Genomic DNA, 116,230 nt, shown 5'->3' on the forward strand with positions numbered 1-116,230 from the left:
TCCAAAAGGAGGACGATTGAGTCTTCCATTCAACAGACACTTCGGCCCCATCATCGGACTGGCCTCCAGTGTCATGTAGTGAAATTAATGCTCTTATTACCCAGTTGAAATCAGGAAAGCCCCGGGTATTGACCATATTACCGCAGAGATACTTAAGAGTAACATGGCTTGGTGGTCCCCCGTTTTAGCTTCCCTATTCACTTTTATAGACCGAACTACTCAGATTCCGAGTGATTGGGGCATAGCAATCATTATTCCTATCTACAAAAAGGGAGGAGACTCCCAGAGAACTATCACCCAATTAGTTTACTTAGTACTATTGCTAAACTCTGTGCTAGGCATTTGTATGGTAAATTGGTGGATTGGTGCGACAGAGAAAACATTCTATTGAATGAGCAATTTGGATTTTAGAGCAGATTGATCAGTTTTGGATCCAGCTTTAATCCTTCAACATCTTGTTGGGAAATATGTGCTTGCCCATAAGGCTGCCCTTTTTGCCGCCTTTATCAATTTTAGGGCTGCATTTGATTTGATCCCACGTGATAAATTATGGTCTAAGCTGTCTGAATCCACAATTGATCGTCATCTTTTATGCCTCATTCGTAAGCTTCATTGATTTTTCAAGATTCTTATCACTCAGCTTGGTTGGAAGCTATTGAAGGGAGATTGCAGTATTATGGATTTTCACCTGCAGCCATTCTTAGTTTGCCTTATGAGGAGGCTAGGGGCAGACTTAAGGAAAGGATTCTGGATGTGGAATCTCAGATTGACAGGACTCTAATTCCTAGGGGTGTTTTCCTGAATGTTGAAAATGTAAGCTATTCTCCAGCTAGATATTTCTCTCTTCTTACAGTACCTAAATTTCGTAGGGCTTTAACTTTGGCCCGTTGTAACGCCATTAATACAGCTGTGCTGCAGGGGAGATTCCAAAATATTCCTTATCATTGCTGTGTTTGTCCGTGTGGATCGGGAGAAGTTGAGACGACGGCTCATGTTCTTTTTTATTGCCAATTTTACAATGACATTAGGAAAAAATACATTTCACCTCAACTTATCCTGTTTCCAGGATTAACTGAAATGGATTATTTAAATTTAATTTTAAAGGATTGTAAAGAAGACAGCTTACTCAATGTTGCTAAATTCTGCTATATTTGTGGTGTTATTCGGAATGAAGTTGTTAATTCTAAATGATTTTATTTTTGTAATTCTGGCCATTGGCTGTATTAATAAAGACTGACTGTTTCTTTTTAAGAATATGAAACCTCTGGGGAGAGGAAACCATCTTATTTTTCTATGCAAATGGCTTTGATAACTTTTGCTGAAAAGCAGTAGATAAATAGTTGTAATAGTTACTGTAAGCAGACTGCCAGACTGAAAGTAAACATTTAGTAAATAAATCACATCTCCCACACTCTTAGCTCAGCACCATGAAAGTGAGCCAGGTGGGAGGAAGAAAGCAGTACCCAGATGAGTATAAAGGTTTCTGGAGCTGGTTCTACATTTACCAGCTCATAGTTTAATACAAAATACATCCAGTAATGGATTTTAGTTGGAAAACTGCAGAAGCAGGTTTTCTAACAAATCTCTTAGTGTGTGTGCGTGTGCGCACGCACGTATGTGTACACACACACACACACACACACGTTCTTGTTCCAGTAGAGCACCTATTGCTTGTTGGAATTTACCAAGCACTGACTTAGCAGACTTCTGTGCCTTTTCAATCTAGATCTATCACACCAACCCTACTTCCGAAAGGCTTAATTATCCTATATAATAAAAGGCTAAGTGAGTGGCCGTGGCCTTGGAACGTTGGGGATCTGCGTCCCTGCCTCCCTGGGCTGTTCTGGGCCTGCGCAAAGCGCAGGCCCAGAACAGCCCAAGGGAGTCCGGACCCCCAACGCCAGTGTTCCAAAGCCACCAAACACTCGACCTCCTGCCATTGCCCGCCCGCCCGCCCTCCAACACCGTTCCGGGCCCACCGGCGGCCATTTCACCCCTATCCCCGGCCCGACATGCGGCCGGATCGCTGTCTGCCCGCCCACCCACTCGCCCTCCATCACTGCCCCAGCCACCAAACACTCAACCTCCTGACGCCGCGGCCATTATGGCCGGATCGCTGCCTGCCTGCCTGCCCGCCCGCCATCACTGTCCCGCCCTCACCCACGGCCATTTAGCACCCAACACTGCCACTGGCCGCCCGCCCGCCCTCCCTCCCTCCCAACTGCCGAGCCCTCCTTACCCCGGCCATGTCCATCGGGCAAAAAACCCCTAAAATCCAGAGAGACAGAGGAGCTCGCAAGCAGAGCTCCTCTCTTTGCAACGGCTCTGCCCGAACTGACACTATGGCCGTAAAGGACGCAATAGGCGTCCTTTGCGTCCAAACTGACAGTACGGGCAGAGGCTTTGCAAGAGAGAGGAGCTCTGCTTGCGAGCACCTCTCTCCCACTGAAATTTGTGTTTCTCTGTGTTTCTCGAGATGGGTGCACTATTCGTAGCACTGCGGGTATGCGAGACACTCAGGCAGGGGGCGCGAGACGATGGGAAAGCAGACCAGCAAGGAGGATGGATGGTGCAAGCGACTGCCTGGAATTAATCCCGCGTTTGCTCACTCTCTTTGGCTGTTTCTCGCCCTCCTTCCTGATCTCTCTAGCTTGCCTTGCCAGGTTTGACCTATTCACTAGGACTGAGATGCAAGGATGGAACTGTGAAGCATTTTGTGCCAAGGAGAAGCACCACAGAAATAATATACTGGAGGCCACTGATTGGCAGCAAGTTCAAGATGCAAAAGCTGAGTTAGCAGATTTTCTGTCCATACCCTCCATGTCCTGTTTTCTGCCCAGAGAGAGAGGGGAAGGAGTTAGGGAGGGAGACAGGACAATAGAAAGATGGAAAGAAGGAAGGAAAGAAAAGAGAGAGAAGGGAAGGAAAACGACAAAAGAAACAAGGAGGTAGGGAGGGAAAGTAGGAAAGAGAGAAGTGAGGAAGGAAGAAGGAAGAAGAAGGAGAAAGGAGTGAGGGAGAGGGGGGAAAGGGGGGAGGGAGGAGCACCCAGCCCCAAAGAGCGAGCCCGTTAAAGGGAAAAAAAGGAAAAGAGAAAGAAAACAGAAAGATGGGAGTGAGAAGAGGTGGAATAAAGGAAAGAGACGGAGAGGGAGAGAGAAGAAAGGAAGGAAAGGAAATAGAGAAAGAGGGAGAGAAAAGGAAGGAGTGAAAGAGAGAGAGAGAAAAAGAAAAATGGAACTGAGGGCAAAAGAGAGAGGGAGAAAGAATAAAGGAAACAACAACAACAGGTACTAGCGCCCGTTATTTTAACGGGCTTAAAAATACTAGTTATTGTATAATGTGGCAGTGAAGTTCTGTTCTCAGCTGGAGTATACATGACACTACTGCAAGAGAAGTCATTTAGGTGTCTCCATTCGCAAACAGATGCAAAATGTAATGTAACTAAAAGGCATACGCATTGTAAAGTGAAGCATTCACACATGCTTCTGAATTATGAATGGTATATTATAAAGAAGGGCTACACCATTTTAGCCCTCGAGCTTGGATTACAGCTCCCATGATCCCCAGCCACAGGGATCAATAGTCAGGGATAATAAGAATTGTGGTCCAACAACAGCTGGACGCTCAAGTTGTGTAGCCCCCGTGATAAAGGATTGTCTTTCTTAAAGGCCCAACAGAAACCAATGAATTTAGAGTCACTTCACATGTGGCAAGTTTCCTGCCTAGATAAAATTTGTGTAGGAAATCCAATATACCAACTGTGTACACTATCACATTTTATGTGATGAACAGACAAAATTATTTCACTATGTGTCCATACAGTAGGAAGTCTCAACTGGCATCAAACTGCCATGGAGAAAAATGAATGAAAATAGCTGCTTTTATCCCAGTGTAATGGTGTATGCTTCAAAGCTGTATATAACTTTACAAAGAGGAAATCCATCATGAACGAAGTAGTCTTTGAGAGCTGGGGGGGGGAGGGAATGCCTCGAGTGTGCCACCTGGAGTTAAAAGCTGACATTAAGTGGGGATCTTTTGTAGTGGTGACGGGTAGAGTTTAATCAGCCAGACGCTGCTAATTCTTCATCACTGAATCCCTGCAGCATAAAAGCCAACTACAGATAAAGTGTTTTAACTGCAAAAACACACCCACCCACCCCCCAAACCCCAGCATTAGAATACTACTAGACATCTCACTCTTTGGTCCTGCAGGAAAACCAAAGGTCAAGAGGGGGGCCTGAAGTCTTTCCCCCAGTGACATAGATATATAGGGGAAGAGCAGTGTATGTCTTCTACACTTTCCCTCTCCCCATCTCCATCCTTTGTTCATCTGTATTTGGACTTCTCCTTCTCTTTGCACTTCTTAGGACTTTTGGCTCTCTTCTTCCCCTTCTCCTCGTGTTCCCTTTCCCGGGGCTCCTCATGGTGTCTGTCCTTCGACTTTTTGAAGTGGTGGTCCCTGTCCCAAGATGGGCTCCGCTGTCTGTCCCGCTTGTCACTTTTTCTCTTCTCACGGTCACATTCTCCTTTGTGTCTTCGGTCAGGATCCTATTACAACGGGGTAGAATACAGTTGCTTGTATGTTAGACTGAAGAATGCAAGAATTAGAAAGAGAGAGGAATAAAGGGCAGCTTAGTTATGCTATTTAAAAATTATTAATTTTCAATATTAACATGAACATTTCATTTTAAACAGTTTTGAACATGTCACCTTGTTCTAAAACAAGGTGGTACTACCTTTAGACTGGTACATGAAAACTCACATTGAATAGTTTTAGGTAGTATCTAGAACAGTTACTGCCATCCTTCATAACAGTTTAATATTACAACATAGTAGTTTAATGCATCTCTCTCTAAAGATAGCCACGGCTGGAAGTTGCTTTACCTAGGTTGATACGCAAGGTGAAGAAGCAGGCTAACCTATCAAAGCAGTGCAGATTCTACCCCACTCCCCAACTTACTTAAAATGATGGATATGTTTAAAAGCCTTGCTGGATCAGACCCAAGGCTTACCTAGTCCAGCATTCTGTTTCCCAGAGTGGCCCACCAGATACTTGTGAGAAGACCACAAACAGATGAAGCCATGCCCCAACTCCTGCAGATTCCCGACTCCTGAATGTTGTGCAACTGGCATTCAGGCACATCCTACCTCTAAAACTGGAGATAGTCTATAGCCAGAGCTGCAAGGTGAAAATTTTGCTGTGGAAAATTCATTTCTAAAATTTCTACTTTGCTATTTGAAAAACTTTTGAGATACAGTGAAGGAAAAATTAATATGGGGGAGATGTTTAAGTGTTAAAATAAGTTGGATAGCATGCCAAATCAGATTGCAATATCTTGAGAGCACAGGGGAAATTCATAGTAGCTATTGCTAATCTTGTCCAAGAGATTCATGAAACTGGAATATCCATTTTCAGAGAACTGCTAGGAATATAGACCTTATTGAGTCATGAGCTGGCACACATTTTCTGGAAACTGCTAGACATGATTTTGCCCTGTTGTAGCCAGTTTCAGGTTTGTGTGTTGCCTCATCAGGTTTTAAAAAATTGATACTATTCTTATTACACTTAGCAGTCCTAGGGGCTCCTTGAAGCCATGGACGACAGGATACATATTTTAAAAACTATATAAGAAAGGGACAGTTGATAATCAGATGTGGATGTACTGCAGGACTTCAGTATTCACAGCCTTGGAAACCATCAGCATTACCTTAGATACCTCATTTAAATTATTATTTTAAGAGAAAAATTCTGATTTTTATTCTAGAACATTTGTAAATATGAAACAATGATTGTTAATGTCTTAAAAACCCCAGTGTTGCATGTTATAAAAAACTGGTTACAGGCAAACTTCTTTATTCCCGGGGGTTCCATTCCTCACCTACTACCATAATGAGGCACTATGCCGATGGAAAATGGGGGTTAGGTTCCAGAATGGGGGGAAAGGTCAAAACATGGCCAAAAAAAAAGGTGTGTGTGGGGGGTCAAAGGACAATGAAAAGAGGCAGAACTAACTGAAAGTATCTACTGTACCATGCTCCATGGGGTCTCCATGTACCCAGGAATGCCCCTCCCCGCATTCCTAAATGTCCCCCAAATGACAAAAAAATTATGGAAAAAAACATTTTTAAAAAAGCAAAGCAGAAGAGCCACAAAATGGCTCTGTTGCTTAAAATGGTAGCCGGAAATGACTTCTGCAGTCATTTCCAGCCTTCTAGGAACTGCGGATATGCAGTTAACCCTTTCTTATCCACGGATAGTGAGGTTGGGTTTTTTTGCCACCCATGGTTACACACACACACACAAAAAAAGGCTTTTCCCTTTCATAATTTCTTCATTTATGTATAGCCTGCTTTTCATAATTTGGGGACTTGGTATACTGATATACCAAGTCCCCTAGCCTTTTCTATTTCCCTTCACCTCAGTCCCTCTTTCAACAGCTTAAGTTCAACAAGGTACATGAAACCCCAAACCTTGCTAAACAAGCCACATACATCCAGAAGTAGGTTTGTCACTTTCAAGTGAAAAGGATTTAACTGATACAGTGATGCACAGAACAAAACACACACAAAGAAACAGGAACTCTGAAAGCTCCACAACATAATTCAGTTGAAATGCACTGGATAGCATGACTCCTCTTACAGAGCAAGTAAGGATGCACAGAAGACTGGGGAGAGTTAAAAGTAGTCCAATTTCAATATATGTCAGGTGTCATGAATGAATATCAGGTGTCAAATCAATATTAGTCAGAGCACCATAATCTTTAGTACTGCAAGAGGAGTTTTTTGCTTTTTGTTTTAAATGGATGGATGATTCACAGAAGCCTATTTAAAAACTACCAGTCAATATCTGCAAAAGGCACAGCATTGGAAAACATCAAACACAACAAGGCATTGAATGAATAACCGAGCATTATATGGAAGCATCTTTGCTTATGTCAGAGATTGTTTTTTGGGTGCTTAAAAAAATTATTGCTCAATACCTTACTCAAAATTCTTATTACTACACAAGGCCTCCTCTGTTCACTACCCCAATCAGAAAAAAGATCAATATCTTCCCTCCCCTCCTCCCCCCACTTCCTGAAATATACTTAAGATACCCAACTTTCATCATCAGGGCATCTTCTATCATATCACATGGCCAGAGCAGACACACACAAATGATTCTGTTCGGCAGGTTTCTGGATAATGGTGAGGGGAACAATATGTGACAATGGAATATCAAAGAGATGATTGCTAGTCAAGGAGGGAGATGGTCAGAGCATGGTCAGGGATGGAAAGGATGGGCCATATTTCTGCAATCTTGCAAAGGGAAAAGAAACATGCAGTCCATCACCAAGTCATATGGGGAGAAAAGGTGAGGAGCAACTCAGAGATGAAACCAAGATATGTTCCTGTTCAACAGAGTGAATAGTGACAGAGTTATGCAAGGATAGGAAAGATAAGAAGTTTCATCTTGGATATGTTGAGTCAGACAGTAATGAAACTTTTAAAAAGGAATACCAGACAGACAGCTGGAGCTGTATGGCTGGATGGAAGGGGAAGTTCTCAGGTAGAGAAGTAAAACTAGGTGTCATAAGCAAATGGGTAGTACCGAAAACCACAGTATTTGAGGAGGTCATCCAGGGATATGTGCATCTCTAGGCAGTGTTGTCTACTGCAGGTGGCAGACAACAAAAAGTGTCTGGCAATATACTACAGTAAAATTTAACAAGTTAAAATTACAAGCTAATCACATGAAACCATTTCAAAAGCTGATTTGGGCTCATTCTCCAAGCTCAGCTCCTTTTCCTTTGTTATTTATTTATCAAAAGATTTAATATACCGCCCAATCCACAAACTCAGGGCAGTGTACAAAGCGAGAACAGCATCCGAGATTTAAAAAACACATAACAAAAAACCCTTAAATTAAATGGCAAACGCCTGGAGGAAAAGAAATGTCTTCAATACGGATTTAAAGGTTGAAAGGGAGGAGGTAGACCAAATCTGGGGAGATTCGGAAGAGAGTTCCAGAGTAAAGGGGCAGCAACTGAGAAAGCCCTTCCATGGACCCTAGGACTATGGACTTCTCCAAGACCAGGGACTGAAAGAAGGGCAACCTGAGGGGATCTCACAGGATGGGACCGGACTGGGCGGGAGAGGCGGTCCTGAAGGTAAGCAGGTGCTAAGCCCTCAAGGGTTTTAAAGGTGAGAACGAGCACTTTGAATATGACCCGAAAGCAAACAGGTTACCAGTGCAGTGACCGCAAGAGAGGTGTCACACTATGATATCTCTTAGCGCCCATAAGCAGGTGGGCCACTACATTCTGGACCAACTGAAGCTTCCAGGTCGTCTTCAAAGACAACCCCAGGTAGAGCGCATTACAGTAATCCAGACGAGAGATTATGAGGGCATGAGTTAACATTGCCAGGGCCTGCCAGTAGAGATAGGGCTGCAACTGGTGGACCAGCCAAAGCTGGGCAAAGACACCTCTGACCACGGCCTCCACCTGCTGCTCAAGCAGGAGCCATGAATCTAAGAAGACCCCCAAGTTGCAGACCACCTCTTTCAGGGGCAGCACAACCCCATCCAAGGAGAGACTTAAACTCGGCAATTTGCCAGGTCGAGAAGTAAGCAAAAGCAACTCAGTCTTGGTGGGATTAAGTCTGAGCTTGTTTTGGCCCATCCAGACTTTGACAGCCTCCAGACACTGGGCAGGCACAGAAATGGCATCTCCAGAGTGGCATGGGGTGGCAATATACAACTGATTATCACAGGCATACTGATGGAATCTCACCCCAAACTGATGGATGACCTGCCCCAAGGGTTTCACATAGATGTTAAGAAGAATGGATGTAAGAACTGAGCCCTGAGGGACCCCATAAAGGAGTGGCCACAGGGCAGAACACCCGCCCCCAATGCACACCGACTGAAAGGGCTAAGGAACAGAACCACTGCAAAACAATGCCCTCAATATCCAACTCATGCAGGTGCTCCAGAAGGATACCATGGACATCTAAAAGACCAGGAGATGGGTGCTACCCTCATCAAGGTCACAATACAAATCATCAACCAGAGCGACCAATGCTGTTTCCATGCTATGCCATGGCCTGAAATCTGACTGGCAAGGATCTAGAAAATCAGCTTCATCCAGAACTCTCTCAAGCTGGGCACATACATCCTTCTCTGAAACCTTTGCAAGAAAAGGAAGGCCATATGCGTTATTTAGATTGGTACCCACACTGAACTGGAGTGGGCTATGCATTCTTCATCTTACTTTCAAATCCTAAGTGTAACATTTATTCACTAATCCACACGAGCCCTATTCAGATGTTACCCAAAAGATGCTGTACACGAGCAAAAACTTTCAAAGTGGTTCTGGAAGTGCTACCCTGGCCCACCACTCACAGTTAAAGAGGTGTTAGTCTGAAGAGACAAAACACAACAACTGTGATGGCAGGCGTTTACATGATTGGAAGGCTGCAATGTGTCTTCCTGGTGTGCAAATGATGGGCTGCTATGGATGTCAGCCATTGTAATGTACAGAATGTCTGCATTTTTAAGAAAGGTGATGCAGCATCATTGCACACTTAACTGAAAGGGGTAGAGCTCATCTTAGTACCTTAGATTTCTTAGCCCTCTTCTCATCCTCATCAGTATCGTCCGTATGATGGCGTTGTTTCTTCTTTTTATCAGAGTGCTGGTGACTTGTTTTGGTCTCTTCCAAGACAAGGTCATATTTTGAGCTACAGCAGCTGGTTAAGGGAAGCTTTGGTACTGGATAATAGAGGAGTGGGGCAGGAGAAACCCACTGAATAAGAAGTTGTATTTTAAACAAGCTGGCCCGTATAATTCAAAAATACATTAGAAGCCACATGTAGGATTGCTAGGCATAAATATGATTTAGATCCTCAAGGATGGAACCAAGAAGCAAAATGGTACTCTTTGGTGCATCTTTGTAATCACTGTTGCAGGGTTACAGCTAGTGAGAACACACCAGCATTCTCTGGACCATTATTTAATATTACACAGCTGCGAACTTCAAACCAACCCCAAAGTGTCCATTTTGCAGTAGCTTTTAAGGTGCAATTCAAACACTAATGGGTATGGCAACTTCTGACAACAGCATTAAGGCTCCACGTCGCAAATCTGTCATTGGTGTACTATGCCAATTGTGTCGTACAACTACCCTTGCCAGGATCACCAGGCCCCAGAAAGGTCAGGACTGGTGTGGGCACTTACCACACAATCCATCCTTGGAAATCATATTAAACATTCCAGCTGTGGTGTGCTCTCACCACAAAGAACCATTTTTTAATTCCTGGTGGCAGCCACATTCCTACCACTCACAAGTGGAGACAAGAATATCAGAAGCCGCCTTATACCGAGTCAGACCACGGATTCATTCAGCTGCACTGACTGGCAGAGGCTCTGAAAGGTTTCAGGCAGGAGTCTCTCTCAGCCCTACCTGGAGATGCCAGGGATTGAACCTGGGATCTTCTGCATGCCAAGCTGATGCTCTGCCACTGAGCAATGGAGCAGTTCAGTTTTTCTGCTCTTAAAGTTTGAATCTGGTATATCACAAACATTTAGCTGGGACATCCGTACTTAGATCAGAGAATTTTATTTTTTTATTGCACTTATATCCCGCTCTTCCTTCAAGGAGCTCAGAGGTACATGGTTATTTTTATCCTCACAACAACCCTGTGAGGTGGGTTAGGCTGAGAGATCCATGACTGGCCCAGAGTTACCCAGTGAGTTTAATGGTTGAATGGGGTTGAATGGTTTGAATCCCTTTCAAACTCTGGTCTTTCTGGTTCTAGTCCAACACACTAACCACTAAGCTATGCTGAAATATGAAACACTAGCAGAAAATGGGCTTAGCAATGTATAACGTACAAGTAAATTTTAGCCCGTTGAATAACGGGCGCTAGGAAGGGAAGGGGCCCAAATTTGCCCTCCCGCCCGGCTCTGGCGCCAGGCCTCGGCGGCGGCTCTGCCACCGCCTCAGCCAGCTCCCCCTGCCGCTTCTCCCTCCCGCCCGGCTTCAGACCCCAAATTCTCCCTCCCGCCCGGCTCCGGCGGCGGAGCGGCTGTGCCGCCAGGCCTCGGCGGTGGCTCTGCCGCCACCTTGGCCGGCTTCCCCCGCCGCCTCTTCTCCCCTCAATCAGCGGCCACCATTCCCCCTCCCGCCACCCACCGCCGCCCGCGGCTCCGGCCGGGCCCACCGGTCCCCGGGCCCACCGGTCCCCGGGCCCACCGGTCCCCGGGCCCACCGGTCCCCGGGCCCACCGGTCCCCGGGCCCACCGCTGCATTGAGTTTTCCCCGCCGCCTCGTCCGGCGGCCATGTTGGGCGGCCAGAAGTGGCCGCCCTGAAGAAGCCGGGTATGTGGCGGCGCGGCCAGGCCTCGGCCAGTGTCCCCCCACCGCCGCTTACCTGGCTTCTTTGGGCCGGCCGCTTCTGGCCGCCCAACATGGCCGCTGGGTGCTTGCGTTCGCGGCTGCCTTGCTCTGTTCTGGGCATGCGCTTTGCGCATGCCCAGAACAGGCCAGGCACGAACGCACGCTTGGTGTCCGTCCACGGACGGACACCAAGCGTTTTATTAGAGAGGATGCACCTTCTATGTTCAGCTAAGACATAATTAAATCATTTAATTAATGTTAAGTAATAATGTTAAGTCTAAAAAGCAAAAAGGTCTTGTATCCGTTCCATAGACAGATGTTCCTGAAAATTAGACTTTAAAAATCTCTTTACAACATGCAAGTTGTATATGGTCCTGCATTTGGATAATTGGTATATAGGGTTCAAATAAGCTAGAAATGTATTTCCAAATGTCCTGAGAACAGTCTCACTACACCCAGGTTGTAGGGGCTGGGTGAATGTATGCATATGTATATCACAAGTATCTCATATGCAAGTTATAAAATACTTACAAACCAACTTAGTTATCAAGGATACTCTTGCTTGGGCTTTGCCTTCTCCTTCAGGGTTAATTTAGAAGTTTTATCCTGGCCCTTTTCATATTCTTTGAAATCATCTTTTGTATATTTACCACCTGTTTTCAGGAAAATAAATCAGCTCACATTGATCTTGAACTTGAACACAAATAGCACAGAAAGTCAGCAACCATTCTAGAGATAATCTAACACAAGTTCAGTTTCATAACTATGGCAATAGTCTGTATCCATCTTGGCAATATGGTTTTCTATAGTTCAGTCCTTGCAGAAATACCTGTTACCATAAAGGAAATGCCACTGCAAATTTTAAAAATATGATATAAGAAATGCTATAGTCTATCACACAAAATGATCAATTGAATAGGCCATCCTGACCCTAACTCATGAATCCAACTTGGCATGCTTCAGGAACACACACAGGTAATCCATTCTCTGATAGCCACTTCCAGGGTCTACCATTACAGTTATTGTGGACATCCTAATCTGGCTGCCACTCCCTGTCTGGCCCAAGCATGGTTCCGTGAAAAGGATGTCCTTAGACCCCATGCCCCAGCAACCTCCTTCGAAACAAGAGGTGTGCATGTATGGGAGGCAGACAAGATTCTTGCTTCCTTAACTCTCTTGCACACTCCTCTCTCTATTCCAGAAGCAAGAGAAGAAGTGGGCCTCATCTGGCTTGTCTCGTGCCCTTATATAAGAACAGCCCTGCTGGGTCAGTCCTTAAAATAAGGATGGATATTTTAATTATGATTTGTTAGCCACTTTTAATGAGGACAGAAATTTAACAAACATAAAGAAGAGTGCCGGGAGAGAGGCTGGCAGTTGTAGTTCTGCAAGCCAACTGTCTATGGACACGGGCTTGCCAGCCAGCATGCCAATATTAGGAGGGTGCCATGTATGTATCTAGCTCAGCGCCTCCCATTCTCTACAACCACAATATAGTCCAACATCATCTGGGGACCTAGGGTTGGGAATCCCTGAGCTAGCGTGTCCGCAGTTTGGATTACCTAGGACAGAGCATCGCCTGCTTTGAAGAATCTCTCTTCATAGCATATTGTGGTAGTGTTACTGGCAAGCTGAGGTCTTGACTAACACACTTTCCACACTTTAAGAATACTCGGGTGCACAGTACAATGAGCTTCTAGTTTTGTTTGTAACAGCAAATGTTAACAAAAATATTTAGCTACAGTAGTTCCACAACCAGAACCACTGTTTTCAGTTGTGTGCTGCCATCTTATGGTTCATCCTGGCACTTCAAGGCAAGTGGCTAAATATTTGGTACAGTTGAAGGTTGCAAACAAGCTGGAGGAAGAAGCAGCTCACTTTCTGTCCCTTAATGCCTAGAGTGGCAAGGCAGGCTCTGCTGCCAGAAGAAGAAGAAGAAGAAAAGGCAAGCATGGTAACACTCCTGCTAACAATATCTTTAATCTCTCTTTGCCTGGAACAACAGATTGTCATGCACACAAGCAATGTATGCGCAGCTGCACACCAGGAAATCTTACACATGTTCAGTGGAACTGCTGGGTTATGTCCATGTGTCCAAGCAGTCAGATGTCCATACTACCTTCACCACTTCAAAACTCTTCAACATGCATTGCCTCCCTGTCCTCCAAGGGACTTTTGCACTAAAGCTCATTAAGGGCCTGCAGAAACAACTCTGATCTCTCCCCTATGCAAGTTTCCCATCAGCTCCACTGCTGCTATGAGTGAAGCTGGGGAAAGCGGGGCAGTGAGGGGGGCGGGTGTCAGGCAGGGAAGAACCTGCTCCTACCCACATAGGCTTGCCATGCCAACAGGCGTTTTGCTTGTGGTGCCTCATCAGCAGAAAACCATCACCATTTGCCTTTATATTATGCTAACAGGCAAGAGATCACATTCCACAGCCATTTTGGTGAAATCATGTCTTTAGACCACACTCAGAATACTGTGTCCAGTTCTGGATATTGCATTTTAAAGACATCAATCCATTGGAGTGGGTTTAGAAGAGGGCAACAAAAAGGGTGAGGAGTCTAGAAACCATCCTATGAGGAATGGTTGAAGGACCCAGGTATGTTTAGCCTGGAGAAGGGAAAACTAAGGGGTGATATTATTGCTGTCTTCAAATATCTGAAGGGCTATCACAGAGAAGGCAGAGCTAAAACCAAGGGGTTGACATTACAAGGAAGCAGAGTTGGCTAGAAGAATGTCCTAACAGTGAGAGCTGCTCAACAATGGGTCACTCTGCTTCATGCAGTGATACAATGGCCTTCCCTAGAGTTTTTAAAACACAGGCTGGCTAGCTGTCAGCAATTTCCTGCACTGAGCAAGGGGTGGACTAGAAGACCTCCAAGGTCCCTTTCAGCTCTAAAAGTCTATAACCTTAATATGGCTCATGTCTGCACGACAAGCTGATGTATAGGTCTTAAAGCAAAATTTACAGCTTATAATAAAGGAATTATAAATAAGAGTAAAATTAAGCTTTTAAACAAGTTACCTTTCCCTTTCCATTTAATCTTTGCAACAGATTGGCTAAAATCCACATGTATCCGTCTATCATCTATTAATACATTATCCATCTTAAAGTAAGCCTTCTCACAATCTTCTTCCTGGTATTCACGTTGCAAGGAAAGGTAAAGTTAGCATTAGAATTTTTTCTTTAGAAATAACCTTATGAAGCCAGCATATGAATTGGAAAATAGGGATGTGCAAAACGCCAAAATGGGCCGTTTTTAGTGTTTCAGGCTCGAAACAGAGATGCCCTTTAAATAGAGGGCCTGTTTCAAGCTTGGAACAAAACCACCCCATTTTGTTCCAAGCAAAATCCATGTTGTGCACATCCCTACTGGAAAAGGAATTCTAATTAGCACAAGTATCTATTCTAAAGTTTCTGACACCACCAAAAACACACTTAAGATGGAAAACATCAATCACTGTACCTGTGCAGAGATGTTATGTCATCTCTTATTATAGAGATATTACGTCAGCATAAGTGGTCAGTACCAAGTTCTTCTGGATTTTCCTTATGCAAACAAGCTCCAGTAAAAATACAGATGTTCCTGTTGCACTACACCCAGAAGTACTAAATTCTGTGTACATGGACAACAAATTCCAGGAAGTTTTTCACACCCAGCTTTTAGTTCGTATCTCCTCTTCAATGGAGGTACGTTTTCACATATCCACCAAATTTACCCCCAAGCCCCTGAGAGTTATCACGGAGCACTTCACACACAATTCAGTTTTTCATCGCACATTAGAGTGTTTGTTTTCAATAATAATTGATTAGGGGAACTTAAAAGTGCCACCAAGGATTAACAACTCTCAACCTATTTTCAACATTTTCATGAATGTATATAATTCAATGGAAAGTTAACATCAATGCAGTCATTGCTCTGCCTAGATAACCAACTCTTTAGTCAAACTTCCAAAGTGAGTCTGACTTATTCCAAATTTCTAGGCAGTCCCACTCCTAAGGCTTAGGGAATGCAAAAACCTATGTATCTACTTATTCTGTCAAAATCTCTGTGAGGCTGATCACTATTATTCCTATTTTACAGATGAGGAACTGAAGCCAAGAGATTGTAATTTTACAAAGTGATGGAAATACATCCATAGTGGAGCTGACAGTTGAATTCAGGTCTTCATTTATATACTACACTGTCCAGCACAGCAGCCTTGTTTCAACCAGAAAATACTTTCCTAAAGCTTATAAAAGATGATGCTTCATTATGTAGTTTTGGGACTTTTAAAAATGTTTTTGTACTGCTGATATTAATTGTCTTAGCTTTTGGGGGGAAGGGTGGTATCTAAAATATAAAGGAATAGGTAGTTAATAATGTTACTTCTAACATTATTGTCCTATATAACTACTATATAAGCAAAATAAACTGTAATTTGTTTGCAAGGCCATGTACCTTTTCAAACTCGATGAAAGCATAACAGAGTGATTCACCAGTTTTCCAGTCTCGAATCACTTCACAGCTGAAAAAGAAGCACAACATTTTGTTTTGGAAATGGTAGCGAAAACGTAGCTGCTTAATAGACGTGTTAAGATTTCAAGATTAGTTATTTGATGAGATATCACTTCCAGAAAGGCAGCCATGCATTTATTCATATGGATCAATCACATATAAGGGGCCAAAGTGAAACCTAAGATCAGAAATGGGGGCCTCTCAATACACTCTGGATGTGAGTGGTCTGCTTTAAGCCATTCTGGTGTCAGAAGGTGCAACATGGAAATGCAGTTCACGCAGTAAGACTTGAGGGAAAAGGTGAATATAAGAGACTCCAGGGAGTATCCACACATTCTTCAGAACTAGCGATAAGTGATCATCCTTCTTCTCATGCTAAGTTTTGAGAAACAGGAGTGAATTACAGTAGCAATCCTGGGTTGGGAAAACTAACACAGGAAGCAGCTTTAACATAACTAGTTGAGTCAGCAAAGATCACAGGGCCTTGGAAATAATTCCAAGTTAGTACTTGTGCGAAAATATATAATTTTACTTTCTGCTTCATTTAGCACAACATTTGGCATATAAATAATGCTAGGAACTGTTTTCTAGAAGGTGGAGAATTACACTCTAATTTATTGAGGCATTGGAAAACACCACCAAAGAGAGCCTCAATTATTGATTGATTGATTGTTGCATTTATATACCGCCTTTTATTAAAAACAATCACAAGGTGGTTTACAAAAGTTTAAAAAATACAATAAAATGACAATAAAAGTATTAAGCTAAAAATATAAAAGCCATATTCCAATATAACGAGAAAACCATCTGCCTAAAGATGGCATTTCACAATAGGTTGCCTAGTTTTCAATAATGAGAGCTGAATTTTGCTCAATGATTCACTAACAAAATTGTATTCTTGTCTATCACATAATGAGCTTAGCTTCCCAATGAAATCTAAACACATTTAAAGAGGTAAAAACTTTAAAATGCTGTCTAATAAGAAGAGGGTGAGAAGAGGAAGGAAAAGTGCTTCTAGCAAAAAGGAGTCTGCAAAAGAGAAGGGAAGAGCACTGTAGGACAGAGCCTCTCTATTCTGCCTTTTCATGGATGCTGAAGGAAAGGGCTATGAAGAACTGCCAGTAACCAACCATGGCACATTCTGGATTCCCACCTACCAGCCTCTTCAATCTTGCCAATCTCTAAGACAGCCAAAGGTTGAAATAAATGATATGTGACTTAATAAAAAGGTAAGCAGAATATGGGGGAAAGACTTTGAAGAGCTTTGCTAGCTTACTGCTTCTTGTGCAAATTCTTTCTTACCTTTTTATTGGCCCAAATCGAGAAAATATTATTTCAAGGTCTTCATCTGTTGTCACCGGATTAAGTTTGCAGACAAACAACACATTTTCAGGTGGCTTAATATCAGCATCAGGCAAGTCTCCCACCTGAGTACAAAAAATGACAAGAGAAGAAGTTTTAGCCCACTTCAGAATTTCTGGCAATCCATGTTTTTGAACTTGAGACACGTTTACATGCCAATCAACTACTTCCTTTTAAAAAAGAACTTGAAATATGCAATGCAAATATGGAAAAGTCTAGCATTAGTCTCAAGTCTTAAGGATGCAAAACTCTTTATGTTCTATGCCTTAGCTAGACGTTTACCATTTCAAAATTCCAAGTGAACTTGCATTCAGTTGCAGCACACAATTCTGAAGACAAAATTGGATCCTGTGTTGTACTCGCCATACTTTTATTCACATTAAAGCACAGGCATATAAGTTTTGATCAAACCAAAGCGTATTTACCATTTCCAAAAGGATCGCCTGAGTTTTTGCATCTTTTTCTGCCAGAATTTCTTCCATTTCATCAACAGATCTTCCTTTGAAGTCATCAATTTCTTCATCAGCTCCTATTCTCCCACTCTGTCTTACATTTAAGATAAAAAGAGACAGTTAAACCTCAATCAGATGTCTGGGATCATTTTTACCCCAAGACACTCACATTGGTGCAGAAAGTGTTGGTTGTAGTTCTATGGTCTATTTTTGACACTCACTGTAACCCAGTATACAAAACATGCAAAGAATAACTACAATACATTGTGCGGTCTCTGTAGATCACAAACTGCCTGGGGTCAGTTTGTACCCCCAGAGTGAATGGATTTTCGCCATATGGAGTTGCCGGCCCAAAGCCTACTATCCCAATTCAGTTTCTGATTATGGGACCTGCTTTGCCTGGACATGTCTCACTGTATTTCATATTCTATGGATTAGGATGCAGTCAAAGTTTGTTCACAGCAGTCCCTGTATCCTTAGAAACAACTTGGCTATCTACATTCAGCTGTTGCAAAACGTCTGTAAAATAACCTGTTTCCAGGATATAAAGCCATATCATTCCTGCCACTTTGTCACATTACTTGCTGAATTAGGAGGAATGCGAGAGAGAGAGAGATTTTTGGAAATATTCTTATCTTCAGCTTTCCCCCAACCACTTACTATATCACAATGAGTTAATAGCAACACTCACATTCAATTGTTCCTTCGTAGGCTCTGGTGAACGATCTGGTACTGCCAAACCAGGTGGGTCATCAAATGGATCATCCAAGATCACTGTATGATTTATCCTAATAGGAATTACAAGCAAACAAGAGGTAAATTCAGTTTACTGTCACACAGTATAAGATGTCTGAAGCAGTTATATTTGTTTCCACATCAATCAAACAAACCTTTCTGGAACACAACCAGTGTATTTAAGCTAAGATCATCAAATTAGTTGCCAAGGATGCTTGTCAAATCTCACTGCCAGAGCAGGCAGTGAACAGAACATTATTGCATAGCCCAGAGTCTTACACAGGCCCTGAAAACATGTGAGGCTGGCTTCTGTCAGAGGATGGTCCAAACCTTAGCACAGCACATAGTTTTAATGCTACAAAAAGATTATTTTGGCTAATCCTTGAAGGCATCAAGTCCCCCTCGCCTTATTTTCCCGTTACAAGACACGTGTGTGAGAAATACTCACAGTCCAAAACCTTGCAGGCACCCAATGAAACTGATTGGCAGTAGATTCAGGACAGACAAGAGAAAGTACATCTTCACATAATGCATAACTAGTTTCTGAAAACCCCTGGCAGAGGATGTGTTGAGGGCCATTAGCTTAGATGGCCTGAAAATGGGGTTAAAAAACCAATTAGTAATAAGGGTAGTCCGATTCAGACATTATGCTGTATGAGTGTACAAATGTCTGTACACTCGTATGTGTGTTTATGTGAATGATTGTACCAGTATTCATTTTAGACGTGAATCTGGATACAGGCACTTCAAATACATGGTATAGTTCAACTTTACATGTGAATGACTGTACCTGTGTACAGATCTGTACCTCTGTACGCCACACACTTGTTGTACAAGTGATGAATGTAATGTGTGAACTGGCCTAATGTAATGTTTTAATACGGTAGCCCAATTCAGACATTATGCTGTACAGTACGATTGTACAAATGTCTGTATACTTGTATATGTGTTTGTGTGAATGACTGTACCTGCTTTCATGTTAAACGTGAACCTGGTACAGGCCTCTAAAATGCACAGTACAAATAGGAAGTGTACTGCTGTACCTGTGTTCAACATGTGAAGCTTGTTACTCAGAATACTCATTGTACATAACGAGTACACTCATTGTACAATTGTTGAACGTAAGGTGTTAATGGGGCTAGCGTAAAGTACAAATTCATAAAAGACGGAGTAAAGAAATGTATGAAACAGATAAAGAAAATGGAGATAATAAAAATAAAGATGAATATGATGGATGGCTACAATATGCAAAAAATGATAAGTCACAAAATACTAAAAAGAAAGTGATAGGGATGTGCACGGAACCATGGAGGCGCGGTCTGGTGCTGGCGGGGATCTCCCTTTAAGGGCAGGGGGGTGTTGCACTTACCCCTCACGACACTTCTCCCCCGCCAGCGCATTGGTTTTTTTTAATTTAAGTTTTTGGGGCGGCAGCATTTCTCCCTGCCCTCCCTGTCCACACTGTTGTCTGGAAATACCAGAAGTAGCGATCGCCTGCCGCCGCCGCGCCCACGTGCACAGCAGGCGCACACACGCACAATCGCGACTTCCAGTATTTCCGGCCAACAATGGGGGCAGGGGTGCCAGGGAGGAACGCTGCCACTCCAAAAACATTTCAAAAAAATGGGGCGCCGGCAGGGGAAAAGTGGCAGGAGGGGTAAGTGCAACCCCCCAGCCTTAAAGGGAGACCCTCGCAGGCGCTGGACCGGGCCACATTTGAACCGGTTCGGAGGCCTCTATAATGGCCTCCAGACCGGTTCGTGCACATCCCTAGAAAGTGAAAATGATCCCACTGATCACTGGTTGAGCTATTTTTAAACATGATCACTCCTTTGTTAATAAATGGATTACAGTTTTAAGTAAATGTTCATTGGATCTTATGATCCTTATTGTAGAACACACTACACACGAATTCAAGAAAATGAATGAGGAAATAGCTGATTGCAAGGACATGTTACGAAAAAATATAGCTGACAAGTACTCGTTGTTGTATTCGTATTGTGTCTTTGTCTGGGTACTATCCCTCTTTTGCATTTATTGACAAGAAGATTAGACCAGGGTTTCTCAACGTGTGGGTCCCCAAATGTAATTGGACTTCAGCTCCCATAATTCCCAACCAAAGACCACTGGGGCTGGGGATTATGGGAGTTGAAGTCCAATAACATCTGGGGACCCACACGTTGAGAAACCCTGGATTAGACAAATTCACAGAGAACAAGTCTCTCCATTCCTCTTAGTCAGGTGTATGGAACCTCAATGTACAGAAGCAGTTCTGAGGCTGAATACCAGCTGCTGTAAGGCAGCAGTGCGGGGGGGGGGAGCCTATTGCCTTCATGTTGTGGGCTTCCCAGAAGCATTTGGTTGGCAACTGTGGAAGGCAAGGTGTTGGACTAAATGGATCTTTGATCCAATCCAGCAGGGCTCTTATTTTATCTTGTTACATTATATTGTAAAACATGGAGGCAGAAGAGAGTCAAACCTGATGTCTTGATATGGTATAAAATCCTTGTCAACAAAGGCCTCGTTAATTTTTGCCAGTACATCCATGCCTTCTGTTACTTCGCCAAACACTGTATGTACACCATCAAGGTAATCTAAGTTTTCTCCTGTAGTAATGAGAAACTACAGAAGGAGAAGAGAAAAAAATACATTTAGAGTTAACAAAACTGAAGAAATCTCCATGTATTTTAGGGCATTTTTCTATTTGTTTTCTAGCTCTCGTGTGCTTAGCCAATCACTTCCATCCTATAGAATCTCTCTCATAACTCACTATATATACATATCACTAGTGGAATACAGAAGTGTGTACAAGATAGCAACACCAACCCAAATGACACACAAGTCAAATGGCTTATTATTCAGATCAAACAGGATCAGTGCATATCTCAGTTACAATGTATGCTGACTGAATTAATATAGTTTATAAGCCCAAATTAGCTGCTGAAACAACATTGATGCTCTCGTGATGCTATCGTTTGGTAAGTTTCAGAGAGTTTTAGCTGAAACTTGCCAAATGGGATGCATCAATACTGTTTCAGCAGCTAATTTGGGCTATGAACTATACTGGTCCTACTACAATAGAAGAGAGAAAATTCAAAATTTCTGTACAAGACAGACTAGTGCAATTGCAAAAGCAAGAGGGACTATACAGGAAAAAATAATAATTTAAGAGGTTTCTTACATTCTTTTCAGATAGCTTATTATATTTTCACGTCACCAGAATGGCCACAAGGAAAACCAACTCAAGATGCATCCAAGGCTAGTTCTGAGCCCACTACTTGTATACGGCAATATAAAATGTGAGCTTGTTTGAGAGAGTAGGGCTGGAGAGATTTCATGGAACAACATGAGCTGTTATTGAAAGGAGGCAGAATGACATGGTTTGGCACAACCTGAGACTGACCCAAGTCAACTGAAGTAATGTCATCTCATGGCAGGCCTAAAACGGCTCTTCTGCAAACCACCCACCCCCTGTTCCAAAGTGGCTTGTGTTAGTGTTCGCATCACCGTACGAGTATGTTATGGTGGTCTTCAGAGAGAAATAACTGATGAACAGCTTTGTGTTAATACAAAATATGCTCATTTATCAGTGAGGATAGGTCTAACTTTAAAGTGGCAGACAAAAGCTCTAGGAAGGCATTTGCTTTGAGAACTGCTTCCCACCCACCCTTTCTGGCTCCAACATTTAAATTTTTATTCCACTGAAAAGCACAAAGTTAAGGACCACAACTAGCCCTACCCATCCCTGTCACTGTGCATATGTAAAAGGAATAGGACACAGATTGTGGCTTCATTGAGTTAATTGCTCTTCATTTTAATTGAGTTAATTGCTCTTTATTTATGCAGTGTCCATCAGGGTAAGGATTAATTATAGTTTTTAAATCCTGTGGCAAGTCTTTTTAAAATTAGCTGTACTTTAAGAAAACATATTATTTATTTTATTGATTGATTGGTCATATTTCTATCCCACCTGACAAAGGAACATAGGAAGCTGCCATATACTGAGTCAGACGATGGGTTCATCTAGCTCAGTATTGTCTTCACAGACTGGCAGCGGCTTCTCCAAGGTTGCAGGCAGGAATCTCTCTCAGCCCTATCTTGGAGAAGCCAGGGAGGGAACTTGAAACCTTCTGATCTTTCCAGAGTGACTCCATCCCCTGAGGGGAATATCTTACAGTACCCACACTTCTACTCTCCCTTTCATATGCAACCAGGGTATACCCTGCTTAGCTTAAGGGGACAAGTCATGCTTTCTACCACAAGACCAGCTCTCCTCTCCTTACACACACCTAAGGATGCACACATGTGCATCCCTAGGTGGTATACATAAATTAAAACACCACAAATATAAAAACAGGATAAAACTAACAATTATGATATAAATCCAATTAAAATTGATTAAAAGCTGAGAGACCAGAGCAAGTTTTGGATCCAGAAGCACTCCCAAGCTACATATTTGTTCTTTCTGGGGACATGTAACCCCATCCAGAACAGGCAGATCTCAACCATATCTTGAGTTCTGACTCCTCGCAGTCAATACCTCCGTCTTATTTGGATTCAGTTTCAGTTTGTTCTCCCTCATCCAGCCCATTACTGCCTCCAGGCAGGCATTTAGGGAAGTTACGCCAATACCTGATGAAGCTGATATGGAGGAAGATTTGGGTGTCAGCGTATTGATAATACCCTGCACCAAATCTCCTGATGATCTCTCCCAGCGGTTTGATGTAGGTATTAAAAAGCACTGGAGACAGTATGGAGCCTTGTGGAACTCCATACATTAACTCCCGCTTTGCAAAACAACTGACTTGAAGTGACAGCATCTGGAATCTGCCAGAGAGGTAGGAATGGAACCACTGTAGAACAGTGTCACCCAATTCCAACTCCATCAGGCAACCCAGAAGGATATCTTGGTTGATGTTATAAAAAACCTCTGAGAGATCCAAAAGGATCAACAGAGTCACACTCCTCCTGTCAATACCCAACTGGAGATCATCCATCAGGCCGACCAAGGCAGTCTCAACACACAAAAGCCAGTCTGAAAAATGGGTCTACACAATCTGTTTCCTCCAAGACTGCCTGAAGCTGAGAGGTCACCACTCTCTCAATCACCTTGCCCAACCATGGAAAATTGGACAAGTCTATAATTGGCTAAGGGATCCAGTGCAGGTTTCTTCAAGTATGGTTCTAATAATAGCCTCCTTAAGGCAAAAAGGCATCCTGCCCTCCCTCAAAGGGGAGGATATTAATCTTATGTCCCATCAAGCAGCTATTTTCATTCTCTGTTGCACTTTTTGCAAATCAATGACAGACTCTCTTTTTCTTATTTCTGAGTTCCAACAAGACCTTTCCAATGCTTTGTGCCTACCTGAGATCCATGTTGATCACTGCCATTGTTCACCATTGACACTGTTCCCTTCTTCTTGTGTTTAATTCTTGGCACTTTTTCTGCTTCAAAAAATCTAGCTTGATCCCCATACAGTTTGCTGAAACACACCACACACGAGAAGAGAACAGATTATCCATCTAGTAGGTGAATAAACTATTTATGAACTTAGCATAACATGGAGTTTGATTTTACTGATCCATGAGCAAAGTATACAGTTCAAACTTTTTAGGAGATTAATGTTTTATATGATATATAATCTCTCCCATTTAGGCAGCTGAATGCTTTTTTTTTTTTTTTAATGGTTGGTATTATCAGAGGGAGGGGAAATCTAAGAGGGACAGCATTTTGCTGGGGCTTTACAGATGCACATTCTGTCTTACTACTCCAGGGGCTTTGTCTCCATTATTTCCCAATAATGCTTTCTCTCTACCAGCAACCCAGATTTAATTCTTTAACATACAGAGAATCTTCGTATCCATATCGTGTGCTTGCAGCTGTAGCATCCCAGGAATGTGCTCTTAAGTCACGGCTAACTTTGTGTGTAGTGCTCTAAACAAGGCCAGATTGGCATATTTCTAGCTGTTACTAACTTCCTTTAAAAAATAAAAAAGAGTTTCAAGTCAAACAACAAAGCACAATTTCACTCCCCCACTCCCAAAGTTTTTCTACCATGCAAAGTGAAATGAGTTTATGTGGAAGCAGCAGGTAGAGGATCACAACTGGGGCTGCTACACAGAAGCTCTAACTTTCAGGAAGTTACCAAGACAGTCCAGATGTGGTTTATTGTTCCAACTGAAGTTTAGTTACTCAGTAATTTAACAAACTCACCAAAAAATTGATTCACCTCCACGGCCAGTCCCCTGTGGGTCACCAGTCTGTATGATAAAGTCTCTCTGTAGCAATGCAAAACATAAATACTACTAATAATCCTTTATATTGCAATTACTTGCAAAGGGTTTTACAAGTAATTGCATTTACCCTCACAATAATTATGTGAGGTAGGCTGCTATTATTCCAATTCTACAGATGGAACTAAAAAAGGGTTCTCAAATGTGTGCATAGCAGTTTGGGAAGATATGAACTCTGGTCTCCCAGACCCAGCTCAAATTCTCTAACCATGATAAATTACATACTTGTTTAACTGTTCAATGATTTAAATATTCAGGGTGGGGGAGGAGGAAATAACCCCTGCTAACTGGGCAGAGAGGCATCTTTTTAAAAGGTAGCTCTCTTAGCAGGTGGTAGGGATGTCTGTGATTCTAGATCCGTGCACTGATTCGAGCACAGATCAGGCACAGATCAAGTGGGGGAGCAGGTCCACTCCACACAGCTTCCTGTTGCGGTGGCACAATCCCCAGCATGGCAGTGGCACAGACATAGCCTCCATGCATGCGCAGCAGCCATTTACGTGGTCAGCAACGATGCTGACCACAAAATGGCTGCCATACATGTGTGCAGGCCATGTGTGTGCCACCACCATGCCACAGGTTCTGTGGGGAGGGGGGTGCCGCCACAGCAGGAAGCTGTGTGGAGGAGCAGGAATCGACCTGCTCTCCACACTTCTAAAGGTGCCTGATCTGTGCTCAAATCAGTATACAGATCTCAATTTGTGCATATCCCTAGCAAGTCCTTTCTTATTGCTGATGTTGTCCGTGTGCATGTTTCGAGATTGTGAGGCCTTTTGGGTCAGGGAATCATCTATTTCCTTTAGCTATGCAAACTGTTTTAAGAATTTTTTTGTTGAAAAACAATATATAAGTAAAGTATTTCAAATTTAATAGTATGAATCAGCAAGAATGCTTACCTGAATATTATGTATGAGGCAGTAATTGTAGTACTTTGTTTTGCAGAGCTTCAGAAAATTAAGGCAGGCTGCAAAAATATATACACACAAAGAAGAATGTTCACGGTACTGACATGAAAGAGGTCATAGGAAAGAATACTACTGCCTGCTAACACCTATAGTCATCTGCAAACGTTATCCGATGAGAATATCCTAGGTAACAAAGCTTAATTTGAACTCAGCAGGCTACATCCTTGAACTGTTTTTTTCTTTCATAATACAAGCCATTAATCTTGCAACATGTGGCGTGATAATTCAGAGGAGGGCTTTACTTTGACAGCTGAACCACCACAGTCCTCTTCAATACTTCTGAAGAAGGTGGTAGTGAAGAGTAGGATTTTCAGATCAGATGATATGACTTTCAGACAGGTTTGAGTTTCATTTCTCTCATTTTAGGAACTGCTAAAGGTGTCACATTTGGATTGCCACTATTTATATGTTTTTAGTGACTCTGCTTCTGTGCCTTTAATACTTGTCCAATTCAAGTATTGGAAGTAGGGAAAACTTTTTCAAGCATGGAGAAAGGTTGCAAGAAAAGCATTAGCTGCTTAATAGGGTATTAATTTGCTCTTAAAGTTACAACCACAGGGCCCGTTTTGAAAAAAGGCAACAGTGTTTTCCTTATAGGGCTTCTGTGCACAAGGTCAGCCCAACCGCACAACCATTCGAAATGTTTATTTGAGGCAACAACATGTGTAGAGGCCACTGAAGCAGCATGCAACTGAAGTGCTGTGCCTGGGATCTCATGCTTGGCCTGATAATGGCACCCAAGAGCCAGACTATGGGAAACACCTATATCGGGCAGCAGCTATATAGGAAGGTGCTGAAAGGCATCATCTCACACTGCGCAGAAGGAGGCAATGGTAAACCCCTCCTGTATTCTACCAAAGACAACCACAGGGCTCTGTGGGCGCCAGGAGTCGACACTGACTCGAGGGCACGACTTTACTTTTTACTACTACATCATTACAACGGATCTTGCGGCATACGCCTCCGATTACAAACGGTAGTCACTCGAGACAGCAGAATTTCTTGGGCCAGTCTCCTCTATGCTTTTGAGGCAGAAATTCAACCAGTGCAGTTCCCCCCAGCAGCATGGAAATGCAGCGATTTAGAAGGAAAGCTTCGCCTGTTCGATTTCTATCTGCAGCTCCTAAAAAGCTGTCAAAAAGGAAGAGCCGCGGCGCTGAAGGTCTTAGAAACACGTCTGCACTACTTTGGCAGCGTGCTCAGTTTCCTCCTGGCTGGAATCCGCCGCCCGCCCGCCTGCCGCCATGGCTGGGGCTCCTCCTCCTCACCTCGAGGTCTCTCCTCGGTGTACAGGTCGACCACCAGATCGCCCAGCGTAGTTTCCAACAGGACCGCCATTCTGCCTCTTCCTGCGTGCTTGTTTTGCTTGCGCGAATTCCCGCCTCCCTCAACCTCCCTTGCTCCGGAAGCAACCGCCCCCCGACGTGCCCGGCGCGGCTCCTCCTCTTCCTCCCAAGCCTGACAGCGCCGGCGACTCAGCCGGCGAGGCGTGTGACGCCGCGCGCGTGAGCGCACAGAGTCCTCCCCACGCCAGTGCGTGGGGGGAAGATGCATGCGAATTGGCCCTTGCACGATCTTCCGGGGACGTTTAAATCGGCTAGTCGCGGTATCGTTCCAACCAGCAGATAATCATCAAATGGTAACGCTTTGATTTAAGCGACCGTTGTGGGAGAACTCGTGTTTGAATGCTTCCACATGTCAAAACAAAGGTTGGGTTGGATCCGATGTGTCTCCCTGACATGTTAGTTCTCCATGTGCGGAAAGCTTTTTATTACGTGCATACACACACGGGCATACTTAAAACCTGCAGCTCTCTCTCCTCCTAATCCACCCTCCCATCACATGATTAAGGGCTTGTGTGCGGCTGCAGCAGCCTGCAGGTGGGGCACAGGTGCACACAGCACGCTCACATCCTGATCATGTGGGAGCGGGTGGCCATGCGAAGTATCATCCAAGCTGCCCCATAGTTATGTACTCCAAAAGGCTGCTTCACTTGGCAATTTTGCTACGTGCAGAATTCAAGCAAGACAAAACGTTCTGTATTTCTGTCCCAATGTATGCAAATCTTATCATTCATGAAAGCTGCATACACACCACAGTATTTTCTTTCCAAATACACGAGAGCAGTGAGTCAGTGCCTTATTCTTGCTCGCTGCCTGTGTTTATGTTGAAAGAAAAATATTTTATTTATGCCCATCGTAAATGATACAATTGGTATCAGAACCAAGCACATTTCTTAAGAAGTGGGCCTAGAGTACAAATGTGACATGGTAAATGCACACTGCAATAATTTATTACCAGTCTAGTTGGGTCTGAAATGGCAAAAATGGCATTACACATGATGATGTACTGAAACAGGGCACACAAATTTCCTACACAGAAGTTATATCTAAAGAGGAAATGTGTTCCTTGTGCAATTTCAATAAATGCTCCATTAGATACTACAGAATTAGCAAGTACATACCTGTATACTAGGGGCATGTGATATTCTCAACAGATGAGGGCATGTGAGCTGTTTCCAGTTTTTTTTACTGCTTCTCTTGTAACCACTTTGGGGATCCAAGGCAAATCATAGCACAAAAGAATGAGACTGCTGGTACACATGGTATACAGGCAGGTAGTACCTGCTATTTTTATAATGTGTGAAGTGGCTCAAAATAACTTTAAACTTCTATTAAAGCTAGCCTTACAAATAAATCTCTATAAATTGGGGTAGTCAAATAAAAAATCCATTTCTTCAAATTTATTTTAAAAATTCCCTGCTTGGTTTCCTGAAGATTATTCCTCCAGGTGAGTGATTACTTCTGGTTGCAGGCTGCAGTTGTCATGTATTTTGCACATACATGGAAGTACAGTGAGGGAAATAAGTATTTGATCCCCTGCTGATTTTGTCCGTTTGCCCTCTGACACAGAAATGACCAGGCTATAATTGGAATGGTAGGTTTATTGTAGCTGTGAGAGACAGAATAACAACAAACAAACCCTCAAAAGCCCAGTGCCCAAAAGTCAGCGATGGATTTGCATTGTAGTGAGGGAAATAAGTATTCGATCCCTTCACAAAAGATGTCTTAGTATTTGGTGGCAAAACCCTTGTTGGCAATCACAGAGGTCAGACGTTTCTTGCAGTTGGCCACCAGGTTTGCACACAACCCAGGAGGGATGTTGTCCCACTCCTCTTTGCAGATCCTCTCCAAGTCAGAAAGGTTTCGAGGCTGATGTTTGGCAACCCGAACCTTCAGCTCCCTCCACAGATTTTCTATGGGATTAAGGTCTGGAGACTGGCTGGGCCACTCCAGGACCTTCATGTGCTTCTTCTTGAGCCACTCCTTTGTTGCCTTGGCTGTGTGTTTTGGGTCATTGTCATGCTGGAATACCCATCCACGACCCATTCTCAATGCCCTGGCTGAGGGAAGGAGGTGCTCACCCAAGATCTGACGGTACATGGTCCCGTCCATCGTCCCTTCGATGCGGTGAAGGTGTCCTGTCCCCTTAGCAGAAAAACACCCCCAAAGCATAATGTGTCCACCTCCATGTTTGACGGTGGGGATGGTGTTCTTGGGCTCATAGGCAGCATTCCTCCTCCTCCACACACGGCGAGTTGAGTTGATGCCATAGAGCTCGATTTTGGTCTCATCTGACCACAACACTTTCGCCCAGTTCTCCTCTGGATCGTTCAGATGTGCATTGGCAAACTGCAGACGGGCCTGTACATGTGCTGCCTTGAGCAGGGGGACCTTGCAGGCACTGCAAGATTTCAGTCCTTCATGGTGTAGTGTGTTACCAATTGTTTTCTTGGTGACTATGGTTCCAGCTGCCCTGAGATCATTGACAAGTTCCCCCTGTGTAGTTCTGGGCTGCTTTGTCACCGTTCTCATGATCATTGCAACTCCACGAAGTGAGATCTTGCATGGAGCCCCAGACCAAGGGAGATTGACAGTTATTTTGTGTTTCTTCCATTTGCGAGTTATCATGCCAACTGTAGTCACCTTCTCACCAAGCTGCTTGGCGATAGTCTTGTAGCCCAGTCCAGCCTTGTGCAGGTCTACAACCTTGTCCCTGACATCCTTCGACAGCTCTTTGGCCTTGGGCATGGTGGTGAGTTTGGAAGCTGAGTGATTGCTTGCTTCTATGGACAGGTGTCTTTTATACAGGTACTGTAACAAGCTGGGATTAGGAGCACTCCCTTACAGAGGGTGTTCCTCATCTCAGCTCGTTACCTGCATATAGTGAAAAGACACCTAGGAGCCTGAAATCTTGCTGGTTGATAGGGGATAGAATACTTATTTCCCTCACTACAATGCAAATCCATCGCTGACTTTTGGGCACTGGGCTTTTGAGGGTTTGTTTGTTGTTATTCTGTCTCTCACAGCTACAGTAAACCTACCATTCCAATTATAGCCTGGTCATTTCTGTGTCAGAGGGCAAACAGACAAAATCAGCAGGGGATCAAATATTTATTTCCCTCACTGTATACCTCATTAAGAATAACATCCTGCTACCTAATGCAGGGGATGCAGCCATAGCTCACTGGCAGAGCTTCTGCTCGGCATGCAGAAGATCTCAGGGTTCAGTCCCTAGCATCTCTATGTAGGGCTGGGAAAGACTTGCCTGAAACTTTGAAGAGCTGCTGCCAGTCAGTGTGGACAATAGTGAGCTACATGGACCAATGGTTTGACTCAGTATAAGGCAGCTTCCTATGCTCTATGTTCCTATGAGAATAGCAGTGCTAAATCAGACCAAAGTACCATTTAGTTAGGGATGTGCACGAACCGGTTTGGCAGTACTTTTATGGACCGCTGAACCGGTTTGGAGGTCTGGTGTTCAGGCCGGTTTGGTGGTTACCTTTAAGGAGCAGGGAGAGTACCCTTACTCCCCCCCCCCCGCAGCATTTCCCCCATTGGCACCATCGCCAACACCGTACCTCCTTGCTGCCCCAGTCAGCATTGCACCGGTGCCGCTTCTGGTACACCATTGACTGCGGTGGCAAGGAGGGACGCTGACACTCTGTGCCTGTGATTTTGGTGACAGTGCCGATGTGGGGGGGGACGCAGTGGTGGGGAGTAAAGGCACCCCCCCACAAACCAGCTGGTTTGTGCACATCTCTACATCTAGTCTGGCATCCTGCTTCCTATAATAGTCAACCAGATGGATCCAGGAAGCCCACAGTAGAGTCTGAAGGCTCTACTTCACGCTCTGTGTACACTCAGCACTCCCTGTGGTGGATCGGCTCCGCCACTCACCTGGCTGCCGGCAGGGGATTGGCTCTGTGGAAGCCAGGTGAGTGGCGGAGCCGATCCCCCACCGCAGGGAGTGCTGGGTGGCAAGCTGCAGCTTGAAGCAGCTTGCAGGTGTGGCTGGAGTGGAGGTAAGCACCTACTAATTTATGCTGAAAGGTGCCTCTCACTGCCCTCCCCCCTGCGGTGCCTGCACTGGCTGCTACTGTGCAGAAGGTAGGGATGTGCAAACCAGTTCAAATTCGAACCGGTTTGATGGTTCAGATTTGAACTGAACCAGGCAGGCATTGGGTTTGACCTGCTGGTTCGAATTCAAATCGAACTAAAGGGGGGTGGGGTTTGAGCAAAACCAAAACCGAACCTCCCCACCCCGGTTCAAATTTGAACCAAACTGGGCAAACCAGTTTTGTGCATATCCCTAGCAGAAGGTTCACACTGATGAAGGGGCAATGACTACCATTTTTTAAGAGGCCTTGATAAAGAGTCAAGTATGATTGTGGGTGTGGTGAGATGTATATAGGAGCTAATGAGTGAGTGCGTGAATGTGTGTGGGTTACCCTAGTAACCAGGCACAGAAAGTTCAGGGGGGGGGGGATTTAAAATAAAGGCAGTGGAGACAGAGAGAGGAGAGAGAGAGTTGGAGTTAATTGTGTGGGAGTAGGAGGTGTTTGGGGCTGAGGGTTCAGAGATCGGTTGGTGTGTTCTGAACAGGAAAGATTGTTCAAGGGGGGGTTGTGTGGATCTTGAAGGGTGAATATGTGGAGGCTGGAGAACCAGCAGTGTGCTGAGCAGCTCCTAGTAACAGACAACAAAGTCTGGAGAAATTCACTAAGTTTACAAACCCAGTTTTAATTACCTCTGTCCCAGTTATGTTATATTTTATCCAGTTGAAAAGAAACGCTCAGAAAGCTGATCAGCAGATGTACCTAGTAACTTGGTAGAGGCACTTGTGTGCCCTGCTTTAAAGAGCTCTTGATTCTAATCAGTAAATTTATTTTATTTTATTTATTTTATTTATATTCCGCCCTTCCAAAAATGGCTCAGGGCGGTTTACATCTCATAATGTAAGATGTCCTGCGCCTGCGAGGCTATGCAGCCAAGGCATTGAGTTCCAAGAGCAGGGTAACAAGAATTTATATGGTGGCAGCAAGTGAAAGTAAAAAGTAAAGTGTGCCGTTGAGTTGGTGTCGACTCCTGGTGACCACAGAGCCCTGTGGTTGTCTTTGTTAGACTACAGGAGGGGTTTACCATTGCCTCTTCCCACGCAGTATGACATGATGCCTTTCAGCATCTTCCTATATCACTGCTGCCAGCAGGTGCCAGCAGGGATACAAACCATGCAACCTCATGCTTGCTAGGCAAGTCATTTCCCACTGCACCATTAGGTGGCTCAAGGGAAAGTAAAAGCTGAATGAATTCCCAGAACTTGGAGACTAAACGGTCATAGAAAATAAACCACCTCCCTGAAATTAAGAGGAATGTCAGGGAGGGACCCTGACAGTGGGCATGCAGAGGTGAGCAACAGGCAATGGCGCAGCTACTGTCTGAAAGCACAACTGAATTGCAGTTGCACAACTTGGAGAAACAGGGAGACATTCACCAAGGTCTAAGGTAAACAAAACCAAATACAAACTTACTGAAGGACTTATCCATACACATTTCCATTTTGTCAGCATCTTTATGACTTCATTTATTCTACCAAATAACGTTTTTGGAAGGACCTAGGAAAACTTAATGTGCCTTCATGTAGCTAGCAAGCAATCAGAGGATTGTTTACCTCCATTAAAAAACATGGTGCCTATGAAGTAATGATCAGCAACTAACCATTTCTGCTTAAAGCAGCATGTCTTTTATACCTAGCAGCAGGTGTTGCAAAACTGTTGTAACTCAAGGTTGCTTCCTATGAGGCATTTTGTACTCTGGTGGTAAGGAAATCCAAATAAAAAATAAAGATGGGTGTATGTATTATTAACATGGCTCTCTGCTTTAAAATGCATATGGGTGGTGACCCGGACTAATTTATATGTATTTTACGGAGAACTGTTGCAATTTATGCTAATAGATGGCAATTGCGGCATTTTGTACTCTGGTGGTAAGGAAATCCAAATAAAAAATAAAGATGGGTGTATGTATTATTAACATGGCTCTCTGCTTTAAAATGCATATGGGTGGTGACCCGGACTAATTTATATGTATTTTACGGAGAACTGTTGCAATTTATGCTAATGGATGGCAATTGACACAACAGGAACCCATTTTGTACTTGGGTATCTAAGTATAAAGGTTCTCATAAGAAGCTGTAATTTAGTAGTTCATCCAGCCATATTGCCATATACCCTACTTACCTGAATCGAAGACTAGGTTCCCCCCACAAGTTCTTTGATGTTAAATCAGAGTCTTCTTCTTTTCAGGTAAATGCAAGTATAACTTTTATTTAATCTGTATGGGGGTTGTATTAAATTCAGTTGTCTTATATTTGATTGATTGACTAAGTGCTGTCAAGTCGGTGTCAACTCTTAGCGACCACATAGATAGATTCTCCAGGATGATCTGTCTTCCACTTGGCCTTTAAGGTCTCTCAGTGGAGCATTCATTCCGGTCGTAATCGAGTCCATCCACCTTGCTGCTGGTCGTCCGCTTCTTCTCTTTCCTTCAACTTTCCCCAGCATTATGGACTTCTCAAAGGAGCTCTTTTTTTGCATAATGTGTCCAAAGTATCATAGTTTGAGCCTGGTCATTTGTGCCTCGAGTGAAAATTCTGGATTGATTTGTTCTATGATCCATTTGTTTGTTTTCCTGGCTGTCCATGGTATCCTCCAAAGTCTTCTCCAGTACCAAAGTTCAAAACCGTCAATATTTTTCCTATATTGCTTCTTCAAAGTCCAGTATTCACATCCATAGAGTGGGCATGGGAAAAACCATTGTCCAAACAATTCTAATCTTTATAGGTATAGACTTGTCACGGCATCTAAATAGCCTATTCAAGGCCTTCATTGCAGCCCCACCAAGTGCTAGTCTGCGGCATATTTCTTAACTGCTGAATCCTTTACTGTTGACAGTCAATCCTAAAAGGCAGAAGCTATCTACCACTTCAATGTCTTCATTATCAGTTCTGAGGCTGGTTGCTATACCCGTTGCAATTAGTTTAGTCTTTTTTTGCATTTAATTGTAGTCCAATTTTTCACTGTGCTCCTTGACTTTCCTTACTAGAGCTTTCGATCATCCACATTCTCAGCTATCTGAGTGATATCATCAGTGTAGCGCAGGTTATTGATGTTTCTTCCTCTAACTTTAAAACCACACTCATCTTCTTCCAATCCAGCTTCTCTCAGTTCAGCATATAAATTGTTTATATATGTTCAGCATATAAGTTGAATCAATAAGGAAAAAGTAGACAGCCTTGTCTTACTCCTTTGCTGATCTGGAACCAGTCTGTTCACCATGTTCCATCTGGACTGTGGCTTCCTGCCCTGTGTATAGGTTTCTCATGAGAACAATGAGATGTTCTGGGATGCCCATTTTCCTAAGGATATTCCACAACTTGACAAAATCAAAGGCTTTTCTGTAGTCAATAAAGCACATATTGACTTCTTTTTGGTATTCTTTGGCTTTCTCAATTATCCAGCGTGCAACAGCAATGATGTCTCTTGTTCCTTGGCCTTTTCTGAAACCAACTTGAACATCCGGCATTTTCCACATAGGCCTCTAATCTGTGTTGGATTATCCTGAGCATTATTTTGCTAGCATGTGAAATTAAGGATATTGTGCAATGGTTTGGGCAATCTGTTAAATCTCCTTTCTTTGGTATGAGTATGTAGACTGACCTCTTCCAATCTGAACTTGGCCACTGTTGTTCTCCAGATTTGCTGTCACAGTTTGGCTAGAGCCTTGACTGATTCTTCTTCTGTTGCTTGCTGTATTTCTATAGCTTTTCCATCAGTTCCTGTAGCCTTCCGACTTGGTAATGATTGGAGTGCTGATCTAACTTCATCTTTCTGTACTAGAGGTTCTTGCAAACACGGAATAACTTCAAGATAGAGTATCTTGGATATTGATGTCTCTGCTGTACAGATTTTCAGAAAACTCCTTCCATCTGTGTTTGATCTCTGAATCAGTTGCTATCTGGCATCCCTAACAGACCAATCTGAGGTTATAACCGCCTTCTGAGTTCAGAGATCTTTTGGGAAACTTTCCTTCTTTTTCCGTGTCTATTTCCATTCTCAAGGTCTTGTATTAGGGTAATTAACTTTATTGTTCAGTTTTTTATACCGTCTTTCATACAGCATCCTAATACAGTGCTAAAAATAATTCTAGAAGAAAAAGGTGAGTTTCTCACAGGAGTCCCTCTTTGGGGGAATTTTGGTGGCATCTGGTTCACCTGGTAGGCCAGGTACCACCACTGCAGTCTTGATCTACCATAGGAAGGGGAGAAACTGGAGCAATCTTAGCAGTGGTTGCTAGGCAATCATCCACACGTGCATCCCCTATAACATGGAAACTGGGGATGTTAAGAATACATCATTCACTACATAAATGGAAAGGGTTCCCAGTAGGCCTTGATCTGACAGAACAAAATGGTTTAGGAAGGGTCATTATACCATCAGTTACATTAAATATTTATTAACTCCTCAGATTCTCAAAATGGGCTTCAGCTCAATAGTTACAGCCTGTCAAGTATCCACTGTTGAATATTTGTTGAAGATTGTGAAAGAATACAATTCATGTTTCTTTCTTTCTAGCCAAAGGGTAGAAGATGGATTTTTATTATTGCTTTTCTCTCATTAACAGCTGGATCCTAGGAAGCTAATTGATTTCAGTGGGATTGTGCATGCCTGAGCTCAGGCAACAAGTTCATTTTCCACCTCACTTCACCTCACCATTATTATTATTATTATTATTACATTTATATCCCGCTCTTCCGCCAAGGAGCCCAGAGTGGTGTACTACATACTTGAGTTTCTCTTTCACAACAACCCTGTGAAGTAGGTTAGGCTGAGAGAGAAGTGACTGTCCTGTGCCATCCTGTCCTGCGCCATCTTCAGTCCATGAGGATCTTCTGAAATGGCCCAACATACATTTCCTTTCCTGATACATTCATAAAAACTGTTTTTGTTTGGTTGGTTTATGTTCACTAAAAGTCTGGTGGCAGAGAAACTAAACACATTGCCCATTTGATTTAACTAGAGATTTCACTTTAGGAAGTTACCTTGCAGACACTCAGTCAGCCATGTTGTCTCTGCCTCCATTTTGTGTACCTACTGCCTCCTTCTCTTGTTCTCTGCTGCTCTTGCCTGCAGTATGCTGCTGCTTTAAGAGTTGTGAGGTGGCTGGCAGTAGCACCAGCCTCAAAGAACAAATGAAAAGCCCTAGATCTTCTAAAATATATTAATATTAATAAAGCAGGAGCCAATAAGCATGCTCACTTTTGTTTTGCAAAGTGGACGGTCCTAGAACCACACTATAAAGCAGTCAGAGAGTGGCTAGGCTGATTGACTCCTCAGGTAGCCAATCAGACTGCTCAGAGGGTGGGGAAGTCTTTTTCTTTTAGCTGCTCAGAAGAATCCAATTACCATTTTGGTTAGAGAGCAGGTGGACTGGCTGGCTGTTGGTAAATCAGATCTTTTGCTGGCATCTTTGTTTGTATTTGTTTGGATGGAAGGAATGTAACCACTGCTTTTTCTCCCTTGCTCTCTGATCTGATCTGTATGCAAAGCATTATGGCGCATTCCCAAAATGACATGCCATAAAACATTGGAAGGAACAGTAAACTGTAAAACTGGACTAATTAGATTAGAAATTGGCATAAGAAGCCAGAAAGTTTTTTTAGGGCATATGCATGTATTTCTTAATCTAAACTATTTTTTAAATTCTTGCAGAAGTGTCTTTCCATATGTGTGTGTGATGTAGAGAAGGAATGGATTCTGTTGGAAGGACAATAATTTTAAAAACCCATTTGCTCTGCAGATACCTAACCAGGTTGTTCTATGGATTGTGACCAGTATCTGTAACATTAATATATACACTAAGTATTATGGTTCATTGGGCAAGGATTAATGAAATGATCTCTATAAAAAAAATTAGTTGCTTGCTAGGATGGACACCCAGGCTAAGTCGTGAGCACCCAAGGCAGGCAGAGAGTGGTACCCAGTTGATCAGCAAGCACGGAGTAGCCTGCTTACCTGCTCCTCTGCTGCCCTACCAATCATCTGGGATCGGCGCTGCCGTGCAAAAGATTGTGCACGGCTACCTCCTTGTTCCCAGCAGCCTGTATGCGGTGTCGTCTATGTGCATGCCGATGTCATGCGATGGCTGCTGGGAACAAGGAAACAGCATGCATGCACTGTTCCCTCTAAGGCGTGCATATGTGTGCACACTCATTCATTTTCTGATGTCCACTCAGTTAATTTTAGATTCCGCTCAGGTTGAATCAGGAAGGCCCCATTCTGAATGCATGTGTGCATACACTGCCTTGATACTGACGCCCAGAACAAAACTCATTCCATACACAGATGAAAAAAATTAGAGAGAACACTGCATGCATGGTCTTTTGCATGCCAGCACTGGTCCCGGATGAGTGGTGGACAGTGGACAGCAGGTAAACACCTGCATTCCTCCTTTTTAAAGGAACCAATCCCCAACTGCCCCCCGCAGCTACTGAGCTGGCTCATGCACATCCCTAATGTCCTCTAAGTCAGTTTTTATTACAGCCGTTGGCCAGCCAATGTCCTCTAAGTCACAGGAGATGGTTCATGCTCCAGCAAGCATCATTGAAAAACCTGTGATTTTTCTATTATTATGTATGCATTTTTAAAATAGGCAGGCAAAGCTGGACTTGTAAATTCAGAATACATTTGTTCTCCACTTTTGTAGCTGGTCTCTGTTTTACCTGTGGCTTATATAGATTTATTTACTTTTGCCTGTATAGCCTGTACTTCTTCCAAGAAGCCCAGAGGGTACACAACTGTACATGATTTATCCTCCCAACAGCCCTATGAGGAAGGTTATGCTGAGAGATAAGTGGCTGTCCCAGAGTCACCCAGTGAGTTTCATGGCTGAATGGGGATTTGAACTTGGATTTCTCCAGTCTAGTCCAGCACACTAACCACTGTACCACTCTGGCTCAAAGTTCTTTCTTCTTGTTATTTGTTAATAGTAGTATTCATTTTTTTAAATAATCAGGCAGATAGAACTGCTCTGGTGGCTTCAAAATGCCCTTACTCTCCACAAAAACAGGCTTTTGTAGCAGGTCTGTGCTTTACTTGTGGCTTGTACAGTTCATTTCCTGTGTGTGTGCTTGTGTGCTGATCCTGCCATGTTAGATACAAATCTACATACTACTGTAGTCATGTAAAGCACTATAAAGCAACTGTTTGCCATATGTATGTGCATCTCTGCTGATGAGCAATTAAGATGTGAGTGTGTGTTTGTGTTTTGATCCCACTCATTAGCTACAAATCTACACTTTGCCAGTTATTGGTAAGGCACCTGCCTAGTCATGGGATGTGCGTGGAACCGGTCTGGAGGCCCTTTATGGACCTCTGAACTAGTTTGAAGAATTGGTGGTTCTGCCGGTCCAATGCTGTGGTGGTGGTGGCTCCTTAAGGGTGGGGGAGGGTGCATTTACCCCTCCCGCTGCATTGCTCCCGCCGGCATTCCATTATTTACTGAAATCCATGGGGCGGCAGCGTACCTCCCTGCCGCCCCTTCCCCCATTGTTTGCTGGAAAGGCGGAAGTATCGTCTGCATGTGTGCCCGCCGCCACTCGCGCCCACCGTACACGTCATGTGCACACATCACACACAACGTGTGTGCATGATGTGTGGCAGGCGCACACGCAGACGATACTTCCACCTTTCCAGCCAAAAAGGGGGGAAAGGGTGGCAGGGAGGTACGCTGCCGCCTCATGGATTTCGGTAAATAACGGGGGGGATGCGGCAGGAGGGGTGGGTGCACCCGCCCCGCCACACGCCGCCTCTGTTGGACCGCCACTCTGTGGTTCCGTGCACATCCCTAGCCCAGTCCTGGCTCCACCTCCGGAGCTGCCCGCAATTGGCGCCACTTCTCACTACCTGTGGCTCCATCCATCACCTGCCCAGCCTAGCGGAAATCCCAGGAACCACCAGCCACAATCCTATGCATAGCTCACTGAACTGGGGAGGGTAGGGAGGGGAGGGGAGGGGGACTTGCTGCTTCTGAATAATCATGTTACTGCTGCTGCACAAGTCTCTCTTCAGCTGCTGCTCTAGCAACCCATCCTCTCGCCTTTCCGTGGACCGGGATGTGGTGGAGCCCCACCCCCGGGTTATGCTCGGAGGCTGTTGCAGGGGGGAGACCGCTTACCCGACCTTCTCCCTGTCCGAGCCCCGGGAGACCCTTCCCCCGCCCAGCGGGATCTCCTTCCCTCCGCATCTTTTGCGATCGCTTCTTCCTCCTCCCCTGCCTGCTGGGCTCCTCCCCGCTTCTGCTCCGCCTGCCGCCGCCTCTTGCTTTGTTGATGTTTCACTTTGTTTTAGTTCCCGTCTCCCAAGATGGAGGCGGCGCTGGGGCCACGCGAATTGCTCTCGCTGATCTCGGGGTTTCTCCTGCTGCTGCCCCACTGCCTGGCTGCTCCGGACCCCACAGCCGCGTCTTTCCAGCTCGTTAGCCAGGTAGGGAGGAGAAATTGGGGCGCTGCTGCCTGAGATTGAGAGTCCATGGGCGCGGGGGGGGGGAGCAGAAGGGGGTCCAGCACAAGGAGAGTCAGATACAAGCAAGCAACTGAGATGCCCTAACCCGGGATGGTCATTTGGTCCTGGCGGTTTTTGTTTGCAAGGAACGGACGTGCTGCTCTAAGTGCAGCATTGCCTCGTGTCTTGTCTGAAGTGCCAAATGTTTGTGAGAGTCTTGAGTCATGTTGTGGGCAGGAGCTGTACGAAAGTGCATGGCGATATAGCGTGTATAGTGTAGCCCTCGTGCTAATACCTTTGGGATGTGTTTTTCCCCCTTCCTGTGAAGAAGTGACTTGTGTATTAATATATGTATAGATAGATTGCATAATCATGATATCAGGCCTTGTGTGGTTTAGATATACTGGTGTTTGCATGAAATGCAGCAGCTGCCTGTCTGCTGCCTATTTGTGTAGGAACATAGGAAACTGCCGTATACTGAGTCAGACCATTGGTCTATCTAGCTGAGTATTGTCTTCACAGACTGGCAGCGGCTTCTCCAAGGTTGCAGGCAGGAATCTCTCTCAGCCCTATCTTGGAGAAGCCAGGGAGGGAACTTGAAACCTTCTGCTCTTCCCAGAGCGGCTCCATCCCTTGAGGGGAATATCTTATAGTGCTCACACTTCTAGTTTCCCTTTCATATGCAACCAGGGTGGAACCTGCTTAGCTAAGGGGACAAGTCATGCTTGCTACCACAAGACCAGCTCTCCTCTCCTTTCTGTGTATGCACAGAAAGGAACCGAATGGATATTGTATCTATATAATACACACGGACACACACACACACACAATGCCAAAGCAGGTTGCTTATTTGATAATATACAGTAATTAATATCTCTTTTTTTGGTAATATCACTGTATGAACTTTGGGTTCAATGTTTTATATAATCTGTTCTATGTTGAGATAAGATGATGGCACTCACAAATCTATTTTTGTACTGAACCATTAAGAAATAGTCCAGAAAAGCTTTCAGATGGAAAATAAAGAGGGACAAATAGGCTGTGTGTTAATAAATTACATGGTCTGTGGTGCTACTAGTGGTTTCTCTGAGGTAATCACATGTTATATTTGTGTTAGTTCGAAGTTTAAAACCACAATGGGTGCTTTAGAGCACCATTTTTTTTTTTTGGAAACACTTATGAAGTCACTTTCTCTGATAGCTGACTAATTGCTTAGAGAGCTCACAAATATAATGCCCGTCACAAACACTTGAAAAAGTAATGTTTGTATGTGATTACAGTAATTTGACCCCTGGTTTCAAATGGGGTAGATAGGAAGATAAACAGTATGGAAACCTAGCCAGAGTAAATATCTTGAATTTGCATTTATCAGTTTCACCCTTGCTTTGGTTTTGATATTTACAAATGAGAATGTAGTGTGTGTGTGTGTGTGCGTGTGTGTGCGTGCGTGCGTGCACTGTACAAGTAGTTGCAAGGAATTTGCTTCTTAGAGCAGCACAGAAAGCATTTTCTAAGAAATTAAGGGAGAAAAGAGCAGGCATCTGGGGACTCTTATTTAAAGGAAGGATACCTTGTGACTGCTGACTTATTCATGCTCATTAACTGCACCCTATGCACTACAGAGATTATTACTACTTCCAGGAATAAAATAATATATTCTAGGATGTTTCCCCTATGATTTCAATGTACATGAACCTCAAAGTAGGGATGAATAGATCACATTCAACATAACAATTGTGTGTGAACTGTAAAGAAGGTGTGTATTCCTGAACAGAAGTATCAAACACTGTTTTCTTAGGGAGCAAAAAATTATCAGTAACCACAGATTGCTAAGGCTGTGTACTGCCAGGGTCCAGCCAAGTATTTGAAGCTCCTATATGGTTTGCTTTTATGTATGGATAGCAATGATCCTGAGCAGCACAGTAGACTATCTGAGGGGATGTCAGAAGTCCTGTGATGGGACTCCTATTGTGCTGGCAAAACACTGTTAGCTTCCTATCCTTCCACTTTCCTTCCAAGACAAGGCACAGGTAGCAAGAGGGCACAGTGCTCTTGCTTCTTTTCAGATATGAGTAAGGTCTACAAACATGTCTCTTATAGACCCCCCCCCACACCTAAAGAGCCAGCGTTGTATAGTGGTTAGAGTGCTGGACTAGGACCGGGGAGACCCGAGTTCAAATCCCCATTCAGCCATGAAACTAGCTGGGTGACTCTGGGCCAGTCACTTCTCTCTCAGCCTAACCTACTTCACAGGGTTGTTGTGAAAGAGAAACTCAAGTATGTAGTACACCGCTCTGGGCTCCTTGGAGGAAGAGCGGGACATAAATGTAATAATAATATTATAATAATAAAACACATTTCAATATATCACCCAACACCAATATGACTCTAGTTGGCCGGCTTTCAACCCTTTCTGGCATCTGTCTTGTTCAGTGTGCTACCCAGCTCCTTGTTGTGTGATGCTGGTCATTTCAGGTAAATTAGTTTACCTGAAATTATTTTACTCTGAGAAGTAATTTGTCCACCTGCACTCCTTCAAATGGTACTGTTAGCAAATTCTGTTGCTATTTTTTCAACTTTTTGCTTGCCTCTGAGCTAACAGCTGGAGGATTAGTTGACATCATAATTCTTAATTGGCAATTGACAGAGGAAGTGTGACTCTGTTGGTCCTTTTGGACCTCTCGGCGGCTTTCGATACTATCGACCATAGTATCCTTCTGGAGTGTCTGAGCGGGTTGGGAGGCACTGCTTTGCAGTGGCTCCACTCTTACCTCTCGGGCAGATTCCAGATGGTGTCTCTGGGGAACTGTTGTTCTTCAAAAACTGAACTTCGGTATGGTGTCCTTATTGTCTCTGATGTTGTTTAACATCTACATGAAACCACTGCTGGGAGAGATCATTGGGAGATTTGATGCAGGGTGCTATCAGTATACTGATGAGACCCAAATCTATTTCTCCTTGTCATCATCATCAGGAGAAGGCATAACCTCCCTACATGCCTGCCTGGAGGCAGTGATGGGCTGGATGAGAGGTAACAAGCTGAGACTGAATCCAGATAAGACGGAGGTACTTATTGTGTGGGGTTGGAACTCGGGAGATGATTTTGATCTGCCTGTTCTGGATGGGGTCACACTTCCCCAGAAGGAACAGGTACATAGTCTGGGGGTGCTTCTGGACACAAAACGCTCCCTGGTGTCCCAGGTTGAGGCAGTGGCCAGAGGTGCCTTTTATCAGCTTTGGCTGATACGCCAGCTGTGTCCATTTCTTGAGATAAATGATCTCAGAATAGTAGTACATTTGCTGGTCACCTCCAGACTTGACTACTGAAATGCGCTCTATGTGGGGCTGCCTTTGTACATAGTCCGGAAACTGCAGTTAGTCCAGAATGCAGCGGCCAGACTGGTCTCTGGGTTATTTTGGAGAGACCATATCACTCCTAACTTAAAAGATCTACACAGGCTGCCGGTAAGTTTCTGGGCGGAGTACAAGGTTTTGGTTATAACCTATAAAGCCCTAAACAGCTTGGGCCCTGGGTATCTAAGAGAATGTCTTCTTTGCTATGAACCACAGCATCCATTGAGATCATCTGGAGAGGTTCGTCTGCAGTTGCCACTTGCTCGTCCGGTTGCTACTCGGGGACAGGCCTTCTCTATTGCTGCCCCGAGACTTTGGAACACACTTCCTGCTGAAATAAGAGCCTCCCCATCTCTTACAACTTTTAAAAGGGCAGTTAAGACTCATCTGTTCGCCCAGGCTTTTAATTAGATACTGTTTTAATTGTTTTAATTGTGTTTTAATAGTTTTAACTTTTTAATTTTAATTGTTGAAATGTTTTAATCTTTTATTGGCTGTTTTTATTGTTTTGTAAACTGCCCAGAGAACTTGCATTTTGGGCAGTATAGAAATGTATTAAATAAATTCTTCAGATGAGCAGCTTTTGCTCAGGAGTTTCCAGCTACTGGCCTCAACTGTGTAGGGGAAGAACGGCAGTTTAGTCTCCAAATAGCAAAGCCAAGCCGGTTTGGTGAGAAAGCAGCAAAGCAAGAGATCTTAAAACAGTTTTTTAGTTTTGAAGAACTACAAGGATTTATTTAAAGAAAAGGTTACAAACAAATGTGAAAAATCCTGCAGCTTATTTCAGCTGTAGCTCATGCTTGAAGAGAGACCACAACAAGCAGCCATCTCTGGAGAGACAGAGATTAGCACTGTAAAAGCAAAGAGGGGAGGAGTCCAGCACGTTTATCCATGACCCTAAACACCGCTCCCCCCGCCCCGTGGTCAATATGAGACATTGTAGCTGAGACCTGAGGCTGTCAGGATCCTAGCTCCAACAAACTGCATGAGTCAGGTTGCAGTATTGCTTAGGAATGGGCCCGGACCGGTCCGGAGGCCATTCTAAAGGCCTCCGGACTGGTCCGGACCTGGGCGGTCCGGTTCGAGTAGGGGGGTGCCTTTAAGAGCGGGGGGAGGGTTTACTTACCCCTCCCGCCGCTTTCCCGTTCTGGCGCCGTAATTTCAGTAGTAATTGGGGCGGCAGGATACCTCCCTGCCGCCCCTTCCCTGCTGTCGCTATGAAAAACTCCCAGGAGTCCTTTGCGCGCACGCACGCACATCACAGAGACGTGAAGTGTGTGCACGACGTGCGCACGTGGAAAGGACTCCTGGGAGCTTTTCATAGCGACAGCGGGGAAGGGGCGGCAGGGAGGTATCCTGCCGCCCCAATTACTACTGAAATTACGGCGCCAGAGTGGGAAAGCGGCGGGGGGAGGTAAGTAAACCCTCCCCCCACTCTTAAAGCGACCCCCCACCCCAGTGCCGGACCGCAGTTTGGCGGTTCCGTGCACACCCCTAGTATTGCTGGCAACTTGCTGGACCACTGGTCTATAAGAGGGAGTGGGATTGCTCCTTTCAGCTGTGGTTGCTTCTGCTGGCTGTTGAAGAGCAAGGCCGTGTGCTCCTTTCCCTTTCTCACCCTCAAAACACGAAGACTCCAGAAATCAGGGGGACGTGAGTAATTAAAAGCTGTAGGGCAAGTTTACCTTCAAATATCTGCTTAGAATACAATTCCTTTAGAAATACATCATCTTGAAAACCCTTAGATTAAATGGCTTAAAAAAAAATCTTGAAAGGGAAAGAAAGTTGTGAATGCAGCAATTTGTTTTTAATGTAATCGTCCTTCATGACCCTTATTGCACAATTCCTGTCTTTCCAAATGCTTATACAACACAGACTTTCCCTCCTGTCGCAATGTTTCTAAAGTGGAATATGCTTCAGAGTTGCCTCTCCTCCTCCTCTGACCAGTTGATAGGAGTTAGTTGTTCTTTGCATTCAAGCCACAAAGGAAACATTGTGGAATCTAATATGCAGAATTATGAGGAAAAGGCACAGGGAGCTTTGAAACGAAGGAGGATTAAGAACAACCAAGGAATATTTCCACCCAGTCATGCCAAGGCAAGAAGTGCATGGAAGTCAGGGGCTACGTACTGGTAGTAACGTACTGGTAGTAACAGGCATGCAGTGTGTCCAAAGGAATGCAATATGGCCCTTCCTGATCACAGGGATCAATTTCTGCTCAAGGTCCAGATTCTTTTTTTAATGCTTATTTTCTGTCTCTAACTCCTGGTTTGTATGCACACATGCAAGTGGGCAAGAATTCCATAAATGGAATTTATTTTTATTTGTGGATATGGCCTAGTTGTCATGGTGGTGATCAGTCTGTGGCTGTGCTGTATCACTTTCCTCACATTGGAAATTAGTGCCTCAGGGAGAACGCTTGGTTAAGCAAAAGGTATGCATGGTGAGGAGTGCTGAGCAGTGCAGAGTTCTTCCCCTGCCCACAGCGTACCTCTCTGCGGTGTGTTGTTCCCCAAGATAATTCCCATGCAGTTAGGTTCCAATGCCAGGAGTATCAGAAAAATAAGGTGTGTGTAGAATTCATTACCCCTCATGAGTAAAACTCTTTGTTTGTTTATTTAGTACATTTGTATACCGCCCAAAATACAAGTCTCTTGCATTTTTAGCAAGTCTCTTTTTCTTTTAGCATCACCCCAGTTTGGGGCAGACTCACATTTGAAACACCCCATCAAATTTAGTTTGACTTTTCAGCATTAGCTACTTTGATCTTCAGTGACATTTAGATGTTAACAAAATAGGAAGTAATTACATTGTGTGCCTGTACATGTGCTCCCGGAACATACAAAGAGTACTACATTGTCGCTGAATGGGTTTTGATTGTGTAGCATGATTTTAGTTCATGCCAATACCATGGTACACTGTAGTAATTTTAAAAAATAGTTATCTCTTGTGTAGAGAGAGATCCTAGACTCTACTTGTACCATCTATCCTTGACAAATGCTTGTGAGAACAGAAAGGCAAAGCAGAAATGGTGCAGAACTGATTTATTCAGGAAAATAAGTCCTAATGCATTTCGAGGTAGTGCCTCTTCTTCAGGGGAAAATTTTCATAAATCAAAATACAGAACTTATCAGACAACTGTTTATATCATGCAGAATTGTAGTAACATATGTTACAATAAACAAACTGCAGTAAGGCCTCTTCTCCAAAAATCTCCCCCATGTTCAGGAAACACAGAGGGAGGAACAGGATCATGTCTGCTGCTGATACCAACATGCTCTCTGATTATGCCCCCAGTGACCACACGTTGGGTATTCATGGGAAAGAAGTGGCATTCATGTAGAGCAGGGCTGCTCAACTTCAGCCCTCCTGTAGATGCTGGCCTAGAGCTATTGGCCACTGTGCCCGGGGATTATGGGAGTTGTAGTCCAAAAACAGCTGGAAGGCCGAAGTTGAGCAGGCCTGATGTAGAGCATGGGAGATATATCCAGAGTTCCTGCTGGGGTAGCATATGTGGGTACCACTCCTTCCTTGTGAAGGTGGAATGTGTACCATTGGGGACATGGCCAGAGCTCACAGTCCCACTCCTCTCTCCCATCTGTTTCCTGATGTGTTTTCAGAGAAGAGGGCTAGCAAGGAAAACTAAAATGTCACATACTAATGAGCAAACTTTTGAATTCTTCAGAACTCTTCAGTCTCTAGATAGCCAGCAACAAAAAAAAAGAGCTGCTGAAATAGAGGAAACTGCAGTTCTCCCTTTGACAAGATGGCAGTGATTTCAGTGTGCCCTGCCACTCCTTGGGGCACATTGGTCCCTTACAAGTCTGAGAGCAGAAGTAAAGCACTGTTTATATGTCTGCTGATAGTTATTTGTGGCAAGGGGATTAAATTTGTGTTGTATTGTGTATTTCTGTTCATGGTGTTCTCATGCATTGGAAGGGTGGTATAGAAATCAAATTATTATTATTATTTCTTGTTTACACAGTCAGACAGGTGTTATCGACTGGTTTGTTTGATCCAGACATCGAGTCCTTCCCAAGGACCTGGGATGGCTGAATTTTATTGTCAATGTTGTTGTTGTTATAGATATCGTCGCAGAATATAGGCTGTTCCCAGTAAAGTTGCTTTTTGTAATTGGCTGATGGTGATTTCTGTGGCCCCTATGGTGTTGAGGTGCTCTTCAAGGTCTTTTGGAACTGCACCCAGGGCGCCAATTACCACTGGGATTATTTTGGTCTTTTTCTGCCACAGCCTTTCAATTTCAATTTGTAGATCTTTGTATTTTGTGATTTTTTCTATTTCTTTTTCTGCTATTCTGCTATCCCCTGATATTGCTATGTCGATTACTTTAACTTGTTTTTCTTTCTTCTCGACTACAGTTATATCTGGTTATTGTGTGGCAGATGTTTGTCTGTTTGTAGTCGGAAGTCCCATAATATTTTTACATCTTAATTTTCTTCAACTTTTTCAATTTGATGGTCCCACCAATTTTTGGCTACAGATAGCTTGTATTTTTTGCAGATGTTCCAGTGTATCATCCCTGCTACCTTGTCATGCCTTTGTTTGTAGTCAGTCTGTGCGATCTTCTTACAACAGCTGATCAGGTAGTCCACTGTTTCATCTGCTTCTTTACAAAGGCGGCACTTGCTGTTTGTTGTGGATTTTTTGACTTTTGCTCTTATTGCATTTGTTCTTAGTGCCTGTTCTTATGCAGCCAGTATTAAACCCTCTGTTTCTTTCTTCAAGTTGCCATTCTTAAGCCATTGCCAGGTCTTGGTGATGTCTGATTTTCCATTTATATTGTGCAAATATTGACCATGCAGTGGCTTATTTTTCCATTTTTCTGCTCGGTTCTGGACTTATTTCTTGTAGGCCTGCTTTGTTTCATTGGTGTTGAATAGTTTTGCATTATTGACCATTTTAAGTGCATCTTCTTCACTGTCCTTGATATATTCTTCAAGGCCTCTTTTGTCCTCCTCTACTGTTTGATGGACTTGTAGCATTCCTCTTCCACCTGAGCTGCGAGGGAGGTATAGCCTATCGACATCACTTCAGGGGTGCAGAGCATGATTGATGGTCATGATTTTCCTGGTCTTACGATCTAGCGTCTCTAGCTCTGCCTGGGTCCAGTCTATTGTTCCTGCAGTGTATCTGATAACAGGTATAGCCCAGGTGTTTATGGCTTGTATGGTGTTCCCGCCATTGAGTTTGGACTTGAGGATTTTTCTAACTGTCCTGATGTATTCACTTATTATTCCTGATGTATTATTATTATTCACTTATTATTCCTGATGTAGGATGATGATGATGTCTTACTGATAATGCTTGCTGTCTTCCTTATCCTTACTCTCTTTCAGGAAAGCATCAAGATTAATGTTACTTTGTTGGAAAGCAATGGGGATGTGCAGGAAAGACAGGTATGTTATGTTTGCTGTATTTGCCCTGGCACAGCTGCTTTTGAGTGTGAACTGTAATCCATTGGTAGAAATCAAACATGTCATAATAGTAATTTGAAGGGTGTTAAATGTACCTCAAGTAGTACAGTAATTCCTTCCAGCAAATAGCTTGGCCATCTCTCACTTTGTTGCTGCTGCTGTACTAGTTTTAACTCCAGAGAGGAAAGATAATATCCCATCTTAAATTCATCAACTGAGGTTGAGAAATAGTAACAGTCCTTAGAGTTCATTTCGAAGCTGGCCTGTAGAGCTAGATTTTGCAGATTTAACCCCAAGTGCTTCATCACTAGACCACACAGCCTTTCATACATAATTTGTATTCTTACTGTCCCGTGTTAGTTTTTAATTATAGGTATCTTGACATTTCATATGTTATGTTATTGGAGTGCAAACCACAACCAGTAAAATCAGTGGGAGTTTAGACATTAATTTCAGTGTGATCCGTACTTCAACTTTTAAATTTAATTTTCAGTTTTTTGGTTTTTGTAGAGATGTAAACTTCACTTTGTATTATATACCAATATACATAAAATGCTTAGTATTAGTATTTATATATTGTGTTTCAACAAAAAAGTTGTCAAAGCAGTTTACATAGCAAGATGAATGAGTATTAACGTCATACCTAATCCTTGCTATTATGACTTATCTAGATTAAGCAAATTGTCATCACTCCACCTTAAATGTGTAAATATAACCTTATGTATGATTCTGTTGCTTTCTTTAGGTTGTCCTTAATATTACATATATTAATGGCCAGGTGCATGTAAATGACTTTCCGCTAAAAAGTGGGGTTGCCCGGATAAAGTGTCAGACTGCCATATGTAAGTATTGCTTAATTCCTTATCTGGGCTGAGTGCTTTCATGTAATCCATAGCTAATGGAAAATGATATAGTAAATGAGTGGAATTACACTCTCTATACATCTGTACTGTTTAAGAAAATCTTCACCATCAGAATATGTTTAAGGGTGATGGAAGTCAAAATTGAGTGTTCTCTCTGGATCATATCTTACAGTATTCACATGGTCTCAATTAAAAATGAGTTCAAATTATGATTTTATGGAAGCCCTCAGCAAAGTTCCTGTTCAGTTAATTTATTTGTGGAAGGCAAAACATTTGTTCAACAGCCTGGGCAGTATAAATGCAAGGATGTGACTCCACCCTAAGTCCTGTCTGTCTCCTCTCTTAAACTGGCATGTATCCAAATGTACTGGTGGAGGAGAAATAATAATATACAATTGTGGTAGTCTTTCAGATAATCTTTGCAAAACACTTCTTGTGTAGACCTTTTTCACTTAAATTCCATTCATGCTGGGTGTTTTCTTGTGCCAGCTGTATTGGTGGAGAAACTGTTAACAGTTCTCTTTGCTCTCATTTGCCTTTAGTTGGAACAAAACATCTTGATTTGGGGATATAGGCAACATTTTACATAATTAATAAACCCAGAGCAATTACATGCCATTGAAAAACTTTTTATGTATGGAGCAGCAGCCTCTTGATGTGCTGGTTATGGCCAGTCTCAAGGTTAGCTTCTGAGATAATCTTCCCTTTACAATCTGCTCTTGTATTAAGGACATGCTAATGTGTTTTTAAAATTGGCTTTGGAAAGCCTAAAACATTACACATTAATAACTCAATACACACAGTTTCCTTTAGGGAGACCAGGCAGTTGCTCATCATGGTGTGATATAATAAAAGTACTCCTATGCATCTTCTGAAAGCTTAGTTCCAAAGGAAGTGGGTTTCTTGAGCTCAGCAGGACTTTCATCCGAGTAAACAATTTTAGACTTTCACAAGGGGGGGGGGGAATCGATTTATTATAGCATGTAATTGTTTTCAGTCCTGTGGGCCTTACTTTTTATTTTTTTGTAAAATTTCAAAACAAAACTATAAAATGGTTGTAAGTTCTTCTAATCGTGTACGTGCTACGATTCCTTATATGTGTAAAGTAGTATGTCCACATCCGAGCATCCACCTTGCATGATTCAGGGGAGAGCAAACAGGCCAGTCATTAATGAAATAACTTACCTGGGAAGTAAGGTTCCCTAGGTGGAGATGACTGTATTGTGAGCTTTACAACCTGATCCTATGGTGAGAGGTCCATTGATCTTAAAAAGTAAAGTGTGCCGTCGAGTCTGTTTCGACTCCTAGTGCCCCCAGGGCCCTGTGATGGTCTTTGGTAGAATACAGGAGGGGTTTACCATTGCCACCTCCTCTCGTGCAGTATGAGATGATGCCTTTTGGTATCTTCCATTGATCTTAATTACACCGAATTCTGCATAGGATCAGGCTGTTGGCTCTGCCTTCTACTGTGGCTGTGCTATCTGCAACCAGTGCATTGCTTTGTTTGATTGGGAGGAAGGTTATGCCCCGCCTTTCCTGAGCAAGGGCAGTGGCAGCAGGAGGCAGCACAGCAATAGAGATAGGCAGGGGGACCTCAGAATGGGAGTATTCTCAGACACTCACTGAATTGGGGGAGCGAGGTAGGTTGTGCCACTTACTCAAGCTCTGCTGGTGGCAGAAGCTAAAAAAATGGACATTTTGAGGTTGGGTTGGGAGGGGAGCTGGTGCAGGAGGAGCTGTGATCTCGATGTGATTGCTCCCTCCACCAGCCCCTTCTCTCCCTTTCTGCAGCCTGGCAGGGAGGATTGGGTGAGTCAGCATTGCAAGGAGGAGCTGATGCTGCTTCTAATTCCTCTCCTGCTCTCCCTTTGTCTGTGGGAGGCAATGTGCTTGTCTGTCCTCTCTCTTTAAGCAGCACAGGGAGGGAGGATTGGGCCCAGCAGGGCTTCTCACAGTGAGCGGGAGCTGTGGCCACTCACGGAAGCAGCCACCCCTTCTCCTTCTCTCCCACTCACCTTCTCTCGGGGGGGGGCACAGTAGGGAAGACAGTGAGCCCGATCCCCACCATCATGCCACCCACAGAGAGGGCACCCAGGTGAGTGAGGGAGTGAGTAAGAGGATGCATTGGCTGCTCTTTGCATGAGCGGTTGCCTCTCCCATCTTGGTGGGGGAACTTAGAGGGCCAAGGGGCCCTCTGCTTTCTTCTGCTGCACCAACTAGAGCAAGGGTGCCAACCAGAGGCTCTCTGGCTGTTGTCAGACTACCACTCGCATCATCCGCAGCCACAATAAACTGTGGCATTGTAGTCCATTGGCAGTTAGCCTCAGATTGGCCATCGCTGACCTAGAGAGAGATGGCAAGTGAGGAGGCAGGGAGGGTTGCTCATGGAAGAAGCAGCTGCCTCCTCCTGGGCAGAGCCACAGGACCCAGCCCTTCTGCGATGCTCTCCAAGAGGAGAGAGACTGAGTCACTGCATGTGTAGCAGCTGCTCGCTGTTCTAGTTCACTTGTCCTCTCAGGGTAGGCTGCTTGCCTCCTTGCCTTGTTGTCCAAAGACAAGGCAGGGAGGCAGGGGCTGGCATTGACTCCCTCTTGGTGGTTGGTGGGCCTGATCCTTGGCTTCACACCTTCTGAGAAGAGAGGGGAGCTGTTGGAGGCAGCACTGCATGTTCCTTGCAACCACCACTCACTTGCCCTCTTTCGTGGGCAAGTGAGTAGAAGTTGCCATGGGCTACAGGTTCTCTTGGGACGGGTTGTGGAGGAAGGAGGAGGTGATGCTGTTGGTTGCACAACACAGAGCAGAGGAGGTCACCTGTCAGTGTTCCCTCTAACCGGGATTCCCAGATGTTGTTGACTACAACTCCCATCATCGGGTGGATTCACCTTTTTGCCACTCATAGGAAAAAGGCTTTTGCCACCCTTAAAAAGAAAAGAAAAGCTTGGGGGGAGCAGCAAGGGGAACGCCCCCCCCCTTACTTTGATTCAGAAAAAAACTGTGGCGGCGGCAGTAGCCGCGGGGGGTGGGGTGGACAAGGGGAAAGTTCTCCCTCTTGCCCCTTAAGATTGCTGGCGGCGGGATGGGGTGCAGTGGTGGTGGCTGGCTGCAACTGCGGGGAGGGTGAGTGGGGCAAGGAAGGGAGAGTCATAGTGCACCCTCTTTGTTTTACCTCTAAGCCCACTGTGTGGGCAGTAGGGGCGAGCCAGCTCCGTCCTCCTCCCCTCCTGCTAGCTGATTGAATGGCTGGGCTTTGCTATCTGCAGACAGCAGCCCACTTCTGGCTTTCCTTGCATGTGCACTTTTCCTTGCACTCCCTGGAGCTACTGCCGCTGCTGCTCCTCAGACTTTGCCACCATAGGTAGACGACTCCTCTGCCTCTGCATTAATCCACGCCTGTCCATAATCCCCAGCCAAAGGCCATTGTAGCTGGGGATGCTGGGAGTTGTAGTGAACAACATCTGGGAATCCCTGCTAGAGGTAACAGTGCCACCTACCCACACAAGGAGGTCCCAAGCTCTTAGGGGCTGCTGCACCACAGCAGTAGCTGTTAGACTGCTCTGAGGTGTGGCACACAGCCCCTGATGCCAGTTGTGCTCCCGGGTATGTGTGCACAGGGCAGTTGTGGCCAACCTGGGGCGCTCCAGCTGTTTTTGGACTTCAGCTCCCATTTTCCCCAGCTGCAGTTTATTGGGAGTTGAGGTCCAACAATAGCTGGAGAATCTTAGGTCTCTGGAATAGGAGTATAGCCCAAATCAGACCAGAGCAAACATTTTGAACTGGTAACATTTCTTTTCAAGAGCATTTAGCTTGTTATTAGAAAGGCAAAAGATGCTTTGCAGTGGGTGAAAGAGTCTTTGTTAAGCAGATGCTGAATGTGTGTTACACTACAGCCTGATCCTATGCGTACTTACTCAGAAGTAATTTCCACTGAGTTCAATGAAGCTTACTCCCAGGTAAGTGTGCATAAGAATGAAGTCTTAGAAGACTATGCTTAGAAAAGTTAGAGTAATCAGGAACAGCTGGAACCTAGTTATTATACTTAAAATACAGTAGATTTCCACTACCACCTCCCACTTTATAACTAGCTGACCCCGCACAGAGCATCTGTGCGACAATACACTCCCCCCCCCGCAACATCCTGCGCCAGTCTTTCCTGCCCTCCCGCCACCACCGTGCCTCCTCTTCAGCCTGCTGGTGGCCCCCTGTGGGCAGCAGGGCTTCACCCATTGCCCAGCTTCCTCCCTCCCCGCCGCACCTCCTCTTCAGCCCACCAGCGGTCTCCTGCAGGCGGTGGCGCTTTGCTCACCTCCCGTAGGAGCGGGGCAAAGCAGGGCTTTGCCCGCCACTTGGCTCCCCGTCCCTCCCCACCATTTTTGGGCTGCCGCCGTCCCTCAGCCTGCTGGTGGCCTCCTACGGGCAGCGGGGCTTTGCCCGCTGCCTGGCTCCCTCCCTTCCCGCCATTTTCAGGCAGCTGCCACTGCCATGGCTCCTCCTCAGCCCACCGGTGGTCTCCTACGGGCAATGGGGCTTCGCCTGCCGCCTGGCTCCCTCCTCCCCCCACCATTTTCAGGTGGCTGCCGCCGCAGCTTCTCCTCAGCCCGCTGGTGGCCTGGGGCTGGGCCTGCCTCTGCTGCTGCATTTCCATTCGCCAAACATCCCCACGCATCCCCACATCCCCATGCATCTGCGCACACTTCTGGCCCCACATTTCCACCCGCCATGCACTGGCTTAGTTGAATAATTATATAGATGCTGCGCTTTTTTTTAAAAAAAAAAGTTTTTTGGCCACTTCAAGATCATTTGGCTCTTATATGCATTTGGTTTTGGTCTCGTATGTATTTAGACATTTGATTTATCACAATCAAAATAAAGTCAGAGTAGCTTTTTGGAACCCTGTGTGCCCAGGATTTCAGTCAACTAGCTTGAAAACCCGAATCAGAGAAGTAGATCTCATCTATTTCCCCAAACTTTATAGATTTTGTACTCAGAATCTGTAGATGTTATAGAATATTTGAGCTTTTTATAACAAGTATATATTTTCAATGGGGAGGGAAGATCAAAATTTGAGAAGAAAAATGGCCAAAAGCCATAGAATGGCAGATTAAAAATAAAAGAGTGTTATCATCCTAACAACCCTGAAGTAGGAGAGAGTGATTGGCCCAAGATGTCCTGAGTGAAGATTTGAATCCAGGTCCAACCAGTTCTATTCCAATCTCTAAAACTACACTATGCTGCTTTCACATACACCAATGACTTCCCAAAACTCTATCAGGGTTCTGTCTGCCTAGAGCCTTCGGAACCAGGTGGTATATTAAATAAATAAATACATGACGGCTTGATGTGAAAACATGCAATGTTTGTGTCCCCATGGGGCAAGGGAGGCTGCTGGAGTTTGCATTTGAATTTCAGAAATAACAGGACATGAACATTTCCATCAGTATCCTCTTGGGCCCTTTGACCACTTTTATTAGAAAGCCTAGTACCTGCAATGCTGTTTTCATGCTATACGTTATTGTTGGGTCAGATGCAATCTGCAGGACATTAGTCACCATTTATATTTATATATAAAGTTGTTTGGGGCGATTATGTCTCTTTACATGACTGCTATGTGATGTGCAACTCTCTGTTGCTAGTGGAGAGTGGAAACTCCGACAGCCAACTGGATCAGACGCGATTAGGAATTGTTAGCGTTCGCATTATGGTCCATGAGTGGCCGATGGCATCCGGCTCCGAATTGCAGTTGATTGTTGTTCAGGAGGAAGTGATAGACATTGATGGCAAGCAGGTAACTAAATATTTCCTTCAAGGATTGTTTTTGCTGGCCTAGTTGTAAGTCCACAGGAGCGCATTTGTGTTCCAGTGAGGGTGTGCAGTTTAGATCTGTACTGTGCTCTGTACCACCAAAGCAGTCCTTCTGTGGTCTGGTGCTTATGCTACCACATGTCCTCTTGGAGCAGTAGATGTAGGTGCTGAGTATATAATATGTTCTGTTCTTTGAAGCAGCACAATTGAAAGCATGATTACTCAGAAGTGAGCTCCACTGAGTTCAGTGGGGCTTACTCCCAGGTGAGTGTGCATTGGACTGCAACCCTTCTTGCATTGCTTTTGAATAATTACATCAAGCACATCTACAAAAGATGTATTCTTACCTGCCTTTCAAGGAAGGTGTATATATGTGCCTAGGGGAGTGTAGCTCCTATAACTCAGTTTTCACGTGGAGCTCTTTGTCCTTTTTATTTATTTTTTACTTGCCCAAGCTAATTGTAGAAACTGCTCAAAGCTAATCCCCCATTTAGCTAGGATGTGGACCAAGGGCTGACTACTAGACCTTCCTACTCATTGTTGAGGGAGACAATTGGACAGTTTCTCTTGAAGTTGAGAAAAGCCCTGAGAGATTTAAATATTTACTTTGATAGTGTAAATTTGCTTTTGGAGAAGGCACTAACATTGCACAACACCCCCAGGATCATACATGATTTTACATTATTGTTTTATTGCATCATTGTTTACATGATTGTTTTGTTGCTGCTTCTGTGTGTTTTTAATCCATGTATAGTTTTCTGTGTTTGTATATTATATATTTTAAATCAGATTTGTTTTTATATTTTTAGCTAAATACTTTTAACTGTCATTTTTATTATGTGTTTTAACTTTTGTAAACCGCCTTGGGATTGTTTTTAATGAAAGGCGTATATAAATTTAACAATAAATAAAATACAGGATCATAGTGTGCATAACCCACTTGTTTGGTTTGGGGGGATCTATGACCATGATGCCACTGATCAGCATGTAGAAACCTGTTGCTGGATTGAGGAAACCATCCAGTTGTGTTAAGAAGCTTTATCAGCTCCCTTAGATCTTCATCAAATATTTGTTCTGTATTCACCTACAATACAGAATATACAACAGCACCATTACGAAGTAATGTGCATGCCTAAGCAACAGATCCACTGCTTATAAAACTATGTGGTTTATATCTGGAATTCAGATTATTTTTATATAAAGATTATAAATAATTGTTCATCAAAAGGGCCGCATAGTTTGGCCACTCTTCAGAAAAGAAACATTCTGCATGGAACACATGGCATTCAACGACCACTCCCAGTGATAGTAGGAGTAATTGTAGTACATTCTGCTTCAAGTTGGAATCTAATTTTGTTGTGAAATCCACCCATCTGCTGCAGAAAGTGATTGTTGTGCATCAAGGAACAGTCAAAATAGCAAACATGTCTTTCCTCTCAGGAAAGACATGTAAGAACAGTGCTTTGATTACGTATGGCGGGGAAGCCACTAGTCTTCTAGAAGGGACGGTGTCTGTCTTCCTCCAAACAGTTTTGAGAGCCCAGCATTTAGAATGTGTTACGTGCTGTATGAAATCTAGCCTGAGAGAACTTGCCACACCCAGTTTTTCATTGTATATTACTGTTAACAGTTGTACAGTAATTCTGCATTGTGTTATCTTTAGCACTCCCATTGTTTCATACAATGCACTCAGAAATGTGATGTGGAGTAAACATAAATAGTACCACTAGGAAGCAGCCATTAGTGTGTTTAAACTTCTTGCTTCAGTACACAGCCCTCTCTAATTTCAGACTGAGTGTCAGTAGATATGTAATTCTTAATCATGTAATGATTCCAAGCTCCGCATCTGGAACCCTGCCGCAGTGTCTAGTGATAAGCCTATATCAGCCCTTGCGTCCTGCTGCATTCATTTCAGTCACAAGTCTCCAGATGTTTTTTTACCTTGTAATCTCGGTGTCAGGACAGTTACTGAGATAGGAGTAACAAAAGGATAACAAAAATAATCAATCCAATACATCATGAAAAAATATATGGGTGTTCTGATTTTGGTTCCATTTATTTTAGTTTGTGCTCTTCAATAACAACCCATGTCTGACCCCTTTGCTTTCCTATCTTCTTCTACTGAGAATAGCATGAATTAAGTCTTGATTAATGAACATATTTTTTTGTCTACGAATCCGTCTGCATTTTGCACACTTGCCTTTTTGTCTTCACCCCCAACAGCACCTGTGTCATTCCTTCTTCTAGGTGACTTCTCACAGTATTGTTACATGTACTGTATCATTTGCAGGTTCAACAAGATGAAGTGACTGAAATAGATATATTAGTAAGGGACTTAAGAGTCCTAAGGCACTCAAGTTACACGGTTCCTTTGAAGGAAAGCATGCTGTATTCCATCCCCAGGAACAGTGATGTCTTATTCACACTTCCAAACATTGCAGGACAAGGTACAAAGTGACATTTATCTCTGACTTGTTGGCTTCTGCTGTCCATTATATACAGCATTACTATAATTTAAGGGGTGCTTTGCCATTTCATTTAAGTTCTTCCATAATGCATATTTCCCACAATCCATACACCAAGGAGGGTGAACCTTAATTTATTTTTAAATGATGTTTATAGGCAGTTTTTGCAGCAGTATTTTGTTTTTAAAGCAATAAGATAAACATCATCAGAGAAACCAGCAGATATTAATGAAAAAAATAGCTCCCGTTAAATCAGCAAATACTTGCCAGAATTAACAATCACAAATATTTTGGCCCTTAATGGAGAACATTCAGAGAGGGTGTTTCCTGATTTTAAAGGCAGATCAGTACAAGGCCTCAAGACTGCTGCAGTTAAAAGTCCTGCTTCTTGCTGTCATAGTTCTGACTAGGGATGTGCACAGATCTGTTCGGAGGCCCTTTTTATGGGCCTCTGAACAGGTTCGAACACTGAAAAGTTCGACGTTTGAAGGCCGGAGGTGGGGGTGTTCCACATTTTAAGTGTGGGGGAGGGTGCACTTACCTCCCCCCCTCCCCCCCCCTCCGACGCTCGGTATTTGCAAGGTCCTATGCCCCATCCGCTCCCTGGCTGGAAGTAGCTGGTACACACGCCGCTTCTCAAAATGCAAGGTCAGGTTCAGGATCTTATGTTTAGGCAATGCACCTTTTCAAAGCTTCACAATAAAATCAAAACTAATAGATTCACTCTCACTTTTTTCTTTTGTATTTTTATTGTGAAGTAAAATGCTTAAGTATATTTGGACATCTTTGAATATGCCGCTACTTTATTTTATTTATTTTGTCCGCTATTGATATCGGCAGATTTGAAATGAAAACATCAGAAGCCATCTTGCCTGGTCATATTAATATGTAAATTAATTTTGATATTTAAGCAGAGATTGAAAGTCCACTGCAAACAACCAGTCAGTATCCTCTCAGGCAAGCAGAGACTACTGTAGATGAAAAGACATTGCCCAGCAAATTACCATTGACTCCTGTCACAACACAGCCCCCATCCTTTTATAAGGTATGTTTCCTGTAATTATTACTCCCTCTATTGGTAAAGTGGAGCATCTCCATGGGGAGACATGATAGAGGTATATAAAATTATGCATGGAGTAGAGAGTGTGGTCAGAGAAAATTTTCTCCATCTCTCAGTAGAATCAGGGGTCATTCCTTGACACTAAAGGCCAGGAAATTTAGGACCAACAGAACAATGTACTTCTTCACACCGCGCATAATTAATCTATGGAATTCTCTGCTACTGGATGTGGTGATGGCCACTAGCTTGGATGGCTTTAAAAGGGGCTTGGACAAATTCATGGAGGACAGGTCTATCAATGGCTACTAGTCTGGTGGCTATAGGCTGCCTCCAGTCTCAGAGGTGAGATGCCTCTAAATTGCAGTTGCAGGGGAGTAACAGCAAGAGAGAGGGCATGCCTGAGGGACCGCCTGCTCCCATGGGTTGCTGCCCTCTTGACAAGGTCATCTGAGGGGGCTCTGCTCCGGGTGCCGACATTGAGGGAGGCTCGGTTGTTGTGCACGCGGGACAGGACCTTCTCTGTTGCTAAAACATACTCACTAAAACATACGTCCGTATATTGCCCATATGACTTCAGTTGGCCCTTGACCCTCTGCTCTCCTGACATCTGCCTTGCTCAGTGCGCCACCCAGCCCCTTGCTGTGTGATCCTGGTTGGCAATTGGTTTTACCTGGAGGAGCCCTCTGAGAAGAAACTGAGGAATGGTTGGCCAGTGACTCTCACTGCATTCATTGGCACTCTTCAGATGAGCAGCTTTGGCTAAGGGGTCTCCAGTTACTGACCCCATTGTATGATAAAGTTGCAATATTATTGGCAATTTTGCTGGACCATCAGCAAACAAGACATAGTAGGGTCACTCATTGCAGCTGTGGTCTCTTCTGCTGGTTGCCTAAGAGGAAATCCGTATGCTCTTTTCCCACATGAATACTTCAAAGATCAGAGGCACTGCGAAGATGTGTTTGGATAACTTCATGATTATCCAAATTCAACAGGTCTATCAACGGCTACTAGCCTGAGGGCCATAAGCCACCTCCAGCCTCCGAGGCAGGATGCCTCTGAATACCAGTTACAGGGGAGTAAGAGCAGGAGAGCGGGGTGTCTTCAACTCCTGCCTTTAGGCTTCCAGTGGCATCTGGTGGGCCATTGTGTGAAACGATGTTGGACTAGATGGGCCTTGGGCCTGATCCAGCAGGGCTGTTCCTGTGTTCTTATGACTTGACTTAAATTTACTTTTAAATATCTGTTCAGAATACAATTCCATCAGAAATACATCATCTTGAAAATCCTTAGATGAAATGGCTAAAAAAAGAAAGAAAAATATTGAAAGGCAAAGGAAGTTGTGAAAGCATTGACTTGTTTTTGATGTAATTGTCCTTCATGACCCTTATTGCACAACTTCTGTGTCTTTCCAAACACAGACTTTCCCTCCTGTCAAAATGTTCCTAATTGGAATGTGCTTCACAGTCGCCCCTCCTCCTCCTCTGGCCTGCTGATAAGAGTTAGTTGTTCTTTGCATTCAAGCCACAAAGGAAACATTGTGGAATCTAATATGCAGAATTATGAGGAAAAGGCACAGGGAGCTTTGAAACGAAGGAGGATTAAGAACAACCAAGGAATATTTCCACCCAGTCATGCCAAGGCAAGAAGTGCATGGAAGTCAGGGGCTACATACTGGTAGTAACTGCTGCAGACATGCAGTGTGTCCAAAGGAATGCAGTATGGCCCTTCCTGATCACAGGGATCAATTTCTGCTCAAGGTCCAGATTCTTTCTTTAATGCTTTTGTCCCCCTGTCTCTCACTCACCTATGTGTGTGAGGTGGTATGGAGGTGGGTGGGCAATAATTTTTATTTGTGGATATGGCCTAGTTTTCATGGTGGTGGTGAATCTGTGTCAGGTCTGTATCACTTCAGACTGTACATGAAGGCTTAAGGGACTGAAGGTTCTTTCAAAAATACAAAAATTCCCTTGCGTTGGAAATTAGCGGTCGGGGGAAAATCTTGGTTAAGCAGAAGGTATCCATGAGTGAGGTGTGCTGAGCCCTTCCCCTGCCCACAGGTTGTCTGCAGATTGTCTCCCAAGATATTTTTTCCTCCTGCTAGGTTCCGGTGCTAGAAGCATCAGAAAAAATAGGTAGAGGTGTGTGTATCTAGGGTTCAGTATTCCTTATCAGTGTAACCTCTTGCTTTTAGAATAGCCTCTTTCAGGGCAGGCCCACACTTGAGACATTTGTCTTCCACCATCAGATTTAGTTCGACGTTAATGAACTAGGAAATAATTAGATTGTGGTTATTTAATGAACTAGGAAATAACCCTGTCTTGTGTTCTAAAGCATACAAACGGAGAGTACTGCATTGTGGCTGAATTGCTATGGGCATAAACTAAAATAATTTTATAAGTTTTTTTTTAGTTTTGGTTTATGCCAATAGTGTTCCATGATACACTGTAGTCTGGTTGTCCCTTGTGCAAAGTAGAGTGGTATCATAAACTCTTAATTATTACATTAGCAGATGACTGCTAATTATTACAAGCTAATTATTATAAGCAAATGTCTGCTTGTACCATGTAGACTTGTAGGAACATATATTACAGTAAATAAACTGCTCCCCAAAGCAGCTCCTTCCCTCATAAATACAAAGTAATCTTATGTAGATTTAACTAAGGATTTATTCAGAAACAACTCCATTTTCTCCTTCTCCTTCTTCTCCTTTTCCTTTCTCACTCCACCCCCCCCCCCCCACTCTCTACAGTTGGGACAAACATCTCAACCACAAAACATAAAAGATTACTAGATAGAATACAATAGGCCTTTCCTCCAGAAATCTTACCCACATTCAGGAAACGTGTAGGGAGGAGTAGGATCATGTGTGCTGGTCATGGCTATGCCCCCAGTGACCGACCACGCTTTCAGTCTTCATGGGGGAAACGGTGATATTCATGTAGAGCAGGCCTGCTCATCTGTGGCCCACCCCCCCAGCTGTTTTTGGTCTACAACTCTCATTATCCTCCGCCATAATGGCCGATAGCCAGGGATTATGGGAGCTGTAGGCCAACATCTACAGGAGGGCCGAAGTTGAGCAGGCCTAATGCAGAGCATGGGAGAAATAACTGGTTATTCAGAGTTCCCATTCCCGCTGTGGAAGTGTTTGTGGGTACCACTTCTTTCACATGAAGACTGAATGTGTGGCAATTGGGAATGTGGCCATAGCACACAGTCTTGCTTCTCCCTCCCTGCATTTACTGGAGGATTTCATAAGAAAAGGCCTAGAAGTGTGCTTCCTTTAATTAGGAGGAACTAAGATTCCACAGATTGATGAGCAAGCATTTTGAAGTCTTCAGTCTAGATAGCCAGCAAAACAAAAAAGAACTTCTGAAATAGAGAGGAAGCTGCAGTTCTCCCTTTGACAAGATGGCAGTGATTTCAGTGTGCCCTGCCACTCATTAGGACACATTGGTCTCTCACAAGGCTGAGAGTAGAAGTAAAGCACTGGTTATATGTCTACTGATAGTCAGTCATTTATGTATGGCAAGGGAATGAAATGTGTGTGTTTCTGTTCATGGTATTCTCATGGATTGTATATCAATGTGGCATGTCCTACTGAGATATCTGTAACACTCTCTTTCAAATGCCTTCCTTCTCCTTACTGTCTTTCAGGAAAGTATCAAGATTAATGTTACTGTTTTACAAAACAATGGGGATGTGCAGGAAAGACAGGTATGTTCATGTTTGCTGTATTGATCCTGGCCCAGCTGTTTTTGAGTGTGAATTGTAATCCGTTGGTAGCAGTCATACATGTGTTTCAGTTCTTAGCCATCATTGTAATAGTACTATAATTCTAGTGTAAAAAGTTTTAAAGTACTTCAAGTAGTAATTCCTTGTGGCTGCTGCTGGTGCCTACTTTGAGATTCTTTATAGGCTATGAACTCTCTGGGGACAGGATCCTCCTCCTCCTCCTCCTTTATTTATAAATCATGTTAATAACTTTTCCATTAAAAAGCTCTTTATAAATAATAATATTTATACTTTCCTGTATTTTTTTCATATAGGGATCTTGAAATTTCACTTTATATTTCACAACCAGTAAAACCAGCCTGCCTGCCTGCCTGCTTTATTTATTTATTCATTACATTACATTACATTACCACGACACACTAATGTCCCATGGCGGTTTACAAAAATAAAACCAGTTTAAAACCAAGCATTAAAATGCTTAAAATTGAAAAACAACAATAACAGCAAGAAAACCAACTTTAAAGTGGACAAAGGCTTGTTCAAATAAAATGAGTCTTGAGAGCTCTTCTAAAGACTACCAGAGATGGGAAGCTCTTACACCCACAGGGATTTCAATCCAAAGTCTTGGGGCGGCTGTAGAAGAGGCCTGGCCCTGAGTCAGCAACCGCAGTTTGACATTTATTTTGGTGTGATGCAGTTTGCAGTTCGTGTTAATTTTTCTGGTTTTTGTAGAGATGTAACCCAAACCAGTAGTGGCCGGTGAGAGTGCTCTTGTTGGGAGTGGGTGGGGAGCCAGTAAGGGCGATGAAATATTGCTTTAAACAACAGCACACTTATCCACTGCTCATACCCCAAATGCTCCCCGGGATGGAGGCGCCTGACCCAGCATCCTGCAGGCAGACTGCCCCACCCCCACTGTTCAGTTGGCCTCCATGCATATATGGAGACCATGTGAGGGGTTAGTATGGCAGGTTTGTGCCGTACTCGCCCCTCAGATGGTCTCCATGCATGTGTGGAGGCCAATTGAGCAGTGGGGCCTGCCCGCAGGATGCCAGGCCGGGCACTGCTTTCCCACAGTGCATTTTGGGTAAGAGGGGCGAGTAAGTTTGCTGCTGTTTTAAACTGATATTTCCTCCCTCACCACCCCCCTTGGAGCAGCGCTCACAGGCTGCTGCTGCTCCAGTGAGCAGTTATCTAATGCTTTGTATTCGATTTCACCATAAATAAAACTTTAATTAATATTGAGTGTATTAACTTTATGTCTAATGATACTATCATGACTTATCTAGATTAAACAACGTTACACTCCATCTTAAGTGGCAAATTTAACATTTATACGATTCTGTTTCCTTTAGATTGTTCTTAATATCTCTTATGTTAATGGCCAAGTATACGTAAATGATTTTCCACTGAAAAGTGGGGTTGCTCGGATAAAGTGTCAGACTATTATATGTGAGTATTGCTTAATTTCTTATGTGGGCTTTCATGCCCTCTACAGCTAATGATATCATAAATAAGTGGAATTACAGTCTCTGTAGATCTATACTGTTGAAAAAAATCTCCACAATGTCAGTCCAAGATTGCCTGTGCCAAAATGCTAACGTAAGGTACAAACTGTTTGAGCAGTTGCTGGGGCATTTTGGGGTGGCAGCCCCCCCACACACACACATCACTCTGGGGCCAATACTTGCATCATAGGGTATATACATAAAATGAGCAGTTTCTGTTGCAGAATAGTATATAGAATTGCAGTCTGTAAAATATGATTCATTACTTTGGGAATTACCCCCAGTGGACTTTGTAGGAATAGGGATCATTCATGGCATAATAAGATACAGGGATAAAATTAGTTCTTACTGTCACTTTCTCTGCAGCCTTCAGTGACTGCTCGAAGAGATTTACTCAAAGAGATTCATAGGGCAAGCCAGCTGGGCCTCTGTTTCCCCCTTTGTCCATGATTATAAGATGGACATCTTTGGTCTCCTAGACGCAGCCTTTGGCTGGAGGGTCCTTCAGCAGATCCTCTGAGAAGCCTAGCTGCAAAGGCCTGGCCTGTACTGAAAGGCATTGCTTGCTGACGTTCCATTGTTCCATTCGTTATGTCCTCTGCCTCCAAAGGGGACTGGAACATTTGACTTAGTGTATTGGTTCTGTTTGGAGGTAAGGAGACCATCTTTCCTTGCCCTTTCTCGATTGCCTGTTTCTAGGGATTATTGTCCTCACAGCTGGAAACCATTGCTTTACTGCTCACCAGCCGGAGCAGCACACAGACCTTCATTGTTTTTCTCTTCATGGTTTCTTCACTGTTGTGGATTGTTGATTGTTTCACCCCACCCGCCACACACACACTTCAGACAGTTTTACTTCAGTTTAAAAATAAAGAAATGCCTAAGTGTTTCTCCCTGTACACAATAATCTTTTACTTTGACTTTATTGCTGAGAGTTTGTAAATTCAGAACCAATGTACATAGTTTCAATTCCGTACACTGGAAATTGCTATGGCTCTAATCTCGGTAAACAGTTTGATTTGGGACTGGCCCCATTTATAGCAGTCAGATTAGATATTTTAAGATGCAGGATATTGATCTATATCAAGTAGTACTAGTTTTAATAATGTACGCTATGATGGAATAAATGGTCCCCATTACCCCTTTTTGAAGGGGTGAAACTGGGGGGAGCCCCAGCATCGTTGTTCAGATTGAACAATCTGGAATTCTGTACACTATTTTACAAGAGATACTGTTTGTTTCATCCATGTACCTTATGACACAGTTATTGTCTCAACATGTGCTTTTGGAGGGCTGCTACTCCCAGAGTGGCCCAGCAGTTGCATGTAACACTGATAGTTTTGAAGATTCCACAACTGTCTAGACAGCCCAATGTTTTATACCTCATAGTGGAAGTACTGTATTTACCTAAATCCAAGAGTAGCATTTTCCCAAGTTCTTTGATATAACAAATGCAGGGGGTGGGGTGGGGATCTTCTGTACACCAATACAGTATTTTGGTACATGCTATTGGACTAATGGAACACGGAAGGATGCCAGGGTTTTCATTTGATCTTTAGAAATCACAGGGCACAAATGTACAAAGTCTTTGTCTTTCCATTCAGCATCCTCTTGAGCCTTTCACCAAGCCAGGTACTTAAATCTAATAACCAGTGATGCTGTTTTCATGCTGTGTCTCAGTTTGGGGTCCGATGCAAGAAGTACGTATACATGTGCATGGTATAATCTTGGTTTTGGTGATTATGTCTCTTTACATGACTGCTATGTGATGTGTAACTCTCTGTTGCTAGTGGAGAGTGGAAACTCCGACAGCCAACTGGATCAGACGCGATTAGGAATTGTTAGCGTTCGCATTATGGTCCATGAGTGGCCGATGGCATCCGGCTCCGAATTGCAGTTGATTGTTGTTCAGGAGGAAGTGATAGACATTGATGGCAAGCAGGTAACTAAATATTTCCTTTAAGGATCTTTGTCTTTGATGTAGTCATAATTCAATAAAAAGTATGTGTAAAAAAAAAAAAAAAAATATATATATATATATATATTTCCTTCAAGGATCGTTTTTGCTGGCCTAGTTGTAAGTCCACAGGAGCGCATTTGTGTTCCAGTGAGGGTGTGCAGTTTAGATCTGTACTGTGCTCTGTACCACCAAAGCAGTCCTTCTGTGGTCTGGTGCTTATGCTACCACATGTCCTCTTGGAGCAGTAGATGTAGGTGCTGAGTATATAATTTGTTCTGTTCTTTGAAGCAGCACAATTGAAAGCATGATTACTCAGAAGTGAGCTCCACGGAGTTCAGTGGGGCTTACTCCCAGGTGAGTGTGCATTGGACTGCAACCCTTCTTGCATTGCTTTTCAGTAATTATATCAGGCCCTTAGGAAGATGTGTATATGTTCACAGGAGAGTGCAGTTCCTATAGCATCTAGTTTTCATGCAGAGTTCTTTGTTTATCTCTTTTTATTTTTTTCCTTGCCCAAGCTTATTGTAGAAGGCACTCTCAAGCTAATCTCCATTGAGCTAAGATGTGGGCCTAGGGCTGGCTACTAGACTTTCCTAGTCATGGTTTAGCATGGAACTGAACAAGTTTCTTTTGATACAGGAGGTGGACCTCCGCCCCCGCTTCTGATAGGCACATTCACCTGTGCCCAGGTAGTGAAGAGAACGAGCACAGTACATGTGTGTGCACATATGTGGTGCCTGCAGATTCATCCCAAATGTTGTTTCATTTTTGTGGTCTTGCGCAACAGTAACTGCTTACTAGATCTGTGAGAAGTTCCAGCTACTGTAATGAAGCACTAAATCCAAACACATTTTGTGGTCTTACTGGGGGTGGTAGCTGTCGGGTGGGAAGCTTAAAAATTCTTTAAAAAAATTATTTCCCAATGGTGTTCTTGTGCAAGAACACCATAACAACAACACACTAGAGCAATGGGAAGATCTGACACATCATTACCTCACTAAAAAACGATATATCATGGGACACCCCAACTACCTAGGAAAAAGAAAACAAAGGACCTACTTTGCCCATAGCCAAACTGCCCTGAGCCATTTTTGGAAGGGCGGTATAGAAATCAAATACATACATACATACATACATACATACATACATACATACATACATACTTGCCAGCCAGTTCAAGTGCCATGGAAGCACACGGTGTCCATAGCTACATCCAGGACTACCGTTCCCAGTACTCTGGCTCAGAACACACACCCATCCAAAGCCCTACAACCAAGGACTCCCCTGCTTTAGAGGTGGAATCTGACCCTGAATGGGATGTGGAATCCAACCTGCTCCGTGACAGAGATTCTGGTGTCCCCTGCAATCGCTGGAGGTATGACATGCGATGGCGTTGGAGACATAGCTCTCCTTATTCTTGGCGCTCATCTAAATATGCTTGGGATTGCTTTGCAAACCACTCATCTGATTGCTATGCCCCCTTGCACGAGGAAGCGGGTGGAATGTTTGCTCATTTATCCCGAACCGGACTACCATCACTGGTACCTGAGGGACCAGTACTGGGTTTCCAGGTTGGGGGACCTGGCTGCTGGCTATGGGCTAAACCCTTCTAACTATTACTCACACTCTTGATCTCACTCAGCAAGGCATACTGCCCAGGGTCCCTCCACAGTGACTGCCAGAGAAACAAAGAAATCTCCTCACCCTACAGCTATGCAGTCCTCGTCTAGGGCAGATGGCCAGAACATACATCTAAGGGAGGTCATGGCTTCCACACACACCCTCCAACTGCTGACCCAATACAAGATTTTATGCGGGGGCCAGCCTCTGATATGGAGGATGATCCTGCTTCCCCACTGTATTCATTGGATGAGCAGATCGACCCAACTGTTTCAGAGTGTATTGAAGAAAATCTGCTGCCAGGGGATTATCACCCTTACACAGAGCAGCTACAAAGAATGGCATCTTACCTGGGCTTGGAGGTGCAACAGGTCCTCAGGATCTTAAAGAGCCAGTTGTTGGCCTCATGCAGTCTGGGGCTGGCACTCCCATCTCCTTCCCTCTTCTCCTGACCATCTCTTGTAGTAAAGAGCACCTGGGAAAAGCTGGCTTCCATTTAACCAACTTCTAGGAAGCTTGAACTTCCGGATAAATGAAAAAGATACTGGCCATCTCCTCAAGTGTCACAAGCCGAACTCTATCGTGGTGGAGAGCTCCCAGCATGGCTCCTACCAAAAGCCACTCTTGACATCTTCAGATCTTGATGGAAAGAAATTGGACAATTTTGGCTGGAGAACCTATGCCATAGCTAGCCTACAAGTGAGAATAGCCAACTAGCAAGGTTGCAAGGCTAGATATGCACATTTCCTTTTTGAGAAGCTTCAACCCTTCATAGGTCAGTTACAGCCAGAGCAGAAAAAAGTAACTATGGCGTTTTTGTCAGAAGGCCTACAGATTACTAAGCAAAAATTGAACTTAACTCATCATGAAGCTAACTGTGACTCAAGATCCATGGTGGTGGCTATAGCCTTGCGTTGACATGATTGGCTAAAATCCACTTCATTAACCTTGGAGGCCAAGCTCCATATTGAGGATCTACCATTTGAATGAACCTTTTTGGCAAAGGCACTGATGGGACCTTAGAGAGAGTACACAAAATGAAGTTGACTGCTTGGTCCATGGGTCTGCAGTCCTACAATCTGGAACAATCCAAGTTTTGCTCCTGGTCATCACAGTCCCAACCCAGAGCCCAATATTATCCTTTCCATGCTCAGGAGCAACGTAAGAATAGATGTCAACCCTACTAGTCCTTTCAGAAGTCATCCTTGCAGCTGGCCAAGACCCCACCAAAGGGGAAGTCTACTTATGCCAAGAGATCATGATGTTTGTTCCCCATTAGCCTCTTATTTGTTCCCCTATGCAAACAGGAGGTAACTACTGATCACTGGGTGTTAATGATTGTGCGTATAGGCTATGGCATAGAGATGAGCACCCCCCCCCCCAACAAGAATTTTAAAGACGTAATTGTCTCCCGTACTTCAGCAGGAGATTCTGAACCTCCTTCAGAAGGGATACAACTGGTCTACAAAAACTTCTATGTAGGCTTCTACTCATGTTATTTTGCTTTTCCCAAGCAGGACAGGGGCCTGAGACCATCTTTGGACCTCCACAGTTTCAACAACCTTATCATATCGGTTCTATATGATGAGCTCACACATCTTACCACTACTATTCCAGAATGTTTGGTTTGTGTCTATAGATCTGAGATACACATTTTCATATCTCTGTTAGCCCCTCTCTCCAGAAATACCTGCATTTTTGCATGACATGATCTACCAATACAATGTTTTGCCATTTGGCCTTTCCTCTGCACCCCGAGTTTTAACAAAATGTATGGCCGTAGTAGTCGCCCACGCACGGGAACACTCTACTATGCTATTCCTTTACCTGGATGATTGGCTCCAAACACCAGCTCCAACAACATGTGGGCATGACACTTACCCTATTGGACAGTCTCGGATAACAGGTTAATCGGGGGGGAGCGGGACAAACCTTACACCCTCACACACCATAGAGTACATTGGCTTTTGTCTCAACTCCAGGACCATGTTAACGTATCTTCCTCAGTGGAAAATTCATGTATGCTTTTCAACTTTTACTCCTTACGCCTTTACGCCATTTCCCCATGGATTCGATAAAAAACTGACACAGTTGTTGAGCAGGCAGTTCTGAGTGTAACAACGCCCCTTCTATCACGAATAGTGCAAACAGAAAACTTTGAGAAACCACAGAAGGTTGAATGGGGGCTTGGGTGAAATGACATGATGGAATGCTGTTTTACCTCTTACTTCATAATAAACAGGCATTCATGTGCCTGTGTAAAAATAAAAATTGTGTATATATATCTCCAACTGGAAGGGAACTTTGGCTTCCTGACCCCCTCAAGACCTCTGCCTGACCAGAGTCACTCCTAGACACAGGGCGTAGCAAGGTTGGAGTGGGCCCAGAGACAAGATTTTAAACCCCCCCCCCCGAAGCTCAGCTCATAACAAAATCTTAAGAGATGCTGTTCTGGTAGTTCCAGGTCTTAACGCTCCCATCAGTTTTGGAGGATGAATACAACTGAAGGAAGCCCAGGCGGGTGCATGGCTGGGGGAGTCAGTCATGTGACTTGCCTCTGGGCCCCCCCCCAGGCAGTGGGCCCCCAGACAACTGTTATCCCCTTGCCCTGTTATAGTTATGCCCCTGCCTAGCCAGGTAGCCACAGCTCCATCTCATGGGTCTCTCCACACAGCTCTGCAAAAATGTCAGCATATCCCACACTACTCTTCTCGACACTCTTCCAAAGTACAACCTTTAAAAGACACTTATGTTATGCATTAAGGTCCAGTTGTCATGAAAAAAGCCGAATAATGCCTCTGGCTGTATGAACAACACTTTGCTGTTACCATACTGAAGGCGCTGTAAATCCCGATCTCGTCTGAACTCCCCCCCCCCCAACCCTAATTGTAGTGAAGCAGGAGTAAATTGCCATCTGGAAAATGCCCTGGTCAGCCAGACATTTAATAACAGTGCTATGGTGCTGGTGTCGTGAGAGAGCCCCTAGTTTTATAGAAGTGACGGAGTCCATTGTCCATCCAAACAGCTTTGTTAGCCCAGCAGTTAGAATGTGTTATGTTCTGTGTGAATTCCAGCCTGAGAGAACTTGCCACACCCAGTTGTTCATTGTATAGTGCTGTTAACTGATCTACAGTAATTCTGAATTTTATTTTTAGCACTTCCATTGTTTTACACAATATACTCAGAAATGTGATGTGGAGTAAATGTAATTATTATCACTAGGAAGTAGTCATTAGTGTGCTACTAGAAAATTCCCTGCTCCATAATGCAGGTCTCTCTAATTTCAATTAAATTTATTAAATATGTAACTCTTAATCATATTATTATTCCAAGCTTGGCACCAGGCACTCTGGCAATGCATCTAATGACAAGCTTATATCAACCTCTGCATCTTGCTCCATTCATTTTAGTGACAAGTCCAGTAGTTAAGGTCTAGATTGTGATCCAGGGGTGTGGGCGATGCAACCCGGATTCAGGTTGGATTCCCCCACTCCAACTTCCACACCTTGTCTCAGTGTCACACCAGTTAGTGAGATCTGAGTAATAAAAGGGTAGCAAAAATATAAGTTTTTCTGCGCTGTATTGATTTTTTATCTGCTCCAGTTTTGATTTCATTTATACATTTAACTAGTGTTCTCTAGTGCATTCTGTTCTAATGCACATAAGAGTGCATTGTTCTCTCTTATGACTGTTTGTGATTTCTCTTCCTTGTTTAGGAAGAACCATCCAGTATAAGCACTTCATTGCTGACGCTGAAGTAAAAACCACAAGCAGCAACACTCCTAAAAACATGCATTTAGAAGCCAGTTGCTCTGATTCAGAGCCAGCTACTTCCGGTTAAGCATGCTGAGTAAAAGACAATGATTCTTAATAAATGACAGATTTGTTAAAGACTAATCTCAGCACAGTTGCACTGAAGCCTGCAGTATTACTCCCACACTGTTCCAGGCAGCATGAGTCACAAATCACTTGAGTCATTTTCACCCTGTTGGCTTTTGTAAGTTGCATCATAATGTTGCAAGCTACAAATCGCATAAAGACTCCACATCAGAATGCCAGAAGAGATTCAGTGTTAACTATAAAGTGATGCATATTTGGGCAAAAATCCTTAATTCACCATATAACAATGAGGTCTGTATTGGGGTGTGTGTGTGTGATCATCACTCAGGAAAAATATTTTAAGGTCATTAAAAAGGCTCACTGAAAAAGCAGTCCAGTATGCTGTGCCAACTAAAAAATGGCATGTTCAATGTTAAGAGAAGGAAAGGAATTTAAAATAGAACTGTGGGTAACAAAGTGCCGTTCTTTAAATATGCGTAGCTCCTCCCTGGTCCAGTTGGACTGGTGGTGGCCGAAGGCCCTTTGCTTGGTTTGAGGGCGGGGGAGTAGCTTGGTGCCCCCTTGCTCCATCCTAAATATCCATTCTTGGCAAATAGTACTTTTCAAGCCTTGCTGATGTGTTTTGTGTCTATAGATCAGCCACATCCAAGTCTGGGGGCTTTGTTTGGAAGGGTAGAGCAGGCAATTCTTGGCCACCCAGTCTGACATAGCTAGTAATAGTCCCTTTCCTCCTCAGTTGGTCACTGGCTAGCTATTTCCATTAGACAAATGCTAGTGCACATGATTAGCTATGAGTCAATGTATGGAGAGAGGTGGTCTTCCCCCCCACCCCGCCCTCACTGTTTGCAGCTGTGTCCAGGATTTCTGTCAGTGACATAGTCAGCCTTGCCAGTGTCCTGAACCATCCATGCATATAAATTATTTTGTCAGTAGTAGTAGTAGTAGTAGTAGTAGTAATATTTATTATTATTATAAACATTATTTGTTATCTGCCCCATTAAAAATTGTTCTCTGGGGCATTAAAATACACAATAGAAACAGATAACATATTAAATCATAACAGACAAAAATGTAAAAAGAAAATACAATACAAAACAGCTTTAAAACTCATTTTAAAATTAGTTAAACATCTAATTAGTTAATAGTCAGAGATCATGCAGTGCAGTTAATTTTGTAGCAGGCACAGTTGTGTGTGTACTCTGCAAGTGCAAACATTAATATTTGGCATGTAATTCAGCTACAATTTTCTCCTCCTCATTCATTTTTAATAGAGTGGTTCTCATCTCTTTGGCTCTCTTTTTGTTTTGTTCATATTTGCTTGCAGGCCCTCACTGCCCCAAGCCTGCCTTTAGTGATCACACAGGTGAAATTTCACATATGAATGATGGATTGAGTAGAGCCCTCCTCTAGTAATGCCCTAATGAAAGAACAGCTACAAGAGGGGAAAGTGTGCTCTTCTTTAAAGAAGAGTCCATGCTGCTTCCCTCCTTCACTATAATATCTCCATTTGGTGAGAATAGGATAAAGGGTTACAGTGTATTAAGTCTTACATCAATGGAGGTATTTTTGTCTAGAGATTCTGTATGTCTTTTGCACACCTGCCGTTTTGTTTTCACCTGTGCCACTCTTTCTTCTAGATGACTTCTCACAATATTGTTACATTTATCATCCGCAGGTTCAGCAAGATGAAGTGACTGAAATAGATATATTAGTAAAGGACTTGAGAGTCCTTAGGCACTCAAACTACACTGTTCCTTTGAAGGAAAGCATGCTGTATTCCATCCCCAGGAACAGTGATGTCTTATTCACACTTCCAAACATTGCAGGAAAAGGTACGAAGTGACATTTATCTCTGTCTTATTGATTTCTGTTGTCCATTATACAGGGCATTGCTAACTTAAAACATATATAAAGTCTGGATACATTGCCCAGACTTTCATTAGCTATTGTGTTTGAGCAATACACCTTTTACAAACTTCACGGTCCAATCAAATTAGTGCTACACTAAGATTTTCTTTTGTATTTTTATTGTCTAGTAAGATTCTTAGATATATTTGGCCATCCTTTGGTTTTTTATTTTGTCCACTAAAGTATTGGTATCAGCAGATTTGAAATGAAAGCCCTGGGAGCCATCTGCCTGGTAAAGTAACGTGTTCTTTTGATGTTTGTTTAAGCAGAGATTGAAAGTCCACTGCAAACAACCAGCCAGTACCTTCTCAGGCAAGTGGAAACTACTGTAGATGAAGAGACACTACCTGGCAAATTACCAGAGACTCCTCTTAGAACAGAACCTCCATCCTCTTACAAGGTATGTTTCCTGTAATCATTACTCCCTCTATTGGTGGAGTATCTCCATAACAGACAACTCCAGAAGTCTAAATTAGAGGTTTGCACAAATCGTTTTTTGCTGTTGGAACTGACTTTGAATCAAATTGCAAAAAATTTGAATCGATTCGTTGAACTAGCCACTGCTGGCTAATTTGACAAATCAATTCGAGAATTCGCAACTTGTCCATAGGGAACAATGGGGAACGTGAATCACCCCACTGATGATTCTGGGTGGTTTACAGCATCATAAAACAAATTAAAACTAAAACCTTAAAACCACAAGTCTAGTTAAAAAGCTTGGGTGAATAAATGTGTCTTCAGAGACTTTTTAGAAGTTGTTAGAGACTGGGAGGCTCTTATTTCAGCAGGGAGCCCATTCCAGAATTTTGGGGCAGCAACGTAGAGGGCCTGTCCCTGTGTGGCCACCAGACAAACTGGTGGCAACTGCAGACGATGATCTCAATGGGCGATGGGGCTTATAGTGAAGAAGACATTGAGGCTATTCTCACAGTCGGCTGAAGTCGGGCTAAGGGAGCCTAGCCCGATTTTGGCCGATCGTGTGCTGCAACAGGAGCCACACGGCTCCCAGCAGCAAACCTCCCAAAGTACCCCTCCCCTTAGCCGAGGTTAACGGAGTGAATGCTCTGTTAACCTCATCTTTTTGATCGTGTATTGCCGCAGTGCGGCTCCATGCCACGGCAACACATGAGGAGTCTCCTGGGCTTGGGGGTCTCTCTAGCATGCCCTGCGCGCTTATGTGGGGCATCCTGGAACTTCTGAGGGCCGCGTGGCCCCCGATCCCTGCAGCCCTCGCCAGCTCAGTGATGGAGCTGGCAGTCATATGGGTGGCCGATCCGGCCTCCCAGGGCTGCAATTGTAATTGTGTGCAGGGAGAGTGGGCTAAGCTGGTCTTGAGAGCTGGTCTTGTGGTAGCAAGCATGACTTGACCCCTCAGCTAAGCAGGGTCCACCCTGGTTGCATATGAATGGGAGACCACATGTGTGAGCACTGTAAGATATTCCCCTTAGGGGATGGAGCCGCTCTGGGAAGAGCATCTAGGTTCCAAGTTCCCTCCCTGGCAGCATCTCCAAGTCAGAGCTGAGAGAGACTCCTGCCTGCAACCTTGGAGAAGCCGCTGCCAGTCTGTGTAGACAATACTGAGCTAGATAGACCTATGGTCTGACTCGGTATATGGCAGCTTCCTATGTCCCTATGGACCACCATAAATAGGGAAATTCTGTAACAACTGGAGTTTCCGGACTACATACAAAGGCAGCCCCACATACAGTGCATTGCAGTAGTCAGGTCTGGAGGTTACAAGCATATGTACTACTGTTCTGAGGCAGTTTATCTCAAGAAATGGATGCAGCTGGCGTATTGCCCAAAGCTGATAGACAGCACCTTGGCCACTGTCTTGACCTGAGACACCAGGGAGAGGTGTGGATCCAGAAGCACTCCCAGACTGCATACCTGTTCCTTCTGGGGAAGTGTGACTCCATCCAGAATCTGCAGATCAAAATTGCCAGTTTTAAAGTTAAGAATGGTGTGAAGAGAGCAGCTAAAGTCTGCCTCCCGCCCTTGAAGTACTAGAGTTTTGGCTTTCCCCTGAACTTCTGTAAGTTCAGAACAAACACAACACATACTTTACAGAAATTGTTGACATATTGTGTAATAATGGCCACTAAAGTATATGAATTTTAAGAAGCAATGGAGAAATTCTTGGACAATAGGTCTCTGAGTGGCTGTTCACCATTTTAGCAAAACGAAACCTCCATATTCAGAGGTAGTATACGAGGGTATAAGCAATTTGTCACATTTGCTATGTTGTTCCATTTGTAGGTAATGTGCCAGTGGGTAGAAGACTTGAGGAAAAAGCTCTGCATATTCTGGCTTCAATCTTTTCCAGTATTCTTTAATTTTATGGAAGTCATTGTGGTTGGAGTTGTAGGAGCAGCTTTAATCCTAAAAGTCCTAAAATGTGTTTGTCCCTCATGTGAACCCAAGTAAGTACTTTTCACATTTTGTCATCTAAAAGCAAACTGCTTCTTTCTAATGAGTCCTGCTCCTTGGGAGTCCCAACCTCTGTTCCCTCAGACTTTCTCCCTTATGCTTACCCAGTGGTATAGGAAGCCCTATAGTAGCCCGTGTTCTGGACTGCCCCGTCAAGCACCCTGCTCCTCTCCATTATCATGTCGGAGTCCAGCGTTGGCCCCTCTGTGCCACCCCTTGCCTTCCTGCCCTGTTTCACCACTGCTGCTGTCACCTCCACTGCATTCCTCGCCTCCTCCCTCCACTGCCCACCTGACTTTGTGTGGGCTCCTGCTGGGCAAGCAGGCAGATTGGTTGTTTCTCACACAAAGAGAAAAAGCAACTTGTCTGCTCTCTTGCTAGCAGAAGGGTTGCTTTTTATTTCGCTCATGCAGGAGTGGAAACAATCGATCTACTGGCTCGCTGCAGGAGCCCACACAAGGTGGGCAGAGGACTCGGAAGGCAGTGGCAAGGCAGGGGGTGGTGAAGAGGGGCCAATGCTAGGCCCTCACATGCTAACAGAGAAGAGCAGGGGTGGCTCCTCAGGAGAAGGCGGCTTGTGTTCTTCAGACAAATCTGCCCGATCACAGCTCCGCCCCGTGCTTAATCTGAACTGCTTAACAGGCTGAGGAATTTGATTGATTGAGGGGTTAGGACTAGAAGTTACTGATCCTTTTATTTAGATATAGGACAAGAAAATGGGGTTTAAATATATCCAGTAGAGATGTGCAAATTGATTCAAGCTCGAAGCAGGTCGTCCTGAGTTATTCAAACTTGAAACGAAACGCCTCTAAAGTAAAGGTTCTGATTTGAACTTGAATCGATTTGAGTGCCGTTTTGGCAGGCTTTCCATCCTTGCTGATTGGTTTTCTGACACTGGCTTCCTATTGGCTTGAGATCTTCCTTCTTAGTTGGCTTATCATCATATAAAATGTTGTCATGGGCAACTGTGCCCCCATTTGGCTGGAGGGGGAACAAAAAAGGAGGGAACTTCAAAATGTTTTCAAAGTGCCCGGGGAGGGGAGGAGAGGCGAGGCAGAGAAAGCCCTTAATGTGCTCTCGAAGAGGATACATGGAGAGGAGGAAGGAATTCTGGAAGGTATGATTTTGTGGTTTTTCTTCTTTCATTACTGTGTATAATATGCTGTGATATTCCTGCTATATTATTAACTGTCTGGTTTTGCTGGATCTCAGATTGACAAAGGCCGAACTTGAGTACCTGCCCGACTTCCTTGAGTTGTGGTTTGGTCTGTTTGTGAGATGGTGTGGTGAGAAATGGACAGTGTGGCAGCTCAGTTCTGTAATATTTTCTTGGTGATTGTTGTGAGATGAGCCCCATGTATGGCCTCGAGACTAACTTGTGCGGCCTCAAGACTAACTTGTGCTAGGGGCGTGCACAAAACTAGTTTTTTAAGTTCGGCTCGAATTCGGACTGGATTCAAGCCGGCCTGGTTTTGCCCCCAGTTAAACCAGACCTGGTTAGAGTTCAACTGGCTCAGAGCTCTACTGGTAAGGGGGAATCTAGTGAGGATTCCCCTTAACCAGTAAAGGGGCAGGGTAGAGGGTGGGGCAGGGAAGTAAATAGCTACTTACAAGTGCTGCCAGCACCAGCAGTGATGGCTCCCTACCCCCTCGCCGGTATCCCTCAGAGTTGGCAGGGCCGGCAGCGGCCCAGTTCAGGTCTCTGTGCATGTATGGAGGCTATTTTAGTGACTTTTACACATGTGCAGAGACCATTTGCATGACCACTCTAATCACCCCATTGTTCCCCATGGGTAGTTCCTAGGGACACTAAAGTGGGTTGGTTGGGTGATAGGGCGTGATGGGTGCTATCTACCACCCAACCCACAAAAGAATTAGGATTCTATGGGGGTTTGGGGGAAAGTTTAAAATTTGGTTAAATAACCTACTTGCCCATTTCTTTTGTGGTTTGGTTGGGTGGTAGGTAGGATCCATCATGCCCTGCCACCAAACCCAGTTTAGTGTCCCTAGGAGCTACCCATGGGGAATGAGGTGATTTGAGTTCCCCATGGCCAAATCACTCTAATTGATTTGATTCGTTGAAACAGCCAGCAATGGCTGCTGCTTCGATGAATCAGTTTGAGGATTTTCGTTTTGATTTTTAATTTTTCGTTTCAAGCTTGAATTGCAAAATCAAATTTGAATACATCTAATATCCAGTTGCAAAGTTAACACACTATTTGTTGAACTTAATTGACAAATTTTGAATTTTTGAAATCTTAAGTTTTAATGACTTGTGTCTTTTCAGGGGAATCCATCTTGATGTTGATGTCAGTGTCATACCTGTGGTTGCAATCAGTTTACTGCCAGATATCCCAGAAAAGTCAAACAATATAGAGAAATGTATTTAAAAGACAAGTTTACCTTAATTGTAAAATATTAACCTGATGTTTGGCACTTGATTCTTAATATATTGTGTACTGCTGCCTGTTGAGAAAAACCTATGAAATATCAGTGTGTTAAAGGACACTTACTGTAAGCCTAAGGCCCAAAAGAATTCACCTTGTTTCTTTTAATTCCAACCACCCTAATATGTTTTTGACAAAAAAAAGGTAGCAAGTGTTTCCTTCTATAGGACTTCAGTAAGTTCTAACTTCTATGAAGTAGTTTCCCAACTCCTTATATTAAAACAAACAAACACTGGTTTCATGAACCTGCTCTGCCAACCCAAATACAGTCTTGGAAACTATTCTTACAGGTTTCAGTAAGAGATACCTCCATGTAAAATTTCCTAATAAATGTGTGATTATACTTTACAGCCTTAAGCTCCAGAGTAATGGAAAAATAAGTGGTTAGACCCCAGTAACATGGAACACAATGTGAATGGGATGGTTGAGACCTGTAATACAAATAAACTAGGCCTACTATCCTTGTGTGTGCCTTGTGAGAGGAAACAGGTGAAGAAGTCAAGAGGAAGAAAGATTTCATATAGCTCTTACAATAGGTTGTTGCAATACTTCGTTTGGTGTACAAAAGGCAAGCACTTTATTCAATCACTGAAAATGTCTTCTCCCCACTAAAAGTTGCAAGCACTTGTCAAACAGTGTAAATGCACAAATGCCTTTGGGATACTGATTTATAAAGAGCGGTTTCCATACAGCTTTGTATGATCACAACTTTTCAATAAATCTATACCTGTTGAGAGAAACTGGAGATCATGTAGAGTTCTTCTCAAGGTAGATTAGGATAGCACGGCCTAACTCCTGCAAAACTGGTTTAAGTAGTATGCTGTACACTGATCAGCAGAGAATGTGTCCCAGGATCTTATGCAGAAGTGACACTCCTTAAATACCCAGGAAGGGAGATTGAGAGTTTAATACCCAAACACAAAACTCTGCAGGTGGCATGCATCACTGTATGCTCCTTCCACTCATGCAATTTCTCCCAAGTTCAACCCTCCTACTCAGAGGAGGAGCTTCTGACGGTATGCTGCTGTGCCAAAGGTTTGAATGCTATGCATCTTTATAGTACTAGAACTATTGCTATTTTCAGAGTGTTTTGTATTTTACATCACTTAACATATTTACTGAATGATAGTCACCTTTTCCAATGGCATACTTAAGATGGTACCATGCACCTAAAACACTTACGTAAGTCTTAAGGCAAAGAATTGGTTACAGTTCCATATAGCTATGAAACCGTTGTAGGAACACAACTCTTCTACACTAAACATTTCTGCATACTTCAATCAAGCTTCTGTTTTCCACGGTATCTCATCTGTTCACTTGGAAGAGTGTTTGGTATAGCCATACTTAACTTGAGGTAAACAGTTTAGTAGTCTAAATCAATGTCCAGTGCTTGATAAACATTAAAATATGTTCTGCATTGTCTTCAAAAGGGTATCCTTGCACTCACTGAACTACATTCTCCTGGGGCCAAACAATGTTACATTAACTCTGTGTTTGGCCCTGCATGTTTGAGTTATCCCTGCAGGAGGGAGAATCTGGACCATGGTACATGGATGTAACCCTTTCCTGACACATTGCAGACATGTTGAAACTCACACTACCAAAACTGCAGAAATTGAAGCTTTCCTCCCCAGACTAATTTCATGGGGGCTGCCATGGGAAAGGATTAAGTACCTTTGCTCTGCATGCCATAGTCTTGATCCTGATTCTGCCATGCCACAGCTGATTTAATTTGAGACCACACACATTGGACAAAACTATTCATTTAATAGGAAGTATAGTTTTGCGTTCAATTGCAATGAACACAAGAGGAGCAGGATGACAGTTTCGCCCGGTGATAAAATATTCTTTGAACACTGAGGATGAAATTTCCCATCATAGATTAGCTACTTAAATGAAATATGTTTAGGTTCCCTTTACAGAATTGCACCTTTATTTTGCAGTAAAGCAATCACCTAAGAGGACTCTTGAAGCATACAGAAGGGGCAACTGGTCGCACAGAAAAATGAGCTGCAGTTTAAAAAAAAACAACTACCTTTATTAAGTGTTTTGCTGTGTAATTACAAAAGTTAAAAAATAGTACTCAGTGCCTTGGAGCACTACTTTTTCATTACTTCCACAGTTGAAGACTTAAGGCAGATTTCTCAAGATAAGGCTTAGCATGATCCAAATTCGAGTATCCATTTCTCATATTTCTCAATGTCCACAGCAGAGACTGACTTAGAAACTTTCTTTAAAGCCATTTCAAAATCTTCCATTGTGGTTGGCATGTGCATTTCATCTTTGGAAAGATTTCTGATTTCTTCTGGTGTCAAGCCTTCAATGCGCCTTCTCATAGCCATTAGAGAAGCATCCCTGTTGAGATGCAAGAGAGCATTCTAATGAGAATACATAATTCCAAACAACTGGTACTAGAATGTTACAGGATGTCTGTAAAAGCCTACTGTCGATCTGGGTACACAGTGTACAGTTTGAGGAGGACATGGAGTGTGCTGGCCAAAAGGTAGGTAGGTAGGTGTGTGTGTGTGTGTGTGTGTGTGTGTGAGAGAGAGAGAGAGAGATTACAAAGCACATTAGCACTTGTGGGGTGGATGGCTAGCCAGCACACTCCCATTTATCCTCAATCCCAGGTACAGAATCTCTCAATAGGGCTAGAAGCTGAAGAGAGATATCAGAGTGGTGTTAGTTAAAGTAAGATTGCTTTCACAAGAAGGTTGGAAACAAATGGCACCTTCATATGTAGTAGCAAGTGAATCTACTTCAGCATGCCAGATAAGTCTAGCTTAGTAATCTACCTTTGAAACAGAGCCAATTTAGTGTGTGAACGCAACTTGCAGAGACATGATCCCCCTGCTCACACACTCTTTCCTCTCTGTAGTTACATTTTTCTTAATGTTTCTGTCTTGAGGGCCCACTACAGGTTTTCATGCTCTCTTTTTAGCAGTATCCCCACAATGTCAAAACTGTCTTCAGAGCAAGGCATCCCGACATCTGGATGTAGGAACATGACATCAGTTAGTGCAACAAGCAGAAGATTAAGGAGCAAGGTGGGAAAGAGGAGCTGGAGAGTCCAAGAAAGAGCAGACAGAAAAACAGGAGGAAGAGACAAATGGGGGAGACATTCTTTCAAGTGGCAGGGGAAGAATGAGAATTGACCCGAGGAGAAGAAAGGGAATATATGGCCAGGGTAAGGAATGAAGAAATGATAGGAAGAATGCCCTAGAGAAGAATGGAAGGAAAGGAGTGACAGACAAAACAAGAATGGAAGAGAAGAGAGGCATGAACACAAGGAAAGACAGTGCCTCCATAAATGGAGAGAACAGGGCAAGAAGCAAATGAACAGTAGAGTGGATTGAAACAACCATAGAGCTGGCAGAGTACCAAAAAGGGAGAGAAGCAAGGGATGGGGGAATGGAAGGATGGAGCTCAGCACCGGTGACTGCTTTCCTACACAGAAAGGAGCACCAGGGCTTACCAGCCTCCAATACTGCTTGAGAAGGTGGGGGACCATCCGTTGGCAGCAGAGTAAGACTGAACAGCTTTTGTGGAAGGTGGCTTTCCAGCCAAGCAACCAGGTAGCCTCCATCCTGCTGCTTCTTTGGTTTACCAGATAGGGTTCAACCTGCCTGCTTTCCTAGAATCAGGGGAGTGAAGACTTTCTAGCTGAGAAGTTGCTTCACTATAAAGAATCTAATGTGAATTGCAGTAGCGGTGCTGGTATAAGGCAACAACTGAACAGTAACTGGTGGTTATGAAAGTGGCATTTAAAATGGGACTTCTGAGAATGGGTGCTAAGACTATGGCCTGATGCACAGACAAAAAGTAGTACTGCAGTTTAACATACCTGCAGACATTGGTAATGTCGGCACCAGAATAACCTTCCATATTCTGTGCTATAGTGGCAAGATCAACATCAGCAGCAAGCTCCAGCTCCCGCAAGCTTATTCTTAAAAGTTCTTCTCTGCCTTTGGCTGGACAGAACAAACAAGAAGGACCAAAATGTAACACAAAACTGCTAAGTTGTCCCTGCATTTAAAAAATAAGTAGACTGTAAAATGGAAACTGCATGAACCACACACTACATTATGCATATTAATTAAAATGCAGAGCTTTTAAATTAGGCCCCTGTCCACAGTTTCCCTCTGTCCTCCTAGAATCTCTGTGCATATTAAAATGTGCCTGCATTTTAGAGCTTTCGGGTGTAAATCTCATTGGGCACATTGATAATTCCACTTTAATTGGTTTTGTCTGGATCCCATTTGTAGGGATCTCCTCAACAGGGTCTGCTATGAATGACTGATACTATCAAACACATATGGTGTTCAAGGTTTGGGATGTACAAAAGGATGGGCTTTCTTGAAATGAAGCCTTTATACCTGATGGTAAAGGAATATAAATTCTCTTTTCCAACCGTCGTCTTAATGCCTCATCAATATCCCATGGAAAATTAGTAGCAGCCAGTACCATAACCATTTTGGAAGGGTCATCATTTTCAGAAGCCCCTCCAACACCTAAACCAGAAGATAAGAGAAATCAGGAGGGTAGAAAGTTACATGCTCAATACTGGAAGTCAGCTCAAGTCATTAAAATCAATGTGAACGTTATCATCAATATCAAATGCAACATTACACCCAGTTACAATTGTTTGATCTTCTTGAGCATCACTGAGTTTCTGACCAATGATACTTAGTCACCTAAGATTATCTAACAGTACTTCAAACTGTATGAACTGTCCCTTGTTATTGAAGCTGCCCTGCCTGCAGCTGCATTTAACTACTTAAAAGGGAAAAACATGAACAGAACTGCCCAGACTGATCTTCAAGGAACGAATGCTTGTGAGAAGCCTACTCAGTGGTTTGCTAACTCAGCAGACCACTCAGGGTTTCCAATATCAGAAAGTTTTTCAGACAACAAATGCCTGTAGAGGTATGTGACTATTCACACAAGTACTTGTGGAGGGTGAAATATTTGGTATGTCTCACTCTAATCCTAGTCTTGCACTATACCACCAAGCGTAAGAACTGTGATAAGCAAATCACCATACCTTTCTGACATAGCAAGCAATGCAGTGTATCAGCCTAAGGCAGGGATGCACAACACATTGTTTGAAGGCCAAGGTCAATTTCCAGCAATTGCCTTAAATTTAATTATTACAAATATTAATGAAAGCAATTATAAGTTACTTGTGGATCTTTTTCCCCTCGTGAAGGGACTCACAATTTTAACCAAGGATAGTGGCCAGAAAATAGGCCCCTTCCTTGCTTAGTCACCGAGGCACATGCCAGCCACAAAACATTACCAAGTCTTCCCTGCTCCCTAAATGGCTGTTGCTTTCAGGTAGCAATCCTAGGCATGCTTACTTAAAAGTAAGCCTCACTGGGAACAATGTGGGAATATTCCCGAGTAAACATGCAGAGGATGGTGCTTTAAGGCAGTTGCACAGAGGATGGTTCCCTTAGGACACTGATCCTAAGAGTGGCCCTCTGGCCTTCCTGTTGCTGCAGGATAGTTCTAAAAAAAGTCCTTGCAGGCCAGATCCAGCCGCAAGGCCTTGCACTGTACAACCCTGGCCTACGGGGTCATTTAAAACACGTTAAGTGATCCTTCTGGGCCAAATTCCTGCCAGATAAATTCCTCAAAATGTACAGGGAAAGCAGCAGACACATGTTCAAAATTCAGAAAAAGAAAATGTTAAGCCAGCAGTGACTTTTTCAAAAGGGGCTCAAATGTGTTTGGCAAGCTTTATTAGAGACTGGGAAAATAAAGGTTTGACACTTCTCTCTCAACCACAATGCGGCACTGTGACTTCTATGGAACATCTGTCAACACTTCTTCCATATTTTGAGGACATATTTTGGACATGAACTATTGGATTCTATATTTTCAGCTGGATCATAGAGACTATCATTTTTCATCTATTTATATAGTATACAGATATATTAATTTGGATTTATTGTACACAACTTAAGTCTGGATAATTTTCAACCACCCAGTTTTATTACTATTATATTAAAACACTAGTAGCATTTGGATCCTTTTTTTTATGTCCTGAGTGGGTCATACCACAGAACATGGAATCTCCAAGTCCTGAGAATTCCAGCTTTCATTTTTTTAAAAAAATTGTCAACTCTTACCAACAAATTCCCCTCAAAGTCTATTTTGATAACATTTAGGAATGGGAAGGATTTTCAGTGGTGATGTCAGGGCCCCGCTTCCTGCCCTCCACTCATGACAATCATGAACTTTTCTGCTCTACTTCTGTACCCTTTGATTTACAAGTCTCATTTTCTTTATTGAGCATGAATCTAGAATGTCCACATTTTGCAGAATCCGAAATTATGCCACATCAGCATATATGGAACCCCAATATGGGAAGTGGAATCAACTGGGCAGCCTTGGGCAAGTCCCCATCTTTCAGCCTAAGCTCTTTGTGACATTAAAATGCAGCTTTAAGCTTCATAGAAGAAAGGCAAGACACAAAATTCAAACAAAATATATGCTGGCTCTGGAAATTTAAATGATCAAAGCAGATATTTTAATAAAAGTTTGCAGAATTTCTGCTGTGTTACTTTTTTTTTTTTCTACATTTACTTCATCCTGCCAACCAAAATTATTTACCATCCATCTGAACAAGTAATTCTGCCTTCACCCTTCGACTGGCTTCATGCTCCTCAGAAGTTCCTCTGCGACTACAAATAGAGTCTATCTCATCAATAAATATTGTTGCTGGTGCATAGAATCGAGCCTAGAGAGATGAGAAAGTGGCATCAGTTTAACCTGTTTAATTCACTGGAGTACACTGTGCTATATTAATATATAAATTCTTGGCTACATCAGCATAATCCTACTTATAGTGGTCTAATGCAGGCAAAGCTTATAGCCCTGCTCAAAATCCAGCCAGTTCCAGTAATGAAGCAGGAAACTATCACCCCATCAATTAAGCACACATAAGCCAAGATGTATGCTATAGCTGTGGTTATGGATGGGTCCCAGAGCCATTTTCAGGCAGCATCTTGCTACCTGCAGATAGTCAGACATTTTGCCGAGTATGAAAAAAGGAACTCCGAGTGGTGTCTGGATTTTTGTAGCTTTCCCCCAATTTCCATTCAAAGGATCTGAAAATTTTTAGTCACCTGGGTGCCTAAAAGAGTTCACACCCAGGAATTGGTTGCCCTCGCCCCAATCCTCCAAATCTATCCACGGCAAAGGGCTGACTCCTGAACATTTTATACCAGCAATGAAGAATTCAAGGGATCTTTCCACCCCAGGATGGGTAATCTACAGGTTAACCTAAGTTATACTGGTGAATGTTCAAAGCTGACAGGGCGACACCACTCCCATTTGACTTAAGGCTCCGGTGGAATCAAGTGGGTTGTCCACACCTATCCGCTCTGAGTTCAGTTTTACTGAAACCCAGGCAGCAGGGTCCTCTGCACAGGGTACTTCAAAAACTGAAACACTAAGTCTGTAAGAAGATAAAATACCAATTAAAACAGTGTGGCTAGACTTCTTGAACTCCAAATATATATGTATATACCACCCTTTGTTCTAAGACCTCAGGGTGTTTTTATATATTCTGCATAATATGCCTGCTCAAATACAAATACGCATATATCAATAATTAGCATGTTGCTACAATGCAGGATGAACTCTAATCTTCTACACTCTAATGAACACCAATATGCTAGAGCTGAAAAGCAAGTAAAATTATAAGTACATGCATCATTCACTAGGGCAGGGCTGTACAACTTCCGTCCTCCGGTTGTTATTGGACTACAACTTCCATAATCACTAGCCACAGTGGCCAATAGTCAGGGATGATGTAGTCCAATAACAACCGTGCAGCCCTACCCTGGGGACAGCAGTCCAGTTCAGATAGTTCAACAAGCTGTGGTCTCACAATCATCTGGTTTCATTAGCATAAGCTCAAGAAGTGCTGAGTCTGCATGCTCCCTCCTCCTCCAGCTTGGGTGCAAAGGTGTGACTGAGGAATCCCAAACTGTATCTGGAAGCTGTGGTTTACATGAACATATGCAGTTGCCTTATACAGAGTCAGACCACTGGTCTATCTAGCTCAGTATTGTCTCCTCTGACTGGCAATGGCCCTCCAGGTTTTCAGAAGGGATCTTTACCAGCATCCTGGGACTGAACCTGCGGCCTTTTACATGCAAAGTAAGTGCTGTACCACTGAGCTAGGGACACTCCGACAAACTGGAATAATCTCAGTTTTGTAAACCACAATTAAACAGTAGCTCCTGGGGTTCGGCCAACACACAGTTATGTTTTAACAAGCCAGGATTCTTCTGTGTGCAAGGTGTGGAGGGAAAGGGAAGGAATACATGTAAAGGCTTTGCACTCATATGAACAGCCCTGCTGGATCAGGCCCAAGGCCCATCTAGTCCAGCATCCTGTTTTGCATAGTGGCCCACCAGATGCTTCTGGAAAGCCCACAGGCAAGAGATGAGGGCATGCCCTCTCTCCTGTTGTTGCTCCCCTGCAACTGGTATTTAGAGGCATCTTTTGCCTCTGAGGATGGTGGTGGCCTATAGCCCTCAGACTAGTAGCCATGATAAATTCGTGGAGGAGAAGTCTATCTAAACCCCTCTTAAAGCCATCCAGGCTGCAGGTTGTCACCACATCTTGTGGCAGAGAATTCCATAGGTTAATCATGCGTTGTGTGAAAAAGTACTTCCTTTTGTTGGTCCTAAATTTCTTGGCAATCAGTTTCATGGGATGACCTCTGGTTCTAGTGCCAAGAGGGAGAAAAATTTCTATCAACTTTCTCCACACCTTGCATGTTTTTATATACCTCTATCATGTCTACCCTCAGTCATCTTTTTTCTAAACTAAAAAGCTGCAGGTATTGTAGCCTTACCTCATGAGGAAAGTACTCTAGGCCCTTGATCATCTGGGTTGCCCTCTTCTGCACTTTCTCCAGTTCTACGAAGTCCTTCTTAAGATAGGATGATCAGAACTGTACCCAGTACTCCAAATGCCCTTTAAGGGCATTATAATATAAGCAATTTTCAATCCCCTTCCTAATTATTCCAAGCATGAATTTGAGAATGAAGACATCTTCAAAGAAGTCCAAAAGGTTGGTGAGGCAAGATTTACCTTTGCAGAAGCCATGCTGGTTCTCGCTCAGCAGGGCCTGTTCTATAAGCTTAAGAACGCTATCCTTGAGAATACTTTCCATCAATTTGCTTCCTTTTCCACCAACCACTCCTTTGGTTCAAAATTTATGACGGCTTGTTGGATCATCCAAACAAGGTCGATAACACATTTAAATGAAAGCAAGTGTTCTAGAACATGCTTTCGTTTTATCAGTCACCAGAGTTCACAACCTATTATTCCTCTAAAAAACCAGAAGAATCAAAAGTTTAAGGGGAAATTACCATTTCAAATAGTAGGCGAACAAGTTTTTCAGATTCTCCTCTGTATTTTGAAGTGAGTGTAGATGATGATATGTTGAAAAAGGTTGTTTTGCATTCAGTAGCTACAGCTTTTGCAAGGAGGGTTTTTCCAGTGCCAGGAGGACCAACCATCAATACACCCTATTTAAGAGAGAGGGCGTGTTCTGAGTAAAAATAGTGAGAAGGCTACCTGCTGTAAAAGCAACAAAAGTATTCTAAACAACTTCTAGTTGTTTATTTTAGAATATGTCGTTAGGAAAAATGTTCTAATTCTTAATGCTAGGATAGTATTTATTAAGTAGCTTTTACATTACTAATTATCCAGACATCTGAATTTAATTAAATTGCATGTTTCATGGTTTTAGCAATAAGCCACAACAGAATCAAAATAAAATAAAGATCTGTCTGCCAACATAGTATAAAAGTGGACTGGATGTTACTATTATAAAAACCAAAGTTTTTATGAGTCTCAGCCAAACAAATAACCTTTAAGAACAAGAATACCAGGAATAGTACAATTTTCTTTACATTAATATGAAATCATAGTTTATATAATTTTTAAAGGAGTGCTCAGTTAGGACACATCTGAAAACTATACTAGTTCTTCAGAATTAATTGAGTTAACTTTACCTTCCAGGGCCTTCTAATCCCCTTAAAGAACTCAGGCATCCACATCGGTAAGACAACTGCTTCTTTGAGCAACTTTTTAGCCTCCACTAAGTCAGCTATATCATCCCTTGTTAAAAAGAAAAAGAAAAAAAAGATTATGACATGCCAGAAGCAATTAGGCACTGTTTAGTTCAAGAATCATTTCATTGTCTCAGAATAATCTTTAGTTAGTTCCTAACAGATCAACACTTCCTTTTAAGTTGAAAGCCTCAGTGGTTCTCTACAATGCAATATCAATCCATCTATCCATCCATCCAATTTGTACACCGCCCCAAACTTCTGTCTCTGAGCGGTTAACAACATAAAAATAAGTTAAAAACACACACAAAAACTTAACAATTTAAAACAATTTAAAAGTCAAACACAGATTAAAACAAACAATTGAAAAGCTGAAAAAGCTTGGGTGAAGAGGTGGGTTTTCAAATGTTTTTTTTAAGTTGTCAAAGATGGGGAGAATCGTATTTCAGTAGGGAGCACATCCCACAATCTTGGGACAGCAACCGAGAAGGCCCGCCCCCATGTGGCCACCAGGCGAGCTGGCAGCAGCTGGAGACGGACCTCTCCAGACGTCCACAGTGGGCAGTGGGGCTCATAATGAAGAAGACGTTATCTTAAATACCCAGGGCCCAAGCCACTTAGGTTTATAGATTATAAACAGCACCTTGTATTCTGCCCGGAAACCTATTGGCAGCCAGTGCAGCTCTAGCAGCAAAGTAGTAATGTGGTCTCTCTGAGATGACCCAGAGATCAACCTGGCCACCGCATTCTGTACCAACTGAAGTTTCCGGACTATGTACAAAGGCAGCCCCACATAGAGTGCATTGCAGAAGTCAAGTCTGGAGGTTACCAGTATATGTACCACTGTTTTGAGGTCGTTCATCTCAAGAAAGGGACGCAGCTGGCGTATCAGCTGGAGGTGACCGAAAGCCCCTCTGGCCACCGCCTCAACCTGAGATACCAGGGAGAGCTGTGGATCCAGAAGTATTCCCAGACTGCGTACCTGTTCCTTTTGGGGAAGTGTGATTTCATCTAGAACAGGTAGATCAAAATCGTCTCTGGAGTTCTGACCCCGCACAGTAAGTACTTCCGTCTTATCTGAGTTTATTCTCCCTTATCCAGCTCATTACTGCTTCCAGGCAGGCATTTAGGGAGGATATGCCAGCTCCTGATGATGATGACATGGAGAAGTAGATCTGGGTGTCATCAGCATACAGATAACATCCTGCACCAAGTCCCCTGATGTTCTCTCCCAGTGGTTTCATGTAGATATTAAAAAGCATTGGAGACAGTAGGGAGCCCTGAGAGATGCCATACATAACCTTGAAGAGCAACTGTCTCCAATCAACACCATCTGATATCTGTCCACGAGGTAGGAGTGGAACCACTATAAAACAGTGCCTCCCACTGCCAGTATTCTCAGACGTTCCAGAAGGATACTATGGTTGATAGTATTGAAAGCCACCAAGAGATCCAAAAGGATCAACAGAGTCATACTTCCTCTGTCAATTTCCAATTGGAGATCATCCATCAGGCCGACCAAGGCAGTCTCCACCCTGTAGCCCATCTGAAAGCCAGTTTGAAATGGGTCCAGACAGTCTGCTTCCTCCATGACAACCTGGAGCTGGGAGGCCACCACCCTCTCAATTACCTTGCCCAACCATGGGAGGTTGGAGACAGGCCTATAATTGCTCAATGGAGGGATCCAGTGCAGGCTTCTTTAGAATAGGTCTAATAATTGCCTCCTTAAGACAAGGAGGCATCCTGCCCTCCCTCAAAGAAGCATTTATGATTTCCACCAGGCTGTTTACAACAGCCTCCCTGCTAGATAGAACAAGCCATGTTGGACAAGGGTCAAGAGAACAAGTGGTAGGCCTCATGGCTCCAAGCAGCTTGTCCACATCCTCAGGAGTCACAAACTGAAACCGATCCAGTCAAACCACATAAGAGGAGTTGCTGGACACCTCTAATTCAGACATCACAATAATTGTGGAGTCTCCATCTAACTTGGCCCGAATACGAGAGATTTTATCTGCAAAGAATTCATTAAACACATCACAGTGGGTAACTGATGGCTCCAGATTCTAATTCAAGGAAGTGGGAGCACGTTCTAGTCCCCTCACAACCCTGGACAACTCAACTGGACGTGAACTCGCAGATGCAATACGGGCAGAAAAGAACCGCTTCTTTGCCGCACGTATTGCCTGAGCATAGATCTTAAAATGTGCTCTATGTCATAATCTGTTGGATTCGAGTGCAGTCTTTCTTCACTTGCACTCTAGTAGCCTACCTTGCCACTTCTTCCACCATAGATATTCCATATACCAAGGGGCCAATTTTGAATCATGTTGGAGGGGATGCTTGGGAGCAATCATGTCTACTGCCCTGGTGAGCATGTTGTTCCAGTTCTCCACCAAGGCATCCACAGGATCACCGGCAGAGCCAACATTAAATCAAAGCTTTCTGGTATCCTGTTGGGTCCAATAACCTCTTTGGGCAGACCATTCTAATAGGTCCCTCACCTCTGCGGAGGTGGGAAGTGGTTGTAAGCCTAACCTTAACCAGATGGTGGCCCGTCCATGACAGTGGGGAAATCACAGGAGTCCCCACCCATGGAACACCACCCTGATCAGAGTAAAAGACCAAATCAAGCATATGACCTGCACCGTGCATCAGTCTAGAGACCACTTGGGATAGGCCCATAGTTGTCATGGCAGCTATGAACTCCTGAGCTGCTCTGGACAAATTGGTCCCGAAAGGAGCATTGAAGCCCCCCAGCACCAAAAGTCTGGGAGATGCCAACGCAAGTTCTGCGACCAATCCTGTGAGCTCAGTAAGGGATTCTGTTGGGCAGTGGGATGATTGGTACACCAACAGAAGTCTCAATTTATCCCTGGTCCCCAAACTCAAGTACACACATTCAATATGGTCCGATACCCTGACAGGGACCCTGGTAAGGGAGATGTTATCCTTACAGACCACAGCCACTCCACCTCCCCACCCGTGTCCCCTCACCTGCTCCTCTACAGAATTCCCTGGAGGGAGAAGCTGTGACCAGACTGGGCCACTAGCCTCCCCCAACCAATTCTAGGTGATGCACACCAGGTTGGCACCTTCATCCACAATCAAATCATGGATGAGTTTGGGTTTATTCTGGACTGACCTGGCATTGCAAAGGCGCAAGGTGAGGTTATGTGGGTTGTTGGCAGTGCTCCCCAAGGTCAAAGAGCTGGCAGAACAACTGGAGGGGAAGTCAGATATTAAATGTCTGACTGCCCTTCCCCTGGAATGGCCTGCTGACCTGACAATGTTACTTTTTCTATTCCCCACCACCACCGGTATAGCTGCCCCACAGTCAATGAAGGCACCCCCTCAATAACCAACTCTCATTTAAATCCAACCCCTCCACTCCTGCAAACACACTGAGTGTTATGGTGTCTAAGTACATTTGCACACTATAATTCTTTAATAGGTAAAAGACACCAGTACATCTCGGAAACAATGGCTACAATTGTCATTTATTCCCCCCAGCCCACCCCCAAGTAAATATTATTGTTAAAATCTAACGATTCAGGTGACTTTCTTCAATAAGTTATTTCAAACTGCTAATATATCTAATTTTATTTCTTTATTTTTAAAATGTGTCCCTTTAAAATAACCTGGTTTAAAATGATATCTGAATGTGACAACACATATATTAACAAATACACTCAATCTCTAAAAGCTAAACTTTACGAACACAATTATGAGATAAGCAAGATTTGACTCAAAGAACAAACCAGGGCAAGAATGTGACTTTTGAGATCAAGCTTTATAATGACAAATGGTTGTATATTTATTTTTATGCAAGTCATGAATCCGGCCTGCCCAACAGCACCCCAGAGAGGCAGAGGGCCACTCTTAGGATTAGTTCCCTCTTCTCCAAGGGGCCATCCTCTGTCCTCTCTGAAGCTGCCTTACAGCACCATACTACACAGGTTTACTTGGAAATATTCCCACAATGTTCCCAGTGAGGCTTATTCCTAAGTAAGCATGCCTAGGATTGCAACCTGAAAGGAGAGCTCTTGGCATTTGTTTGGGGCTGGCATGCACTCCAGGTGCCTCACTGACTGAGCAGGGACAGGGCCTATTTTCTGGCCATTATCCTTGGTTAAAATTGCGAGTTCCTTCACAAGCGGAAAAGATGCACAACAACTAAATTGCTTTCATTAATATTGTTAATTATTTAATAAATGTAATAGTGTGCTGAAAATTGACATCGGCCCCCAAACACCACATCATGGTTGGTCCACTAGGGATTTGAGTTGTGCACCCGATTTAGACCAAACATGGACATTTACCTTCCATGTCATGGATAAACACTGTTATGCTCACTAACAACCAGTCCTTGCATTTGGAATGTTCAAATTGTAGCCCAATTTGATCTATGTTTTCTTAGAAACCTCACCAAGTTCAATAGGGTTCACTCCCAAGTAGTTTACATAGGATTGCAGCCTTCACATTCAAGTAAGATGAAGGCTACAATCCTCCTTACTTAATGAAACCATCTTGCTCAGAGTCTCTGTATACACACAGCAGGGGTCAGGAACCTATGGCATGCATGTCAGAAGTGGCACACTTTTGAGCAACACACACACTGCTAGGAAGGTCGGTTGCTATGATGCCCGCTACCTGCCTCTGGCTGTCACTGCTTGCTGTAGCAGCAAGCATGCAGCAGACATTCAGGACTGACGGAGATCTCTGCAGCTCCCTCTTGAGCATGTGTTTGAAGAAAGGTAGCCAGTCAGCAGAGAGACCTCTGTTAATTCTGGATGTCCACTGCCAGCTACTGCAAGGAGTGATGCACCAGCTGGAGGTAGGCAGCAGGTATGGCAGCAGTCTTCCTAGCAGTGAGAGTGTTGCTCAAACTTATTTCATGTGCCACTTTTGACATGTGTGCCATAGGTGGCTGCTGTGACCCCTGCTGTGCACACACAGAGACTCTGAGCAAGATGATTTCATCAAGTAAGATGAAGGATTGCAGCCTTCATCTTATCTGAAGGTAAAGCCTGCAATCCCATAAACAACTATTTGGGAGTAAGCCCTATGAAACTTGGCATGTCGCTTCTGAAAGGATGCTGACCTCCGGTATACAGAGTACACAAACAAATCTTTCATGTCACAATTTGTCACCACAGCAGATGTATATTCTCTGGCACAAGTCATGCAGTCTGCATGACCAGGTGTTTTGGATTATTCTCCTAGTGGTACAAAGGCTTTATTTAGTTGAACACAGATATGATGCTATAGCCACCAATCCACATGTATGATTGTTCAGGAGATATGAACTAGAAAGCTGCAACCTGAATTGGCGCTTTCCCTTAATTTAAATCATTCTATCCTGTTACATTTGTGAAGGCATTATCTTTTTCAAAGACTGAATATCAATATTTTCTGCAACACTGTATGGAATGTGCTACAGCCTCACGTTGCAACAGCACTGCTTCCCTAGTAGGAGCTAGTTCCTAGGAAAAATGTTAGCAAGGGACATGCCTAGGCTAGGAATCTGGCCAAGAAGGAAAACCCTAGACAGACCATAGGCATCCCTAACAATGGATGAATAGTAAGGCCTATGGGGAAGCAGTCATTTAAGCTTCAGCAACTAAAACAGCACACAATTCATGCAAACGTGAATAGTCCCTCAGCTGGCCATGTATGGCACGCAAGGCTCATTTTCAGGCAAGAAAGCATATGTAAGCTAGATGAATGTGTCCGTGTCTTTCAGGTCATTAATGTGACAAGAATTCCTAGAATAGATATGTATGGACAGGCAAGCCTCTACGTTTTGTGGGATAGTAACAATTGTGAACTTATTTACAAGGCGGCTTTGTGCCCCTTTCAGCACAAGAGTGCACCACTGTGTTGTAGTTCTGGCTGCATAATGGCCAAAGTAACTCATATGATGCAGATGCCAGCCCCGTTCCCTACCCCACAAAAGGATTTTACATGACTCAACTGAACTCTGTGGGGGTACAGTGGCCCAGCTATTCTGGATCCCATGAGCTGCTGTTACCTTAGGATCATACCAGAAGCTCATTTTAAAAGTCTGGTTTTAAAAGTCTCATTTTAAAAGTCTGCAGACTGTTGTCAGTTAGTTTACTTTTTACACAGTTGTTAGAGGTGCTCCTCCTTATAGCTTCAAGCTTATTCAAAAGCCCCCTAAACTGAAACAGAAGTTGTTCACACTTACCATCGCACATTGGGATTCTGAGAAATGATATCTCTTTCCAGAGCCTCCACTAAATCTTTGTCATATCCAGTGCTATCAAATTTCTTTGGCTCAAGTTCTGAAATGTCAGAGGATGACCTATTCTGCATCACAAATAAAAATTTGCACAACACACACATAAGTTACTTCAACTTTGCAGATAATACATATGGGGCCTTGATTCAAATTGGGGCTGTGGTGAGGGGATAGAGTTAAAGCCTTCCTTCTGCCTCCACCATGATCTCAATCCAGTGGGAGTGGATTTGACTACTATTATTAAAAGACAAACATGTGCTTCACATATGTTTTGACCCACCACCACCCCCCGCCCCAAAAGGTATGCAGCTTACATTTCAAGTCACATGGATACCTTGAAGAGCTCTTTTGTTTTGTTTTGTTTTATATACCGCCCCATACAAAAAAGTCCCTGGGCGGTTCACAATATAAAACTAATTAAAACATTATATAATTAAAATCATTTAAAATATAATAAAAACTCTAAAACCAAAGCTTTAAAACCATAAACTAGAAGCCTGACTAAACAGGCATGTTTTTAGGTCCTTCCATTCAGAGAAGGGGAAACTCTAATTCCGATAGTTGCAGGTTACTGACAGTACTGCTTGCAAACTGGGATCCTAAGAACTCACTCCATGGCAGCCCGCATACTGATATTATTGTATAATGCTGCTGAATATTAAAAAGCAGAAAATAGCATAGATCTATGAAAAATCTCTCAGTCAAATATTATTCTCAAAACAAAGGAATCCTTTTTATTGTCATATATAATACAGATTGCAGAGTATCAGATTGGTATTGTCATACCAATACAGATGCTAAAGGCTGGAGGTCCTGAAAGACTCTGGATTACACCATGCCTGCCAGCATAACTGTGTATATGAATATGAGCAGAAAGACTTTTGTGATCTTTATTTAATTTCTATCCCATCCTTCAGTGCATAAGTGCTCTCAGGTCAGTTTACAATTTCAAACAATAAAAATGATTAACAACTTCTCAAAATAAGAAAAGCAGAACACCAGTGGCTAAAGAGATTTAAAAGGCCTTGGGATGGGAGAAGCTCTTTCCTTTTGGTGCCAGAGAAAACCAGTGCAAGGTTAGCTTTTCTGAAGAAAGAATTCAATGGCTGGGAACTCATTTCAGAAGGTAGGGCCACCCAAAGGAGAGGCCCCCATGGGGGGTAGGGCTGTGACTCAGAAGTAGAGCACATGTGTTGCATGCACACGGTCCCAGGTTCATTCCTGGGGTCTCCAGGTAGGGCTGGAAAAGATCCCTTTCTGAAATGTTGGACAGCTGCTATCAGTCAGCACAGATAATATGGACTGAGATCAACCAAGGGTCTGACTCTGTATAAGGCAGCATCATATGAACCTCCAATGATTATCTCAGTGTATGAGCAGACTGATGGTGGAAGGAGGCAGTCCAAGAAGTATCTGGGCCCCTGGCCATATAGGGTTTGAAAGGTAAACACAAGCATTCTGAAATTGGGCTCAAATTAACTTGGAGCCAATGCAGTTGTTCAGTCACAAGCAAGATAGATATTCTTCCAAATTCTGGTCCCACTAAGCAATCTAGCAGCTATGTTTTGACTTTAAGTACAGTTGCTAAAGCAGCTTACAAGACGATACTACACCCAACACACAGCAGAAGTCTAATCTGGAGTTTACCTTAGAATGGACAGCCACAGTCTGGCTCTGGATACAGAATGGGCCACAGCTCACAGGCCCCTAATATCATAGCTGGACCTATGCTCACTTCCAGACAGCAAACATGGTGCTTTTCGGGGAGGAGGAACTCAAACTTCATTCAAAAATAGTCACTTGTCTACCTCCTCAAGTAGACAAGTGACCCACCAATAGTATCTCCATCTTGCCTGGATGGAGTTTTAGTTTATTGGCCCTTTTCTAACCCATTATTGTTCCCAGACACCAGTTTAGCACCTCCGCAGCCTCATGTGACTCAGATGTAAGAGATACATACAGTTGGGTATCACCAGAGTGATGACATCTCACTCCAAATCCTGGACCCTTGATGACCCTGCTCAGCAGTTTCATGTAGTTATTGTAAAGAGGGGAGACAAGATTGAGATCTGAAGTACTCTGCATCATAAACACCATGGGACTAAGCAGTATTCCCCTAGCAGTAGCTTCTGGAATTGGCCCTCCAGGTAGGATCAGAGGCACAGTAACATGGTGCTCACAAGACTTGTGAGCACCGTGTTACTGTGTCTCTGATCATACCTAGGACCACTCTCTCTTGTAAAGAGGTATTACTACTTATCATCCCCTGGACCCAGCTGGTCAATCATGGTCTATTGGAAGAGAGCTGGTCTTGTGGTAGCAAGCACGACTTGTCCCCTTAGCTAAGCAGGGTCCACCCTGGTTGCATATGAAAGGGAGACTAGAGGTGTGAGCACTGTAAGATATTCCCCTTAGGGGATGACAACACTCTGGGAAGAGCATCTAGGTTCCAAGTTCCTTCCCTAGCATCTTCAAGATATGGCTGAGAAAGATTCCTGCCTCCCACCTTGGAGAAGCCGCTGCCAGTCTGTGTAGACAATGCTGAGCAAGATGGACCTACGGTCTGACTTGGTATACGACAGCTGCCTATGTTCCTAATCATTTTCTGCTAGAGGATAACCTAAGAAGGACAAGGGTCAAGCTATCTGCCATGATACACTCTTATGTGTAACCCACTCAGCTGACATAAAGCCTCCTTCCTATATCAATATAGCCAGTGTAGGCCAATTAACTTGGACATGACAGACTGGTTCAGAGATGAACTCACTCAGATGACTTAATTGTAAAAAAGGAAATACTGCTTCCCTTACTGAATTGTTGGATTAGGAAACATTTATCTAGCATTTTGTAATGTAAAGATTCTATAAAAGCACAAATACAAAAATCTAGAGACTGTTAAGGGAAATTCAGATAACTTATTCATCCTTGCACTCCAAAAAGTCAACAGAGTTTTAGCTGCATCATTTTTCATAGTCGAATCTTCAAGAACCTTATACCACCTGCCTACTTGCAGAAACAATTTACAGTACAGGACTCACAATTAAGAGATCCAAATGGTGGGAGGGGTACTTTTGAGAATCTGAAGTATTAGGATCACATTCACATTCAAAGAGCTTACTTTTTCTTCTTTTCCTTTATTTTGTGGGTCCTTCTTTTCTCGGCCACGGACTACTTTGCCTTTATCATTTGTGTTTCGGGAGGAGGGACGATGAGGGACTCTGGCTGCTGCACTTGGTCGGTTATTGTGAACCTTGCAATCACTGCACTGAGCAGACTGTCGTTTCCTGGGTCCTGGAGAACTTCTTAGAAATTATAAGTTAGACATTTACCATCATATATAAAATACAGATACAGTATATATCATCATTTGCATATATCATCAAATATAAATGCAGATGGTTTTTACATATGGACACGGGAATAAGCTCCACCCCCACCAGTCCACAAACATCTGAAGAGTTTGTTGGGGGAGCATTCCCAAGAGATCAAAGACCCCAAAATACATATTCTAGACCTCGGTACTCCATGTTGCTGATCTTATCCATGAACACGTTTCAAACGGAGACCCCCATCAATTATTTACAGCCCAGATATTCAAGTTACAATTGAAAATATCACCAGATTGCAACACAGTGTCTCTGGGCTGCCAGGGAGCATTAATTGGAGACTGCAGAGAATTTCATTTCTGGCTTTGGAAGTAAAACCAAGAAGTCAAGTCTTGAGAGACAGTATTCATGATTAATGTATGGACTCCCTGATCTACTTTATCCCATTTCTTACCGGCGCTCAGCAGGTACAGGTAATGACCAGACTTCTCCGTCATGAGCTGGCAATTCTTGTTGTGCAGCTTTCAAAGGAGTGCTGTCTAATTTAAAGCTTTCCAGTGATTTCATGATATCCTTCACGTGCTTGGCTTCTACACTTATCTCCTGCCTAACCTGATTGAAAAAATGAAATACAAGAAGATAGTCAACTTGTAGAAACTTGTCAGCTTAAGATGTGAATCACTTCAACATTAGCTAAATACATTTTCAGGTGTGTGTGGGGGGCACCTTTGTTACTAATATTGTTGTTGTTCCCTGCAACAGTTATAGCAGGTCCAAACTGTCTACCTTAGGTTTGCAATTCCCATGCAAGAACAAATGTACCACTATCAAGTTGCCCTTTAAATCAATGGGCCTTCCCAGCAAATATTTGAAACTGGAGCTTTCCCCAGAAAATGAAACTTAAATGTTCATGAAAGGTAGTTAGCATATAAACCTTGCATATCAAAGGCATGGCATTACTACTTTGTGGTGGGTACTCTTAGAGATCATCTGTGTGCTGTGTCTCCAATTTTGTTATTCCAGAAGAGCTCTTTGACCTCTAACTTTCACAGCAGAAGTGATAGTGTATCCAAGAACCACCAGTATTTGCTACAGGCTTTCTAAGGTTGCTTGAACTATTGCAGATTAAGCGCTGTCAAGTCAGTGTCGACTCTTAGTGACCACATAGATGGATTATCTCCAGGATGATCTATCTTCCACTTGGCCTTTAGGGTCTCTCAGTGGTGCATTCATTGCTGTCATAATCGAGTCCATCCACCTTGCTGCCGGTCATCCTTTTCTTCGCTTTCCTTCAACTTTCCCCAGCATTATGGACTTCTCAAGGGAGCTGGGTCTTCACATAATGTGTCTGAAGTATAACAGAGTAAGCCTAGTCATTTGTGCTTCGAGTGGAAATTCTGGATTGATTTGTTCTATGATCCATTTGTTTTCCTGGTTGCCCATGGTATCCTCAAAAGTCTTCTCCAGCAACAAAATTCAAAAGTGTCAATACTTGCACTGGATCCTTTACTGTTGATGGTCGATTCTAAAAGGCAGAAGCTATCCACCACTTCAATGTTTTCATTATCAATTCTGAGACTGGTTTCTGTACCCATTGTCATCAGATTAGCCTTTTTTACATTTAGTTGTAGTCCCATTTTTCCACTGTGCTCCTTGACTTTGGAACATTGTGCATTTAACTAAATGGGAGCTAACAAAGAGATATTATTACAGCTATGGCACCTTTGCTCATGGGGAAAATGCAATCCTTAGCATAGTAGGAACAATTCATTTATAATTCCTGCAGTAAATAGTGAAGCAGAAAGCTTATGTTTTCTATATTTGAGAGATTTAGAAAAGGGAGAACACTAAAAAAATGGAGCCTCCTCGCCATATTAGTCTACAGTGGTACAGTCCAGGAAAGAACTGAATCATTCATGTGAGTTAGAAGTTAGCTAAAGGAGTCAACAGTAGTAGGCTTTTGATTAATCAACTAAAGTTTTAGTTAAGTGGAAGGACATAGCGGGGCACATGCTTTATTATTGGATAAAATATTGATCCTGGTGTGTTCCTGTAATAGGTAAAGAAAACTCAATATTAGAGATAGTTTTTCCTTCTAAGAAGTGGCAGCAACTTTTGTTAAGTGGACATTATTTTATACTTCCTTCAATGTCTCAGGAAGGCACCTATAAACATTTTAGTAAGGAGGATAATTTATTTAAATTTAATTGATCTGTTAGGGTTAATGATACTCAAAGGTTATGTTTTTTTTTTAAGTAGACAGCCCTGTGGGTGTAAGAACAGTAACAGAATAAGATGGCTCACCTGTTGCCATTTCTGCTGGAGATACACATCTTTGACAGAAGAGAGGTATTTGTTCATTTGGTCAAGTACTCCTTGGTAGTAGACCATTGCAGAATCATAATTTCCCAGCAAGGCATATTCACGGGCCAGCTTCACATTCTCGCTTATCATGACAAGACTCATGCTCAACATAAGCTGGGAGGGGGGGAAAGACAAAGATAACAATACACTGCAGTTGCAAGATATGGAAGTTAGGTTACAAAGCAAATGAGTCCCATAGAAAAGGTAAAATAATAGAAAGATTAAACTGAAAGTGTTTCACATGAAAAATTCTTGGGAGAACAAATGAGATTATTTTTAAGCCATTCAAACCACATACTACATTTCTGAGTATTAAACATGGCACACTTGTTAGAGAACAGTTATATCCTGCCACAGAGCCTTCTCTACCCAACACAGACACATTTGCATCCACACCTCTACAAAATAGAGTTTTAGCACATTTCTCAAACTGTTTGACCTCTTGAGACCTATAAAATATAACCGAGATATGAGATCTTCTGTACATTTCTTCACTGTAAGGCGTGGGAGCCCGTGGTGGCTCTTGTCAACCTTAAGTGCAGCTCTCTGAGAGCTGTTTATTGGGCCTGTGCAAAGCTTCAGCCAAAAGACAGTTTGCCTGGAAACAAGTGGAAGTGGCCATTCTAACTGTACAGTGCTGTGCCTGGTGGGGCTCCTTTAAAGGGAAACAGAGCCCTGGCACCATCTTGGAAGATGTACATGGAGTGCAGCTCTCCCCCAGAGCTCTTAAGAGAGGGATCCGTGCAGTACTGTGGAGAGATCAGCACAGTGGGAAATGGCTCTCACATTGGTGGTTTCATGCCAAAGTGGGCCCCAGCTTGAAAAATAGTGAAGATCACTGGTCTAGCATAAAGTAACTATCATCACATTCTGCAGTAATCTTGTGGTTAGATAGTCACATGCCTTCCTCCTCCCATATTTTGTCAAATTCTTTTAGAAAGAGGATTTGAACGTAATGTATTGTTTTCTCCAATACTTTTTTCTAGATTAAATAATCTTTTTTGCCGACACCCACTCTAGTATTATTTGCACAAGTGCAAGAGGAGTTTAAGCCTCTTAAGTGTGGAGAGTTTTCCATGGACCCAGGAGATGTCTGTACCTATCCAAAAGTACACAAATGGCTTCATCTGAGAATAACTGCCATGTTGTACACACATCGTGAGCTACTGGAAACAGCCACATTTAAATCATTAAACAATTGTTCTGAAACTGATACTAAAGTTGCCCAGTACCAATTCTTGCACATGCAGAAATTGTAGCAAGCGCTTTTAAAGACATGCACATGTCAAGGAGCTGTGCTTGGCAAAAGGTTCCGTGTTGCAGGTACATATCTAAAAATGCACATTAGTTTTCCAGTATGGTGATGACATGCTATTCAAGTCATCATGCTTTTCCATCTAACTCTGAGGATGCCATTTCTGAACCATTGTCTGAAAACTATAATAGATTAGATGTGAACTAACAGTCTTAATCCAGGCAAGAGAGAGGTCCTCTAATCTTGGGCAGGATTTCTGATCCAGTGATAGGAATTCCACCTGCATTGCTGCACTCCCCTTGAAAAACCAGACTTGTCATTTGGGTTTCTACCCAACCCTGCAAAACATCTGACAAGAAATGGGTTTTTTTTGCACACGACTTCTCTTTCAGCTCCACCAGCTAGTGTTTTCTAAAACTGAAAATACTGGTCAATGAATGTGAAGTCCTAAATGTTTTAGGAACAAGATCCCTAAATGACTGTCTTGTCCCATATGATCCTGCCCACATACAGATGTCAATGCAGTGCCCAGGATGTGGAACTTACTGCACCAAATATATATCCAGTTCCCTTAGTTATTGGCCTTCCATCACTGACTCAAGATTTTAATGTTTTGGCAAGCTTTTGATCTGATCTCTGAATTTTCTTGGCACCCTATGGAATACACACACACACATACTCGATCTAATACTCCATTTCTCTTATGTTTTTCAAATTGTTTATTTATATGGAGCATTTTGAATAATGTTAGCCATTTTAAGCACCATTACAATGTGGAAGGGTAGGATTAAAGTCATAATAGACATGAATGCTTCCAAGAAGAGGGGGGCAGATGTCATTCAAGGGTTCAGGCACACTAGTTGCTCAAACAAATAAGTATTGCTTAAGACAACTTGAATTGCAAGCAACGTAAGAAATGCTCTAATTTCAAGTCTCCTCATAAGTGCTCAGATACCTCCCAACCCTCTTAATATTTAATGGGTAATATTTTAGTGGCTCAGTCCCCAAATGTCATTCTTTTGATCTAACTTCAATAAACTCCAAGCAGTTTTAAATGTTACGATTGTCTACCAAAGAGAGATTTAACATGGAATTGCACTCACAATACAAATGCAAGGCCATTATTAAGATGTTGGCAGGATTTCTAGTCTAATGGCTTTAAAAAAACCCAAACACATATTTCATATCCTGCTCTTCCTCCAAGGAGCCCAGAGTGGTGTACTACATACTTGAGTTTCTCCTCACAGCAACCCTGTGAAGTAGGTTAGGCTGAGAGAGAAGTGACTGGCCCAGAGTCGCCCAGCAAGTATCACGGCTGAATGGGGATGTGAACTCAGGTCTCCCCAGTCCTAGTCCAGCACTCTAACCACTATATTTTATTTTATTTATTTATTTTTGCATTTATATACCGCCTTTCGTTAAAAAGATAACCCCAAGGCGGTTTACAAAAGTTAAAAACATACAATAAAAAGACAATAAAAACATCATGTTAAAAATATAAAAACATAAAAACAGACATAAAAACAATACAACAAATACAACAAATAAAAACACAAAGAAGCTGCAGTAGAAAACGATCATGTAAAAGCCTGGGTAAAAAGCCAAGTCTTTAAAAGCTTTCTAAAAGCCGTGATGGAGTCCGAGGAACGAATGGCCACTGGGAGAGCATTCCAGAGTCTGGGGGCAGCAACAGAGAAGGCCCTGTCCCGAGTGCACGACAGCCGGGCCTCCCTCATTGTCGGCACCCGGAGCAGGGCCCCCTCAGATGTCCTTGTCAAGCGGGCAGCAACCCGTGGGAGCAGGCGGTCCCTCAGATACCCCGGGCCCAAACCATTTAGGGCTTTAAAGGTCAAAACCAGCACCTTGAATTGGACCCGGAAACGAACCGGCAGCCAGTGCAGCTCTTTCAAAATGGGGGTGATATGTTCCCAATGGGCAGCTCCGGATAAAACCCTCGCTGCCGCGTTTTGCACTAGCTGCAGTTTCCGGATATTCTTCAAGGGCAGCCCCACGTAGAGCGCGTTACAGTAATCCAGCCGCGACGTGACTAAGGCGTGGGTAACCGTGGCCAGATCTGCCTTCTCGAGAAAGGGACGCAGCTGGCGCACCAGCCGAAGCCGTGCAAAGGCACCCCTAGCCACCGCCTCCACCTGAGCTTCCAAAAGCAGAGCCGGGTCCAGTAGTACCCCCAAGCTGCATACTTGCTCCTTCAAGGGGAGTGCAACCCCATCCAGAACCGGTAAAATCTCCTCATCCCGATTGGCTCTCCTACTGACCAACAGTACCTCCGTCTTATCCGGATTCAATTTCAGTTTGTTAGCCCACATCCAACCCATCACGGCCTCCAGCCCCCGATTCAGGACATCCACCGCCTCCCTAGGATCAGATGACAAGGAGAGATAGAGCTGAGTGTCATCCGCATATTGCTGACAACTCAGTCCAAATCTCCGGATGACCTCTCCCAGCGGCTTCATGTAGATGTTAAACAGCATGGGGGACAAGACCGATCCCTGCGGGACCCCACAGGCCAACGGCCACGGGGCCGAGCAGTAGTCCCCCAGCACCACCTTCTGAACCCTCCCCTCAAGAAAGGACCGAAACCACTGCAACGCAGTGCCTCCGATTCCCATACTCGAGAGGCGGCCCAGAAGGATACCATGGTCGATGGTATCGAACGCCGCCGAGAGGTCCAGCAGAACCAACAGGGACGCACTCCCCCTGTCTAGTTCCCGGCGTAGGTCATCCACTAGGGCGACCAAGGCAGTCTCAGTTCCATACCCGGGGCGGAAGCCAGATTGAAAAGGGTCCAGATAATCCGTATCATCCAAGACCCTCTGCAGCTGGGACGCCACCACACGCTCCATCACCTTGCCCAGAAAGGGGAGGTTGGACACAGGTCTATAGTTGTCCAGGCTGGAGGGATCAAGGGAGGGCTTTTTTAATAGAGGTCTTACCACCGCCTCCTTAAGGCACGATGGCATCCTGCCCTCCCTTAATGAAGCATTAACGATCACCTCCAGCCATCTACCTGTCCCCTCCCTGGCAGCTTTTATTAGCCATGAAGGGCAAGGGTCAAGAGCGCACGAAGTCGCCCGCACACTGCCCAGGATCTTGTCCACATCCTCAGGCCGCAGCAACTGAAAAGAATCCAACACAACGGGACCAGATGGTACCAAAGGCACGTCTGCCGGAACTGCCAAAACTCTGGAGTCCAGGTCAGCACGGATGCAAGCGACTTTATCTGCAAAGCGACAGGCAAACCGATCACAAAGAGCTGTAGATGGCTCCTCCCCCATTGTCTGGGGGGATGTGTGGAGCAAGGTTTTCACCACACGAAACAGCTCTGTTTGTCTGCACTGAGCAGACGCAATGGAGGTGGAGAAAAAGCATTTCTTCGCCGCCCCCACCGCCACGGCATAGTCCCTAAAATGGGCTCTAGCCCGTGTTCGGTCGGATTCGTGACGACTCTTCCTCCAGCGTCGCTCCAGCCGTCGCCCGAGTTGCTTCATCGCCCTAAGCTCCGAGGAAAACCAAGGAGCCGAACGGGCTCCACCAAGCCGGAGAGGGCGCTTGGGGGCAACCGTGTCAACAGCCCGGGCCATCTCTCCATTCCCGAGATCAACCAAGGCCTCGACAGGGTCACCAGCTCTGGACACTGGAAACTCCCCGAGGGCTGTCTGAAATCCAAGCGGATCCATAAGCCTCCGGGGGCGGACCATCTTAATTGGCCCACCACCCCTGCAGAGGGTAGACGGAGCAGTCAAACTAAACCCCACCAGGTGATGATCTGTCCATGACAAGGGAGTGGTCTCAAATTCCCCCACCTCCAGATCATTTATTTCCCGGTCGGCAAAAACCAGATCCAGAGTGTGTCCCGCCACGTGGGTAGGGCCCGATACCAATTGAGACAGGCCCATGGTTGCCATGGAGGCCATGAAATCCTGAGCCGCACCCACTAGGGGGGCCTCAGCGTGGACATTGAAATCCCCCAAAACAATAAGCCTGGGGGAACCCAAAGCCACCTCCGAGACCACCCCCGCCAGCTCAGGTAGGGAGACTGAAGTGCAGCGGGGTGGTCGGTACACCAGCAGAATCCCCAGCCTATCTCGGAGGCCCACCCTCAAGGACAAACACTCAAAATTCTGAGATTGCCTGACCGGGCACCTGGAAACGGGAAGAGTCTCACGAAAGATGACCGCAACGCCTCCTCCCCGACCCTCGAGGCGGGGCTGCTGCACGATCTGGAAACCTGGAGGACAAAGCTGAGAGAGACCAACCCCGCCCAGCGGATCCAACCAGGTCTCCGTCACGCATACCAGGTCAGCACGCTCATCCACAATCAGATCGTGGATAAGAGATGTTTTTGTGTTAACTGACCTGGCATTCAGCAGCAGCACCCTAATCCTCGAAGGAGTGTTCCCAGAGCTCCCTAGGGTCAGAGGGTTGGGAGAAGGGCTGGAAAAAGGAACAGGCCTCAATTGCCTGGACCGATTTCCCCTGTAACGGCCTGCCGAACTCCCACCGCCATACCTCCCTCTGCCCGCTACCCGTGATATTGCCGCCCCCACTCCAGACCCACTTTTTCGCTCCCCCAGGCACATCTCCCCAGAATAAACCACCACGGCTTCTTGGCTTAATAAAAAACCAAGACCAGACTTGCGTGATCTCCAGCTAGCTTCTTGATTGTGGGAAGACAGTTCTTCAGGGCAGAAGGAAAAGATCTTCAGGGCCCCAGGCAGCTCACCCCACGGCTGAGAGCCACAAGGACGAGAGCCCTTGTGCTCTCGCCCTTCGGCTCACGCCAAGAGGCTCACGCCCCTGGCCCAGCCTGAGCTTTAAAGCCACAGAGTCAGCCCCACAGATGGAACACACCTGAAGAAAGGTAGGGCAGAAGCAGAAACACAGTCACTGCCAGCCCAAGATCTTCCCTCTTCCCTCTGGCTTATATACTGCTCTTATTCTGTTTGCAGATATCACCAAACGACCACAACATGTAGGTTTACATGGGCTCTCTGCTTGATTATCCTTTTAAAACAAATGCCAAAAGTTAAGAGGAAACATTATTTCAAGCTGGATTACATTGCTTTGAGCTTTAGCAAGCAATCTGCTTGTGACATGTTCTAAATACGATGTTAAAGTTAGCTATGGATGTAGAACTTATAAGATCAACAGAAACTATTCTGTTAAAAGCAGGGAGAGCAGCTCCTGGCCACGCAGCACTGGCTGGTATTTGCTCTGAAATGAGGAATGCGGCCCCATTTGAAAGTGAATCTGCACCCCCTGCGTCTGATGCCAGATGCAGGGGGCATGGCGTGAGGGGCGCCGTGACAGGAGGAACATGGGCCACTGTCTGGCTTCTTCCGCTACTGGTTGCACACAGAATAAGGAATTGGGGGGGTGGGGGATAGATGGAAACGGGAAAGAAAGGAATACAGGAATTCAAAAGAAAATACAAAAAACTTTTACCAACTGACTAGCACTGAGTTTTACCTTAGTCTATCAGTAGACAGGTCCTTGCATGAGAGAGTGTTAATCTCTACAGCTTTTCCCATGGAACACCCATCTGCAAATGAAAAGGGGTGAACACTGGCCTTTGTCCTCTAGCTTAAAGACATGAGAAAGGGGGTGAGCTGGGCTCAAGCAACTGTGGGTCTCACACCTGTCCGTAGTTCAAAGAGTATCCTAATTTCATCCCCTCTGGGTGGTGAGATGCAAAGTGGCCCTATCTCCTGTGTCAGATAAGATTAGGGAATTGGTGCAGGGAGGGTCTGAGAGATGTGATGCTCTCGCTTTAAGATGATGGAGATCGGCATTTGTCACAATCCTAAATAAGAGGAATATAATTGAATCTAAAAACCTAAATCTACTTTGTAACTTGCCATTACTTGCTTAATTGCTATCTTGCTAAACTTGTAATTTCAAGATGGTTTAGTCATCAGTTCAGACTGGCAAACAGGTGTAACTGGTATGAGATCTATGCTTACCTAGCGTAAGCATCCTTGTGAAAGCCTCTTTAAATTTCGGATGTATCTTTCTGGACATAAATGTTATATATGCTAAATAGCTGCTTATTAACCTCATAGCAGTTTCCAAGGTTACTTGTAATTTTAACCTAACTTGTTTGAGAGAAGCTCAGTTTTCAAAAAGATTCTGAGGCCTTTCAGTTCACTCAATTTTATTGTCCCTCAGTTTTGGTTTTTATTCAAAGGAACTATTTAGAAAGGTCCACACACTCTGCTAAACAAACCTTTTAATCAAAACATTAAAAAGTAACATTGTTTCTTCTACATCTACATATACAACTACTAAGGGGACTTCTGTCATGATCACTCTAGTCTATAGAACTCCACTGCTGAATTCTTGCATGTTAATTGTAAATGGCAAAATTGCCCACTTCCTGGACTACGAAGTCTAGCAGAGCACATGCCTGGTGTGCAGAAGGTTCCAGGTTCAATTACTGGCATCTTCAGGTACGTTTGGAAAAGATACTCATCTGGAGGGGGGGGAAACCCTGAAGAACTTACGACAGTCAGTGTAGACAATATAATGACCTAGACAGACCAAAGAATCAGAGTAAGGCAAGAACCTGTGTCCTCCCTCACATGCAAATATTACTTCCCTTATTATTGCACCCTAAAAACCGTTATGGTCACAATCTACACAAAGCTAAGCACTTTAAGTCCATTTATAGCAACTCGAGAGAGAGTTCAGGGCAAAATATATGGGACTTAAGTGCTTACATATTGTTTTATTTATATACACACACGTTTCACACTGCTCTTCATTCATATCAGGGCTGTGTATAAAAAACTGAACAATAAAAGTCAGTCATGTCATTAAACAGCAGTAAAAAAATGAAATGAAAGCAGCAGCACTTTGAATCGGGCTCAGAAATGGGCCAGCAGCAAGTACAGTTCTTTCAAATCTCAAGACAGGTTGCTAGCGAGTAGTCCCTGTCAAAATGCTAAATGACGTATTAACTGCTTCTTCCGAGTCCCTGATAGAAGCTTCTAAACAATCTTCAAGTACAGCCCCATGTAGAATGCATTGCAGAAGTCTAAACCAGGGTTGCCAGGGTGTGTAACACCATGGAATTCATGAGCAGGAGTGGATTTAACTGGCTGAAAGCACTCCATGTCACTGAAGACACCTGGAACTCTTGTGACAATATGAAGGATCCTCAAATGGTGAACCTGATGCTTCAGATGAAGGGAAACCCCCACCCAGAACAAGCTGAATTCCATCTTCCTGGACCAAGGAACACCCCCCCCCCCCCCACCCCCCAATCTCTATCCTGTTGGGACTAAGCCTCATTTTACCAGGGCTCAACTAGATGAAACTTTGCTTAGTTCTAGTAGTCAGCACTTCGACAGCCTCACCTGTATTAAATGTGAAAGAAGTCAATTGGGTGTCATCAGCATATTGGTGATACTTCACCAGAAGTCTCAAGGTGTCTCCTAGAAGCTTCATGTAGATGCTAAAAAGCATGGGGGAAACAGTCCTGCTAGAGACACCATAGCATTGTGCCCCCAACTCCTGCTCCACAGAACCATTCTAGAAGGATGCCCTGTTGATGATATCAACAGGGTCACACTCCTCCTATCCCTCTCCTAGTATAGGAGATCCATCAGGATAACCAATATTGTTTCTATGCCAAAATCATGCTTAAACTCCAAGGCTGTCTTGGAGGAAACTGATTATCTAGACCCATTTCAAACTGGCTTTCGGGAGGGCTATGGGGTGGAGACTGCCTTGGTCGGCCTGACAGATGATCTGCAATTGGGAATTAACAGAAGGAATGTGACACTGTTGATCCTTTTGGATCACTTGGCAGCTTTCAATACTATCAACCATAGTATCCTTCTGGAACATCTGAGAGGGTTGGGGGTGGGAGGCACTGCTCTGTGGTGATTCCACTCTTACCTCTCAGGCAGATTCCAAATGGTGTCTCTCGGAAACTATTGCTCTTCAAAATCTGAACTTCCACACAGTGTTACTCAGGGTTCCATATTGTCTCCAATGTTTAACCCTTGCTAACTTGGCAAAGAGGCACCTTTTAACGTGGTGATTTTCTTTATTTAGCAGAGGAAGAATAACTGGCCCTATCCACCCCCAGCACAGGACCTCCAGTGACTGTTGTTGGTGCCCATCTTGTGTTTCTTTTTAGATTGTGAGCCCTTTGGGGACAGAGATCCATCTTATTTATTTGTTATTTCTCTTTGTAAACCACCCTGAGCCATTTTTGGAAGAGCGGTATAGAAATTGAATGAATGAATGAACGAACAACAGCAGCATCTACATGAAACTGCTGGAAGAGGTCATCAGGAGATTTGGTGCAGGGTATTATCAGTATGCTGATGTCACCCAAATCTATTTCTCCATATCAAGATCATTGGGAGAAGGTATAACCTCCCTAAATGCCTGCCTGGAGATGGTGATGGGCTGGATGAGGGAAAACAAACTGAGGCTGAACACAGATAAGATGGAGGCCACCTAATGGAGCAGCAGGGAAGTAACTTGCCTAGGGAGCAAGAGGTTACTGGTTCGAATCCCCGCTGGTGTGTTTCCCAGAAAATAGGAAACTCCTATATTGGGCAGCAGCAATATAGGAAGATGCTGAAAGGCACTATCTCATATTTCATGGGAGATGGCAATGGTAAATTCATCCTGTATTCTACCAAAGAACACCACATGGTTCTGTGGTTGCCAGAAAAAAGGTACGCAGTCTTGGGGTGCTTCTGGGTCCTAACCTCTCCCTGGTGTCCCAGGCTGAGGCAGTGGCCAGAGGTGCTTTGTATCAGCTTTGGAGCGTGGATTTGGGTTTTTTTGTTTGTTTAAAAAATGTTCAGTGACACCATTACCAAAATCGGAGTGCCAATGAGTCAACAAAACTCTGACTCTAAAGCGACTGAACCACTGAAGAATATTTTCTATTGTACAGAGCAGCAATATACATAAATAATGGGTTAGACAATGCATGCTGTCTACCACTAAAGGTTTATTACCTTTTGGATAAACTAATTTTAGCCTCAAGGCTGAAAACTTTAGCAAGCTATTAAGATAGTCAAAACATCCTCCACTCCAGAGTGACTCCATCATTAAACCCATTTTAGTGTCAATGAGTAAACCTATTTCCTGTACTGTGATGTACTATATCTAAACAATAAATGGTATGAACAACCAATGAGGAGTTCATTGCATAAGTTCTAGCTTACAGCAACAAGTCCTTAAAACATCTATCTTGCCTGCAAATGAAAATATTTGTGATGGACTCCTTGCTAATATACCAATACATTTTGAGACTTCTGGACTCTTCTCACCTTGTATCCCGACTATCCCAGGTATCTCTTTTCAGAAACATGTATAGTTTTACTACTATGCATACTCATATACCGCTTTTCAACCCAAGTTTTCAAGCAGTTTACACAAAAATAATAAAATGATTTCCTGTCCCTAAAAGGCTCACAATCTTAAAAACAAAAACATAAGGTAGACACCAGCAACAGCCACTGGAAATATGCTGTGCTGGGTTAAATGGGGCCAGCTGCTCTCCCTTTGCTAAATATAAGAGACTCACCACTTGTTCAGACCACTTGAAAAAGTGACTCTTTGCTCAATTAGCAGAGTTAGTTTTACACTCTGTTACTCCTGATGATCTGTCATTGTATAAGGTACTGAGGAAGTGTGTGAAATAATTGGCGTGCAAACCATTTGTGAAATTAATGCAGAGGCAAGGCATGATAATGCCCTACAATGACAACTGGTGCATCTGAGTTAAGGAGAAATATGACCCCTGTTTCCCAAAAGCAGAAACCTCTCATATTGTAGGTCTCTCACTTCACAAATGGAAAATAATGGGTTGTAAGCTTTTACCCCAACTAAGGTGATTAACAGTAGTATGAAGTGACTGAGTTGACGCATCTTCACAAAACAAAGTCTGCAACAAAAATCACATTTACTGCACAGTAGCTACCAAGAAAAGCTTTTCCACTTCCATATGGGAGGAAAATATGTATGAAACAAATTCCCACAGAGATATCAATCAAGTCACTGTTTTGGGCAGCATAGTTAGTATTATTACATCCTCATCTTCACACTATGTACTTCATTTTTCAATAACTACCACAGTGAACAGGTAACATCTGAAGAGGACATAAACAGGTTCAAGTAATTTGAATCTACTAAAGGATTTGAGTGGAGTTCCTCCCACTCCTAATACATAATTATATGCATAGTTATAACTCTATTGATTATCAAATTTAAGTGCCGAGCAGGTACCGTGTCAGCGACAGGATTTTAGAAGGTCTCAGACAAGACTCTCGGTGGGAAGCCCTTCCCAATCCTCCTTTTCCTGGGAGACTGTGCAGAGAAAGGCAATGGAACCGTCACAGCTATGATACTAGTATTAATTTCTATTTTCAGTTTTTGTAAGATGACTACAACCATGCTGTTACAAAGACAAGGTCCTTTGCGTACAGAGAAAGAGTTTATGCCAACGAGCTGCGTTTCCTCTGGAAAGCAGCCTAAGCAAGAGAAGGGAAAGTAGCCCGAGAGTGGGAACGACAACGACATTTCATTCATCACCTGAAATCCTAAGAGGACACGTAACTGGGCAAATGCTCTCGACTCATCAGCGTGACAGGACAGACAGGTTGTTGACATGAGCAGCAAGGAAGGAAAGAGGAAAACAAGAAAGAGAGAGAGGACGAAAGGGAGGACGAGGGAGAGAGAGAGAGAGATACACAAAGGCACAAGGCAAGGATCACTAGTGTCTGTGGAGGTGGGTGGCGAGGCAACCAAGAACTTCCCGTAACTGTGGAAAACGGGGAAGGGGCGAAGTGCGAGACGCTGACCCGCGAGCCCCGCTTCCCACAACTCCAGTTTAGTCTCCAGCCACTCCGGGACTACATCCTACGCCTCGATGTTCGGACAGGGAAAGAGGCGCATATGAAGAGGGCCGAAAAAGACAGAGAAGCGCTATAGTTTAGCCGACGGACGGGAGCGGGGGGAGAAGGCGCCACAGTCCCCAGGCCCAAACACCAAGTGACGCTCAATGGGACGGGCGAGGGGTCGCATCGCAAGCAAACACTCACTCAGCTTCAGCGCGCTCCACTCGGTAACGGCGGCGGCAACACCGATGTCCCGCACATCCCAGCACCGCCTCTGTCTCAACCACTACCACTCGAAAGAGAAACAGGCGCAAGCGCCCAGACGTCGGCACAGTACGTACTGACGTCCCGACGTCCCTCCTAAGCGGCGGCTAGAGCGCTTATTCGCTCTTTTTTAACGTCTACCTTCTGTCCAATTAGAACGCAGTTGCGGCTTCTTTTCCCTCCTCCCCGCGCCCCGCCCCCGGCAGGTTGTTCTTCTGTCTGGGAATGGGTTTGTTGCACGCGGAGCCGTTTCTGCGGGTTGCTCTTCAGCAGGGCTCCAGGAAGAGGCGTGTGCAGGCGCTTCGCATTCTCCTGCCCCGTCTGTGAGTTGGGTTCTGGCTTGGCTGCCATTTGTTCTCCTAGCACTGAACGCTGACTCTTTCATAGCCGCAAGCGAAAAAATTCCTCCGGTCAGCCCTGCGCTCCTGCTTACAAAGCTAACCCGTCTGCATTTCTACCGAAGCGGCGGAAACTGGCAACTTAATAAGAAATAAGAAGCAAGAAAACTTACTGTTAAGGGCTAACAAGAAAACCACTACCCCTTTTCATTCTCGGAATAGGAGTTAGGCTGTACCAACCGGTAGTTTCCAGTGGCCTGCTCGCCGGCCTGATTGCAGGAGGGAAGCAAGAGTTCATCCCCACCTAGCGTTAGGCTTGGAGCCTTAATTAACCATTTAAAAAGGAGCATATGTTTGTTTTTGTCGAAGGTAGTGTCGATGCAGCACAGATGTCAAATGAATACACAGTAGCTGTGGAAGGTAATCAAGGGAAATTATGATTATAATACAAACCACCACCATGCGACTGTTTAATGAACCTTCTTGAAGAGTCTGCAAAGCAGTGTGGAATCACTTTAACTTGATATTGATGAGGCAAATACTTGGCACTTTGTGTTCACTTAAAAAAAAGTTCAAGTAAGAACTAATCTGCCAACTTTCTTTTCACTACCCAAGTTAGCCCACTTATGCCTCAAACATTCATGTATCTGCCGTCTTGGATCAGAGTGGACAACATCCTTACAAACTATGCTCTTAAGTGATCTGTGTCCCTACCTGCAGCTGTAGAAAATCTGGTTCAAGTTTATTTTATTTATTTATTGTTAAATTTATATACCGCCCTTCATTAAAGCAATCCCAAGGCGGTTTACAGCAAAAACAAACAAACAAAAAAACAATTAACACAAGATGGTAAAAAAGACAATTAAAATATTAAGTGAAAAAATATTAAACAAATCTGATTAAAAATTTAAAACAAAAGCATAAAAACAATACAGACTATAAAGAGCAGCAGCAGAGAATCAAATAAATGCCTGGGCAAAAAGCCAAGATTTTACACTTTTCCTAAAAGCTGTGATGGAGACTGAGGAGCAAATAGCCACCGGGAGAGCATTCCAGAATCTGGGGGCAGCAACAGAGAAGGCCCTGTCCCGCGTGCACAACAGCCAAGCTTTCCTCATTGTCGGCACCTGGAGCAAAGCCCCCTCAGATGACCTTGTCAAGCGGGGAGCAACCCTTGGGAGCAGGCGGTCCCTCAGGTATCCCAGGCACAAACCATTAAGGGCTTTAAAGGTCAGAACCAGCACCTTGAATAGGCACTTTACAAGTTAGCTCAATTGCACCTTGAATGTTCACAGGTCTGCCATCCTGGATCAGGGTGGATGACATTATCACAAACTATGCCACTGCGGTGTCCCGTATGTTCCACTCACTACAACTATACTAAATTTGGTTCAAATCAGGTAGTCCACAAGTTAGCCCTCATGCCTCAAATGTTCACATTCCGCCATCTTGGATCAGGTGAATGACATCAGAATCTATGCTGTTGAGGTGTGTCTACAGCTGTACCCAAGTTGGTTCAAACTGGTCCAGGAACTGTGAAGTTGATAGGGATGGACACACACAAAAATGCTGGGTGATCTAAGCCTAACAGAAAGTAGGCTAAAAAAGCATTGTTCTTTGAGTACTCTTAACAATCCCTAGAACATTTTATATATAAAGAGAGGGAGATCCAGTCAGAAAAACATCCTTACAAGGGATTGATCAATTACCCTTGCTCAGAAATGAATTTTACCAGAAAAAAACAGGACAGAGGGTGGGGGGTGTCTTCCAGAAACTAGTTACTACTAACACCTTTTGATACAACTGCCACTTTAATATGTAAATCTGTGTGATAGGAAAATAGTACTCAGGCTTCCCCACCCCTTTTAATCTGAAATCGGGAATAATTCTGGCCTATCCCTACAGATCAGCATATAGATTTCTGGAAATGTGATACCAAGGATATTAAAAAGTACAATATAAACGATAGGCATTATTATAGGCACGGAGTACACAGAACAAATAGCCCCGATTGTTGAGATGGAAAGTTCTTACACATTAGAAGTTGCCTAAGTCAGAACACTGGTCCATCTAGCTCTATTATCTACACTGAATGGCTGCAGCTTCTCCATGGTTTCAGGCAGGAATCTCTCCCAGCCCTACTTGGAGATGCCAGGGATTGAACTTGGAAGCTTCTGCATGCAAAGTAGATAAATGCTTATAAGATACAGTACACCATCACTTTGTAATGAACAATATTTCTATAAATACTGTTTTTAGAACTGCCAAAGGCTGGTGTTTTTCTGGAAAATAACCAAACTAATAGCTTTCCAAATCTTAGCTAGAAAACTTGATTGGATAAAAAGAAAATTGGCCAATAAAACAAATACAACATGACAATAGAGATCCGTATTCCTATTCAACATAGAAAAGCAAGATCAAACACACACTTTGGATCAATATAAAATTATATTTGATTAGCAGCTTATTCATTAATTTTAAGTTTTATTATCCCAGCAAATGGTACACTAGAGAAAACCAATTTGAAAAATAGAGATCCATAAGACACTTGAGGAATTTAACTGGTTTTGAAATAGTTATTACAAGCAGAAATATGCAAATATGATTCCATTATATTGTCTTCCAAGGCACTTTTATCTCAAGCTACCGTTTGTTTTTTATAAATGTGTAATGTTTATCAGCAGAATGTTTACAATATAAAAGGCATATATACAAATGCAATATACAAATAAACTTGAATAGTGCCTTTCACAGGAGGAAATAAGGCGCTCCAAAGTTCTACCATTAAATGTTGACCCAATATACCATTGCTTTGCTCAATGTATTAAAGCAAATTTTGTCTCATTTCAAATACCAAAAGGTATTTTCAGCCAAAAGTTAAATTGGTACTTGGGTAACAGCAGCAGCATCCATAAACCCACTAACTGCATTCTCTAGCAGATGTACAATATCAACAAAGTCCAAATAACCCATTCTCCATCATAGCTTTGCACTTTGCAACAGCAGGTTTTTTTAAAGAAAAAAAATGAAAGATTTATTCACACCTTTACAGGTTCTACTACAAATAAGGTAGGAAAGATCCAGCAAGAGGGCCTGCCCTAGGATAGAAAATAAATGAATAGTGCAACAGTATTTACATGATTATAGATTATAGAACATTTTATAAATACAGTGCATATGTATATATGTGGAAGAGCAAAGCAATGACATTTCAAATGCTTATTAAGAAAGCAGAAGGTGGAGTGATTTCTCTGTTTTGCTCATTATAGATCAGTCTACTGCAGAGATCAATCTGTGCCTGAAGGCCTAAAAAGAGGACTGAAATATCCATGCAGAAAATTGCTAACTGCATACAACATATCCTACATCCACTCAAGAAGTTAATTTGAAACAAAAATAAATTATACATATGGAGAA

The 116,230-nt window shown here is 43.6% G+C and overlaps 3 protein-coding genes and 1 long non-coding RNA gene across 9 annotated transcripts; 1 reads left to right on the forward strand and 3 right to left on the reverse strand.

Moving 5' to 3' along the window:
* Window positions 1-989: 989 nt before the first annotated feature.
* On the reverse strand, window positions 990-1,936 carry LOC128343303 (uncharacterized). Its single transcript, XR_008315451.1, has 2 exons — window positions 1,893-1,936; window positions 990-1,849 (listed from the first exon to the last, which is right to left on the reverse strand). It is a non-coding gene; the product is annotated as an uncharacterized LOC128343303 (long non-coding RNA).
* Window positions 1,937-3,766: 1,830 nt separating this feature from the next.
* Window positions 3,767-27,143, reverse strand: PPIL4 (peptidylprolyl isomerase like 4). The gene is made up of 13 exons (XM_053292154.1): window positions 26,963-27,143; window positions 25,626-25,693; window positions 24,650-24,714; window positions 23,801-23,918; window positions 20,915-21,057; window positions 18,392-18,488; window positions 17,674-17,790; window positions 17,189-17,313; window positions 15,830-15,896; window positions 14,413-14,524; window positions 11,941-12,037; window positions 9,603-9,726; window positions 3,767-4,551 (listed from the first exon to the last, which is right to left on the reverse strand). The coding sequence occupies exons 1-13, from the start codon at window positions 27,030-27,032 to the stop codon at window positions 4,330-4,332; spliced, it is 1,425 nt and encodes a 474-aa protein (XP_053148129.1). The 5' UTR covers window positions 27,033-27,143; the 3' UTR covers window positions 3,767-4,329.
* A 35-nt stretch (window positions 27,144-27,178) lies between these two features.
* GINM1 (glycosylated integral membrane protein 1) lies at window positions 27,179-78,755 on the forward strand. Of its 3 annotated transcripts, none has more exons than XM_053292099.1 (13): window positions 27,179-27,333; window positions 48,306-48,365; window positions 49,129-49,225; window positions 54,877-55,028; window positions 57,336-57,492; window positions 58,422-58,555; window positions 62,225-62,284; window positions 63,658-63,754; window positions 65,601-65,752; window positions 72,906-73,062; window positions 73,408-73,538; window positions 75,398-75,561; window positions 77,856-78,755. In XM_053292099.1, the coding sequence occupies exons 1-13, from the start codon at window positions 27,247-27,249 to the stop codon at window positions 77,956-77,958; spliced, it is 1,551 nt and encodes a 516-aa protein (XP_053148074.1). In that variant the 5' UTR covers window positions 27,179-27,246; the 3' UTR covers window positions 77,959-78,755. The 3 variants fall into 3 exon arrangements, with proteins under 3 accessions (XP_053148074.1, XP_053148053.1, XP_053148063.1); XM_053292078.1 differs by lacking the exon at window positions 27,179-27,333 and adding an exon at window positions 39,151-39,576; XM_053292088.1 differs by lacking the exon at window positions 27,179-27,333 and adding an exon at window positions 39,152-39,576 and having other exon boundaries at window positions 58,425-58,555.
* Window positions 78,756-80,031: 1,276 nt separating this feature from the next.
* On the reverse strand, window positions 80,032-113,005 carry KATNA1 (katanin catalytic subunit A1). 4 transcript variants are annotated; one of them, XM_053292122.1, is made up of 12 exons: window positions 112,416-112,585; window positions 111,601-111,681; window positions 100,008-100,181; window positions 98,158-98,315; window positions 97,496-97,679; window positions 94,324-94,445; window positions 88,059-88,164; window positions 87,411-87,569; window positions 84,634-84,760; window positions 82,392-82,526; window positions 81,860-81,986; window positions 80,032-80,370 (listed from the first exon to the last, which is right to left on the reverse strand). In XM_053292122.1, exons 3-12 carry the CDS (start codon window positions 100,176-100,178, stop codon window positions 80,172-80,174), a joined length of 1,488 nt encoding a protein of 495 aa, XP_053148097.1. In that variant the 5' UTR covers window positions 100,179-100,181; window positions 111,601-111,681; window positions 112,416-112,585; the 3' UTR covers window positions 80,032-80,171. The 4 variants fall into 4 exon arrangements, with proteins under 4 accessions (XP_053148097.1, XP_053148107.1, XP_053148117.1 ...); XM_053292132.1 differs by lacking the exons at window positions 111,601-111,681; window positions 112,416-112,585 and adding an exon at window positions 112,987-113,005; XM_053292142.1 differs by lacking the exon at window positions 111,601-111,681 and having other exon boundaries at window positions 97,496-97,676.
* Window positions 113,006-116,230: the final 3,225 nt, after the last annotated feature.

The sequence above is a fragment of the Hemicordylus capensis genome, chromosome 1, assembly GCF_027244095.1.
Source record: "Hemicordylus capensis ecotype Gifberg chromosome 1, rHemCap1.1.pri, whole genome shotgun sequence".
Lineage (NCBI taxonomy): Eukaryota > Metazoa > Chordata > Lepidosauria > Squamata > Cordylidae > Hemicordylus > Hemicordylus capensis.

Bases quoted from the DNA above. Each gene is read 5' to 3' on its own strand.
- PPIL4 (XM_053292154.1), bottom strand. From the start codon at position 27,032: ATGGCGGTCCTGTTGGAAACTACGCTGGGCGATCTGGTGGTCGACCTG. The intron at 17,314-17,673 runs GTAAATACGCTT...TTTTGTACTCAG, and splicing joins AGGCGATCCTTTTGGAAATG to GTGGGAGACTTGCCTGATGC. The intron at 12,038-14,412 runs GTAACTTGTTTA...TCCTGAAAACAG, and splicing joins GATTAAATGGAAAGGGAAAG to GTGGTAAATATACAAAAGAT.
- GINM1 (XM_053292078.1), top strand. From the start codon at position 39,457: ATGGAGGCGGCGCTGGGGCCACGCGAATTGCTCTCGCTGATCTCGGGG. The intron at 58,556-62,224 runs GTATGTTTCCTG...ACTGTCTTTCAG, and splicing joins AGCCCCCATCCTTTTATAAG to GAAAGTATCAAGATTAATGT. The intron at 73,539-75,397 runs GTATGTTTCCTG...TTCCATTTGTAG, and splicing joins AACCTCCATCCTCTTACAAG to GTAATGTGCCAGTGGGTAGA.
- KATNA1 (XM_053292132.1), bottom strand. From the start codon at position 100,178: ATGTTGAGCATGAGTCTTGTCATGATAAGCGAGAATGTGAAGCTGGCC. The intron at 97,680-98,157 runs GTAAGAAATGGG...ATAATTTCTAAG, and splicing joins CCTGTACCTGCTGAGCGCCG to AAGTTCTCCAGGACCCAGGA. The intron at 88,165-94,323 runs GTAAGTGTGAAC...CTTTTTAACAAG, and splicing joins CAGAATCCCAATGTGCGATG to GGATGATATAGCTGACTTAG.